This window comes from Anabrus simplex, chromosome 9 (genome assembly GCF_040414725.1).
Source record: "Anabrus simplex isolate iqAnaSimp1 chromosome 9, ASM4041472v1, whole genome shotgun sequence".
Lineage (NCBI taxonomy): Eukaryota > Metazoa > Arthropoda > Insecta > Orthoptera > Tettigoniidae > Anabrus > Anabrus simplex.
Genome location: NC_090273.1, coordinates 157,734,355 through 157,878,533, shown reverse-complemented (window position 1 = coordinate 157,878,533; position 144,179 = coordinate 157,734,355). Strand labels below are relative to the sequence as shown.

Sequence of the window (144,179 nt, the reverse complement as noted above, 5' to 3'; positions counted from 1 at the left end):
TACAGTATATCTAAAAAAAACTTAACATGTTACAGAAGTGAAGGTATTTTTTATCTCTATTAAACATAAAGAAACGTGTGTTTTTAGTTTTCGGAAATACCACTTGGTTGGAGGGGGGTGGTAAAAGTGACTGAAAATGGTGTTGAATTCTTTTAATTAGGCTACTGATATCACAAAAATGAAGACGTTACAGACGTGAAATTTGATATTTGCAATCTGCTTTAAAAGTAAAGAAACACGTATTCTCGGAAAATCCAATGAAGGGGGGGGGGGGGAGAATTGAAAAATTAATTGGCTTAATTGTATGAGAATACATACATCTAATAAAAACTAAAGTTGTTACAGACGTGAACATTCGTATTTAGATCCCCTTTAAAAACAAAGAAAAGCGCGTTTTGGTGGGGAAACCATCTTGGAGGGCGGGAGTGTAAAGGAGTTGAATTCCTTTCATGAGGACACATAAATCAAAAACTGAAGAAGTTAGAGTCGTGATCATTGGTATTTAAGAAGATCCTTTACTATTAAAGAAACAAGTATTTTTTGCGGGAAAATTCACTTGGGGGGGGGGGGGAGTATTGTGATATGAAGTGCAGAAAGTAAATTATTTTTATTGGGATACTTATATCTCAAAACTGAAGGTAATGGACGTGAACATTGGTGTTTGGAATCTCCCTTAAACATAAAGAAACAAGCATTCTTTTAATTTTGGGGGTGGGGGTGGCGGTAAATAAACTTAACGGCGGTGGGGTGTAGAAGTAGGTGAGACCAATTGATTTTAGATGTTATTAATGTACTTATAAGGATCCTCCGTTGCTCAGGCGGCAGCGCGCCGGCCTCTCACAGCTGGGGTGGTTCAAATCCCGGTCACTCCATGTGATATTCGTGCTGGACAAAACGGTGGCGGGACAGGTTTTTCTCCGGATACTCCGGTTTTCCCTGCCATCAGCCATTCCAGCAACACATAATAATAATAATAATAATAATAATAATAATAATAATAATAATAATAATCCGGACCGTCGTCAAATGTGCGGACCGCGCTGGAAACGGCTCCTGGACGGGAAATGACTAAGAATGCAGTCCGGCCGCGGGTTCAGTGCCGCCAAGGCACCCAATATGACACCACGCCGGATCTCCTGAAGGTTTTTATCGATATTAAAAATGATTATAGGAAAAGATGGCAAAGATTTACGGACCCATCTGACCGGGAGGAATACCTGAACCTAGCCCGGGAAGTACGAAATCGATTGCTGGAAAGGAAGATTGAAAAATGGGAGGAAACGTGCCGTAAAATAATAGAAAACCAGTTAGATCGGGAATTTTGGTGGATTCTCGCAGAAAACGAGTCAGATCGCGAATTTCGTCGGATTATATATCTAAAACAATAAGCATTCAATTATAAATTTCAGTATAATACCGTAGCGAAGCACGGGTATCTTGCTAGTCCTCTATATAACACTAATCAGAGAGAAAAAATGGAAGGGGTCCAACACTTCGAAAAATGAAGGTATCGGCCAAAGGAAGACAAGGGCCACAAAGGGCGTGGAAATGAAAGATTCCCTAGGCCTCCATACGTAATACCGTCGGGGTCAGAAAAGAACAAGAGTTGACCAAGCAAGATCGGATAGGATAGATGAAAATGAGGAGCATGGCACAAGTAAGTAGAAGCAATGCCAACACTCAGCTAAGGGCCCTGTGGTCGCCAATCCACGCTCCAAAGTTCAGAGCCCTTGGGGCCCCTTTTAGTCACCTCTTACAACAGGCAGGGGATACCAGGTAGATAATATTCTGACAGTAGAGGGTCCACGTTTCATAACCATAAAGCAGTATTGATATCGCAAGAGCATGGTAAACCATGATCTTCGTATACATTGTAAGGTCCTTATTCATGAAGACACGACAGGATAAACGTCCAAATGCTAAGTGGGCAGCACCAATTCTCCTATCACTTTGAATCAGTTCCAGAGGAATGTTATCTGGGCCAGGAGCCTTGAGAGGTTTCAGTTTACTGAGAGCGGCACATTGAATTCCTTGAATGTTGGTGGAAGAGTCAGGTGGTGGTGGTGATTGTTGTTTTAAGAGGAAGTACAACTAGGCAACCATCCTCTATATAACACTAATCAGAGGAAAAAAAGGGAAGGGATCCGACACTTCGAAAAATGAAGATATCGGCCAAAAGAAGACAAGGGCCACGAAGGGCGTGAAAATGAAAGACTTCCTAGCCCTCGCAAACCTAATAGCGTCATGGTCAGAAAAGAACAAGAGTTGACCAAGGGAGGTCGGATAGGATAGATGAAAGTGAGGAGTCTGACACAAGTAAGTGGAAGCAATGCCAGGACTCAGCTGAGGGCCCCGTGGTTGCCAACCCACGCTCCACAGTTCAGAGCCCCTGAGGCCCCTTTTAGTCACCTCTTACGACAGGCAGGGGATACCATGGGTGTTATTCTACTGCCCTCACCCACAGGGGGAGGTGGAAGAGTCATCCGTGGTTATCGGGGATGTAGATGTACATCATCGAAAAAGTCTTCAGTAGCATTTGAACTCCGATTGAGAAGAGTGGAGAAATGTTCTTTCCAACGTTCTAGGATTTCTTGACTATCAGTAATAGTAATACCAATAAAATGGTGTGTTATTGGACATTACAAATCTTCCTGCTAACTCATTCCTGGTTGCCTGCGCTTTGCCCTCGCGTGCCAAGCTGGGCTCATCAGTTGGTACTTAGCACACCCACCAAGACGCTGATCAAACATTACAAGAACTGTAACTGAACCTCTTTGGGCATAACATGTGGCAGAGGACTGCAACAAATAGAGAAGAATGAATAAAAGCCTCATCAAAGATCATGATCCTCACGGGGAATGAAAAGAGAGAAAAATATTATCCATTCTTTAAATTATAATTTAATGTTTAGAAGTCTCAAGAAATTTGTTCTACAAATTGAATTGCATATTATAAATCTCATTCCATATTGACAATTAATATAATCCTCCTTTTCAGTACAAAACAACGAACTATATTAGATGGGATGATATCTATACATGTTTCAGCCTATCTAAAGGCCATCCTTAGTAGAAGCTCAGATATTACCTTTATGGACATTATTGCACATTATAAATTTTCCAGCTAACTCATTCCTGGTTGCCAGCATTTCACCCCAGTGTTCTAAGTTGCGCTCATAAGTTGGTAAATAGCGCACCTACCAAGACGCATGGCTAGTGCATACCGTGGAAGCCACTGCGTAGGCTACTTATGTCGTTTCAGATGATGTTGGGTAGCTTGGATCTTTCTACATATATTTCTTACGTGTGCAGACCAATCTAGAGTTTCAGTCAGGGTCATACCTAGGTTCTTCATTTCCTTAACTGAACGGGATTATGGTGGCATTTAATGTCACCGGAGGAATAGTATAATTTTTATACGTGATTAATAATTTTTTAGAACCGATTATGATCGAGTTTTTTGCGGGGTTGAGGAGGAGAGCATTTTCTTCTTCTGCACACTGAGTTGTTGAAGGTCGGAGTTAATCTCTCTTATTGCATTCGATATGTTGTTTATATTGACGTGGCATATGTGACTTTCTAAAAATGTTTAGGTGTTGGAAATACCAATATAGTTGGTCCATTATTGGATATTATAAATTTTCCAGCTAACTCATTCCTGGTTGCCTCAGTTTCGCCCCAGTATTCTAAGTTGCGCTCATCAGTCGGTAAATAGCACACCAAGGGTTAAAACTTGGAAGTTGCAAGAAGTCCAAATAAAGGAAGAATAAAAACTAAGGATTTAACAGAGTCTGCCAAAGGGTGAAGTAACCAACGTTAATGAAGAGTGGAAAGCTTTCAAGGACACCTTTGTGGTAGAAGCCAAAAACCTATGTGGAGTTACAAGTTCCATCAAAAGAACAAAGGAGACACCATGGTGGAATGATAGAGTAAAAACAGCGGTGAAAGAAAGAAACCAAATAAAGAAGGCACTGGACAAGGAAAAACAAAAACAGGGGCAAGAACACAATGAACAAGAAATACAAAGACTCCAAGGAGTATACAGGAACAAGAAACTTGCTGTAAAGAACATTGTAAGGGAAGAAAAAGAGAAGAAATGGAATGAGTTTGCAGACAAACTGGAAGAGGATAGTAGAGGAAATATGAAATCGCTATACAGAGTAGTGAAAAACAAGCGCAGAGATCAAGAGACTATAAAAGCAATAGAACATGATGATGAAACTTTGGCACAAGAAGAGGGAGAAATTAAATAGGAACTCAAGATCTATTTCAAAAAGTTGCTGAATGGAGATACAGAAAACATAACAACAGATAGAGGAGAACCAAGTCAAGGCACCACAACACTGAACCACCAATTACATGGCTTGAGGTTGAAAATGCGCTCAAGAGCATGAAGAAAGGAAAGGCAGTGAGCATAGACGAACTAAGTGCAGATATGCTGAAAGTGGCGGGAATTCCAGGAATTCAATGGGTCTACAGATTGCTCATCAAGATATGGGAGGAAAATACTATTCCTGAGAGGACTGGAAGATAGGAAAGGAAGCTGACGAAAATGTACTAATTATCGTGATATTACACTGCCGTCTCATGTCCTGAAAATATTGGAAAAAATAATAGAGACCAGAATCAGAAATATTGTTGAACCAATTTTGGAAGAAGAGCAGTATGGTTTCAGACCAAGAAGGTCAACTGCAGACCTTATATTTGCAATTAGGATGCTAATGGAAAAATACTGGGAGAAGAACAAGCCTTTATCTCTAATATCTTTGGACATTGAGAAAGCCTTCGACAGTGTACCAAGGGAAAGAATTTGGCAGTGCATGAAAGAACTTCAAGTGCGAGACAGCCTCATAGAGGAAATGAAAATGTTGTATAGTGGGAATAGTTGTATTCAAGTAGGACGTGGTTTGTCGGACTGGTTTGAAACAAAGACAGGAGTGCAGCAGGGCAGCTCATTGTCACCACTTCTATTTATTATTGTAATGGATGTAGTAATGATATCGATTAAAAGGAAAGAACATGGAGATATCAAAACCTTCACATTTGCAGATGATGTTGCGATCTGGAGTGACTCAGAAGAGGAATTGGGAGAGAGAATGCAAAGCTGGAATGAGGAGTTTAAGAAATATGGTTTAAACATCAGTAAGACCAAGGCGGTGGTGATGAAAGTGTATGCAGAAGGAGCAGAACCAATAGTCATATTAAATGAAGCCAAACTGGACAGCATTCCAGTTTTTAAATACTTGGGTAGCATTTTATCAAATGACAACCTAGCAAAACATGAGGTGAACAATCGAATCAATAAGGCAACACAATTTTACCACCAGGTAAGACACCTGCTGTGGGATGAGCAAATACCTATGAAAACAAAAATGACATTGTACAAGTGTTATTATACAGCAAATCTTACATACAGTTTCAAAACCACAACACTGACCAATAGAGATAATTCTGTACTCCAGGCAGCTGAAATGAAATTCCTATGCACTATGATCCAGAAAACCAGGAAAGACAAGATTAGGAATGAGAAAATTAGAGAAGAAGTAGGAATAGATGATGATTCTCTCTTCAATAAGACTCACATATCAAGACTGAAGTGGTTTGGACACATGAAGAGGATGCCAGTTAACAGAACTGCAAGGAAGGAATTTGACAGAAAAGTAGAAGGAAAACGACCCGTGGGAAGGCCACGAAGGAAATGGACAGATTTAGTTAAGAACAATGTACTGCTGAGAGGTCATGATTGGGACAAGTTAAAGGAGGAGGAATGGTACAAGGACAGGATGAGTTGGAGGAGGCTCATATACCACACCCGGGAAACTGGAGATGGTTTAGGATGATGATGATAATGACGATGATGATTATATGATTTTACTGAGGTAACATAATAAGGTAAGATTGACTTACATATGGGTGTTTCACTCATGCCATGTGGCTATGGCAGTTTGCAATTATACCTCATATCGGATGATTTTGTCTGTTTATCTACGGCATGGTGTTCCCCTTAAGCTCCTCCTCCACTGATATGATTGCTTCATGTCCATGTAGAGGTGTGGTGTTGGTTGATTATTGGTCCCTGTGTTATCCCCAATGTTTGTTGGTAATGGGTTAAAGAAGAAACTGATTGATTGATTGATTGATTGATTGATTGTTTGATTGATTGATTGATTGATTGATTGATTGATTGATTGATTGATTGATTGATTGATTGATTGATTGATTGATTGATTGATTGATTGATTGATTTTGTCTTATTTTATTTCAACATCCTGTCCCATCTGTAACAGGTTTTCTGCAAATTTTCAAAAATGTAAAGATTATTAAAATATTTTCACTAAATCTTCATTAACATCTGAAACAAAGCTGGTGTGTATGGGTACTCCAAGGCAGAAACAGGTTCCAAGAAAGACATTCCAGGAATCATTAATGAACAAGGGGAGTGTGTACACGAGGACTTAAAGAAGGCAGAAGTATTTAGTCAGCTGTATGTAAAGACTGTTGGTTACAAGGAAAATGTCCACATAGAGGAGGTTACTAACAATAACAAAGTAATGGAATTTACTTGCGATAACAAAGACATTTACAATAAGATTACAATATGGAGATGAAGTTGGAATTCAAGAAGACAAATTTAGGAATATATTCGTTTAGACCCTATAGGAAGAGGAGTTAGGTATTGGAATAATTTACCAAGGGAGATGTTAAATAAATTTCAAAATTCCTAAAAACTATTTAAGAAAAGGCTTGGTAAACAACAGATAGAGAATCTGCCATCTGGGCAACTGCCTTAAATACAGATTTGTGCTGATTGATTGATTGATTGAAAGCTCAATATTCATGTTTGAGTGAGGGATTTGTGATTATTTGCTTCTTATGCAATCCATATTTTCTTAGAATACAGATTTATACAGTATTAATCATTTGAAATGCTTTAATTTAAAAAAAGAAGTGAGTCACTGGAGTGAAGGACAACTTGTATAGATATACACTGTTAAGATGTTAAATGGTAGTAGGCTTACTAGCTTGAATTATTACTTATTTTAACTTAATCTAGATTAATTTGGAGATACTAACCTACTTTGAAGATGGATATAGAACAGTCAATTAAAAAGAAGTGTAAGGAAGCACAGAGAAAAACCAAAACAAGATAAAGAACATTTGAAAATAGGCAGATACAGGATAAAAAAGGACAGAAACAACTAATTGTGGTGTGGCTGCGGAAGCTTTACGGACAAATTTTCACATTACGGTGTTTTATATTTTTCTAGTTCAATATCCACCTGTTGTTCTTTCTTTTTTTGCAGCACGCAACATGATTACCGCAACTTCTACTTCTAATGTTGCTTTCTTTAATTTTAAAGCGAACAGCGATCATTTTGTTCCTTGAGGTTTTCACACGTTCGTTTTCTCGTTGTTGTGGTTGTATTATTTGTTGTTGATGTTGTTGCTGTTCTTGTCGTCACCACTGCTGCTGTGTTTGTGGTTGTCTGAGTTGGTGTCAGTGCTTCTGCAGTGATTCCAGATGGCCCACCAGTTACGGTAGATAAGCCCTCATAATGAACTGCTGTGCCAGGTGCACCCTCTACTTCTTCTGAGTAAAGCACTGTAATGTGAACCAAACATAAACTAATTATATTGCAAAAAATGTATTCTTTGTCATACAGTAAATTATTTGGCCTTAATAATAATGTACATATGTTACCTTCATGTAAATTTGAAGTTGCTCTAATAATAAAACATTTTATTTTCAATGTTGTATCTGATTGCTGCATTTCTCTTTTGCTATGTTATATCAAGGAATCTCTTTTTTGTTAATGCTATTTCATTCTGTTTTTCAGAATTGCAATAGAGATAAAATATGAAATGCTATAGGTACCTTACCTTGTAATTCACTTATCGTAATGTCGGAATCCACTGCTCCCGGAACTTGTATTATTACTGGGTATATGTGGTGTTAGTTGGGCAACAGTGGGATCAATGCTCTCAACATTTACTGGAGGACCACCCACTGTGTCCCTCATAGACTGATGTGCTTTGGTCAGCAAATCCCTGTGATGGCATTTCATATTTGCCTGCAATTTTTTGGCATCTCGCTAAAATAAATTATAACCAAATTAGTGCTAGGTATAATACTTATATAATCTTCACTTTTGTAATAGTATTTTTACCGTTATAAGAATATTACTTACATTTTCTACAGTATGTATTGAGGAATTTAACTCTTCAGCAATACTTAACGAAGCATCTTCCTTTTGCTTACAAGTTACCGCGTCCTTCTTCTTATTCTGTATAATTTAAGAATGTTTCAGTAATATATCCTTGAAAACGTCCTTTTCAATGGAAGTAAAATGCTTGCGTTGGCGTTTTGTATCCATTTAAGAAACAGTACCTAAAATTTAAGCCGCAGAGGAGTTTATAACAGGGAGAGGTAAAAGGACAAATAAATAAACAAACACACTCGGAATAAGGAGCGCAGCTTAGATCTAGTTGGCCGTGTCTGAAGGATGACTTGCGTATTCAACTGTTGTGATGAGGGCTTTGCTATTTCACATACTATAAAGTTCGACTTAATTGTGCAGAGTGTCTGCATATAAGTAACGCTTTATCAGGTCTATCTTAACAAAGTAGAACTTGACCTTGAGTGTTTTTTTTAATGTTTTCATTTAATCTTCTTACGCTAATTTTAAGAACACTTTCTCTCAAATCATTGATACTTTGTCAATATATGAACTTTTCATCTAAACAGTGTTATGTGGCTGAAGATGTTAATAATATACGAAACATGTACCACTTTTAACCAATAAGTTGCCTTAAGCAACTAATGTATCGACAAGGTGGAAAATAAAAAATACTTAGTTGTGAATATGAATACGTGAAACGTTTAAGTCGACTTCACGAATAAGTACAGCTTTGTTAAGTCGTTCTTATAGGGAAATAAGTCACCGACTATGAATACCGTCCTAAGCCATGCCTCTTAAGTTCTTGTTTGATGATAGGTGCTAATCCAATCCCAGTCACATCATATACAGGAACAAATGTCCAAACATCTTCTCTAATATAAACGTCAATGTCAAAATATCTGATGCACAAAGAAAGCTGCTCCACCTGGCTAACATCGGCAGTTTCATCTGCAAGGACAGTGAAGAACTTCGCTTTATTCACTTTTTCAACTATACCGTTTTTAATTTTCTCTCCAATCAAACCGATAAGTTCACTTTGTATTGTTGGACAAGTATACATCGCATTTGCTTCCCCTGTGTTGATGTGGTCAGTAAGGAGTAAGTCCCCCACCTTTTGCACGATAGTGAAGCAATGCTCGAAAAATTTCCATCGTTGTTCACGAGTTCTTCAACAGTAAGTCGCCCAGAATCCCTGTGACCACGCAGGCCTATTTCTTCTCTGCCACAAAATAGGACGGTCTCTGCCATCACGGATATGATTTTTCTGTTTCCTTCGTTTTCCTGTTTTGTTGTTTCTGAAATTTGATCTCTTATATTAAGTTGCTTCCCATCAAATATTTGTAAAAACAAATTTTGCGATGCCTGTGAATTTGCATGATATTTCATTCTTGATTGTTTTTCAAACACTTCAAGAGCATCTTTCCACTTGTTGAAGGGTTTGCCGACTAGTTTTGAAGGTACTTCATGAGGTCCGTTTCGAATTTACGATGCAGAAAACAGAACACAATATTTACAAAATGCACCTTGAAGTTTATTGGAGTAGGCAAGCCATGGATACTTCTGAAGCCATTTTACTTGGAACATTCTTTTCTTGCACGTAACACTTGTGAGATGCTGAAGGTTCCCATGTTTTCCTAAACAGCATTTCCTTCTCAGAATTAGTAATGCTCGATACTGGCTTTCCTATGAACATACCAGTGTCTTCTCTAGGGTAATCCTAATGTTCTCCAAAAGAACTGTCCAGTCTGTGTGTGGGAGGTCGCTCTGGACGACTAGTCTGCCCGTTACTCGTGCTGGGATTGTTATACGATAATTTATAATTCTCTGAGTTTCTTTCCTTCCCCTGTAAATTAATAACCACTAAAAACATTAATGGTGAGAAATACACACCTTGTCTATGAAAAAATTAAGCTTAAACACTTAGAAAAAAATTATACCTTACTTTCTTCTATCCTAATGACTCAAATATGAACACATGTCCTGTACTTTGGCTCACTTTTATCCTGATATTGTTGTTCACAATGGCACTTCCAGCTTTTACTTTTTGGATTTTCAAACGATGAATCCATCCAGTGGCATGCCGGGGAGGGGAGGGTATTTCAGGGTTAGAATCCCCTACAAAAAGTACACAAAATTAACACAAATTGGAATGAAAGCCTTAATTACGTTAATAGTAGTTCATTTGAAGTTCTATGGAATATAAAATCACACATCATTACTCTGTCCATTATCAAGCTTGATAGCTGCAGTCGCTTAAGTGTGGTCAGTATCCAGTATTCAGGAGATAGCGGGTTCGAACCCTACTGTCAGCAGCCCTGTAGATGGTTTTCCATGGTTTCCCATTTTCACACCAGGTTAATGCTGGGGCTGTACCTCAATTAAAGCCACGGCCGCTTCCTTCCCACTCCTAGCCATTTCCTGTCTCATCGTCGCCATAAGACCTATCTGAGTCGTAGCGATGTAAAGCAATTTATAAATTTAAAAAAAAAGGGCTCTATCCATTTATTTTGAAGCGGTGTAGCTTATGCTTCTCTTGTTGGCTACATATGGGTGTAATCGCGGACAACTAAAATCTTTTGAGTAGTCAAATTAAGTAAGTGGCGAATACTGAGGGCTACCAAGGCTATCGGTGAAGCCCAAATCACAAATAAGAATGATGGAAATCTAAAGCACGTTATAATGTAAGCATCGGACACATAGATCCATTTACAAAACCTCAAAGTAATGAGAAAAAAACCCCGCTCGTATTTCTGAGTGCAAGGCATCGGAGACCGACATCGCAGCCCAGGCTCTGCTTCCCTTTCACCTCGACTCACCTCATGCCGCTCGCGGTCGAACGTCCAATAGGTGCGGGACTGACAGGATAGGGGTGCAAAGATTCGCTCTGTCAGTTCGCTACGAGAGAGAGAAGAGAGCTCGGACTCGAAGTTCTCCGGAAGCCTCTGAACGGACACGATTGACTCATGTACTCGGGTGTCAAGTCCACGTGTTTGCTGTCGCATGTACAAAGCCTTCTTACTGATTATTTGTAGTTGAGAAAATTATTTCTGTATTATTAGAGTTCTCAGAACAATTTTAATTTATTTGAAGTTACAGTATATAACTTGACTGACCGTACGGAGTTGCTTTTGTAAAAGGGCTGAACCTTGTGTAATAAAAGAGGTACCGGATAAACCATTCTCGCAACTGAAGTATGCAAATAAATTGCTGATCGTTTAAAATGGTCTACTTCACATCTTCCTCTTCGTACTCTTAATTTTCCAGCCTTGGAGACTGGGTGTTAATGACGTCTTTGCAATCATTCATTTTATCCTCATTAGGTCACCACCAATCCTTTCCATAGGCCATGCATTTACATCATCATTATAGACCGTTATGCCTTTCAGCGTTCAGTGTGCAAGCCTCTGTGAATTTACTAAACATCGCCACAAGCCTCGATTTGCAACTAGTGTTGGGGCCTCATTTAGTTCTATACCTCTTATCTTTAAATCGTTAGAAACTGAGTCTAACCACCATCGTCTTGGTCTACCTCTACTTCTCTTACCCTCCATAACAGAGTCCATTATTCTCCTAGGTAACCTATCCTCCTCCATTCGCCTCACATGACCCCACCACCGAAGCCAGTTTATGCGTACAGCTTCATCCATCGAGTTCATTCCTAAATTAGCCTTTATCTCCTCATTCTGAGTACCCTTCTGCCATTGTTCCCACCTGTTTGTACCAGCAATCATTCTTGCTACTTTCATGTCTGTTACTTCTAACTTATGAATAAGATATCCTGAGTGCACCCATCCTTCGCTCCCGTAAAGCAAGTTGGTCTGAAAACAGACTGATGTAAAGATAGTTTCGTCTGGGAGCTGACTTCCTTCTTACAGAATACTGTTGATAGCAAATGCGAGCTCACTGCCTTAGCTTTACTGCACCTTGATTCAATCTCACTTAATATATTACTATCCTGGGAGCACACACATCCTAAATACTTGAAATTATCTACCTATTCCAGCTTTGTATCACCAATCTGACATTCATTTCTCTTGAATTTCTTATCTACTGACATCAATTCAGTCTTCGAAAGTAATTTTCATACCATACTCATTGTACCTATTTTCAAGTTGCAGGCTTTCGGCACAGTCTGCCATTAAGACCAAGTCGTCAGCATAGGCCAAAACTATTTACTACATTTCCACCTAACTGAATCCCTCCCTGCCATTTTATACCTTTCAGCAGATGATCCATGCAAACTACGAACAGCAATGGTGAAAGATTAAAGCCTTGTCTAACCCCTGTAAGTACCCTGAACCAAGAACTCATTCTACCATCAAAGCCTCTCTCAATTTACTAAACGTTGCCACAATCCTCTGTTTGTAACTAGTGCTGTGGCCTCATTTAGTTCTATACCTCTTATCTTTAAATCTTTAGAAACTGAGTCTAACTATCATCGTCTTGGTCTCCCTCTACTTGTCTTACCCTCCATAACAGAGTCCATTATTCTCCTAGGTAGCCTATCCTCCTCCACTTCCCTCACATGACCCCACCACTGAAGCTGGTTTATACGTACAGTTTCATCCACAGAGTTCATACCTATCTTAGCCTTTATCTCCTCATTCCGAGTACCCTCCTGCCATTGTTGCCACCTGTTTGTACCAGCAATCATTCTTGCCACTTCCATGCCTGTTACTTCTAACTTACAAATAAGATATCCTGAGTACACCTAGCTTTCACTCCCGTACAGCAAAGTTGGTATGAAAACAGACTGATGTAAAGATAGTTTCATCTGGGAGCTGACTTCCTTCTTACCGAATACTGTTGATAGCAAATGCGAGCTCACTGCCTTAGCTTTACTGCACCTTGATTCAATCTCACCATATTACCATCCTGGGAGCACACACATCCTAAATACTTGAAATTATCTACCTATTCCAGCTTTGTATCACCAATCTGACATTCACTTCTCTTGAATTTCTTATCTACTGACATCAGTTTAGTCTTCGAAAGCCTAATTTTCGTACCATACTCATTGTACCTATTTTCAAGTTGCAAGATATTGGACTGCACGCTTTTGGCACAATCTGTCATTAAGACCAAGTAGTCAGCATAGGCCAGACTGCTTACTACATTTCCACCTAACTGAATCCCTCCCTGCCACTTTATACCTTTCAGAAGACGATCCATGTAAAATACGAACAACAAAGATGAAAGATTACAGCCTTGTCTAACTCCTATAAGTAACCTGCAGATGATCCATGTAAACTTCGAACAATAAATGTGAAAGATTACAGCCTTGTCTAACCCCTGTAAGTATCCTGAACCAAAAACATCCAATCAATCAATCAATCAATCAATCAATCAATCAATCAATCAATCAATCAATACTGATCTACATTTACGGTTCGCCCAAGATGTAGATTCCCTATCTGTTGTTTTCCTAGCCTTTTCTTAAATGATTGCAAAGAAATTGGAAATTTATTGAACATCTCCCTTGGTAAGTTATTCCAATCCCTAACTCCCCTTCCTATAAATGAATATTTGCCCCAATTTTTCCTCTTTAATTCCAACTTAACTTCATATTGTGATCTTTCCTACTTTTAAAGACACCACTCAAACTTATTCGTGTACTGATGTCCTCCCATGCCTACTCTCCAGTGACAGCTCAGAACATACCATTTACACGTTATAATTCTCAAGTTAGGTCCGTATTGAAATGTACGTAAATACAAATTATGTTACAAGTGTTATTATTTTTTTTATCCACCTATTCAATACAAAGAGATCTTTTTAGAAATTAAATATTATTATAAAATGTTAAGGGACATGTTTTGCCCATATTAAGGGCATCATCAGCCTCAAACTCAAACCTGTATGGTGAAAAATCAGGATCCTCATTGCTCTTACAAGTTATAAAAAGAGGATATCAATGTAGGTGTCTGTCCAAACATAAAAATTATTAGAATGTCCTTGGCTAAAATCGCAGTATCAAGCTGCATGTCAAAAGTTCACACGATTATACTTTCTGGAGCATTGAGTCAATGCGCCCAAAAAACTTGTGGGGGGTAGAGCAATAAACAGCTCAATCTTTATAATGAAACAGAAATGTGCCTCCTTGAATACCCCTGTTAGAGGATAAGAAAAAGCAAAGCTGATAGACTGTTAAAGATGCCAATTTTGTATGTTGTGGTAAGACAACAGCCCTCTTATGTGGCTGTTCAGCTGCCTATAGTCTATTTAACTGGCTGAAGGAGTGAAAGTCGAATGCGTTATGATAAGATAAGTCTTCCTTAAGTAGTTGTGGGAGCAAGGAAAAAAAACATTTGGTTGTCTATAGACGTATTTGTCTTGCTTAAAGGAGCGAAAGTCAGCTCATTAGTGTGAAGTCTGTAACAAGAGGAGAGTGAATACTTAGGAAAGGTATTTTTGAAGAGAATGTGGGTTTTAAAAAGAAAAACATGGAAAATGTATAAAACACTAGCGTTGATAGACTGACACTTGTGCTTCTAGTATTGTATCGATGTGAGATTGGCGGAGGTGGGTGTGGTGGAGCGGAGGGGGTAGGCGGGGCATTAAGTTTATGTGTTGTTGGTTGCGAGAGATTTGTATGGTCGGACAGGGAGAGTGTCATGTTGGGTTGCGGGGGAATTGCAGAAGCGGACATGAAGGGAGTCAAGTTAATTAATGTAGTGTAGGTTCTAGAAGATGTTAATTGAAGATTTTTAAGAATGTAGTTTTATTTTGAATTTAGAGTTTGCAATAATTTGGTAAACTTTTGTATAATGGATTCTTGACTTCAATTAAGTCATTGATGTTTAGATTTTTGTTGTAGTATTTGTCCAAAAATATATAGATGGTTTCAAGTTCATTCATCAACTTTTCTTTGTCTACTCTTTTAATAATTGTGAGGTCTCTTTCTATCATTGTGAAGTGATGTCCTGTTTCTTTCATATGGGAACTCATAGCTGAAAATTTATTGTGTTTAATGGCATTATAGTGTTCTAAGTACCTAGTTTGAAAACTCCGGCCTGTTTGACCAATATAAGAGACGTTACATTGCGTGCAGGTGAGCCTGTATATGCCTGTGCCTGAGTAAATGTTTTTGCTTGAATTGACTGTGTTGTGATTAAAAATAATTTTTGGTTAGTGTTTGTTGTCCTAAAAGCTATACTGGTATTTTTGTTTTTTATTGGGTGCAAGACCTGCTGAAAGTTTGGATTGTTGTTGGTGAAGGTAACGAATTTGGATTTTTAGGGTTTGTCAGGGATGAGGTTTGTTGTTAATTTGAATTTGACCTTATTTATTAAACGGTTAATCATTTCAGGTTTATATCCATTTATTTTTGCTAAATCTTTTATATATATTTTAGTTCTGTTTGAAGGTTCTTGGGTGTTAGGGAGATTTTTAAAGCTCTGTAAATTAAACTGTGAAAAGTGGCCAATTTATGGGAGTTAGGATGTAAAGAAGTATTTTTGATTGTTAATAGGGTGTGAGTAGCTTTTCTGAAAATTTGAAAATCAAAGTTGCCATTAATATGAGTTACTGTGAGACCTAGGAAATTTAGGGATCCACTGACTTCATATTCCTTGGTGAATTTAATACACTGACAGACAGAGCAAATGCAACACCAAGTAGGAGTGGTCAGAACTTTATGCCAATTGCAGGGTAGACTGACGTCACTGAGGTATGCTCATGATGTGAAATGCGCCGCTGTGCTGCGCACGTAGCGAACGATAAATGGGACACGGCGTTGGCGAATGGCCCACTTCGTACCGTGATTTCTCAGCCGACAGTCATTGTAGAACGTGTTGTCGTGTGCCACAGGACACGTGTATAGCTAAGAATGCCAGGCCGCCGTCAACGGAGGCATTTCCAGCAGACAGACGACTTTACGAGGGGTATGGTGATCGGGCTGAGAAGGGCAGGTTGGTCGCTTCGTCAAATCGCAGCCGATACCCATAGGGATGTGTCCACGGTGCAGCGCCTGTGGCGAAGATGGTTGGCGCAGGGACATGTGGCAAGTGCGAGGGGTCCAGGCGCAGCCCGAGTGACATCAGCACGCGAGGATCAGCGCATCCGCCGCCAAGCGGTGGCAGCCCCGCACGCCACGTCAACCGCCATTCTTCAGCATGTGCAAGACACCCTGGCTGTTCCAATATCGACCAGAACAATTTCCCGTCGATTGGTTGAAGGAGGCCTGCACTCCCGGCGTCCGCTCAGAAGACTACCATTGACTCCACAGCATAGACGTGCACGCCTGGCATGGTGCCGGGCTAGAGCGACTTGGATGAGGGAATGGCGGAATGTCGTGTTCTCCAATGAGTCACGCTTCTGTTCTGTCAGTGATAGTCACCGCAGACGAGTGTGGCGTCAGCGTGGAGAAAGGTCAAATCCGGCAGTAACTGTGGAGCGCCCTACCACTAGACAACGCGGCATCATGGTTTGGGGCGCTATTGTGTATGATTCCACGTCACCTCTAGTGCGTATTCAAGGCACGTTAAATGCCCACCGCTACGTGCAGCATGTGCTGCGGCCGGTGGCACTCCCGTACCTTCAGGGGCTGCCCAGTGCTCTGTTTCAGCTGGATAATGCCCGCCCACACACTGCTCGCATCTCCCAACAGGCTCTACGAGGTGTACAGATGCTTCCGTGGCCAGCGTACTCTCCGGATCTCTCACCAATCGAACACGTGTGGGATCTCATTGGACGCCGTTTGCAAACTCTGCCCCAGCCTCGTACGGACGACCAACTGTGGCAAATGGTTGACAGAGAATGGAGAACCATCCCTCAGGACACCATCCGCACTCTTATTGACTCTGTACCTCGACGTGTTTCTGCGTGCATCGCCACTCGCGGTGGTCCTACATCCTATTGAGTCGATGCCGTGCGCATTGTGTAACCTGCATATCGATTTGAAATAAACATCAATTATTCGTCCGTGCCGTCTCTGTTTTTTCCCCAACTTTCATCCCTTTCGAACCACTCCTTCTTGGTGTTGCATTTGCTCTGTCAGTCAGTGTATTTTGGTTTAGGTTGTTTAAATAATTTAAAATGTCGGTACTATTATTGAGATCTTTATTGATTATTACAAATGTGTCATCTACATACCAAAGCCATAAGCTAAGTCCTTTTATTTTATTTATTATTTTATGATGTTCTAAAGAATCTAAATAGATGTTGGCTAAGATGCCAGATAAGTGATCACCCATAGCTAGGCCATCTTGGTGGTAAATTTTACCATTAAAAGTGAAATAGTTGTTTTTTAGCACAAAATTTAGGATTTTAATGAAGTGGGTCTTCTAATTCAAGCTTGCTGAGGTTGCTGTGTTTTGCAGGGTTGTCTTTGATAATATTTACAGTTTCCTTTGTTGGTACATTAGAATACATATTAGTAATATCAAAAGAGCACATAATGTGATTTGGTAGTAAGGTGAATTTTTTTTAATTTCGCAGAAGTCTATTGAATTTTTTAAAGGGGATTCATTGTTAAACCTGTAATGCCTTTTTAGAAAATAGTGGATATATTTTGAGGTTTTATACGTCGGACTATTTCTACAGTTGATGATTGGGCTTATGGGTGTGTTTTTCTTATGTAATTTAGGCAATGCTTTGGCTGTAGGGGTTTTAGGGTTCATAAGGATTAGTTTTTGCTGTTCTTGTTCACTGAGTAAAAATGTGGAATTCTTTAATAGTGTTTTTAAATTTCATTGGTCTGTTATTGTGGGGTCTTTATTGACTATTGTGTTAAGTCTCATTTGTGAAAAATTCTTCTGTTTTTCCAATGTAATCTTTCTTATCTATTAAAACAGTAGTCCCTCCTTTATTGGCTTTAGTTACTAATATGTTGTTATATTTTATTTTGTATTTTACCTCTTTAATTAATTTTGAATGATTGAGAACAGCATTTTTATTTAAGCCTTCAATTAGTGTTGGAAGTTTCTTTTTTATCTCATATCAGGTGTCATTTTGTAATTCTAGAGGGAGTTTCGAAATATTCGTCTCGACTTCTGCTATGGTGGTTATGAATTTCATGTTTTTGGTCCGTTGTTATTATTATTACTTATATATTATTCTGCTATGGTGGTGATAACATCGTTTTCTTTTTGTATACTAGGCCAATTGTGTTTTAAACCTTTACTTAAAAGTTCCATCTCTTTTTCTGAGAAGCTTGTGTTCGTCAAGTTAACTACGGCGGAAGAGTTGTTGAAAGAAGGAATCCTGTTCTTTAAGTGTATGGGTGCTTGTAGTTGATTTTCTTTTAAGTGAGCCAGTTTTTTATCTAATGTGAACTGTTTCCTGCTTATTATATCATTTAATTTATAATCAACATGTAACTGAAATGAATTCCATTCTATAGGGTTCACATATTGCGACACCGATAAGTGTAGTTTGTACAGTTTGTACAGTTGTAAGTTTAAGAGTGACTTCTTCTTATAGAAAGTTTTTATTTCGTCCTTAAGCCAGTTTTCATTAGTTTTGTTTTGGGTTTTTAATAAGTTATGAGCTGATAAGTTTCTCCTTTGGACATGTCTTAAGAATCTTGGTATTAGTTTTAGTCTCAGACATTCTTTTAGGAAAGCTATGTCTGTACTTAAACTGCTAATCTTAACCTTCATGTTGAGAAATTTGTTTAGCGTATAATAGGCCTGGTTGGCTTTTACATTACACGTTATAATTTACATCTTTACAGACAAAAGTGTTAGTGTTTTATACATTTTCAATGTTTTTCTTTTTCAAAACCCACATTCTCTTCAAAAATACCTTTCCTAAGCATTCACTCTCCTCTTGTTACAGACTTCACACCAAAGAGCTCTATCAACATCGATATACCTTCGACATTCGCTCCCTGTCCGACCATACAAATCTCTCGCAACCAACAACACATAAACTTAACGCCCCGCCTACCCCCTCCCCTCCACCACACCCTCCTCCGCCAATCTCACATCGATACAATACTAGAAGCACAAGTGTCTGTCATTCAATGCTTCCATAGCAACTGTTTAATACCATAACACTCAAAGAAATAAATGAACCTACACATAACGTTGTTTTTCTTCAACTAACCTTTCCATAACTGATTTACATCTTTACAGACAAAAGGGTAAGTGTTTTATACATTTTCCATGTTTTTCTTTTTTAAAACCCACATTCTCTTCAAAAATACCTTTCCTAAGCATTCACTCTCCTCTTGTTACAGACTTCACACTAAAGAGCTCTATCAGCGTCGATATACCTTCGACTTTCGCTCCTTTAAGCAAGATAAATACGTCTATAGACAACCGAATGGGTTTCCCCCCCCTTGCTCCCAAAACTACTTAAGGAAGACTGTTATCTTATTGTAACGCATTCGACTTTCACTCCTTCAGCCAGTTAAATAGACTATAGGCAAGCAGCTTGATACTGCGACTTTAGCCAAGGACATTCTAATAATTTTTATGTTTGGACAGACACCTACATTGATATCCTCTTTTCATAACTTGTAAGAGCAATCAGGATCCTGATTTTTCACCATACAGGTTTGAGTTTGCAGTTGCTCACAATCTTGTAACTAATTTATTACTACTCTGTACAGAATAACATCATCTGGAAAAAGCCTTATCTCTGATTTCACTTCTTTACACATATCATTGATATATATAAGAAAACATAAAGGTCCAATAATACTGCCTTGAGGAATTCCCCTCTTAATTATTACATGGACAGATAAAGCTTCACCTACTCTAATTCTCTGAGTTCTATTTGCCATCAGGAGTAGAACTTCTGTATAGAACCGATGGAAATCTGTTTAATATTAACAGACTGCGAGCTAAGACCAAGGTGTCCTCAGTGTCAGTTATAGAGCTTCAGTACGCAGATGACAATGTTATCTTAGCCAACATAGAGGAAGATCTGCAATCAATCCTCAATGCTTTTAATCAAGCATATGAAAGTATTGGACTGGAAATTAATATTGATAAGACTAAGATCCTTTACCAACCGGCGCCTAATTCCAGTAAGAGAACTCCGACTATTACAATCAATGGCCAGTCTCTGCAAAACATAAATCATTTTCCTTACCTGGAAAGCCATCTCTCGACATGTGCAATCAAGTAATTGATGCAGAAATCCAATATCGTTTAAAATGCGCTAGTGCGGCTTTCGGTCGTCTCCTAAGAAGAGTGTTTGACAATCATGATATCAGTGTGAGAACCAAACTGTATGTTTACAATGCTGTTGTAATTCCTGCTCTTATGTATGGTTGCGAGACCTGGACAACCTACAGGAGAAACCTAAAATGCCTGGAAAAATACTGCGGAGAATACTGAAAGTTAAATGGCAAGATTGTCGAACGAACATTAGCATCCTCGAGGAAGCCAACACTACAAGCATAGAGGCAAAGATAGTCAGGCATCAGCTACGCTGGGCTGGTCATATCGTCCGCATGCCAGATACACGCCTCCCAAAGAAAATCTTGTACTCCCAACTAAAGAATGGCCAGTGTAACCATGGAGGGCAGCTTAAACGATATAAGAATGTTCTAAAGTATAATCTTAAAAGATGTCATATTGATACGATCAGCTGGGAAACTACAGCTGAGGATAGGCCCAAATGGCGTAGCATTGTATACAATGGAGTTGAACATCTAGAGCAAGTAGGCCTTCTTACTTGACAGGTATGCAACAGCCTCAGTTCACTGTAGATCAGAAGATTCTTTGTCTCTTGCATCACTAGAGTCCTCTTGTAAATTACTTACAAATTCATCACACTCCACGTCTAAAACACTTCTCACATGTGATATCTTTTTACTCGGAGAGTAACACCACCAGTGGTGGATAATTCTCTTCATGGAACGTAAACACTTGAAACAGACATGCTTGCGAACTCGCTTGTTAGTTTTGCAATACAGTTAAACCTCGTTAATTCGAAGTCGTAGGGCCGCAAAAATGTGACTTTGAATTACTTGATTTTGGATTAACCATCAACTCATAATTCAGAAATGCCAACCCTTGCCATGTCACAAAGTATTCTAGGACCCATTAATGCATGCAATCACCTTGATTCACAGTTTAAATCTTTCAAATGCCATGGAAAAATACTATTTCCGAAGTGTGTCTAACAAGGTACATTTACATTATTCAAATAAAGCACTTGGATAAATTACTGACAAACATAACCACATGCAACGAAAGAAAAAAATCAAAGATGAGGGCAGATTATGCTGGCTCCCATATGCAAGTGACCTATTTTTTGGATCACTGTACTGTTTGCATTTTTAGATACCTTGTACTTGCACTGAAACATCGTGGCTTATCTAACATTCCTATGATGAGGGGAGGAAGTCCCTTTCTTCTGTCTGCATTGCATTGACCCCATCTCCTTTAAAACCACAAGTCCGTTTGATCTTGGCATTTAACCCCCTGTGGGTGGGGGTGGTAGAATAATGCACACAGTATCCCCTGCCTGTTTTAAGAGGCAACTAAAAGGGGCCCCAAGGGCTCTGAACTTTCTAGCGTGGGTTGGCGACCATGGGACCCTTAGCTGAGTCCTGCATTGCTTCCAGTTACTTGTGCCAGACTCCTCACTTTCATCTATCCTCTCCGACCTCCCTTGGTCAACTCTTGTTCTTTTCCGACCCCGACGGTATTACGTACGGAGGCCTAGGGAGTCTTTCAGTTTCACGCCCTTCGTGGCCCTTGTTTTCCTTTGGCCAATACCTTCATTTTTCGAAGTGTCGGATCCCTTCCTTTTTTCTCTCTGATTAGTGCTATATAGAGGATGGTTGCCTAGTTGTACTTCCTCTTAAAACAATAACCACCACCACCACCACCACTCTTGGCATTAAAAAAGAAAGATGCATTTTCATTGGTATTGACAATATTGTTCGATATTAAATAGAAGGAAGGATCCACCTTTCAGTACTCTCTTATTAAGTTGAAGCAAATAGAATTTACAACCTGTTCATTTGGGACCAGTTTCAACACATTTGAAGTGTCATTATCAGCCAGTTAGCAAAGCACTGCAAAAATTAAGTCATAAAGATTTAAAAACACATAACACAATGATCACAGACAAAAAATGTAGAAAAATTAACACTATTTTGTGCCAAAGCAATTCCAGTTGATGTTCATAACACAATGATCACAGTCAAAAGAGTAAAAAGAACAACACTATTTTGTGCCGAAACAAATTCAGTTGAAGTTCATAAACAGGTTTAGTACGATCTTGTTGTGCCGCAATCACATATGAAGATGTATTTGAGGTCAATAACGAGTTAAAGGACTTGTTCTAAGATAACTCGTTATGAAATTCAACTTGTGATGTGCAGTTATGTATAGTTGTTACCAGGCAGGTCTTGTAGGCATTTGTTTCTCTGGCCGAAGAGTAAAAGGTGATGTAATTGAAATCTTAGGAATACAATTTAGGACTTAATTTCAACAATTCAAAGCGAATACGTAAATTTTAAAAAGAATTTAAATCGTTAAATTAATAAAACCAAATAAAAATATTTTAAAATAGGAAGAAATTTAAAAGAATTACGATGTGAGGCTCAACTCGAACAGCTTGCCGTGGTGAATGGGAGACGATAAATAGAGAAAAGGGTGGGGAATAATGAGCGCTTATTAGAGGGTAGGAGGGAAAGGAAAAAATGGGTGGGGAGATATCTAAGGAGGACCATGGGGGTGTTGCGGAAGGGGCAAGTAGCACGAGAGGGTATTTTGTAAATTGTGAAAGATTGATCGCCTACTTGTTGACTTGAGGTTATTTAAAATGGAGATGAGGCAATTGAAAAAGGTGTTAATCTTCTCAGAAATATCATTCAGGTTAAGGTTTGTATTGAAAAACTGGTCAAGGTGTATAAAACAGTTTTCAGTGATGTCTAGGAGAGGGCCTTTATTTAGAGTGCTGAGAATTTCAATATCCTGGTCTATTGTAGTGAAAATATGTTTTGTGTCATGTAGCCTATATGCTGTATTTATTGCATTAACATGTTCAAAGTATCTAATTTTGAAGTTATGTAGGTCAAACTGGTTGTATTGTATAGTATTGGATCAAAATCTTAAAAAAACTATTATTACCGCATTAAACTGGTAAAATCTCAACCTTTATTTCTCTGTCGAAATTCGCTCAGAGAGCATTAAACAGTTTACCATTTTGTAACCTGTTTCTTCAGTTATGGTGTATATAACTTCCCCGTCCGCTATATCCCACAAATCCGGGTACTATTTGTTTTCTGTATATTTTTTGCCCCCGCACTTTTAATCCCCAATTGCCATTACTGCCTGTGATTAATGCAACCATAGGAGGAACACCATGGTTCTGCTTTACCAGTGATTAGTACCATTCCGAGGGGCCAGTGACCTGCATTTTGGACCCCTTTAGATAATAAGTATCATCCCAGTAATTAAGGCATTGTGAATTGGATCCACCGATTGTTTTTGTTTCACAATCAGTTTTATCATCATTTGTTTTAGATTCTATTTATTGGATACATATCAAAGTTTTAATTTTAATTTTGTTCACCTCGTACCATTAGGGGCTGATGACCTAACTGTTAGGCCTCTTTAAACAACAAACGTCAAATGCCAAGCAAAATAAGGGGCAGCTGACCCTAGTGCACTGTCACTGCATTTTGCTTTGAAGGAGGTTCCCAGTGGGTCTCTCTTGAAGTGGTGGGGCCTGTTGCCGCATGGGGAGAAAGCACTGATCATTTTATGATTTATAAGCCTGAATACTTTCAACTGTTATTCATACAAAGGTTTTTATGTTTCCAATATCTTTTGATTCCTTTGCCAGAAATGCCCATGTCCTTTGTTCAGCATGTCTTTGCTCATGTACTCTGTGTGAAAAGAGGCTTTCATTTTCAGCTCCTACATCTTGGACGTGAATATCCTCAGGGCTATGATTATTTCCGGACTCGTCTCAAGAGAGTTTTCATGAAGAACCGAGAGGTTACAGATCCTGAGAAGATAGCAACAATGATTGCCCATGGTCAGTACGTTGTGAAAGAGTTGGAAGCCCTGTATATGCTGCGCAAATATCGCACACTCAAGAGGAGGTATTATGGAGATCAGTAACATTGTCACTGGTAAAAGGTCTATTGTATAACCTGTATTTTTATAGTATAATGTTGTATTGTTTTGTTGTTACCATTACTTAGCTCAAAAGATCAATATTTTCATGATTTAGTAAGTTTTTTAAGTGATGTCAAATTGTTAATTATTTTGCATTTGGAATCACTTGCTACTTGAAGGCAGTTACTCAAAACATAAAATAATATTGTTTCTCTTCTCTTCATTGAATGGAAAATCAATCTGTCCCTAAGGACATTTTCTCTTTCCTTAAACAAAGTTCCAGTCTGAGAATTCATATCCTTTGTAATCCAAAAGCGAAGTTTCACCTGTTTTGTAATATTTGTAAGCACGGTAAAACAAGCTACCTGTCTTTTATGCCCCAGGTTCAACTCTTGGCTCATCCAAGATTTACTCAGTCTCATGAGCTGTTTAATGTGAGAGACAGCAGACCCAGTTCTCGGGCGAACAGGACAATTAAAATGGGCATAAGAACCAGAGTCTTACTCAGTGTACTGTAGTGGTGGTGAACCATTCTCTATTAACACTAATCAGAGGGAAAATATGGAAGGGATCCAACACTTCAAATAATGAAGATATCAACCAAAGAAAGACAACAAGGGCCACAAAAAGCACAAAAATCAAGCCTCCCTAGGATTCACAAACCTAATACCATTGCAGTCAGAAAAGAACAAGAATTGACCAAGGGAGGTTAGATAGGATAGATGAAAGTGAGGAGTCTGGCACAAGTAAGTGGAAGCAATGCCAGGACTCAACTAAGGGCCCCATAGGCACCAACACATGCTCCAAAGTTCACAGTCCCTGGGGCCCCTTTTAGTCACATCTTACGACAGGCAGGGGATACCATGGGTGTTATTCTGCCCACCCACAGGCGATAAGGTTCCAAATTTTTCCTTGTGAACAAGGAAGTATTTCATTCGAGAAGAAGTCAACTTCCCATTTCTGATGGACTTTGTTTTATGGATGTTTCATGACCTCTAAACACGAAGAAAGAGGCTTTTGGAACATAAATGTGGTTTTAAGAAATCACGGGGCTCATTTAAAAACCTATTACTTTACGTGTCCTAGTTGACTCGGAATGAAAATTATGAGGTAGAGGGTTCATAGCTTTCCTCATTTAATATCCCTGATCCCCATTATTGCGGTTTGTAATTATTGGACGGCATTTTTTAGTACACCCTACTTCACAGATTCGTGTTCCCACCACATGAGAAAAGAAAATTACTATGGCCCTTATTCTTGAATTTAAATAGTCCATTACATGGAATATTATGTCACTCTGTGGCTCGCTGGCAGAGTGTCGACGTCCGGATCTCAGAATCATGGATTCAAACCCGGCAGAAGTAGTTAGAATTGTGAAGGTTGAAAATAAGTCCATTGAGCACTATGCTGTACAATCTCTGTTGACATGTTTGGTATTTACACAGTAAAACAAATTAAAACTCAATCACAGATCACCAACAGAGATCTGGTTAAATTATCATGTAGGCAGCTTAAATAGCACCAGATTAAAATGCCTGCACACGATAGCTCAGGTATTATTATTATTATTATTATTATCATTATTATTATTATTATTATTATTATTATTATCATCATCATCACCATCATCATCATGTGATGATTGATGATGATGAAAGAATAAGTGTATATATTCAGTTATTCTATGTATAATTCTATGGGCTAATGAACCATAAGATTGGTTATTTTTAAATTGAATTTTCAGTATTCACTATCTTGAATTTTGTAAATTGTGTACCATTCAAAGCATCTCTGTGTCTGTAAGTTCATGTTTCTGATGTTAAACAATTTTTTGAATTAAGCCTTTATAAAAGCTTGCAAGGAGTTTGTAATGTGACTTCAAGCTAAGCATTCACTAGATAACATCGGATGGATCAGATCAGAAGTAAAATTAAATGCATGTAATGAAATAAAGTACGTTCATTGTACTGCAGGGTTCCAGTCAGGATGGTCAAGAGGATGAAGAATCCAATGTGTGCAGTATGAAAGCATGACTCGCTGGTAGTTTTGTATTACTGGATGAGGTGTCTTGCATCTGTTTGGGTGATTGCTGTTGAAGCACAGCACAGGATTCAACAGCCAGTTGTGTGTGCTAGAGCACTTTTTTTTTTTTTTTTTTTTTTGCTAGTTGCTTTACGTCGTGCCGACACAGATAGGTCTTATGGCGACAATGGGACAGGGAAGGGCTGGGAGTGGGAAGGAAGCAGCCGTGGCCTTAATTAAGGTACAGCCCCAGCATTTGCCTGGTGTGAAAATGGGAAACCACGGAAAACCATTTTCAGGGCTGCCGACAGTGGGGTTCGAACCTACTATCTCCCGAATACTGGATACTGGCCGCACTTAAGTAGAGCACTTTTAAGTACTGTAGTGCAAAATTATGAAGAAGTTTATCATAATGTAGTAAACCTTCTGAATAATGAACTTTTCCTGTTCATATTTTGAATGCTGTGATGCTTTCTTCTTCTGTCATGACACAAGGAACCATCACACCGTCTGTCTCACATATACTGCAAACTGAAATGAATAAACACTACATAACATGTATACATGCAGTGGGTAATAAATGGAACGATGGGACAATGTGAAGTAAAGAACATGCTCCACTTTTCCATTTTCTTCAATTGCTTCATTGTGAACCATGCAATCTACTGAATACTTAGTTTTATGAATCACAGTGTAACACCAAATATTATTCAACCAAAACTGTAGAAATTCTTCAGGGGAATAGTGTTAATGTGCTGATTTGTTGTGGACCTCTAATTATAAACTTTAAAATGTATCCTTTAATAACAGTAGTTAGAATCTGTACTGCATTATTGTATAAAGAACCACTGTTAGCACTGTGGTGCAGTGATCTCTGTGTCACAAAAGCAGTGTGATGTGTTCCATATTAGTTGACTGAGCCGCTAGAATTAAAATTGATACTGCATTTCATTGGTAACTTCCGTGGCTCAGACGGCAGCACGACGGCTTCTCACCGCTGGGTTCTGTGGTGGAAATCCCGGTCACTCCATGTGAGATTTGTACTGGACAAAGCGGAGGCAGAACAGGTTTTTCTCCAGGTACTCCAGTTTTCCCTGTCATCTTTCATTCCAGTAACACTCTCCACTATCATTTCACTTCATCTGTCAGTCGTTAATTATTGCCCCAGAAGAGAGCCACCACAATTCGTATCCTTGCCGCAAGATGGGGGCTTCATTCATTACATCCCTGACCCGGTCACTGACTGGAAAACGGGCTGTAGGTTTTCATTTCACTGTATTTCATTAACATTACTAGAACCCTAACTTCCTGTCTGCCAGTCCTAAGTTATCTTCCTTCATCTCACGTGTGAAGTCAGGAAGTATAGGATTTAACTGTCAACCCTAATCCTAGGGCAAGCCTATCCACACAAATTGCTATCCCCATGCAGAACAGAAGTAGGGTATTCTTACGACACTCACAACGAGGGTGAAACATATTTATGAGCGATCAGCTATCGAGGAGATGGACGTTCAAGGGTAATGGTTACAATGTGTCACAGACAAAATAACAAGCAAACCTCACAGAATGAAGAAGTGCCTACCTTCCTTACATCAACAATACCAGCAGATCCTCTGCAAGCACAGTATGCTATTCAACAGGAGTAGGCTGTGTGCCAGCACAAGGTCTCTCTTCCTACCATCATATATCACATCATTCATTTCATCTCATTTACTTCTCTGATGAGGTTGATGTCAGGAAGGGCATCTGACTTCATATCCGACCCCGCAGAGAAACAGGACTAGTGTTGGACGTACTTATATTCACTGCAACTTTCTTTTTAGTTTTCGTTGATGATGACTGGTATCTACTGTAGACCCTGAATTTCATAATTAACTAAAGTTTAATTTAAAAATAAATTGATCTGTAAAAGTGAAGTCAGATGTACGTTTTGTTGAACCTCTTTATGTGTTTTTGTTATTTGCTCAAAAGAGTTGTATATAATTTTATCAAGCTGTTAGTTATTATATCATAAATATCCTGTATGTAGAAGGAATGTTTGAATACATGAATACAGATTATATGATTTGACATTTACTTATTGTGTACAGTACAATAACAGTGTTTGTATTTTTATATAGAGTTGTATGGGTGAATAATCTTATTAAAGACATCTGCATCTGTTATTTGTAATGTTTAAAAAAATCTTATTATACTAGCAACATTCAGAACCATGCAGCTAACTTGCTTGGTACCAGTACCACATTTTCTTGAATTCTGGTGCGGTTTTAATGATGTTGTTTCTTCGAGAACCAACTCAAGTTATTGTTTCCAGAATGACCTGATATTTCTCTGTATTGGCAGTGATTTGAATCCACAGAAAGTATAGTCTTGCCTATGTACCATAACAACTCATTTCTCTGTTCAGTATAATAATGTGACTAAATCACTCTTCAGTGCTTTGAAAATTGGAGGAAACAAACTCTGTTAAGAAGGGAACCGTACTTTTCAGTGTTGACTCAGTTAATGTAATTTTAAAGCTGTTTAGTCTATCAAACACTAATTATAACACTATAACATACCTGTAAAAAACAAACACTATTAAACAAAGAATGAAATGTTTTATTCTTGAAAACAAAAAATCAACATTAGATTCTATCAAATCATCTTTTTGGCAAGGAGAGAGGCTGTACTACTGGAGCACTCCATTAAGAAAAGTTCTAATTTTCAAGAACTATAAACATAGGTGTTTCTACTTTTCCAAACAGTTTTCATCAATTCAAAATAGTGATGATGTTATTTCAAGAACAAAACATCTCATTCCTTGTTTAATAGTGATTTCTTAACAGGTATGTTATAGTGTTATATTTAGTGTTTGGAAAATTGAAAAGCTTTAAAATTTCATTAACCTGTGAAAAACTTGTTCATATCTTACGAAATTCTTCATCTCACTGTGATATCTTGCCATGTATCAAATGAATGAGCTTTAAACTTATTTTTTAAACAAAATCATTAGTCATACATTCAATAAATTTACTATTTATATTAATTGTTCATGTTTTTCATTTGTATTGCATAACTTTCCTTGTACATAATAACTTGGACATCTTCTAGCCTTTCTTATCTGTAGTTTTTACAGCCTTTAGACATCAAATAGAAAGTGATTTAATTATCTAATCACTACCCTATACTTATTGCACAGGTATGAAAGTTAACAGGAGTAAAGTACATACAGCAGAGATTTTTCAAACTGTGTGGTATAGCCAGTATTTATTAAAACATCAGAAAAGTCTTCCTTGAAACCCATTTTATTTGGCAATACTTTGTTTAATTTTCCTGCAGGAAGGCCCTTGTCTGCGCCAAAAAAACAAAAAACAAAAAAAAAAACAAAAAAAAAAAAAAAAACCGCTCTCTAGTTACTGAAACACTCTATATTCTGCTTGGCTGAAAAATAAATATTGTTGTTTATAATTTTAGAGATAAAAAAGAAGCGTTTTTGAACATTTATATGTGTGTATTCAGAGATTCGGTACTATTTTTTTTTTGTTTTGGTTTTTGCAAGTTGCTTTACGTCGCACCGACACAGATAGATCTTATGGTGACGATGGGGCAGGAAAGGGCTAGAAGTGAAAAGGAAGTGACCACGGCCTTATTTAAGGTACAGCCCCAGCACCATCTTCAGGGCTACCGACAGTGGAGCTCAAACCCACTATCTCCTGAATACTGGATACTGGCCGAACTTACGCGACTGCAGCTCTCCAGCTTGGTGGTACTCTCTATTATAACATTGAGTGATTTTGATGATCAAGTGACTGGAACAGGATTAATCTGAATCTATAACTCCATCTAATAAATTAAGTTGGTTCTCAAAGACAAAAGTGAAGTTATAACATGGATATGTATTGGTGATAGTATTTAATATAACATCAGGAGAGTCTTCCTCGAAGATCAGTTTATTGGGTAATGCTACCCTATACTTGAATGTTTAATTACGCTGTGTGGAAGCCCCTATCTGAGCTGAAAAGAACTTTCAAGCTACTGAAGTATATGAGGCATGTTCCTTCCTCCCTTGCCACACATTAGCGCAGCTCCCATCCGTTTCCCAACGATAACACCAAGGTCAATTGATAACAACACTCACTTCCCACTCATAATATTACATGGAATGCTGAAAGCACAGTTTCTGCTCAGCCTAAGTCCCTTATCACTACTAGTGCACATGCATGTGATGACATATTTTATACACACTTCTGCTTGTGAAAGCAACAGCTTGTATTCTGAGGTTTTTCAGGGAAGGTGCAAGAACTTGGACAAAAAGGTCCTAAAAATATGACAGTATAAGGCCCGTAAACAAACATATTCATAATACAACATATATGCCTACTTCTGCACAAATAAATGTTTTATTGAAAAGCAAGTATGTTCCTTAAATTTTTACGAATGGAATAAAATATACAATTATATGTTTTATATTCCCACTATTAAGTAAAAACAATTGTGACAACCAATAAATGTAAATTTTAAAGCTGAGATACATCAGATATGTTCACAACAGATATACAAACATATTTATTACAAAACAAATGATTGAGGACTTGCTTAGCACTAGAGGTGTGACGGTCCAGAAATAATGTGTCACTGCTCCAACTGCTCCAGTGACACATTGCCGGTCCAGTGACAAACCAGTCCAACCACAGATGGAGCTGAGAAGCATGGCATAGTATGCATAGTATGCCGGTCCAGTGACAGACCGGTCCAGCCACAGATGGAGCTGAGGAGCATGGCTCAGCGGTGACACGCTACCGGTCCAGTGACAACCGGTACAAGCACAAATGGAGCTGAGGAATATAGCACTGTAGGCTTACGTAGTCAGCTGATGCACGATTTGCTCTGTTCTTCGAATATGTCATGATCACGCCTGTCTTATCTGATTCGATAATGGCACACTGGTGGTAGGTTGAAAGTATAGAAAATATTTTTTTATCTTCAATTAATAAATTCATACATAATAATGTTATTTGTTTTACATCCCAATAAGTACATTTATGGTTTTCGGAGACGCCGAGGTGCCGGAATTTTGTTCTACAGGAGTTCTTTAACTTGCCAATAAATCTACTAATAATAATGTTATTTGCTTTACGTCCCACTAACTACTATTACGATTTTCGGAGATACCGATATGCCGAAATTTAGTCCCGCATGAGTTCCTTTACGTGCCTCTAAATCTACCGATACGAGGCTGACGTATGTGAGCACCTTCAAATACCACCCGACTGAGCCAGGATCGAACCTGCCAAGTTGGGGTAAGAAGGCCGGCGCTGTACCGACCAAGCTACTTCGCCTGGCACAATTTTATTTCAAGGAGTAAATTACAAGTAGACTTTGTGGAAAAGTAACGATACCGGTATTTTTTAAATGTAATCGTTACAAGTAATCCGATTACTTTTACCCAGTTACTTCCCAACTAGGAAAATGATAACATTTTGTGTGCCATTCTTCCCTAAGATTCTGACATGTGAATGACCTATAATGTTGTTTAGAAATCGCCTATGATCATTTTGAAATATCTGACGTTTTAAAAAGTATTCAGTGTTGTGAATTTAAAATGTTCATTGATCATATTTGCCAGATTAAATGATTACTTATAGTATTAAAAGTGACGTTTAACGATATTTTAACTATGTTAAGAAAAACAGTCATTAATAATAATCACAATAATATATTATTATTATTATTATTATTATTATTATTATTATTATTATTATTATTATTATTATTATTATAGTCCGCCTCCGTAACGTAACGGTTAGTGTTATTAGCTGCCGTCCTCGGGGGCCCGGGTTCGATTCCCGGTACTGCCAGAAATTTAAGAATGGCAGGAGGGCTGGTATGTGGTTGAAATGGTACATGCAGTTCACCTGCAATAGGGGTGTGCCTGAAAAGAGCTGCACCACCTCGGGATGAGGATACGAGTTTACTTACTATTATTATTATTGTTATTATTATTATTATTATTATTATTTGTAGAAACGTAATGCTGAAGTAGATTACTGTGGATTTCTTTCGTTCACATGAAATATTGAACACCATACCGGTATGTCTCCGTCCTGTTCTTGTCACAACCTCCCTAACGGTACGGGACGACGACGGCTGTGTCACTAGACCGTTTGCGAATAGCAGTAACAACACTTCCCAGCACAGCAAACTGCGAGTCGCAGCGCAAGACTGTCACAGTCTGGTCACAGTAGCAGACAGCAGTGGACCGGTAGCAGCAAACTGCGAGTCGCAACGCAAGACTGTCACAGTAGCAGTGGACCGGTAGAGAAGAGGATCCTGGAGCAGGTTGTCACTGCTCCATTTGGAGAATAGGTGACGCGTACCGGTACGCCAGTACCGACACACCTCTACTTAGCACTAAGCGTTTTTTAATATTAATTTAACATGAATTTGAGACAACAACAAAGAAAGGACAGTTATGAGATTTTTTATCACATTACATAGCCATGCCATGGCGAGCTATTTATGTGCGGACATTGGTATCAAGTGCTCTATACATAGATACAAAACAGCGTACCGACATTGTCAACAATCAGGTCCGATTTTTGACCTGTGGCATTATAACATGCATCAGGATAATAAGGTACAGGTGTTAATTACATTACAGCTGTTGCCACAAGCAGTGAAAAATCAGCCTTGCACTTCATTCGTGGTTGAATCTCAATGGATAAGTGTATAAGGAAGGGTGAGAAACGTGAATTGGGTAATACAGAACTCAGTGGTTCAGAGAAACCGAAACAGGAGTAGAGGAAATATGGTGAATGGTATTTGGACTTTGGCTTTTTTACAATTTGCTTTACATCACACCAACACAGGCTACTATGTGATAGGCAAGGGCTAGGAGTAAGAAGGAGACAGGCGTTGCCTTAACTGAGGCACTGCCTGGTGTGAAAAGGGCTGTTGACAGTGGGGTTCAAACCCACTCTCTCTGGAATGCAAGCTGACAGCTACGCAGCCACTCACTCCATGCTGATAACATTAATGACACATATTTCCATTTATGGTTAATAAATAAAACATATTTTGAGAAGGAAAGCACGTTGAGATTTTGGCAGTTGAGTGGAGCCCTGGCAGCAAAACGTTTGATGGTATTCAGGGTTATTCACCTAAACTTTTACACTAAATAACTTCTAATCCATTGAAGACAGCGATATTCTATTTTCATATTCTTAAATTTTATTAAGGGACTCATGAAGCATTGTGATTATCCATGGGATTATTAATAATGGAGATACCAACACCAACTCTGATTTTTCAAATGAAAGTATTGTAATATCCTATTCTAGCAGAAAAGTTTGTACTATTATGACTTCAGTCATTCAGTTAATTCATACATCAGACAGTTACTTTTTTAATACTCAACTTCCTGTTCTAGTGACTGAGAACAGCTGTTTCCAGTCACACACCCATGTACTCTGTTAATGCGTGCCTGCTCTCCATCTCCTTCCTACACATTCTAGTATATAAATTGGCATTATTGATATATTTGCATTGATAGTATTATAGTCGGATAATAGAAGTTACCAGCTTTGCAACTATCAAGGAAAGATATTTCGTCAACTTAGAACAGAACTCTTTTAAGTCCAAAAAATGCGTTATGGTTATCTAGTGGCTGAACATACTATTTTATATCTGAGAAACGCATGTATTGAATAATATGCAAAGAACCGAGCTAGCTTCAGTACGTCAAGATAAAAATGCTTACTGCAGAACACAGAGCCTCCGTGGCTCAGACAGCAGTGCGCCGGCCTCTCACTGCTGGGTTCCCTGGTTCAAATCCCGGTCACTTCATGTGAGATTTGTACTGGACAGAGTGAAGGTGGGGCAGGTTTTTCTCGGGGTACTTCAGTTTTCCCTGTCATCTTTCATTCCAGCAACACTTTCCACTAACATTTCGTTTCATCTGCCAGTCATTAATCATTGCCCCTCAGGAGTGCGACAGGCTTCGGCAGCCGGCGTAATTCCTATCCACGCCGCAAGATAGGGGCTTCATTCATTGCATCCCTGACCCCGTCACTGACCGGAAAACAGGTTATAGGTTTTCATTTTCACTGCAGAACGCGTTGAAGTCCATGTTAACATTCTTCTGCATTAACAAAGCCACAAAGGAAAGGATACAGAACTGTTCTAAGTCCTTGTTAAGTTACTTCTGCTTGTTGTTAATACAATAACAGGTGATTCAGAACAAACTCAGGTCCATTTTGACATACTCTGACTGTATTGAGTATGAATTGTTGGTGCAGAACAGTTTTAAGTCCATATCAGGCATATTGTCCACAAAAGTCCTACCCGGCCCGCTGGAAGGATACCCAGATGATGATGATGATGATCAAGCTATCAGCCAGCAATAAGCAGGCAGAGTAGCTGAGAGGTAGCTGATGTCCAAGTTGAGATTGTTTTGCAGGAAGCACCACTAGCACTCCATAGCACCACGTGGTGGGTAAGTTAGTCCATAGCGTGGGAGAAGAGTTATGGAACGTGTGTTAAACTGCTTTGTTAAGCAACAGTTCCGCACAACGTGTATGGTTAATCTACAGGCGTAGTAGTGCTTGTCTCTCTCTGTTTAGAGAAATTAAATAATGAACTACTGAACAATGACTCTGCAACACCAGGTAAGTAGTGTTGTTACTCCTTCCTTCTGCACACAATAATTATAAGGGAGCATTAAACGGCGATCACATTAGTGAATATTAATCGCCTGTTATGATGTTTATTCTGAAAATCTAGCATTGATCCTTACTGCTATAAATGTAATTAACAGTTCCTGCTCTCTAACCTCTTCAAATCGAACTGCTTAGGTTATGATTTTTGTAATTGTGAACAGAGGCTAGTCGTTATTGTAGCCAATTAGGTATTTCGTTGATTTATGAATTCGATAAACGCGTTCAGTCATCGTGAATTAAGGATCTATTTACCTATTTCAGATATAGAGACTAGCTGTTTCAAATCATCAGTCAATGATAATGTTGTCACTTGGTGCACAAGGAATAATTCAGATGGATTTATCAATCTAGAAAACCATCTGTAGTATTTGCCGAAGATAATAATATAGAAGCTAATAACAAATCCTCATAAGTGGAGGACAGCACAAAAGGATTACTGAATAATGAACCTCTGCAAATGAATGACTTTATAGTCATTGAAGGTAAATATATATTATTTTTTCATTATTTGGGTACTTAAACACAGATCTTTGGGTGAATCTTGAGGATCCAACAAATCTCGGGATGATTACAAAACATAGAAAATATTTTGTTTAATGCTTTTTCTCAATTAATTCTTGTATTATCACAGAATATGACCTCATTCGAAGTACACCTGACTTAGATGTAAGCAAAAACACTTTACTGGTTCCTATTGATGCTGATAATGAGACTTACACAAATGTTCAACTAGGCCTGGTGAATCTGAAAACCAAACAGAAATAAGTGACTACTGGGTTCCCATAGGTGAGCTTCTTCATAGTGCTGTCATTGAAACAAGCAAATTGTTACATTTTCATTAAGAGTGAACTGATGTGCTGATATCTGCACATCTATTATGGACGACTGTCTAGACGATCTTCAAAATGATAACCATTTTCCAAATACAACTGGAGCAACATCATTACTGTCTTCAGATAGCTCTGCAACTGGTTGTGATCAAACTGTGGTAGAAAAGATGGTTGATATAAATCCACCCGTACCTGAAGATGAAATATATGGAAATGAAGAAGGTAGGGCCTAACATTTTATCTAAATAAATACAAAAATTTTATCTTGCAAATACGTGTGTTATGTACACATTTTTGCTAACTACTACGGGGGAAAAATGTGTCTCTTTTAACATTAAAAAAAATTTTTTTTACGCCTTTTCAGGTGACACAAAAGTATCCACAGTAATTGTGCGATCTAGGAAGAGAACAAGAAGTGAACACCTGTGGCAGAGAAATATTATTAAAAGGAAGAGGAACTCTGGTGAAACGTATACTTCATGGATGGGTAAAATTGTACAAGAAAGATCAAAGAAACCACCTTGTAGCAGCAGCTGCCATTTAAAGTTCACAAATGAGGAAAGAAATAAAATTTTCGAATGTTTTTGGGAATATAGTGATATCAGTCGACAACGTGATTTCATTATACATAATATTGACATAAAACCAACAATGCATAGCAGGTTAAGGAAGAGACCTCTATCTTCAAATAGTGTTGACTGTGTAGATAATAATTCTGATAATCCACAAACTGGTCCCAAGTAATTATGCCATGGTTTCAGATGATGTCCAAACACCAAAAAGAGCTTCATTGTACTATTATTCTTTGAGAGAGGGTGGCATTAAGGAGAAAGTTTGCCAAACTTTTTTTCTAAATACACTATCAATATCTCAACAAATGGTCAAAACAGCAGTAAACAAAGCCGATCCTTCACACAATTTGTGGAAAAAGACAAGCGAGGATTAAATCACTGTAGTAGAATAAGAAAATTCCATAAAACAGTCAGTGCGAAATCACATTAAATCTTTTCATAACATCGAGAATCACTACTGTCGGAAAAATTCAAGCTGGCAGTACTTATCTCCGGAGCTAAACATTGTTAAGATGTATGAGCTTTATGAAGAATATTGTCTTACAAATGGCACTGAAAAGAAGATGAAGCTATCAATATATTATCACGTATTCAAGACGGAATTTAATCTAGACCTTTTTCAGCCAAAAAAAGACGTGATTTCTGTGAAAAATACAGAAATTGTGAACGAACTCAAGAACTGAAGGAGATGATGGTTGAACATGAGAAGAATAAGGTTGCCGCAAGAGCAGAAAAGGAAATGATAAAACTTAAAGCCCTACAAGACAACACACTTTGTGATGCTGTTTTTGATTTGCAGCAAGTGTTACAAGCTGATGTTTCACAACTGTATTACAAGAGGAAACTACAGTATGTGTTTACAATTTGTCTGTGCATGATTTAAGCTCTCATAATGGCTGGTGCTGCATGTGGCCTGAGTGTAAGGAACAGCATGGCTCCAATGAAATTGTTTCATGTGTGAAAGAATTCATAGATGAAAATGTGAGAAAATGTAAGAAGGACTTTTGATTTTTCTCGGACAACTGTGGTGGTCAAAATTTAAACTGTAATATTATTTCCATGTGCATATATGCAGCTGTGCATCACATCATCAACATTCTGCGTCTTTTTCTGGAAAGAGGACACACCCAAAATGAAGAAGATAGCATCCACAGTGTCAAGAGAGAGATCGTCCAAGAAAATTCCCATATACATGCCAGGGCAATGGTATGCAGTCGTCAGGGCTGCAAGAAGAAAGAATTCATACAAAGTGGTAGAAATGGAAGACTTCCATGACTTTCTCAAGTTTCGAAAACAAATGTTCAATGAAATGAACAAGCACACAGGCGGAAAGAGATGGCAAAAAGTCAGAGTGATTAAGGAAGTTGAAGGAGGGGAAGACATTTTTTTTATGAAATATAATTAAGATGACAGTTTACCTATTGGTCTGAAACCTAAACGAAAGAAGCGTTCACTACTCAGGAGCATACAACTAGAGAAGACTTACAAGCAAAATGATCCACGTTTGACAATCTCTTCCAGAAAATATGATGATTTAGTTAGTCTTTGCAACAATTTTGTCATTCCAGGGGAATACCATGATTATTTTTTAAGTTTAAAACATGATACTTCAGGAGTTGTTCATCATCATCATCATCATCATCATTTCACAGTTCCAGTTTCCTGGGTACTGTTGGCGAGCCTCTTCCATTCTGTCTTACTGAGATACATTCTGTTGTTAATGATGTCCTCCAGTGTCCTTCTCCAATCTGCAATGTCCAAATCTGGAGTTGTTGACAATGAAAATATTGCTATGGACAGTGATTAAGTAGTTACCACATTTAAGGTAAAATATTAAGTGGTGTCAGTGTAACTAACAATTCGAAGATGGTGGGGTGTAGTTTCAAGTTGAATAATGCCCATTTGTATGCTAATTTATCATAGCATTCTCATTTGTTTTTATCAGTCATCCTGTTGTACATAAAGTTGAGATAGAAATCGAACAAGGTCATAAAATTACTTGTGTACTAAATGGCTGAATTTTCCACATATAAATAAAAATTATGTAATATATTGATCATAATGATAATTACAGCATATTAATGATAGTTTGCCTCAAAATGGTTAAATAATTCATGTATTTTTTTAAAAAATTTATTTTTGCCCACATTGGAATACTGAAATCAATCTATATACAGTCAAGTCTTATGAATATTGGTTACAAATTTGGTTGATGTTTCTTCTTTTGTTCCCAGAAATGTTTCATTCTCTCTGACCTGGCTGCCCATTCTTCGTCAGTTATGTTGTACTGTTTGCGTGTATAGGTCTTCATTTTAAGTCTCACGTCGTTATTTCTTAGGATCCCCTTATCTTCTCTGTTTTCAATTTGTTGAATTATCAAGCCTAATTCATTTAAATCTTCTTGGACTTCTTTGAACCAGTGATTTTTAGTTTTACGATTCCAAAAGTAGTTGAATAAATATTTGAGTATCCTAGTCTCTGGTGGTCGTGATATGTGACAGAAAAAAAGCAACTATTCTTTTTCGCATTGTATCTATTATTATTCACGTATATTGTATATTCAGTCATTGGAACATTCCAGGCTTCAATATCATTGACCTTCCGTCGTTTTTAAGTTATGAGTACCATGTCTGTTCATTTTTGGATCTAGTTTTCAAGAAACTTCACGTGCAGAACTATTGTAACTTTCCCGTAGAATACTTCCACACCAATTAACTCCTATTGCAGCAAAGCAGAACTGTCTTAACTTGGAGTTGAAATAGTTTTGCAGTGATTGCTTCATTTGCATGCTAACTTAAGTCCACTTATTTTAGAAAAAATACTTTTTTTTTCAAATAAAAGGCTATACAGAGCTATTCAAACATCAAATACAGATTAACAAAACAAAAATTATTGGACAAGTCTTTCTGATAAAGAAGTTATTCACAAAGTAAATGTTCTCCAGCCTCTCCTGTAAAGTTGTGTTTTTGGACTTAAGACGGTTCTGTTCTAAGGTGACGATTTGTTAGCGAGGTGAATGCCCTTCTGAAATACAGTCAGAGAGGTCTTCTGGATATACTTAAAAACCAAACCAAACCCCATGGTGCAACAGCCCTAAAGGGCCATGGCCTACCAAGCGATCACTGCTCAGCCCGAAGGCCTGCAGATTATGAGGTGTCGTGTGGTCGGCACGATGAATCCCCTTGGCTGAAATTCTTGGCTTTCTAGACTGGGATCACTGTCTCATCATCACCTAGCTTCTCTGTTGTAATCGTGTAGGCTAAGTGAACCTGGATCCAGCCCTCAGATGCAGGTAAAAATCACCGTCCTGGCCAGGAATCAAATTCAGGGCCTCAGGGTAAGAAGCAGGTATGCTACTCCTATACTCTGGGGCCGGCTCTGGGTGTGGCATGTCTGCAGTCAAAAGTACAGAAATAGGGTTATAAGGCTTATCTGTGATTGGATCTTCCTCACCGAAAGCTTATATTTTTGTAACAGCCACAAAACAGCACTTGGAATATGGACATCAGGCACATTTTAATATAAAAGGATATTTTTGTCCTGATAATGTTCTGATCAAAAGACTGATCAAGCCAAACTCCAAGGTATTTGACAACAGGGGTGAACTCAAGTTGCCTTCCTTTCCAACTGATGTTAAGTTTGTGATTTGCAGCATGGTTATACCTACGATTTGGCTTAAGTTAATGCTTTGGAAATATGTGCATATTACTTGTGAAAATAGTCTTTCAAAGTGACCACTGTTTGCATTAGCTCTATAATTTTAATGCACTGACATCTAAGTAGTGCTAGAATGTGAAATGTACTTGTCAAATGTCATTCATTTGCTGACAATGTCTCTCTCTGGTAGGACAGATTATATGGAATATTTACCCAACAAGATGCCATCAAAGAATTATTCCAATGTTTTAAACTTAATTTAACCTATATACATTTCAGAAGTGGTCAGCAGTAAACATCAATAGCGGCTGTCACTCCCTATCTCGTTGAGCGTGTGCCACTTCGATACTGCATGGCGTGGTGTTGCTAACATATCTGACCAATGACAAAGCTCTGATCCAGTTGCATTATGTCCCATAGTGACTTGGCCTATCGGCTCAGAAGCACCTATTCGGTCGTAGTCAATAACTGTCAGCACCAACTCAGCTTTCTGAAAATGAAAACAGTTTTCATTACAATAATGATATTCAATTTTGTAATCATGAAGAAAATTTGTGCAAATATGTGAAATTCTTGCCATTGGTGCTTTCACGGCCTGTACTTATAGACATGATACTGTATAGGCTTTTGGGCTTATGCCGTGTCAAGAAAATAAGGTGAAATTCTTTACGTTTCGCAGAGAATCATGCTCTGCGTCGTCAGAAGAAAATCTCGACTGTCCATGAGAAAGGCTTCTTAAACAATAGCTTTTTGAAAATTTAGACATTATAATAGAAGTGGAAATGGTACGTTCATTCATCACCAGATGGCTCCCCGGACGTGCCACAGCACTAGCATTCAAAGCGGAAGCTGACTGAACCATCAGAATCAGTCAAAGAGGGTCTCGTAACATGTGTACGTAACATCTGAATTGACAGGTGTATGACATTGACACAAGCCTGGAATGAAACATCTGGTGCCGAGGAACTTACCTACGTAAACCCTTAATGTCTGGCAACCAAGTATTACTTAATTGATAGCCAGTGTCCCTCTTGAAATTGTTAGGATTTGTACGTAGTTCCACAGCTTCCTGTATAATCCTGGACCTGTAGTGTCTAGTGTGGGTAAGAGCTCAAGCATCTCGGAAGTGACATCATGACCCGCTCAGCTATTGCCGATTAGTCTGGCTGGTTGAGATGAATATTATGTTCATGATCCTTGATACGGGTACCAATGGACCTGCATGTTTGGTCGATGTATACCTTACCCCAAGTACAGGGAATTTTGTATACCCCCCAGGATGTAAAAGTGGGGACAGTTTGATGCATCATCAACATACCTCCACCATATCATACGGGCTCCGAAGCAATAGCCTCCTCCTCAAAATGCTCCATAAAGAAATTAGCCACTACGGGCGAAAGTGGACTTCCCATAGCCTCTCCATCCATCAGTTTATAAAAAAATCCCACCCCGCAAGAAATAGCTGGAAGTCATGCAGTGGTAAAATAGCTAAGTAATGTCCTCGGGGAACAGGTGTTCAATGAGAGACATGACCGAGTCAGTCGGCACTTTAGTGAACAAGGACTCCACATCGAAACTCACCAGAAGTGCATTAGGTTGAAGGGTTATGATTGACAGCTCATTGACAAAATACCGAGAGTCCCTGACGTATGATTCAGTACGTCCTATGTGTGGCCGAAGCAATGTGCTTAGGTATTTAGCCAGAGCATATGTAGGAGAACCTATCACACTAATAATAGGTCTGAGGTGAACATCTTTTTCATGGATCTTAGGCAGTTCATATAATCTAGGTGGCACTGCAGTCCCTGGGGACAGATGTTTAGCCTCCTCTTTTGGAATTGAAGGTTGCCTTAAGAGCTTCACGGTGGCATTGGACACACGAGTGGTGGGGTCTCGTGAGCTCAGTCTGTAAACAGGCTCTGACATGGCATAAGCCCAAAAGCCTATACAGTATCGTGTCTATGTGAAATTCTTATTGATGAATTTTACTGGCTAATGAACTCCTGTCTTTCAAATAACTGATCAGTTTGTGGATCATTGTGGATCTAACCTAAATACTTTTAAGTGTACAGCTCAGAATGCAAGTTTCTTACAAGTCTAAGTCTGAAAGAGAGGAGGACATAACTGGCCAAACAGGGAACATATAATGATTTTTCCTAAAACGGTGAAAGAGTGATATACTAGATTTTCTATATCTGAATACTGACATATGCTTCCAAAAGGAAAACAGGATCCAGGCTAGTGAACTGAAATTTTTGGGAAATAGAACAGGTGTAATAAAAATGTATAAGATAAGAAATGAGAAGGTTAATGAACTAGCGCAAGTGGAACCTTTGAAGGAGAAAATAGAAGAATCAAGACTCAGACATTAATGAAAGTGTTAGTCACTTAGCAGCCTGATAAATATAGAATGTATTGCAGGTTTGGGTAAGCCTTCACCTGTAATTATTGGAGTGATTATTTAATGATTTGATTTTATGATTACTCAAAGTTGGCTGAACTTAGAGACCTATCAATGTCTCATGGTTCACCAGCAGATAATTCTGGAGAGAATAAAAACAGAAATGACTAATACTAAAGAAGTATTAAAATTTACCTATGACAGCAATGACATTTACAGTAAGATACAAAAGTTGAAAACTAGAAAAGCGGCTGGAATTGATAAGGTTTCGGGGGATATACTAAAGACAATGGGTTGGGATATAGTACCATATCTGAAGTACTTGTTTGATTATTGTTTGCATGAGGGAACTTTACCAAATGAATGGAGAGTTGCTATAGTAGCCCCTGTATATAAAGGAAAGGGTGATGTACATAAAGCGGAAAATTACAGGCCAGTCAGTTTGACATGCATTGTATGTAAGCTCTGGGAAAGCATTTTTTCTGATTATATTAGACATGTTTGGAAAATTAATAACTGGTTTGGAAGGCAGTTTGGGTTTAGGAAAGGTTATTCGACTGAAGCTCAGCTTGTAGGATTTCAGCAAGCTATAGCAGATATTCTGGATTCAGGAGGTCAGTTGGACTGTATCACAATTGACCTGTCTAAGGCATTTGATAGGGTAGATCATAGAAGACTACTGGCAAAAATGAGTGCAATTGGACTTGACAAAAGAGTGACTGAATGGGTGGCTCTGTTTCTAGAAAATAGAACTCAGAGAATTAGAGTAGGTGAAGCTTTATCTGTCCCTGTAATAATTAAGAGGGGAATTCCGCAAGGCTGTATTATTGGACCATTATATTTTCTTATATATATCAATGATATGTGTAAAGAAGTGGAATCAGAGATAAGGCTTTTCGCAGATGATGTTATTCTGTACAGAGTAATAAATAAGTTACAAGATTGTGAGCAACTGCAAAATGACCTCGATAATGTTGTGAGATGGACAGTAGACAATGGTATGATGATAAACGGGGATAAAAGTCAGGTTGTGAGTTTCACAAATAGGAAAAGTCCTCTCAGTTTTAATTACTGCATTGATGGGGTGAAGGTTCCCTTTGGGGATCATTGTAAATACCTAGGTATTAATATAAGGAAAGATCTTCATTGGAGTAATCACATAAATATGATTGTAAATAAAGGGTACAGATCTCTGCACATGGTTATGAGGGCATTTAGGGGTTGTAGTAAGGATGTAAAGGAGAGAGCATATTTGTCTCTGGTGAGACCCCAACTAGAGTATGGTTCCAGTGTATGGGACTCTCACCAGGATTACTTGATTCAGGAACTGGAAAAAATCCAAAGAAAAGCAGCTCGATTTGTTCTGGGCGATTTCCGACAAAAGAGTAGCGTTACAAAAATGTTGCAAAGTTTGGGCTGGGAAGACTTGGGAGAAAGGAGACGAGCTGCTCAACTAAGTGGTATGTCAATGGAATAATAACAATAAGTTAATTTATTGAATTCACTGCCTAATCAATACAAAAAGTTTTCTTTTAGTTGATTTACTTTGGCATGTTAACTAAAATGGTACATGTTTCGCCTTGAATTCAGGCATCATCAGCCATTATCTTAACCTTAAAATAGAAACAGGCACCTGATTTACATATACATGAAATAAAACAATTTCTTTAAACAACCTTTCGAGAGATTTGAACTAAAATTAACATATGGTAAAAGAGTTGTAATGAAGTTGGTTATAAAGATATTACAATGAGTGAGTAAAAATACAATTGGTGGAAGTAATAGTGATATCGACATTAGAAGGCTTCTATTATAATTAAAATGAACGAGTGATAGGATTCACTATTACTTCCACCAATTGTATTTTTACTCACTCATTGTAATATCTTTATAACCAACTTTATTACAACTCTTTTACCATATGTTAATTTTAGTTCAAATCTCTCGAAAGGTTTTTTAAAGAAATTGTTTTATTTCATGTATATGTAAATCAGGTGCCTGTTTCTATTTTAAGGTTAAGATAATGGCTGATGATGCCTGAATTCAAGGCGAAACATGTACCATTTTAGTTAACATGCCAAAGTAAATCAACTAAAAGAAGACTTTTTGTATTGATTAGGCGGTGAATTTAATAAATTAACTTAATGTTATTATTCCATTCAAGTATCATCAATACGGATCAAGAATTATATTTATCACATGTAATAAGTGGTATGTTCCGAGCTGTCAGTGGAGAGATGGCGTGGGAGGATATCAGTAGACAAATAAGTTTGGGTGGTGTCTTTAAAAGTAGGAAAGATCACAATATGAAGATAAAGTTGGAATTCAAGAGGACAAATTGTTGCAAATACCGTATTTACTCGCGTATTAGACCCCTTTTTTCCCCACTTTTACAGCCAAAAATAATGAAGGGGGGTCCAATATGCGATAACGTCAAAATTTTGTGCAGCGAACACATGACTTCTAGGTTATAAAGAGCTATAAATTGTACGTGTAAACATTCTATACTATTATTTAACAAACTTAAAATGTATTTAAGTTATAGCGTACTGGCTATTTTCATCGGAAGGCAGTATTTCTAAACATAAAAAGACAAAAAATGGTGAACACGACTTTTAGGCCTACGGTACATATAAAAGTCCGTTTTAGTTACTCATATCACGTCATTCGTTAAATCTCATTAATTCCTCTGGTGAGGTTGACGTCAGGAAGGGCATACGGCCGTAAAAACTCGCTACGAAGATTCGTCTCACTTCATACTCGATCCCATAGAAGAAAGGGATAAGGGTATCGTGTTATCATATAATTAAATATTGATGCAAAAGAACTTGATGGCCAGTCATTTGTCTCTGTCAGTTCAGCAGAAGGCCTACCACACAGTAAACTTGATCACTGCTTTCATTTGAATTATCGCCTTGCGCCGCCAACTTCCCTGCCTTGCTACCGGCGTGTCGGCATTCCGAGGCCAACGAAAGAGACAGGCCGCGGCCCGCCAAAGTCACGTGACAAGACCAGTCCCAGGAATGGCAGAGCGAAGCCGGTTATTACCTGTGTTCTTGCGGTGTTATTGCTAGTTTGTTGTGGATTATGGAAGGAAATAACGGAGATTTTGTGTTTATTTGAATATGTTGGTGTTGTGCAACAGTTCCTGACATTCATAGTGTTGTGTGCGGAAGTGTAAGTAAGTATTCATTTGCAAAAATGTGTATATAACCTCAACGTTCTTCACTTCATTCAGCAATGTTGGGCTGCAATACACAAGTTGGATAAGTTACAACTCCAGTGCTGAGGATTTAGAGGTAATACATTTATTTCCTATTTAATTACAGATATATGAAAATGCCTCGTCGCTGTAGTGTCTTCGGCTGTCGGTCTAATTATGACACTGAAACTGTAAAACATCGACTTTTTCCTTACCGACGGATGAAAGTCGCCGTAAGCTATGGCTTCGTTACATTCCGACAGATTTTTCTAAACTGAAAAACCCAATAGTATGCATAAAACATTTTGATGAGTCGTGCATAATTCGAGTGGACAGGGTTACAGTTAAGGGAGAGCTGAGAGAGTTTCCAAGAATAATTCCGAAACTGACGGAAAATGCTGTGCCAACTATTTTTCCAAATACACCTTCATATTGTTCGAAGTCCACTCCCAAAGTAAGACGTCTTGCTGATGTGGAAGAGGATAATCTTCGAACAGCTATTCAGGATAGTATCGAATCCAATAAAATTTACCTGGCAGAGGACTCATTGAAGTGCCTGAACGATATTAGTTTATTTCTAGAAACCAAGCAAGTTTATTCCAATAAGTGGACTGTAATTAAACATGAGGGGAAATTATTTATTTGTCTCCTGGGAGTTGATAGGGGAATGCCATGTGTTACTTCCTTTATCACTATACTGGAAGATTTGACATTCAGTGTAAATATAAAAACCGGTAATGACTTCAGTGTAAATACTTCCTTCAAAAACATTAAGATATTGAACTCTATTAACGCTCTAGAAAATATTATGTCAGGGGTGGAAAAGGGAGAAGTAGTGCCTAATATTAGGGATAAGGTTGACTGCGCTATTCAACTTTTGCAAACTATTCCCAATTATGATGAAAACGAACAGTTAAAATTTATAGTAGAACAACTTAATGTGTCGCAGACCTCAAAAAACAACAGACAATATGGTAACAGAACTATGATAGTAGCATCTTGTTTATATATTTATTCAGTCTCCGCATACAATGCTCTTCGAAAATGTGATTTAATGTTTTTACCACATCCTCGTACCTTACAGAAACTTCTTTGTAATTATCAGCTAGTGAACTCTTCACTACAAAGCAGTTCCTACTTGGAAAACAGGGTTAAGCATTTAAAAGAACATGAGCTCTTAGTTTCTCTGTTGATGGACGAGATATATATACAGCCACAGTTGTCATTTAAGGGTGGTGAGATATATGGAAGTAGCAATTTTGATGCACAAGCATGTGCAAAAACTGCTCAAGTGTTCATGGTATCATCTCTTTTGTCTAAGTATGTTGATGTGGTGGCTATAATTCCAGTTGCAAATATGACAAGTGAACAGCTGAAATCATTAACTTCTAATGTTTTGTGCATGGTGGAGAGAGTTGGTTTCAAAGTTGTTAGTCTCATAGCAGACAACAACAGTGTGAATAGGAAATCATTTGAACTTTTCACTCCTAACAAAATTCTTCAACCCTGTATTGAGCATCCCTTGGATTCCTCCAGGAAACTGTTTTTTATGTTTGACACTGTGCTCATTTTGAAATGTATTAGGAACAACTGGGAAACAAAGCGTAATGTCAACAAGACTCTGCATTTTCCTGATGTGAATTATCATTCAGTAATATTGTCAGCACAGTACAGACATTTGGAACTGGCATTTGAGAAAGAAAAAGACTCTTTAGTTAAATATGGGCATACGCTTTCAACTAAAGTTTTGTACCCAACATCTATTCAGAAGCAAAATGTGAAATTAGCATTAAAATTTTTTAATGATAATAACATAGTAGCCTTGACGCATGCCACGAAAGACCTACCTGGAGTTTCTGAAGAGATAAACCAAACTGTCATCTTTCTACAAATTATTGTGAACTGGTGGAAGATCGTTAATGTTAAAAGTGCATTTGAAGGGAAGAGATTCAATGATCCCTTTAGGGAAGCAATTAGAAAAGTAACAGATGAGCAGGTTCAGTTCTTTAGTGGCATGTGTCAGTGGCTGAAAATTTGGAGGGCCTCAGTTCGATCGAGTGATGCTTTAACATCACAGACCTTTCAGTCCTTGATTGTAACAACTGAATCTTTTCTTCAGATCATTCCATACTTGTTCGACAAATATAGGGTGGATTATATCTTGTTGGGTAAATTTCAAAGTGACAGCCTAGAAGGTCGTTTTGGATTCTACAGACAACTAAGTGGTGCCAATTACTACATTAGTTACATTCAGGTTCTAGAAAATGAAAGGAAACTAAGGTTCAAAAATGATGTACTGTTTGCAGCTCAGAATGGTAATATAAGCTTAAAAACCTTGATCCCTGTTAAAGAGAAGCAAGATTGTAACATTGATTTACAACTATTTTCTGAAATTCTGAATGTACCATTCGAAATGGATGTTAATTCTTGTAATACTTTGCCCATACTGACCTATATAGGGGGGTATGCAGCTAGAAAGATTTTACAAAAGTCTAAATGTGATATATGTAGTGTATGGCTTCAGTTAAGTAAACTCACTTTGCCATCTGAGGTAGTTGTATTTACAGTTGGATTGGTGTGGCATACAGTCTCTCTACTTGTAAAAGATTTCATTCAGCATTTTATGTCATGTGGGAAACAACTCTTTGTTGCTCAAAAGATAAGTTTGTCAAAATTAGAGAAATCAGACATACATAATGCTGAATGTAAGTGTTCTCTTAACAACACACTGTTAAACAAACTTGAAAGTGTATCTCTCTGTACAAACAAAATTCTACTCAATAATTTTGAGAAAAAGTCAAATGATAAACCATGTTGTTCCAAGGTGACTTCGAGGAAGATAGAAAAACTTAAGAATTAAGTATGATGTTGAAACCAGATATGGAGTGAAATTTAAGACTTGTAAATACCTTACTATAGGCCTACCTCTGATCCTGCATTCAATAAGATATTCCTTACAAGAATGCTATTATAAATATAGGCCTAATTGTACATTAACCACTTTCATTAGCAATATTTGATTTATATGACTGTGTATTTTTTACTGCAGTAAGATTTTTAGTTTTTGTCATCCAAGGCTAGTTAGAGACAGTATGTTTCATTTCATTTCTAATTGAATAGGGTGGTTCCAAGATAACTTTCAGGAAGTAGCAAAATTGAAATATGTTGCTGAAGCCAGGCATGGCGTGGAACAAATGTAAGACTTGTAAATAGCTTACAATAGGCCTATCTTTCACCCTGGATTCAATAAGATATTCCCTACATGAATGTTATTGTAAATATAGGCCTAATTGTACATTAACCAGTTTCATTAGCAATATTTGATTTCTGTGACTGTGTATTTTTTTACTGCAGTATGATTTTTAGTTTTTGTCATCCAAGCCTAGTAAGAGACACTATGTTTCATTTTCTTTCTAACTGAATAGGGTGGTTCCAAGATAATTTTCAGCAAGGGAGCATAATTTAAGTACCTATTAAATATGTTGCTGAAGCCAGGCATGGCGTGGAACAAATGTAAGACTTGCAAATAGCTTACAATAGGCCTACCTTTCCCCCTGGATTCAATAAGATATTCCCTACCTGAATGTTACTGTAAACGTAGGCCTAATTGTACATTAACCAGTTTCATTAGCAATATTTGATTTCTATGACTGTATATTTTTTACTGCAGTAAGAATTTTAGCCTAGTAAGAGACACTATGTTTCATTTACTTTCTAATTGAATAGGGTGGTTCCAAGGTAATTTTCAGCAAGGGAGCATAATTTAATTATTAAATATGTTGCTGAAGTCAGGCATGGCGTGGAACAAATGTAAGACTTGTAAATAGCTTACAACAGGCCTACCTTTCACCCTGGATTCAATAAGATATTCCCTAGGTGAATGTTATTGTAAATATAGGCCTAATTGTACATTAACCAGTTTCATTAGCAATATTTGATTTCTATGACTGTGTATTTTTTTTACTGCAGTATGATTTTGATTTTTTGTTATCCAAGGCTAGTAAGAGACACTGTTTCATTTAATTTCTAATTGAAGAGGGTGGTTCCAAGATAACTTTCAGGAAGGGAACATAATTTAAGTACCGGTATTAGATATGATGAAGCGAGGTATAGAGTGGAACAAATGTAAGACTTGTAAATAGCTTACAATAGGCCCACCTTTCACCCTGGATTCAATAAGATATTCCTTACATGAATGTTATTTTTAGTTTTTGTTCCACCAGGTATAGTAAGAGACACTATGTTTCATTTGATCTGTAGTTCAATAGTGTTCTTTTAGTAGGTTAAAATGCGCTGAAATGTATTTTATTTACCGCGCTACGATAGTCTCTCGCGTGAGCTTGGGGATGCATTCTCTACAGTAAGACCGGCCGAGTCACGTGACATTCAGTGTATGACGTGCGCGCCGCGGCCTGTCTTTCTCGTCGGCCTCGCGGCATTCTAAGTGACGTCATCTTCACTGCTATCTCGCGTCAGTCGCGTCAGCCATGCTTCATTGTTCATTCTCTTTGAGCCATGCATTGCAATCAAGAGCACACGAGGTCCCGTCTTTTTGAACCTTTCAAAAATAATTTCGTTCCCGACTATAGAGTCCAAACAGTGTAAATCTATTCCCAGATGGTCTCTGATATTCGCAGTTGGTGTATATGCAGCAGAAGCCACTCCTTCCGAATAAAGTCGTGCTGTAGAAGGCATGCCAAACCATCAGCTGATAACTAGCGTATGTTACGAGTTGTACTTCCGAATGTAATACATAGTAACTGGAAACATTCTTTTGATAACTGCGGCTGTTGAAACACAGACCCTTATTTTTAAGTATATTTCATGCTTGTTCTCTACATTTATCACATCAGTATTTGCGTAAACAGCTGTCCATGAGATAAGACAGACCACATTGTTTAGGTTAGGTATCGTATGTTATCGCCGTTGCCTACGCACGGTTATCGCCCTGATAGTGCCAAAAGTTCGATGAAAAAAAAAAAAAAGAAACAGGAAAATGTGCCGTATTTATGGATATCTACAGGTGTGGCGGTAATGCGTTTTATTATCATAATGTTTAATTTTGTACGTTCGTTGTCTCTTTTTTTTATTAACGTATACCCGGGCATGTTTTGTTTGGCGTCTCCGAAAATCGTTTAAAGTACGTGGGGACATAAAATTATTATTATTTGTTAGGTACGTTGGCGAGTAAAACAATCGTTTTAGTTGAATAGTTTTATCACGTTTTAAACTTACTTCTCTCCAAATATTTACCTATATTGGCCCGAGTTACGAGATGTTAAACGACCACTTTGTTAATGATCTCGCCTGCTGTATAAATAGCAACAACCGCGAATATTTCTCAACGAAAGTAAACTCGTTTCCTCATCCCGAGGTGGTACAGCTCTTTTTAGACACACCCCCAGTGGAGGGGAGTTACATGTACCGCTTTTAATGCATATCAACCTTCCTGCCATTCGTGAATCTGGCAGTACGGTACCGGGAATCGAAGTCAGACCCCGGAAAACAGCAACTTCTTGTGCTAACTATTACGCTGGCGGACATTATTAACTACAAAAAACAGACATATAGCATGACTGATGCATGCTCGCAATGTGCGGTCGGACACGAAGCTAGGCCTATTCACCTATCTGTGCGACGTCATCAGAGCTGCAGTAGACCTACGCTAAAGAGGTGGACATTTCTTAACTACGAAACACAGATGTAACGCATGGATTTGACGCGTTTTTCATTGCGTAGGTCGTACGGACGAAACTATTCACAAATTTGTACAATGTCATCAGTGCTGCAATAAGACTTGTACCCGCTTCGAAGCGGAATCGTCATCGTTCTCTGACGAATTACGTTGGGGGTCTTATAGGCGAGATTTATTTTTTTCATTTTCTTCGTCTCGAAAAGCCAGGGGGTGTCTAATACGCGAGGGGGTCTAATACACGAGTAAATACGGTATTTGTTTATAAGAAGGGGAGTTAGGGATTGGAATAACTTACCAAGGGGGATGTTCAATAAATTTCCAATTTCTTTGCAATCATTTAAGAAGAGGCTAGGAAAACAAAAGATAGGGAATCTGCCACCTGGGTGACTGCCCTAAATGCAGATCAGGATTGATTGATTGATTGATTGGTTGATTGATTGATTGATTGATTGATTGATTGATTGATTGATTGATTGATTGATTGATTGATTTAGTAAATCGGTCCAATAGAACAGAGAGAACTCCGACTGCCTCAGGTTTGCTATTACATGTCATATCTGTCAGGCTGCTCTCGGGGGAACCTGTTAACCGCTAGAGGGCACATCCCCCGGTGGCAGATAGGGGGACTCTACAATTCAGTAGGGCTGGTTGAAATACTGAAATACCCAATACAACCCGCGGACCAATGGCAGCCAAGTTCCTGGGGGATTTAAAATACTGGGACACCCTCTATCCAGGGGTCACAAACATGGAGGGCCCAAGCCCAGGGTATGGGTGAAGACCTCAACGGCATCAGTGGCGGAGAAGGTGGACTTCGGTGCGGCATCGGTGGCAGAAGAGGGAAATTTGTAGTGTGTCTACTCCAGAGGAGCAGCTACAGGAGGCATCTGTACTCCAGTGGAGCGGCCTAAAATAACACCTGGCAGTAGGTATAAAATGCCTTTGGGAGTGGTGACCCCATTGTAATAATGATCTAGTATTAGGAAATCAACCTCGGAAAAGGCTAGGGCGCCCCTGCTTAAAGCGATGTGCATTTCTCAGGATATTGGGGGAACTGTGAGAAATAGACGACCAGTAACCAACTTTAAGATAGCGACAGTAAATCTTGAGACCCTGACAGGAAAGGGGGAGGAAGTAGTAGATTTCATGGATAAGGAGAAGGTGGAAATGATGCGGCTGAGTGAAGTGAAATGGAAAGGTAATGGAATGAAGAAATTGAGGAAAGGATACACATTATACTGGAATGGTGGCCAAGAGGCAATAAACGGAGTGGGACTAATCATTTCATAGCAATTGGAGGAGTATGTTGAAGTGGTAGAATGTGTTAGCGACAGAATAATGAAGATTAGACTAAAGATGAAGAATGAAGTGATTGACTTCATACAAATGTATGCGCCACAGACGGGAGACAGGGAATAGGATATTGAAGAATTCTTGGAAAAAGTACAAAGAGAGATTTCAGGTGTGGATGTGGTTATTATGGGAGATCTGAATGCACAGGTTGGTAACGAGAGACAAGGAAAGGAAGAAGTCATTGGACCATATGGATGTGGGGAAAAAGAATTGTGAAGGAGAGGAACTAGTGGACTTCTGTGTAATGGACTTACAGTGGGGAATACATTATTTTGAAAGAAAAACAGCAGGAAAATTATGAGATATGGGTGGGGTGACAGAAGAACAAAATCAGTAATCGACTAATTTTTGGTGGAAAGGACTAATCGCAGGAAGTTGATGGATGTGACAGCTTTACCAGGAGAAGCATTTGATGGGGACCATACAGTTGTGGTGGAAAAATTACAGTTGGGAAAAATGGAAAACTAAAAGAGATAAGAGAAAGCAAAATAAAAGTATGGAAATTGAAAGACAAATATGTACAGGAAGATTTTCAGGATAGATTGAAGCAACAAATCCCAGTTACTGAAGGAGAAAATGTAGAAGAGGAGTGGGCCAATTTTAAAAAGGCATTTTTTTAGTGCAGCAGAGAGTGCTTGTGGTAGGACTCTACATGAGTGAAAGAAAAGGAGACACCATGGTGGAATGAGGAAATAAGGAAAGTGGTGAAAGAAAAGAAGACAGCCTGGCGAGAATAGAACCGAGATAAAACAGGAGAAAGCAAAAGGAAATATCTCAACAAAAAACGGAGATGTAAGAAGGTGGTAGGAGAAGAAAAGAAGAAGGGAAGAATTTACACAAAAAATGGAAGCAGATGTAAGTGGTAGTGAAAGGATGCTGTATGGACGTATAAGAAGTAAGAGGACAGAAGGAATTACAACAAAGCTGGTGAAAAAGGAAGATGGTGAATTGTTAACACACTCAGAAGAGATAAAGAGAAGATGGAAGGAGTATTTTGATAAGCTATTGAATGTGAACAACTGTACAGGGAAGATAGAAGCAATACAGTGTGAGGACTTAACAACAGATGGACCCATAACAATGCAGAAGGTGGAGTTAGCGGTACAAAAGATGAAGGTGGGAAAAGCATCAGTGATTGATGAAATCAGTGTGGAAATGATAAAGGCTGCTGGACCTGTTGGTATGCAATGGTTGTACCGACTATTAAAGTGAGGAAACCATTGAGATCATCAGTAGCAGTCAGTTGGATGAACGAGGAGAGGAGTTACTGGAGAAGTTGGATGTTGGAGCACCATCAGGACGAACTGAAGGAGGGCAAGCTAAACAACCAGAAATAAGAACGTCAAGTAGGACAAGGAAACGACCAGTATTACTAGAGCAGGATTTTTTATGGTAAAAGGTAGCAATAGTTATAATCTAAAGGGAGAGCTAAATTTGTTCCACCAGAATGTTCAATCTTTAAGAAATAAAATTCTAAGTATGGAGGTTCTGTTGGCAGATAACCTACAAGGGTATGATGTTTTATGCTTAACTGAACATTGGTTGATGGAGGATGAGATTTCAAATTTTGTATTAGAAGGTTATGCTCTTGCAAGTAAGTTTTGTAGAAAGAAAATGAAGTGTGGAGGTTCATGTATATATGTGAATAATAATATCAAATGTAAGCAGTTGGATAAATTTGAATATCTGAATGTAGAGGAGCATTTCGAGGCTAGCTTTGTTGAACTAGTGGATTATAAGTTAATACTTATATGCATTTATAGAAATCCTTCTAGTAATGTTGAAACTTTTTATAATAATATTGAAATTATTTTAGATGACCTACAGAATCATAACAAAAATGTAATAATCATGGGTGACTTCAATGTAGATTTTTTAGGGAATAATGGTGGGCGAGATAAGCAAAGGCTAGAAATGTTGTTTTCCTTGTACGGTCTAAAGGCAGTTGTAAATCAACCAACTAGAATATCTGGGGATACAAAGTCAGCAGTAGATCAAGTAGTATTGAATGAGGAAATGTGGAACTATGAAATAGAAGTTTATGATACAGGTTTTTCAGATCATTCTGCTCAAATTGTGCATCTAAATTTTAGGGTAATAGGAAACCATAATTTAAAAAATAACAATGTAATTTACAGGGAAACTAGAATGTGCAACAAGGAAAATATTTCATATTTTAACCAGTTATTGGCCAAGGAAACTTGGGAGAGTGTATATAGAAATAACTCAACTAATGAGGCCTTCAGTGAGTTTTTGGGTTTGTTCGATTATTATTATCAAGTGGCAATACCAGTCAAAAGGATAATTGTAAAGAATTATAGGAATGGGTGGATTACAACAGGAATTAGAAATTCAAGTAGACGATTAAGGTTTTTAAGCAAATGTGTGAAAGGGAGTAACACCTCATCTGAATTGAAGGATTATTATAAGAAGTATAAGAACATATATCAAGAAGTTTTGAAGGCTGCCAAAAGATTGCATAATGAGAATGAGCTAAAAAATTCTAAAAACAGGTCTAAATGTATGTGGAACATTATAAAAAGGGAGAAAGGTACTCTAGTTCCATTAAAAAATAATATTACTCTTACAAATGCAGGGAAAGAAATCAGTGATCCAGAAGAAGTTGCAGAAATATTTAGTAACTATTTTATAGAAGCAGTTTTGAGGTTAACGGAAAATTTTCAAACATCAGTGACAAGAACAAACTTGAATACAGTTCACAGGAATGTATCATCCATGTTTCTTACTCCTGTGACTGAGCAAGAGATAGATAAGATAATAAAACAGATGGGTAAAAAGAAGTCTTCTGGTTTAGATGGTTATTCAAACTACCTTATTCAATGCTGTTACCAATACATAATCAAGCCTCTCTGTTACTTGATAAATTTGTCACTAACCACTGGTAAATTTCCAGACAAATTCAAGGTAACCAAAGTTGTTCCGATACATAAAAAGGGTAGTGAAGAAGATGCTGGTAACTATAGGCCTGTCTGCCTCCCCTCTGTATTCTCCAAAATACTGGAAAGAATTATGTACGATAGACTGTTATCATTCTTAGAGAAGCATAATATATTAGCTGGTTGCCAGAATGGCTTTCGTAAAAATAGATCAACTACCACAGCATTCATTAACTTTATTGAACGGATATATGACACACTAGATGGGAAGGGTGCATGTTTAGGTATTTTCTTGGACTTAACAAAAGCTTTTGATATAATTGACCACAGCTTGCTTTTAGAAAAGTTATACATGTATGGAGTTCGGGGAATGGCCTATGACTGGTTCAAATCATTTTTAGGGGATAGAAGGCAGATTGTTGAAATATCATATACCGGTACTGATTTGAGCAAAAATGTAATTAAGAATGTGTATTCCTGTGCCAGAAACATAGATCATGGTGTTCCACAGGGGTCAGTTTTAGGACCATTATTATTTTTAGTATTTATTAATGATATCGTCCAAATTGTTGATGATATTCAAGGAGTGCAATTAACTTTGTTTGCAGATGATATTACTGTCTTTGTAGCTGATGAAAGTTCTGAAGGGTTAGAATTGAAGGCAGGCAATATAGTGAGTAATATCCTGAGCTGGCTTGAGGATAATAAATTAATTTTAAGTAAACAGAAAACTTCTGTGATTAGATTTCACCATAAGATTAATTTAAATATGGAAGTTAGTCCAATATCATTTGGAGAGACCATAATTGAGTACTCATCATCAACAAAGTTTCTTGGCTTGTGGATGGATGAATCATTAACCTGGGATAAACATACAGAGTTTATAGGGAAAAAGCTTAGTAGAATTTATTTCATGATAATGTCTTTGAAAAATAGTTTTAATTTAAAGGCTTGCCAAATTATGTATTTTGCATATGTCCATCCCATACTAACCTATGGAATCATTTACTGGGGGAATTCACGATATAGCAAAGTCATCTTTAAGTTACAAAAGAAAATAATTAGAGGAATGGCCGGTGTCGGCAGGAGGACAAGCTGCAAGAAATACTTTAAACTTTATTTTATTTTACCATTGCCTAGCCTTTATATCTTCCATACACTTGTATATATGAAGGAGAATGTAAACAGCTACACCATAAATTCTGATGTACATAGGTATAATACTAGAAATAAACACAGTCTGCACATAGAACCACACAAAACTAAGCTATATGAATCAAGTTTGAGTTATGCAGGAGTACATTTATTTAATAAATTACCAGACTGCATTAAGCAGATAAAACCATGTTCAAAATTTAAGAAAGAATTATTCAAATTTGTTTCTAACCATTGTTTTTATTCTATTGAAGAATACTTAGCTCTTGAAAATTAACTTATGTATCACTTTTTTTAAAATTTTTTTTTAATCTGTGCCTCTTTACCACATTGTATATTTCTCTTTATTTATCATGGCATGTATGTTACTGTTTTATCCTTTGTTACTGTAAATATGATTATTGACGTGTCCGATATCACTGTATGATCAGTTGGACGAAATAAAATACAATACAATACAATACAATACAATACAATACAATACAAACACAAACGTATACCAGAAAACTGGAAAAAAGGGATAATAATACCATTGTTTAAGAAAGGGGATAAGAAAGTTTGTGGTAACTGTAGAGGAATCAGACTTATATCATAGGTAGTTAAAATACTGGAAAGGATATTAGAAAGAAGAATGAGATGAAAGATTGAAGGGGAGTTACAAGAGGAACAATATGGCTTCAGGAGTGGAAGGTCTACAGTGGGCCCAATCTTTAGCATGAGACAGCTGGTGGAAAAGAACTAGGAATATGGAAAGGATGTGGTCATGACTTTCATAGATATAAAAAAGGCATATGATAGTGTCCCCAGAGAGAAGGTTTGGGAAACCATGGTTAAAAAGAGATTCTGAAGAGAAATGTTAGAAATGGTGCAAGCAATGTACAACAATTGTGTTAGCAGAGTACTGACCCCAGTTGGAAAGACAGAATGGTTTAGGAATAAGGCTGGACTAAGACAGGGGAGTGTGCTGTCATCTCTTTTGTTTATTATGGTCATGGACGAAATTGTAAAGGAAACAAAGAAAGCCTATGGAGATGAAGAGATGAAAATACTGCTTTTTGCAGATGATGTTGTGATCTGGGGAAAGGACATTATGTACTGTACAAAAAAATTGAGAACTATGGCATGAAAATCAGTACAGAGAAAAGCAAGACTATGGTGATGTCGAGAGGGGAAAGGCAAGGAAAGGGCACTGTGAAAATTGGAAGTCAGAGTCTGGAAATTATGGACAGCTTTAAATACCTAGGAAGTGAATTAATGCAAAATGCTAGGGTGGACATGGAGATTAGCAGGAGAGTACAGCAGAGTAATGCATTCTACCAAAGTGTAAGAAAACTTGTTTGGAGCAAAGAAGTACCAAGGAAAAGTAAAGAGATACTGTACAAAATGTATTATGTACCCGTACTGACTTATGCCGCTGAGACTTGGACTTTGATTAGCAGGCAAGAGAGTAGAATTCAGGCCATTGAGATGAAATTCCTAAGAAGTAAGAAATGAAGATGTGAGGAAGAAAGTTGGGATAGGAAAGCTAAATGAGAGAACTGAAAAGAATAGACTAAGGTGTTTTGGACATATAAAGAGGATGGAGGAAAATAGATTTCCAAGGCAGATGTGGGAGGCAAAGTGCGAGGGTAAGAGAGCAAGAGGAAGATCTAGAACAAGGTTGATTGAATCAGAGAAGAGCGGCATAAGAAGACAAAATTTAGACTGTGACAAGATCGTGGAAGAGGAATGGTGGAAAGAAAGAGAAAGATGGAGAAGTGCTATATAAATACCCCGACCTGGCAGGAGCTGGATAAGGGGAAATGATGATGATGATGATGATGATGATGATGATGATGATGATGATGATGATGATGATGATCTGCCAGGCTGGTCAACACAAGAGCTATCAAAAAGTTAGGCAAACAACTCTCACACCATAAAAAGGAATAAAAAATTGAAGAAATTTGTCCTCTTAGAAAGTTATAAAGCCGAAGGGAGAATATCAGTGTATATCTTTCAATGTTCAAAATACTGCAAAATATTGGAAAATTGCCATCCCAGGTAGCGCAAATACAGTACTGTCTTATAAAATCAAGGATGTCTGGCCACCCTGGATGGAACTACCACTAAGTACAACATTTGATATACAGAATGCTCTCACCACTTTACACACACATCCAAAAGTGATAAAACTGAACATTTTAGAAATGTATAGACATCAGTTAACAGATTCTCAACATGCTCAGTGATAAAATAGAAAATGAATATTTAAAAGCAATTAAAAACTATTTAGAAGGGAAATCTGGGTATGTTCTCTTCTTCAAACATCTGAGATAACAGACTTGAGTGTTCGAAGATGTTTACTGCATAAATTAACTTATACCAACCTTTATATCTTCAAATGGTACATCAAATGTGAAGGACTCATTGTAGTAAGGATTAAGAGTACATTTCTTTGTTGCTGTCTTCTTCTTCTTGACTCTTTTACCATTCAGCATCAATGATATCTTCACATAAGGATCTGTGAACAATAACATTACCATATCAGGATTTTAGATATTTCGGATCAACCACAAGTCTTCGATTGATAACATTCTAAACTTTTGATTACTCGTACTTCTTGTTTTAACGTTGCACTAACTCAGCTAGGATTTTGGTGATGATGGGTTAAGGCTGGGAAGGAATTAAGGTATAAGAAGGAAGGACATGGCTGCTGTGGAAATGCAAAACCACACAAAACCTTCTTCAGGGCTGCCAACAGTGGAGTTCATCTACTCAGCCCATACCGCACTACCGGCTCGCTCAGTTAACTAACATTAACAGGAAAATGCAGCTTGTACAAGATTAGTGGAGGTATTTGCAATGCTTCTATGGTGTGCAAAATTCTTCTTCTATCATAAATACGTGATTTAATTAAATGTTTGTTTCTGGAGCAAGGCTAATCCTCATTATTTGAATTATTTGAATCACTCCGTGTCATACAATAGAAATGAAAATCCACAGCCTGTTTCCAGTCATTCGTCCGGGTCAGGAATAGAATGAATGAAGCCCCCAACTAGCGGTGAGGATAGGAATTGTACCAGCTGCTGATGCCTGTTGCATTACTCTGGGGCAATGATTAATGACTGATAGATGAAATGAAATGATATTGGAGAGTATTGCTGGAATGAATGATGACAGGAAAAAACATAGTACCCAGAGAAAAACCTGTCTCGCCTCTGCTTTGTCCAGCACAGATCTCACCTGGAGTGATCAGGATTTGAACCACGGAATCCAGTGGTGAGAGCCTGTGTGCTGCTGCCTGAGCCACGGAGGCTCCCCATGTCATACAACATCAGCTTATAAAAAATCTCTGGTGTCACAGTTGGTGTTAACTTGACAAAATAAATTTAAACTCTGATAACTTGTCCAACAAAGTTTTGGTCTCTCTGTCATCTTGTAACATTGAAATTGACATGTAGGCACCCTAAACGGCATCAAATCAAAGTTGTTGCACCTGGTAGCTGAGACCGATAGGGACCACATGTCAGTTCCAATTCATCCTGCAAGTGGCTGCGTGGTTTGGGCCACACAGCTATCAGCTTTCATTCCAGAGATAGTGGGTTCGAACCCTGCTGTTGGCAGCCATGAAGAAGGTCTTCTATGGTTTCCCATTTTCCCAACAGGCAAATGCTAGGGCTGTACCTAAATTGGCCACGGCTGCTTCCTTCCCACTCCTAAGCCTATCCTAACCGATCGTCAGCATAAGACCTATCTGTGTCGGTAAGACGTAAAGCAAATTGTAAAAAATAAAATAAATAAAATTAATAAAATAACATTTTCCATTGTACTGTTGTATTCATTGAACCTAAGATTTTTCTCATGATTCTTCAAATCTATCTAAACTATATGTAGCTGAAAACTAAACATTCACTTGCATAAAAATAATCCAGTTTCACCTCTGTATTGTAGTGCCTTATTTTAAGATATTTAGATAAGCATTTCTTGTTGTAAAATTTCTTAATGATGCTGTACATTTCCATCTTGTGTAACCTGTCTTCCACTGCAGATATTTCTAAACCAGTTTCTTGAATTATTTTCCCCCATGTATTTTAATTATATCTGTCATCAAAAATGTTGGAGTGTTTTTTATGTTTGTAATAAATTTGCTTTTTTTTTTTCTACAGAGATTCTCAAACCTGTTTGTTTGCTATTTCTTCCAAGGGATTGATTTTTGTTGTTGCATCTGTCAGGCTCTCTGAAAGTCTAACAAAATTGTCTGCAAATTTCAGGTAATTAATTTCATAACCTTTGTGTTTTTGTCCCCAGATTTATTGGCAAAATGTTATATTTTAATGTTTAATTCCAAATTCTTACAATTTCCTCTTTTTTTTTTTTTTTTTGCTTTACGTCGCACCGACACAGATATGTCTTATGGCGACGATGGGGTAGGGAAGGCCTAGGAATTGGAAGGAAGCAGCTGTGGCCTTAATTAAGGTACAGCCCCGGCATTTGCCTGGTGTGAAAATGGGAAACCACGGAAAACCATCTTCAGGGCTGCCGTCAGTGGGGCTCGAACCCACTATCTCCCGATTACTGGATACTGGCCGCACTTAAGCGACTGCAGCTATCGAGCTCAGTGCACACACAATTTCCTCTAGAATACAGTTGAACAGAATTGATGATAAGCTTACTGTACACTTGTATTTATCTTGATAGGTTTTGATACTTTGGCCATAAATTTGACTTTTGTAGCTGTGTCTGTAAGTGTTTTCTGTATTAGGTCTGCTAATTTAGATTTCACTCCTAATTCCTGTATTGTTTCATTCAAGGTTTCTCTATCAACAGAATCAAAAGCCTTTTTAAAATCCACAAATGCCTTGAACAGACCCCTTAGTGTTATTTGACAGGAGTAGGAGTAGCTGGCACCAATTGCACTCTCTCCCTTCCTCCTATCATGTATCATGTCATTCATTTCACTTTGACCAAACTGTAACTCAGATAAACTACCAATAGTAGTCATAACCCTTGTAACCTTGTTCTTTTATCTTCGATTAAGCTTCCTAACTCTTCTATTCTCCTACATCAAACTTCAATGAACTCTCCTTAACTCTTTCAATACTTTCATGTCACTTTAAACCCAATCCAGTAGAGAAACAGGACAAGAGGTGGGCACACAATTCTTGGCATATTATTCAGTAGTGACGAGACATTTGGGCCGTTCTATAGAATGATAAGAAGAGGCAAACATTTCACATTAATTAAAAAAATTCTCTGAGAGTTTATTTTGAGAATAAGAAAACTTGAGAGAGGAACATAAACATAAACAAACCCGATAATCCTCCTATATCCATCTTCTTGAGATTTCGTGCTTCAATAATAACCACAGTTAGTTTGCCACTGGTTGGAATATAGCGAAGTGAAAAACATAGCTCGCCCAATTTACAGTCCTGTAAAAGAAAAAAGACAATATCTTCATAATGTTAAATTTAAACTATTATGGCATATATAAGATAGGAACATAATAGGATAAGCACTATGAACAGTCATAGGAGGATCTGGAACCTTGGAAGTTTCCCTGTTGAAGTAGGCTTGCTTTTTAATACCATCATCAGTTGCTCAATTTGACTGAAAATTTGATGTCAGGCTTATCTTGGACCGTATTTGTACGCGGATGACATCATCTTAATTGGCGAAGATTGAGAAAATGTCGAGGCTGTCTTGCAGAGATGGTGAATAGCACCAGAATAAAATGGGCTGAGAATCAGTGGAAAGAATATGGAGGACAGCAGACCACTTACTAAGAAAACAGAAGTAACAGTATGGAGAGCACCATACAGATTTTCGAGTATTTTTGGAATAATGGATTGTGATATTTGATAAATATTTGCTAGAATGGCAGTTGGTATATTACACTCATTAAGTTGTGACAAACAGTCTTCAACGTCTGGGTCCTTGATGCTGGCCTTTGATCCAGAGGGTCCAGGGTTCAATTCCCAGTCAGATCAGCGATTTAAACAGCTCAGAGGCTGGGTGTGTGTGTTGTCTTCATTATTAGAATTCATCCTCACAGACGCTCAGGTCAGACCTGCACCGGACCTCTTCGGGGGCCACACACCATAGTTTTTCTGAATTTACACATGTTGCAGTCTGTTTGTATCCCAACAAAACTGAATTGCCATTGACACCATTCATCTATCAAATGAGAACAGTGGTTAAGAAGACAGAAGAGACAAATAAGGCTGTAGTAGAAAAAGCACAGAATAAAATAATGCAAGCACTGAAAACATGGATCACCTCCTACTGGACTGGGAGAACAAGTAAGGCCTACTTAATAATATTGGCAGCCACAGTCTTGCTAAGGAGTGTTTAATTTGTTATCTTAGAGCATATACATAGTCCGTAATGTATCCAAGGTCACAAAATGCTTCACAGAAAACCTACAGAAGAAATACCTGTAGCAACCCTCTCATTTATTAAGAGACTAGAGCAATAAATTGACAACACTTTCCTCATTACATAAATAAATTTCTGTATTGTCGTAAGTATCACTTTAGTCATCCTTATCATGTATTCCACCTTTACAGTACAGTTTACATCTTTATTAATAGGCTACATTAAAATGAATACATGTTTCATTCCTAATGGGACATCATCAGTTAACACATGAATAAGAGACCTTATAAAAATTATCACATGGATATTGGTACATATACACAGTGAAAAATACATTTACTTTATAAATAAAAATGGCATATGTCTTCTCCTTAAAAAATCAACTGTGATTCGTGAGTGCAACTTTGTGATAAAAATCTTGAGGAGTCTGTCTATATCTTGAGCATAATTGATTTTGATGAATTGAGTTGTTCAAAAAATGTAGTCTATTAACACTTCAGTGGTCGCGCTGAACACAATAGTGATCCACACGTTTAGTTTTTTTCGCTCCTGTTTGTTGGTATGACTGTTGACCTTGAGCATCTGTGTACCTTTTTCACACCTCGTCCTCTCTCTGATAACGCAGTAGTCTGCTAACCTTGACTGATGGCTGTTGCATTATAAAGCATTTTATTCTTGTGGATCACAACTGTGATCCTTGAGACCACTAGCGTGACTTCTTTTGACTTTGTTTGTTTTCTTATTACGGTGTCTAATCTCAGTTCCTGTGCATATATGTACTCTGATTTATGAGTTTAGCAAGTTTGATAGCTAAAGTCGCTTAAGTGCGGCCAGTGTCCAGTATCTTGATTTATGAATTTCATTTTCCGTATTGACATTTACCAATCGTCATAAAAGGAAAGAAAAATTCCACCTAATCAATACATTTATTTTCTTGTAAACTATTACAATTTAGGACTGGTTTCGACCCTTCATAGGTCATCCTCAGCTATATCAGAATCACATTTGCATTTCTATCTTATACCTCTGAAAGACCTTCATGATATATTGTTTCATAATTTTCAGTGAAAACTTATCTTAAAAACTTACAAATTTCTAAGCGTTGTGTTAAAATTAAAAATTAAAATTACAAAACTTTGTCTATTATATACAGCCCTTGGGCTGACAGAATGCATCCTTGGGTTGATTAAGCATCTATCGTAGGTATTGTTGCTTATTCTGTTGAATCGAATCCCTTTTATACTTATGTACAATCGTGAATAGACTATCAGTAAAATTTGATAAATAAAGCTTGCATGATAATTATAATAAAATATCATGTTACATCTTTATACCATATTGCTGGAGTGATATTATTTTAGGCAGAACATAAATGCGTGTTGACCTCTATAAAATATTTTTACATAAACACACTAATATATTTTAAAGTCTAATTATTGTACTTTAAAGTCTAAAATACTTATTGCTTTGGATCTTGCGTTGTTATGTGGTAAAATATTGTAACAATTTGTCTTATATAACATCAGATATTGATAATATTTAAATATGCCGTGTATGGTTGGCTTTTAAGTCTAATGATTAAATGTCAGTTCCTTCTTGCATAAAATTACAAGTTTCATATTATGTTGATTATGTATTGTATAAAACATAAATGTCTACTAAATAGAATGCTTATCATTTACTACAGAAGTTTTTTTAAAAACACTTGAATGTCTAGTAATATAGTCAGTGTGTTAGTGACACTGAAACGTGTTGGCCTTGATTCTTGCGTTATATTTCCATAATTTGCCTTTTATATATGTCGAATGTTGGTCTTTATAGGTTCCATTTGTAAATAACAGCACTTTCCTATAATTGTGAAATGGATCAATATAAGCTTAATACGTGTTAAATTATGGAATATATGTGTGATTCAGTTCTGGCCTAACTTCTGGAGTTTTCTCCCATCAAATGCTGTAAGAATGTGGTGGTTCCTTTCCCTTTTTTTAAGGCTGGTAAAGTTGCTGGATGTTTGAAATGCGAGTTTCTTGGCCGTTTGCCTCGTACTGATGGTTCTAGTGTTGTCTTAAAAGCCAACCATACACGGCATATTTAAATATTATCAACACTAGAACCATCAGTACAAGGTACATTACTCGTCAAACGGCCAAGAAACTCGCATTTCAAACATCCAGCAACTTTACCAGCCTTAAAAAAAAGGGAAAGGAACCACCACATTCTTACAGCATTTGATGGGAGAAAACTCCAGAAGTTAGGCCAGAACTGAATCACACATATATTCCATAATTTAACACGTATCAAGCTTATATTGATCCATTTCACAATTATAGGAAAGTGCTGTTATTTACAAATGGAACCTATAAAGACCAACATTCGACATATATAAAAGGCAAATTATGGAAATATAACGCAAGAATCAAGGCCAACACGTTTCAGTGTCACTAATACACTGACTATATTACTAGACATTCAAGTGTTTTTAAAAAAACTTCTGTAGTAAATGATAAGCATTCTATTTAGTAGACATTTATGTTTTATACAATACATAATCAACATAATATGAAACTTGTAATTTTATGCAAGAAGGAACTGACATTTAATCATTAGACTTAAAAGCCAACCATACACGGCATATTTAAATATTATCAATATCTGATGTTATATAAGACAAATTGTTACAATATTTTACCACATAACAACGCAAGATCCAAAGCAATAAGTATTTTAGACTTTAAAGTACAATGATTAGACTTTAAAATATATTAGTGTGTTTATGTAAAAATATTTTATAGAGGTCAACACGCATTTATGTTCTGCCAAAAATAATATCACTCCAGCAATATGGTATAAAGATGTAACATGATATTTTATTGTAATTATCATGCAAGCTTTATTTATCAAATTTTACTGATAGTCTATTCACGATTCAACAGAATAAGCAACACTACCTAAGATAGATGCTTAATCAACCCAAGGATGCATTCTGTCAGCCCAAGGGCATGTATATAATAGACAAAGTTTTGTAATTTTAATTTTTAATTTTAACACAACGCTTAGAAATTTGTAAGTTTTTAAGATAAGTTTTCACTGAAAATTATGAAACAATATATCATGAAGGTCTTTCAGAGGTATAAGATAGAAATGCAAATGTGATTCTGATATAGCTGAGGATGACCTATGAAGGGTCGAAACCAGTCCTAGATTGTAATACTTTACAAGAAAATAAATGTATTGATTAGGTGGAATTTTTCTTTCCTTTTATGACGACAGTGTCCAGTATTCGGGAGATAGTGGGTTCAAACCCCACTGTCAGCAGCCCTGATGATGGTTATCCGTGGTTTCCCATTTTCACACCAGGCAAATGCTGGGGCTGTTCCTTAATTAAGGCCACAGCCGCTTCCTTCCACTCCTAGCTCCTTCCTGTCCCATCGTCGCCATAAGACTTGCCTATGTCGGTGCAGCGTAAAGCAACTTGCGATTTATGAGTTTATATTAATTATTGGTATATAAGTGCAAAATGTATGACTATGAGAATATAAATTGATGGCTGAATGAACCAGACAGTGAGGAAGATAATGAAGTGTTTGGTGTTGAGAATGGGGACGAGATTGAAGAAGACCACGTAGAAGTGCATCCACATGTGGACAGTGATGCTGGCAGCTGACAGGGAGGATGACAGTGTTTCTCGTGGTGATGAAGAACCTGTTGATGATTCGGTGCCATCTAATTATTATACTGGAAAGGATGGAACAAAGTGGAGAAAGTCAGTTATTGTGCTAACATCGTGCACACATTCTCACAACATTATTGTTCATTTGCCGGGTCCTAAGAGCAGGGCCAAGAATGCTAGCACACATTTGCAGTGTCTCCAATTTTTTTAATGAGAGAATGATACAAAAAATAGTTGAGTATACAAATATTTACATTGAAAAAAAAAAAACAGGTCTAATTTTCAGCGTGAAAGAGACGCAAAAGTTACAGATGTGCATGAAATTAGATCACTTATAGGTATTTTGTATCTTACCAGTGTTTTGAAGTCAGCAAGGTGAAATATGTTAGATTTGTGGGATAAAAGCTGTGGAACAGGAGTAGAGACTATTTTTATAATTATGAGTGCACAAAAATTCAAATTTCTCATGAGTTGCCTCCAGTTTGATGACAGTCGTACTAGACTTGAACTTAGGGAGGTGGACAAGTTTGCAGCCTTCAGAGAATTATTTCTGAACTTCGTACTGAACTGTAGGCAGAATTATTCTGCAAGTGATACCTCACCATTGATGAACAATTGATAGCTTTTTGTGAGCGCTGCGCATTTCGCCAGTACATGGCTAGTAAAACGGCAAAGTACGGCATCAGATTATTCACACTCATTGACTGTAAAACATATACCCACAATTTTGAAGTATATGTAGGTTTTAAATTTGATGGACCATTCAAGCAGAGTAATGAGCCAAATAATTTTTTTTTTTTTTTTTGCTAGGGGCTTTACGTCGCACTGACACAGATAGGTCTTAAGGCGATGGTGGGATAGGAAAGGCCTAGGAGTTGGAAGGAAGCGGCCGTGGCCTTAATTAGGGTACAGCCCCAGCATTTGCCTGGTGTGAAAATGGGAAACCATGGAAAACCATCTTCAGGGCTGCTGACAGTGGGATTCGAACCCACTATCTCCCGGATGCAAGCTCACAGCTGCACGCCCCTAACTGCATGGCAACTTGCCCGGTACTAGAGGACAAGAAACTAACATACGTGAGAACACTGAGAAAAAATAAACAGGAAATCCCAAAAGAATTCTTGCCCAAAAAACAAAACAAAAAAACACAAGGGTCAGAGTTCATTGTTTGACTTTCATAAACATTCCCAAAAAGAATAAAGCAGTCCTAGTAGTGTCTTCTATGTATCATGATACAGCCATAGATGAATCCACAAGTGTTGACAGACAACCAGAGATTTTTGCGGCATACAATGGGACAAAATATGGTGTTGATATTTGTAGACATTTTGATGTTTCGAGGTATTCTCAGAGATGGCCTCCTGAATATTGGCGGCATCAATGCTCGAATAATATTTTCTGCAAATCAAAATTATGCAGTAGTGTCTCGCCAAAATTTCTTGCAAAATCTTGATTTGGACTTGATGAAACTTGAAATGCAAAGGAAGATCAACCTGGAAATGATTCCAAGAGAAATTAAGCATCGTGGAAAGTTGCTTTTGAACATTGAAGAAGTTCCTGTCCCACCTCCTGCTAAAACAAGCAAAATGGGTCGCTGCCATATTTGCGGATGAGCACAAAACAAAAAAGTCTTATCACAATTAAAAATCTGATCACCGGTTAATCCTTCAGCAAGAATTATTTCTTGAATTTCCATTTCAAATTTCACAACTTCATCGGATTTAGCTGACAGTTTTTCTCCACAGTTATTAAGCTGCCTAATGTTATACCGTTTTTACCACTGATCAAGCCAACCAGCACTGACAGTTTAATTAGGCCCCCTTCATTAAACTCTTTCTGGAAATACACTGCCTTTTCTTGCAGCATGGGGCCAGATATTGGCAGCCCCTTTCCCTGGTTTTGAGTGAACCAATTACTTTTTCGTATTCACATTTTTTAATTGTTTTTCTCATTTTCAGTACATCAGTTGTTGCTCTCGTAGAGCACCACTTTTCAATATTTCCCCCCTTTTTTTTTTTTTTTTTTTTTTCATTCTTCCACTGTAACACGTCCAACACCATAATCTGAAGCCACTTTTCAATTTTTTCCCCTCCTTTTTTTTTTTTTTTTTCCATTCTTTGTCCAGTCTCTTTAACGCACTCAACTTGTCTTCCATAGAAACAATCACTTTCTTCCGTTTACTCGCCATACTCACAGAGGATATGACAACAATAACATCCGCACCCAACCAATACTACACTGAACAATGACTGAAGACTCGCTGCACCTGTTCTACCGCCAGCAATCAGGCCAGTGCTTGTCCCACGGTCTCACCCTCCACCCCGGGTATCCTAGATTTTAGTCTCCACTAAAAGTTCAAATTATGTCTACCAGTGTCGGATAACATGGAATGTTGGATAAGCGGAGGGTGGTTGAGTGAGGCTCTACTTTATATTTTACAGAAAATAAAGTTATAGGCTCATATCACAAATAAAGTATGGATCACAATTGTGATCCGCACGACCACTGATGTAACTTTTCTTTGCGCTACCACTGGAGTGTTAATAAAGGTGGTGGTGGTGGTGGTGGTGGTGATTATTGTTTTAAGAGGAAGTACAACTAAGCAACCTTCCTCTATATAACACTAATCAGAGAGAAAGAATGGAAGGCATGTGTCACTTCAAAAACTGAAGCTATTGGCCAAAGAAAGACAAGGGCCACTAAGGGCGTGAAAATTAAAGACTCACTAGGCCTCGATACCTAATACTGTCGGGGTCAGAAATGAACTAGAGTTGACCAAGGGAGGTCAGATAGGATAGATGAAAGTGAGGAGCCTGGCACAAGTAAGTGGAAGCAATGCCAGGACTCAGCTATGGGCCCCATGGTCGCCAGCCCATGCTCCCAAGTTCAGAGCCCCTGAGGCTGCTTTTAGTCACCTCTTACAACAGGCAGGGGATACCATGGGAGGGGATACCGTGGGTGTTACTCCACCGCCCCTGTCCACAGGGACTTCTATTAATAAAGACTCAAATTGTATTGTAAAGGTGGAATACGTGATAAGGATTGCTAAAGTAACAATTTCCTCACTCATCCTTCAAGAACTGTTTTTAATGTGTTCGTGGAAGTTGAAAATGTAGTGGAGCGAAAACTTTTAGGTGAATGTATTCTATGGAACGATATATTTTACAAGCTTTTGGACAGTTTACACAGTATCACCACTAATTCAAAAGAATTAGGGTGCTGTGACGACCATGTTATGGACATTACCCCTAAACTTGTTTTACATTATATGAAGTGTTGCTTTTATTTCGTAAGAAGACAGATGAGAAAGAAATTGAAATCTTCTAAGACCAGAAAGTCTACCCAGAAGCTATCTAAATATCTGATTTGCATGCCATAATTGTATTTTATTCATATGCTGACTTGTAAGCTCAAGCTCATTTAGAGGAGAAAGAACCACCTATTGGAGGAGCCAATGAACTGGGAGAGAGATCACACTCTCTCTTTTATTTGCTATGCTTGTACCCATGGAAACTGTATTCCTGTTTTGAAGCCAGATTTGTCACAATTACAAACCTGTTATTCTGATGTACCTTCCTTACAAGTCCATGTAAAAAATCAAAAATAAAAAAACTTTGAATTTTAGTACACCTTGCTCAATGACCAGTAACTTTTCTCCACTTATTTGTAACTTCCAATCACCATAGCAATTTATCCACTTTTGGAGCCAGCCTTCACTTGCTTTAAATTTATTGGAATTCTTTCCAAATTCTTTATTAAATTGGAGGGTTCTTTCTTCTATAATTGGCCCTGAAATTGACAAACCTTTTGATGCACCAACACAGACAGGTCTCATGGCGACAATGACATAGGAAAGGGCTAGGAATGGGAAGGAAGTGACTGTGGCCTTAATTATGGTACAGTCCCAGCATTTGCCTGGTGTGAAAATGGGAAGCCATAAAAAAAAACATTTTCAACAATAGGGTTCGAACCCACTATCTCCCAAATGCAAGCTGATTGCTACAAGACCTAAACTGCACAGTAAACCAAAGATAAATAACCTCATTTACTTTATTGTTAACAGCCTTCTTCATCACCTTACAAATACATTGAACACCACCTCTCATAGTCAGCATGAGTTTTCTTCCAGTCACTCGCTTTGCTCTTTCCTACTCCCATATCAGCTGCTATCTTCTTTGCTGTCTCTCCAGCATCTAAATGCTTTATTGCACAAAGCTTTTTGTCCATTGTTACTAGTCTTTTTTGCTTTTTTCTTTCGGTCGTTCTTCAATTGTGACAGTAATTAAAATGACACAAACTGTGAAACTTTACTTTAGCCAGAAAAATCACTACCAAAATAAAAATAATATACTGGAATATTCACGACTGATCAATACCGACTAAGGCAATACAATAGGTGCAGGGTATTGCTGAGTGCACAAGTCAACAATGTCCTTGTCCCTCACAATGTCAGTGCATACTTCCTCCGTGTATTCCTTCTCATGCTACGGTTCAACTCAGTACTGTACTTCACTGCACCCCAGCCCAAAAGTATTAATTTGTCATAAGCGTTTGATAATAATTAATGTCCAGAAACCAGGCTGGATATGAGAGGTTGTACTATAATAGATAAACTGATGATCATTAAAAAAAAAAAAAAAAAAAAGCATACATACAGGATTCAGAATTAAATTTCCTCAAAAAATGTCCATGTATATTTTCTTCGTAACTTCAACAGTTTTCCAGAGGAGCATTTTGGTCATATGGTCCAGAAGGCTTACACTTCCAGGGTGATAGAGTTGAGGTGGTGCAAGTCCAACATGTTGCGCTCTGTAAAAGAAACTCTGTTAAGGTGGAAGGTAGGAACAATGAAGGAAGTTGTGGAACAAGCCTGACAGCCTAATATGTTCGAAGTAAACTAATTGATGTACAGGCTGAGAAGAGGGAGGAAACGTGACACAGGTAAGTTCGTTATTGTTATAAACAGTGCACAAATGTAATTTCTAATTCTGATGTCAGTGCAAGTGGAGCCGCAGGTACGTTAGTATGCTATGAATGTACGGGGTTGTGGTCCAACTCCTTGAAGGGTTGATCACCACAGCAGCCTTCAGTTTGGAGGGTTGAGATTTCTCTTTCTGGCTAGACAGGAGGTTTTTTTCCATGTGCGGTTAATTCCTCTGCCTCAGTCCCACACAGCACACTGCATTACCATCAGCCGCAGAAACAAGCAATATTCCTCCACCTAGGGCTGTTGTCACGAAGGACATATATAAGCTTGGCAAACTGTTGGACGTATGGAAAAATGTATATGGACATTTTTCTAGCAAATTTAATTCTGAATCCTGTATGTATTCTACTTTTTGTTTTTGAATGGCTAATAATTTATCTATTACGTACAACCTCAGGCTCTCTGATATCCAGCCTGGTTTCTGGATATTACATTTTTTTTTAAATGCAGATGACAGGTTAATATTTTTGGGCTAGGGTGTAGTGAACAACATAATTGAGTTGTTTGGGTTTTTGAATTGTAACATTTTCATTATTTGAAACAGAGAGAAACTTGCCCGAATTCAGATTCTGTATATGAGGAAGATTTATGTTGCCTGAACTGGAACACCTGTCTGTCTCTAATTCAACATACCTTCTCTGGTGTGGACTCCACAGGCTGGTGGATTTCACCCCACCGTTCTTTGCTATCTGCTAAATCAACCTGGCACAGGGGGACTTTTATTTCTCCCATAGCATCATTTCTGGAAAATCGGTCATAGTCGTAGAGTGCAAACACCAATGTTTTGGTCCTCAGTTGTGTATAGGGAATATTCTGAAAACAAAAATGAAATTCAACTTCTCGGTCACATAACACACCAGGTACACGATTCAGACCAGCAAAGTATTTCTCGGGTTAGAATTAACTCAAGTCATTATTTATTTAGTTATACTTCCTCAAACTCTTGAAGTTGCTGAAAATGACAGGAATATCAATCATACCCTTCACAACAGCACTCAGAAATTTTAAAAAAGCAGTAATTCATTGCCCCAGAGGAGTGCGACAGTCTTCGGCAGCCGGCACAATTCCTATTCTTGCCGGTAGATGGGGGCTTCATTAATTCCATTCCTGACCTGGTCGAATAACTGGAAACAGGCTGTGGATTTTCATTTCTTCATACTAGTAATTGAATTAGTTAAAAAATATATTGTTGAATTAGTTACAAGTATACAGATTGTATCAGAAGTCTTAGCTCAAGCAAAAAAATTGTAACTTGTACCCAAGGATGATAATAACACCAGTAATAATAATAATAATAATAATAATAATAATAATAATAATAATAATAATAATAATAATAATAATAATAATAATAATAATATCATCCAGAACAAATTTTTATCCTCAAATCATTGATCAATATCAAGACTATGAAGCAAAAATGGATGATAATTACTTTTGTGAATTTCAAGAAGGTCTATTATTTAGTAAGGACCTTGTAAAAATAATTTCAGGGACGTTGGGTCGATGATAAATCCCTAGCTTTGATCCAAGAGACCCTCACTGACATGTACTGGTATTTGCAATTTAAATTCTTGGGTGAGCTGTTGGAAACATTTGAAATTAAAAGAGGACTAAGACACAGGAACGGCCTTACCACTCGTGTTCAATTGTGTTTTGGAGAAAGTCATCAGAGAATAGAAGTGGCAACATATGATATTCAAAGAGGAGTAAGAGTAGGCTGCAAAAACTCTGGTAAGACATCTGATTGCCTGCCCTTTGCTGACAACCTCCCAACAATAGTGAAACAAACACAAGTACTACAAGACGTGGCTGATAAGTGGCCCGAGGATCTCATTTGTACATGGACTCGACTAAAAGATTGAAACAGTGTATGGAAGTGTCCGGAGGACAGAGATCCTTACTCCCAATGGCAATGAACTACTAGAAAGGGTAAGAAGGATGGAAGTGGCCTTTAAACTGTGCCATGATATTTACAGGTCTAGATCAATCTCCTTGAAGGTCAGACTGAGGCACTTATTTACAACAGTCAAATGAGAATGCCTTTATACTGCAGAGAAGATCCTACAATTGAGAAAAGGTACAGGAAGTTTCTCGGGGAAATTCTAGGGCCCATGCAAGTGTCATAGAGTTTTACATTGCATCTGAGATCTAACAGGGAACTGAACAAGAGAACAGTGAAAATTATCACCACAATCAGAAAAAGGAGATTCACATTTTGTGGAACTTAGATAGATTGGCGTATAGAATACTCACTCTCCTGGAAAAATCAAAAGCTCATCCTCATCGGCTTAAGTGCACGAAGATCTAAAGAAAGGAGGCAAAAACGCCAAAGAAATTCAAGAGAGGACCATCTTCAGGAAGAAAGTTGCAGATGTGAGTGAGAATCTAGAGAAACATCCTGCTAAACCGGACAACATCCTGATGGAAGAACAGCCTGAGACTGAAGAACCTTTAGCTGCAATGCAAAGAAAAGAAAGGTGTAAGCCTTCAGAATAAAAATGGCAGCTGTAACCCAATTGTTGTAACATTTCTTATTTAGCACACAATGGATACAGGTGGTGGTGATGATGATTGGCAACCATCCTCTGTTAACACTAATCAGAAGGAAACAACAGGTATTGGCAAAAGAAAGACAAGGACCACAAGGGGCATTTACAAACCTAATACCGCGGTGTTGGAAAAGAACAAGAATTGACCAAGAGAGGTCGGATAGGATAGATAAAAGTGAGGAGCCTGGCACAAGTAAGTGAAAGCAATGTCAGGACTCAGCCAAGGGCCCATGGTCACCAAACTGCACTTCCAAGTCCCTGGGGCCGCTTTTAGTCGCCTCTTACAACAGGCAGGGGATACCGTGGATGTTCCTCTACTGCCACCACCCACAGGAGGATGTCTTCAATGAAACCATCAGGGAATGATATGTGTTGCACCAATCCAAATATAATGGATGTCTACAATGATTTGGATATGTGCTAACAGTAACGGCAATTGGGAATTAAAAGTGCGGGGGCAAAAGAAATATGCAGACAGCAAATAGTACTCGGATTTGTTGGATATAGCAGACGGGAGTTTTATATAAATCAAAACTGAAAAAGAAAAGCTAGAAAATGGTATGTTTCTTATGCTCTCAGCGCGAAATTCAACAGAGAGGTAAGGCCGACACTTTATCAACTTAAGTGCGGTGATGATTGTTTTTTGAGATTTAGATTCAATATTATACTATAAAACTTTCACCAGAGGAACAATATTACTCATGTATTACAATTAAAAAGAAGTGCCCGCCTGGTGGCCATGATCATTAAGGCGCTGAAGTCTAAACGGTCTGACACTGAGGTTAGCCGGTTCGAGTCCCATTGGTTGAAAAATTTTCACCATCAGAATGTTGGCCGGCAGGTAGGGGAGGTGGTGGTATATAACTTCTAATCACTAGATTGCGTGCCACAAGCCTGGATTAAATTCCAAACCTCTCCACAGTGCTCATATGGAGTGAGTGCATATGACGCTGTTGATGGTGATTCGTCCAACGGATGGGGACGTTAAGCCTTGAGCAGACCCCTTGGTGCTATTTGACAGGAGTAGGCTATGTGCCGGCACCGGATTTCACCCTCTCCCTACTATAGTATATCACGTCATTCATTTCATCTCATTAACTTACAATGAGGTTGACGTCAGGAAGGGCATCTGGTCATAAAAACCTGCCACGACAGATTCATCTCACCTCATACCCAACCCTGTAGGGAAACGGGACAAGAGTTGGACAAACAACAACGTTACAATTAAAAAGAAGTATGGCATGATTATACAATTAAAAATCATTTAGTATTTGACTACACACTAAAAACTAACAGACACTAAAGAGACTGCCGGACTGATGAATGCACATGGCAAGCGGGTGAATCACACCTCAGTGTCCATGAGTCTGGCTCACAGCACATGCAAAATTTCCACTACTTGCAGTGATGCTATACAGATCGGATGGCCAGGATGAACAGTATTTTGTGCATGTTTTTGCTAATAATTTGGTTAATAATTAAAGGAAAAAATTAGCTGATAAGATGACAGGGCTTGTGCAAATTGCTTTTTTTAATAATTCCTAATTTCAGTCGGCTAAAATGGAATAAAATGTTATATTTTCTCCAGAAAGTGGGGGAGCATATCGTCGCTACTGTGCACTAACAGTATTGAGAAGATGTCCTGAGCTGGTACTCTCACTCTCCACCCAGACATGGCCCAGGGCACAACTAACTGGATACAGCAATTCCACCACCAGGACAAGTGCTGAAGAAAAACAAATGCTTTCTTTTTCTAAGGAAAATGACCACCAAGTTTTTAAATTCAAACCCCTCTGTTTAAAGTTCATTAGCTGCTGCCAGTAAGCTACAAAGTTACATCCTATGAAGTGAATTAGTCATAAATCATAAGATTTCTAAAAGTAACATTTTCATTGAAACAACTGTTTTATTCAAGAATTTGTAAAATACATACTCTGTTATGATCACTAGAGCTAGTACATATCTTACCTTGAATATAAAGGTCTCGTTGAAATATGGATTGAGACTCTTCTGAACCACTTGAGTTGTAAACTTTTTCTTCCTGTCTGGTAAGAGATACACCTTGCAGTAAGGATCAGATGAGCCGCCTGAATCAAGTGCTGGAAGATCTTCTGCTTGTATCACAGTTACTGACAGTGAGTTGGAGTTGAAGTCATAATCAAGCTGTTATTGAACACAGAAGAGGACAAAATAATATCTCTTGTCTAACATGAAGAAATGTATGTAGTAATTTGTTTTGGGAAATGGAAGTTTCTAGCCTCTGTTTCTCTTTTTAGCTTAAGAATTATTATGGGATGGATGACAGGGAATTTTTAAGTAGTTTGGTGCGCTATGTGGGTGGCTGTTTAGGGAATTAAGCAGTATCACTATAGTTAGATAATCCATAATGGTTACTTGATTGCATTAACCTTGATGGTGAGTCTGATATTTATTACTACATGACCTAGTAGCCCCAAAGTTTCATTATGTATGCTCCTCACGTTCATCATTCCTTCAAGTGACCTGTTTACAGCTCTAGGTGTCATGCTACCATTTGGTAGAGATCTAGAGTAGCCTTAATTTTCCTATCTTTCATGACTAGACACTGATATATGTAGGTGTTGTCTATCATCTGATGTATGAAGCTCATTTCCATCATCTTATTTTCCTGTGCTTGCATCAGCTGATTATCACCAACAAGCCTAGTAAGGGATATCTGTAGTGTTATGGACACCAATTTATCCCAAGCTTCCGTGAGGTTAATCAATGTAGGTTCAAATTCTTCAGCCGTCTCTTAGAACTGAACAACAAGAAGCCCTCAACCACCTTTGATAGCAGTAGTGGTGGTTGCAGTGACATCTAGACCCTAGGATCAGTGTACAGAGGTGTGTCTGGATATTTGTGATTAGATAGTACAGTTTATATGACATAATTCTGTAGGCTATTTAATTTATCATTCAGAAATCACTTATCCTATTTAAGATGACATGTCGGATATCATTATCATATACAGTATCATTAAATGCAGTACTAGAGATACGAAATCGTCCATCTCCTGAAGTCCCATAATGCATGTTACACGAGTCACTCACGTGGAAGGTGGTGGTGGTGATTATTGCTGTAAGAGGAAGTACAACCATCCTCTATATAACAATAATCAGAGAGAAAAAATGAAAGGGATCAGCCGAAGAAAGACAAGAGCCACAAAGAGCATGAAAATGAAAGACCCCCTTGGCCTCGAGTCTCTAATACCATCGGGGTCAGAAAAGAACAAGAGTTGGCCAAGGGAGATCGGATAGGATAGATGAAAGTGAGGAGCCCAGCACAAGTTACTGGAAGTAATGTCAGGTCTCAGCTAAGGGCCTCACGGTTGCCAACCCATGATCCAAAGTTAAGAGTTCCTGGGGTCCCTTTTCGTCACCCATCCCAGGAATCATTAATGAACAAGGGGATTGTGTATGCGAGGATCTTCAAAAGGCAGAAGTATTCAGTCAACAGTATGTAAAGATTGTTGGTTACAGATAGGAAAGGGGATACCATGGGTGTTATTCTACCGTTCGCACCCATAGGGGGAACTCGCGTGGAAGTTCCTATTAGCATGGTAATAACAATTTTCACATCCATAGGACTACTGGCACAACGAATGCTAAATAGATCACATTTTGACAGAAGTTGTCAAAGTAATGAGAGGAGACGATGACACTAGTAATACATCAAGTATCCAGTTGGCTCTGAGGTAGAGTGATCACTCCTGAACTCCAAGGTTGAGGGTTCAAATCTTGCCAAGATGGTGTATATTGTTATTATTTTTTCAGTTAACATTTCACTTACAGTCATTAGATCTTATCATTACTGATATGAAATCTCTTTCTTTAATTGATATTTTCACCTGCATTTGAATACCTGGGATGATAACAGTTGACTTAATGGCAAATACCATCACTCGGTCTGTACCAGCATCACTGCAATGTGTTTATTGCCTGGAACTTCAATAATGTGTGCCATTACTTATTTCTAGAACTGTATATTACAATGTTTTTTGATCTCATCATGACAGTATCAGGATTAGTACAGCTTCAAAACTTTCTATTTTAAAGCAAATTTTCTTGTAAAGGTGATAAAGTATTTATTATTAAGACTATTCTAGTACTTACCCTATATTTTAAACGAGGTCTGTCTGACTGGGAGACTGCATCATCAGTGTCGTCCTGGCTTATCTGAGGAGAATAAGCTGTCGTGAAACTGTCTCCAATGGTTGCTATCTGTTTGGACAATGACATATTTATAGTACAAGTAAAAGAAGGGAGCAAGCAAGTGATAAACCAATTCATACACAGAAAGACAGGAATACGTAAGAGGAGATACAGACAATACCATGTTCAATCACATAATAAACAAACAACAAGGACAATACTGTATTCATCTGCAAAATACATGCAGATTTTTTTCAATTTTGTAACAGAAATCTAGGAAGCATATTTAATGTAAGGATAAAATGGTAAGGGAAAAGTTAGACATATCAAAACATGCATCATCTTCAACGTAGATTAATATTGTTAAAACCAATAGCAATATAGCAAGTCAGTAGTGGTTACAAATGATACAAACCAATCCTTTGATCGATAATTATCGCTGGCTGTGTAACTTATATGATTAAACGTACACACTGTATCTTAAAATTGGAAATAAAGTACAGCAGAAATAATTATTGTTAAAACAGCACATTACTAACATTAATTGCTTCTGTTAACACATAGACTTATGGTACCTCAATCTTGACTATTGCTAGCAATCTAACAATATTGAGTTATTAGCAAGGCCTCGGTTATTAGTCGTTGAGTGTATTTTGTATGTATTTAAAAGAACCAACTCAGTTAGAGTTTTCACACACTTTTGTGACATGGTGCTGGTAAAACCGGATGAGCTCTATAGAGAAACTGAAGTAATAGATGGTATCAGTGATCATGAAGCTGTTTTTGTCATGGTTAAAAATAAATTTGATATCAAGGAAGTTCTTATAAGTAGGACTACTAGGCAGTACAATATGGCTGATAAAACAGGCATGAGGGAGTTTTTAAAAAGTAACCATGATCAGTAGAAGATGGTAAATAAAAATGCAAACATGCTCTGCAATGGGTTTAAAGCAATTGTTGAGGAATGTGAAAACAGGTTTGAACCTTTACAGAGAAGTAAAGAGACTAAGAAGGAGGTGCAAGTCAGAAAGAAATAGAATTAGAAATGGCTGTGGAAGTAAAGAGAAATTGAAGGGACATACTAGGAAATTAAATCTAGCAAAGAAATCAGCTAAGGATAACATGATGGCAAGCATAATTGGCAGTTATAAAAAATTTAAAAAATTAGTAAATGGTTTTCTCTGGTTTCCCATTTTCACACCAGGTAAATGCTGGGGCTGTACCTTAATTAAGCCAGGGCCGCTTCCTTCCCATTCCTAGGCCTTTCCTATTCCATTGTCGCCATAAGACCTATCTGTGTCGGTGCGACGTAAAGCAAAAAAAGAAAAAAAAGAAGTGAAAATGGAAGGGTATGTATAGGTACTTTAAGGCAGAAACAGGTTCCAAAAAACACATCCCATGAATCATTAATGAACAAGGGGATTGTGTATGCGAGGATCTTCAAAAGGCAGAAGTATTCAGTCAACAGTATGTAAAGATTGTTGGTTACAGATAGATACAGATGTCCAGATAGAGGAGGTGACTAATACTAAAGAAGTATTAAAATGTACTTATGATAAGAACGATATTTACAATAAGACACAAAAGTTGGAAACTAGGAAAGCAGCAGCTGGAATTGATAATATTTTGCGAGATATACTAAAAATAATGGGTTGGGATATAGTACCATATCTGAAGTACTTATTTGATTATTGTTTGGATGAAGGAGCTATACCAAATGAATAGGGAATTGCTATAGTAGCCCCTGTGTATAAAGGAAAGGGTCATAATCGTCATCATCATTTCCCTTTATCCAGCTGTAGTCAGGTAGTGGCAAATATGGTTCCTCTCCACTTTCTTTGGTGGGGGACGCCCTAACATTTTCCGAGGCACCATATCTGCTTTATCCATATATGCTATTGTTACTGTTCTGGGGTATTCTGTGGAATGCAGAGGTGAAAGAAGGTGCTGGTGGGAATGGGCCTATTTAAGAAGTCAAAGGTTAATTTAAAACTTAAAAAGAAAGTTTATATTTCTTTTCAGATCTTAAATTTTAACAAAATTCTTCACTTGGTGAAAGAACAAGATTTCAGGTACAGAGCAATTTTGGTACAAAACAGAAAAACCAAGAATTGGTAATTTACAATTTTGAGCTTCAAGCTCATAATTGACAAAGGTCCCAACCTCACTAATGTTGCATTTAGTTAGATAAACAAGGTGAGATATCTCCCAAAACACAATTTTCAAGAGCACTTTGCTCCAACGGTTACACTTTATGGCTTTCCAAAGGCACCACACAAATATCTATTACATTACCAGAAAAGAGCTTACATGCTCTAAAACTTCTACCAAGGAGACAGCACTCCTGAACTCAAGGCAACCACTAACTATTACAAGATGGAAAATAGTGTCACTGCTCAATAAAATTACACCTTCAGGCCTCTGTAGGCACAACCTGCAATTGCAATACCATATTAATTACCTTTTAGTTTACACAGGGGTATCTAGTACCCATTCTACTGGGCCTTCGTGAAAAATAACAGGTTAAATTACTGGCCCAAACTCGAAAATGTATGGGGGCTTACACTTGCGCTCCTGGAAAACCACGAGTGAAACCCTACTTGGGCATGTGGCCCAATGATGCAGAGGCTAATCCCAAACAACTGAGGTGACTAGATGGAGAAGTTAATGTACAAGAGACAAGAGACAAGCAATTACAAAATCGTAGTCACCTCAAGATTAACTGAAGGGGGAATTCAAGAGGGTAACACACTCTCTATCCCTGATTTACCGTTTAAGTCCTTAGGACTTACAAGAAATTTTACATGAGAAGGAAGAAAGTTTACATTTTAAGAAATTGGCTGTTACATAGTTAAAGATTGGAACTTTCCCCTCGAGTTCGGTTTGCAGAGATAACTCCAGAGATAGAAAACTGGTGGCCATTATGTGGGCTGATGTTCTGCCTGCCAAAGAATGAGGACCGCCGCCTCCTCTCCTAACACACACACTCAGTAATTTGACGATCAGTAAGACCAATTAACTTGAAAAAGTGACAGCTTTTACACCCAAGAGGAAGTTTTGAGAAGGCTCTGGACTAAATCCGGACACACCCTCTCATTTTATTGGATGGACAAATGGTTACAAGAAGCCTATGATTGGCTGAAAAATAAATACACAAAATTTCTGATTGGCCAGACTCCAAAGCTGGCGGGATGAGAAGAAAGTGTTGCAAACCTTGAAGTATCAAAAATAATAAAAGTCAATTCAGTTGAGAAAACCTATAAACATAAAACACCAAAACAAAACAAAGAAATCCAGTCAGTTTAGGAAACTTTAAAATAACATATTACTCTGTCACTTTAGTTGTGACATCTGTTGATCAAGTTACTTCTTGCACTAGGTGTTTCAAATTTTGTATGTTAGATAGTGTTCTTCTAGGCACTTCATTTAAATGCACGGGGATGAGGTGTACCTCCCGGTACAGTTACAATGGGCTCGCCACACCCAAAGGCATTTTATACCTACTGCCAGGCTCAAAATTAGGCTGCCCTAACATGGAGTCAGACGCCTTTCGTAGCCTCTCCTCTAGAGTACAGACGCTACAGGTTTGTCCCTTCCGCCATCTACACTGTACCGAAGTCCACCTTCTCCGCCGTGGATGCCGTTGAGGTCTTCACTCGTAATCCTGAGCTGGGACCCATACCAGTGGTGGTGGTGATTATTGTTTTAAGAGGAAGTACAACTGGGCAACCATCCTCTATATAACACTAATCAGAGAGAAAAATGGAAGGGGTCCAACACTTCGAAAAATGAAGGTATCGGCCAAAGGAAGACAAGGGCCACGAAGGGCGGGAAAATGAAAGACTCCCTAGCCCTCACAAACCTAATAGCGTTGGGGTCGGAAAAGAACAAGAGTTGACCAAGAGAGGTCGGATAGGATAGTTGAAAGTGAGGAGCCTGGCACAAGTAAGTGGAAGCAATGCCAGGACTGAGCTAAGGGCCCCGTGGTCGCCAACCCGCGCTCCAAAGTTCAGAGCCCCTGGGGCCCCTGTTAGTCGCCTCTTACGACAGGCAGGGGTTACCGTGGGTGTTATTCTACCGCCCCCACCCACAGGGGGAGGACCCATACCAGATGTTACACACTGGTTCAGTGTGCTCTGAGACTCACATAGGCAGGGGCGCCACTCCCTCAATAGGGCTGCCTCTCAAGAGGGTGCCTTCCTGCTACCTATGAAAGGAAAGGGTAATAGACATAAAGACATAAAGCTGAAAATTACAGGCCAGCCAGTTTGACATGTATTGCATGTAAGCTTTGGGAAAGTATTCTTTCTGATTATATTAGACATGTTTGCGAAGTTAATAAGTGGTTCGATAGAAGGCAGTTCGGGTGTAGGAAAGGTTATTCCACTGAAGCTCAACTTAAAGGATTCCAGCAAGATATAGCAGATAACTTGGATTCAGGAGGTCAAATGAACTGTGTTATGATTGACCTATCTAATGCATTTGATAGGGTAGATCATGGGAGATTACTGGCAAAAATGAGTGCAATTGGACTAGACAAAAGAGTGACTAAATGGGTGGCTATATTTCTAGAAAGTGTATCTCAGAGAATTTAGGAAAGCTTTATCTGGCCCTGTAATAATTAAGAGTGGGGAATTTCTCAAGGCAGTATTATTGGACGTTTATGTTTTCTTATATATATAAGTTATATGAGTAAAGAAGTAGAATCAGAGATAAGGCTTTTTGAGGATGATGTTATTCTGTATAGATAATAAATAAGTTACAAGATTGTGAGAAACTACAAAATGACCTCGATAATATTGTGAGATGGACAGTGGGCAATGGTATGATGAGACTCAATAACAGGTTGTGAGTTTCACAGATAGGAAAAGTCCTCTCAGTTTTAATTATTGTGTTGATGGTGTGAAAAATAGTGGTGAAAGTTGTCTTTAGATAGACAGGGCCACCTTCCCTGTCCTCCACTTGAGCAATTCTTGCCTGGCGCATCCACGTCATGGGGGTGGATGTCCTACACCCCACTAGGCCGGACTGATAGAATGGCTGAGTTCAGACAGGGACCCCGTCCCGTGGGGTATGTCACTGTACCTGTGCTCAGGGTTACGGGTGAAGACCTCAATGGCAGCGAAGGTGGAGATGATGATTCGGTACAGCAGAGCTTGAGGAAGAGGCAACCCATCCTCTAGGGTAGTACAGATGAAACCCACTGCCTTGTGGGATGAGGAGAGATCTTCAAAGGCTAAGGGAGTCAACCCCAAAAGAAAATCCTTCTTTATGTTAGGCCCAGCGAGCCAGTAAAGAACTAATTGTTTGATTGCTTTCAATGTACGGACAAGCCTCAGATCAAACATACCAGATAAAGACTCCACTTCAGGCACTTCAAGAACTAATGATGACCCTAAGAAGGCTGCTGCTTATCCTGAAAATGCAAGAAGATATACCGATCAAAGACATAACAACCAGAATAGACCTTACCAAGAAACCGAACTGAGAGTAGGAACCCTGAATATAATTACACTGACCAACAAGTGTGAAGAGATAGTCGACCTGATAGAAAGGAGGAGGATTCATATATTATAATAATGCTACTTGCTTTACGTCCCACTAACTACTTTTACGGTCTTCGGAGACGCCGAGGTGCCGGAATTTTGTCCCGCAGGAGTTCTTTTACGTGCCAGTAAATCTACCAACACAAGGCTGACATATTTGAGCACCTTCAAATATCACCGGACTGAGCCAGGATCAAACCTGCCAAGTTGGGGTCAGAAGGCCAGCGCCTCAACCGTCTGAGCCACTCAGCCCGGCAGATTCATACATTAGGAATGAGTGAGACAAAATGGACGGGGATGAAATCAAAGAAACTGAGGGAAGATTACAAGCTATACTGACATGGTAACAAGAAGAAAACAAAGAATGGAGTTGGATTTGTGCTACATAAAGATATTGAATCATAACAGATATCACATACTGTATATAAATGAAAGAATGATCAAAGCCAGAGTAAAACTTGGCAGTAACAGTCTCACAATAATCCAAGTATATGCTCCGCAGGCAGGATGTAATGATGACAAAAAGCAAGAGTTCCTTGAAAATTTGGAGGACCATGTACAAGAGGATGGATGACATTATGATAATAGGGGATCTAAATGCCCAAGTTGGAGTAGATAGAACAGGCTTTGAAGAGGTAATGGGGCCCTTTGGATATGGGAGAAGGAATGCTGAAGGCGAGAATGTCCTAGATTTCTGTGTCAGAAATAACATGATAATATAAAACACCTTCTTCAAGAAACAAAAAAGCCATAAAATAACCAGATACAGCTGGGATGGAAGAACTAAAACTTCATTGATTATGTAATAACAGATAGAAAAAGTGGAGAAGGCATGAGAGATGTAAAAGTTATTCCTAGTGAATGTTTGGACAGTGATCACAGGCTACTAATAGCTGACTTGAACTTTAAGGTTCTGCAAAAACCAAGTACAGTACATAGAAAAAACCAATAATAAAAGATTGGAAATTCAAATATGAGGCAAATGAAAAAGCTTTTCAAGAATTAGTAATGGAAAAGGTACCGAAGAATGAAACACAAAGTGCACAGAAGGAATGGAACCTGTTTAAAACCACATTAGTGAGTTGTGCAGCAGAAGGATGTGGCAAAACAAGAGGAGGAAGAAAGAAGAAAGAGACCAGTTGGTGGAATGAAAAAGTAAGAGAAGCTAATAAAGACTGAAATATGGCAAAGAAACATAAAGATGTTGAGAAGCAAAAACAAATGCAAGGTGTCTTACCACAAGATAACCATAAAATTGCCGACCTTGAACAAATATATACAGATAAGAAATTATTAGTGAAGAAAATTGTGAAGGGAGAGAAGGATGCGAGTTGGGAAATGTTCACACAAAAACTAGAGGAGGGCTCAAAATTGAATCAAAAGATGTTGTATGGAATATTGAAGAGTGGGAGATCAGACAAAGAGGATATTAAAGCAATTGAAACAGAGGATGGAATCCTAATCTGGAATATAGAAAACATCAGAGAAGAAATGGAAGACTATTTCAATAAGCTGTTAAATGGCAATGAAGGAGAGAAGCATGCAAACAATGAACCTATCAAACATGGAGAAGAAGAAAGACCAATTACGTGGTCAGAAACAGAAAATGTCCTGAAGCTTATGAAAGGAGGAAAATCACCAGGAGTAGATGGATTATCTCCAGATATAATCAAAGTGGCAGGCATACAAGGTCTTCAGTGGCTACATCGAACACTAGGAGTAATCTGGAGGGAAAATAAGATACCAGATGAATGGAAAAAAGGATTAATCATACCAGTATTCAAGAAAGGAAGCAGAAGAAAGTGTACAAACTACAGAGGAATTACCCTGCTACCACACTGCCTCAAGATATTGAAAAAGATCATAGCGAAGAGATTAAGAACAAGGATAGAACATCAGTTTGAAGAAGAACAACATGGCTTCAGAGGCAACAGAGGAACAATAGACCTAATTTTTGCCATTAGAGAACTAATGGAAAATTACTGGGGAAAAGGGAAAGATCTGATAGTAGTGTTCATAAATATAGAAAAAGCCTATTACAGTGTTCCAAGAAGCAAAATATGGGAATGTCTGCATAAACTAAGGGCTCCAAGTTCTCTAATTTGTAAGATCCAATTACTATATGAAAACTGTGAAAGTAGTGTACAAATAGGGAATGGTAGATCTGAATGGTTCCAAGCAAAAAGAGGTGTACAACAAGGCAGTGCACTATCTCCACTACTTTTCCTTGCACTCAAGGATGTAATCATTAAAGAAATTAAAGCTGCAGAACCTGAAGATTTAAATGCATTACTCTTTGCAGATGATGATGTCATTTGGGGAGAAACAGAGCAAGAAGTCCAAAGGAAATTAGATTGCTGGGTCAACAAATTTAAGGAATATAAGTTAACTGTGAGTAAGGAGAAAACAGTAGCAATGAAATTGAGTAGAACACCCAGCGAATGTGATCTCAAACTTCATGGAGAGAGAATTGAATGTGTAGAAAGCTTCAGCTATCTTGGAAGTATTGTATCGAACCAGGGGAGTGCTAAATTGGAAATCCAGGACAGAGTGGCAAAAGGTTCCACATTCTTCTATCAGGTATGGACAAACAGTTCCCGTAAAAGCCAAACAAACAATATTCAAATCTTACCTCTTGCCAATCATGACATATGGGTTGGAGGCCTGTGTGTTATTGAAAAGAGACATCAGCAAACTGCGAGCATGCAAAATGAAATTTTTATGATCTGCTATGCAAAAACAAAAGTGAAGACAGAATTAGAAATGTGTGCATTAGAAATGACATGCAAGTGACCAGTATGGTGGAAGAAAGACTATGCATTGCATGGTTGAAATGGTTTGGGCATGTGCAAAGGAAAGATCACAATATGAAGATAAAGTTGGAATTCAAGAGGACAAATTGGGGCAAATATTCATTTATAGGAAGGGGAGTTGGGGATTGGAATAACTTACCAAGGGGGATGTTCAATAAATTTCCAATTTCTTTGCAATCATTTAAGAAATGGCTAGGAAAACAACAAATAGGGAATCAGCCACCTGTCCTAAATGCAGATCAGTAGTGAGTGATTGAACTTGAGTTTCAACATGACTATGCTATCATTACCAATAAAAATAGTATTCCCCAGGTGGTCGGTAGGAGGCCTACAGAAATGTGGGCTGGTGAAGATACCTCATAATTGAACTCATGGACCAACAGGCAGCCCTATTCCTGGGGGCTTTTCTCTCCAGGTCATAAATATGGAGGACCCCAGCTCAGGGTCATGAGTGAAGTCCACAACAGTAGCAATGATGGAGAAGGTGGAATTTAGAATAGTGCGGCTGGCAGAAGTGGCATCCTAGTACTCGGGATTAGTAAGAGTAAAAGGTATTTGTCCATAACGATGGGCATAAATCAGATTTAGTGTCTGTTCTCCATGTTAGGGGTGGCCTAAATTTATGCCCAATGCCAGGCTGTGGCGACAAGCTGGTCAGTAACTCTGTCGCAACTCATGAATCATGTCTTCATCAGTTTTAAATTTAAATTTAAGAATTTTATCTTATATCCGTATTGAACTGAGTTACCTCTCTTACGTTCATCAGTTTTGTCGGATAATGCTAGGATGTGCCCCAGAAGGGATGCGCGTCGGCCTTGCCTGAACAAGGGCTACTGGTTCAAGGGCAGAACCAGCTAAAGAAGCTAACCCAATGAAAACAACATTTACGCATCGCCACCTTCAACACTGGGACACAGATGTGAACTACCAGTGATGCTGAAAGAACATGCATGTGTACAAGAACCATGTTGGAAAGGCCAGAAATCTTGTGACATCGGAGATGGCTATAAACTGACCTATCATGGTACAGCCAACAGGAATGTTATTGCCGTCATTGTTTGTGCCAGCCTGCAAGATTGAGTTGCTGAGATTCAATGCTATTCAGACTTCATTATGTCAATTAAAATCAACACTCTTATCTTCTCAACTTTGTGTCTTCTCTGCATATGTACCACAATCTAGCTGTGGTCACCTAGAAAAGGAACAGTTTTGGCAGAAGCTACAAGACAATGTTTCAGCGTGTCCTCAATATGAGTTTCTATTTCTCTTTGGTGATATTAAGGGGCATGTTGGTCACACCAAGGGTGGTTATAGCTGCCATGGTAGTAAGGGCTATGGTATCTGAAATGCTGATGGAACTCAAAATTTTGGATCTTGCCGAGGCAAATGGCTTGGTTATTAGTAACACATTTTTCACCTCATCATGTATACTAGTGGTGACTATAGCAGCCAAATTGACTTTATTCTTTCGGAACCAAACCACAGATCAATCAAAGTGTCAACTTCACATGGCATTAAATCTCTGCAGTGTATTTTCAACAAGATTAAAGAACAAAAGACATATACAAGCTGGACTAACCACCATGTGTATAAAACAATGGAGTCGTCATCATTTTTAAAAGGATTTTATACTAGAATGCAATATCATCATGTACCATATTTTATTTAATATTTATCTATGCAGGTGTTACAGTGTATTTTAAATTGTTTTAAAGTTGGTTGTGTTTGCTTGATTTGATTCATTGGCTGATGATGGCACGAGTTTAGTGCCGAAACTAGTACCTCATGTGAACAACATGTGATCAATTCACATTAATAAATGTCTTTGTATTGAATGGGAGGATGTCCAATAATTTCAATTATTGTAATCCCACTTCAATATGGATCATGAAATTTCTAAATATCAATGACTTTATTCTTGTTTGACGCTGTGATCTCAGACTAGCATTAGATGTGAAAGTCATACCATCTGACTGTGTAGCTCCTTCGCATAGGCTGCTCACGACTGACTTAAGGATCTGTAAACATCGTAGAGGTGGAGGGATAAATGCCTCCGAAGAGATCACGTGTTGGAAGTTTAAATACCAAAAGGAGACCCTAGCACGCAGTGTAAATTTTCTTCCCATCGACCTGAATGCGATTGACAACACGTGGACCACATTCTGCAAATCTGTTACTACAACTGCCACAGCAACCTTGGGTACAACAAAACCTGATTCCCTCTGTATTGACAAGCAAACATGGTTATGGATGGTCCAAGTCCAAGAAAAGGTGCAAGAAAAGAAGAAGGCATATAGAAACTGGATTTCACAGAAGACTCCAGAGAACAGGGAAAGATATGTCATAGTCAAACGTGAGGCCAAGAAAGCTGTCGCTGAAGTTAGGTGCAGTCACTGTAATGAGCCGTACACAACACTGGACTCAAAGGAAGGAGAAAAAACTTCCAGCTGACCAAAGCTAGAACAAAGAGCACAGGATATTGAACACTATGTGTGCATTAAAGGCAAAGATGGTCAGCGATTGCAGGACAAGCAGGACATCCTCAAATGTTGGCAACAACATTTTGAAGAGATTTCCAATATTGAGTTCCCACATCCTTGTATTCCAGAAAGTAATCCAACAGCAGGTTCTCTCTCACACATCACACCAGAGGAAGTCACCGATGCCATCAGGAGTATGACGAAGCAAAAAGCACCAGGAGCAGCAAAATAGTTGGTCCATTATTGGACATTATTGGTATTATAAATTTAACATCTTGATCTACCCATATTGAACTGAGATTACAAATACTTACAAAATCTTACAGGTTCCCCCTTGTACTGTAAAAGGTGGAACCTGTAAGATTTTGTAAGTATTTGTAATTATAAATTTACTCATTCGGAACAAATATTTCAGGTTCCATATGCGAATCAACATCTTTATCATCTGATGGCCAGGTAGGCATCAATTTTTGAAAATGAGACAAAGTCTCTCATAGTGCATTGGCACTGCCGGTGGCTCCACGTAGCTTACGCAGTGGCCTCCACGGTATGCATTAGACATGTGTCTTGGTAGGTGTACTATTTACCAACTGATGAGCCCAACTTAGCACACTGGGGCAAAATGCTGGCAACCAGGAATGAGTTAGCTGGAAAATTTATAATGTCAAATAACTGACCAACTATATTGGTATTATAAATTTACTCATTCGGAACAAATATTTCAGGTTCCCTATGGGAATCAACATCTTTATCATGTTCTAATACCGTCAGGATTGGAAAAGAACAAGAGTTGACCACGGGAGGCTAGATAGGATAGATGAAAGTGAGGAGCCTGGTACAAGTGAGTAGAAGCAATGCCAGGACTCAGCTGAGGGTCCCCTGGTCGCCAACCCACTCTCACAAGTTGAGAACCCCTGGGGCCCCTTTTAGTTGCCTCTTACGACAGGCAGGGGATACCGTGGGTGTTATTCTGACCAGAAGAAGAGATGGAACGATCACACCCAGTTAGTTTTTGAGGGAAAAGGCATGAATATGACAAACATATTAGAGTAAAAGTTATAGTAGTTACAGATTAGCTAACCTTGCAAGGAGAATTAATATCCACCTGAATACCAACTGCATTTTTATCCACTTGAAGAATATCATACTTCTTCTCTTTCCTCTTCTTCCATTGCCGACATTGAAACCATATGCACAAGGATACGACACAGAATCCTGTTGCCAGAAAAGAAACCATTAAAAGATACATCTCACTCTTGACTACATAACACTGCTGTTTACTGTTGTGATTAGAGCTTGCTACATGTGATGTAACAAACTAATTAGCACAGGCTGAGGATAGAGAGAGAGGGCAGAAAGAAGGATGGAAGACAAGACACAAGGAAGTGGGGGTGATTGTTGTTTTAAGAGGAAGTATACATGATAAACATCCTCTCTCAGTACCAAGGTGTATTTTAAATGTAAGGTACAACTAACGGGGGGAATATTTTGTATCCATTACACATACATTTAGTTACTGGTATGGATGATTTTTTCTATTATTTACAAGGACAGAATGTGCAATACAACAAAGCACTCCAGCAGTCAGTGTGTTTCACAAGTCCTGTGTCACACTTGAAATCCGTAAATAGGCAGAAACTTAAAACATATTATTTGGTCAGATGAATTACCAAGGGGAGGGAGTTAATTTGTGACCACCGCAACAAATTTCAAATTTTTAGGAGTACTTTCAATGAAAATATCAAGATCTAAACACAATAAGGCACAACATTTCATAACAGACAATAAGTATTTTTTTCCTGTCGTTTAAAGAGCAATCACAGTGCATACTTAAACTTTAAATAGGGTTTAAAGTGACCCCCCACAGATATTGTTTGGAGTTAAAAAATTAAATGTAAATAAAAATTAACAAAATATATATATTCGATGATGAATTTTGAAAATGAAGGAAAAATAAATAAATCACTGATTTTAAAAATTATCACTATTACATCAAAAGGGAAGACAAATTCTTTGAGCAACAGAACACCTGAAATTTATATGTACTTAAAGAGACCACAATCACACATAAAATCAAGATCAGCTGTATTCTCGTCATCGGCTAGGCCGAGTTTCTAGCTTAGTCCTGAGAGTTTGACGAATTCAGCGAGGATGAGGAGTACGAGAATGTTCCTGCACTCCCCAATGACCAGAGAGAACACAGGATTAATTAACCAATGATAATGACATAATAACAGTTCTGGGTTTACCAAGGCATATATAGAGAAAGGAATGCAAAATAGAGTAAACAACACTGGCACAATGAGAGGTGATGGTTGTGGTGGGACGTTCAGCATGGCAACCATCCGCTCTTAACATTAATCAGAGCGAAAAAGGAAGAGGTCCAACCCTTCAAATAATGATGATATTGGCAAAAGAAAGGTAAGGTGGTGGTGGTGGCGATTATTGTTTTAAGAGGAAATACAACTAGGCAACCATCCTCTATATAACAGTAATCAGAGGGAAAATGGAAAGGATGCGACACTTCGAAAAATGAAGATATTGGCCAAAGGAAGACAAAGGCCACGAAGGGCATGAAAATGAAAGACTCTGTAGCCCTCGCAAACCTAATAGCGCCAGGGTCAGAAAAGGACAAGAGTTGAACAAGAGAGGTTGGATAGGATAGATGAAAGTGAGGAACCTGGCACAAGTAAGTGGTAGCAATGACAGGACTCAGCTGAGGGCCCCGTGGTCGCCAACCCACGCTCCAAAGTTCAGAGCCCCTGATGGTGGTGGTGGTGGTGATTTTTGTTTTAAGAGGAAGTACAACGAGGTAATCATCCTCTCTGAACAAATAAGTGGAAAAGAAATTTAAAATATAAAACAAAATTATTTATTCAACAAAGGATTTTGGAAACGCAGTACAAAATAAAACAAAAAATAATTATAAAACTAGGCCGAAAGGATTACTAACGTATCAAAAGGGAACGTACGTTCCCTGAGTAACAGTACACTTGTAATTTACATACCCTTGATAAGTCCACTGTCGCACATAAAGCGGATGACGAGATCAGCAGTAGTCGCGTCATCGGCTAGTATGCGTTCGAGTGTTTTCTGCAGGCCGAGACTCCGTCTTAGGCCAGAGAGATCGGTGCACTCTGTGAGGATGTGGGCCACGGTGAATTCGGCACCTTTTAGTCACCTCTTACAACAGGCAGGAAAGGTAAGGGCCATGAAAGGTGTGCAAATGAAAGTCTCCCTAGTCCTCACAAACCTAATACCTCGGGGTCACCAGAAGTTGTTAAGGATTTGAAAGCGAAGGAATACCAGGCTCAGCTACGGTATCAGTGGTCAACAACCCACACTCCCAAGTTGATTAGCCCTGAGGGTTACCTCTTACGGCAGGTAGGGGATGCCGAGTCCTGTATCTAGCGCTCCCACTCACAAAGGGTTGTGAATGTTGGAGGAGGAACAACTGGGCAACCATCCTCTATTAACATTACTCAGAAGGTCTGACACTTCAAAAAATGAAGGTATCGGTGAAAAAATGACTAAGGCCAGAAAAGGTGTGAAAATGAAAGACTGCCTAGGCCTCTATATGTAATACCATCGGAGTGGAAAAGAACACGAGTTGACCAAGCAACGTCGGGTAGAATAGGTGAAAGTAAGGAGCCTGAGCCTGGCATAAATAAGTATAAGCAATGCCAGGACTCAGCTTAGGGCCTTGTGGTCACCAACCCAACCTCCTATGTTAAGAGTCCCTGGGGCCCCTTCTAATCGCCTCTTAAGACAGGCAGAGAATACTGCCCCCACACATAGGTAGACTACAGAGCGAATGAAGAGAAAATGGAATAGAAACTGTATGCAAGTAATATACTGTATTTGTCCATTAAGAAAGTGTGTTACTTACCAACAATAGCAATTACTGCAATTGCCCAAATAGGAATAACAATTTCCTCTGAGAAAAAACTGGGTGAGATCTCCTCCTTCATTTGAACTGTTTTCTTTGCATCATTTGTTGAAGCTTCTTTATCTCCTCCCTTTTCTGCAAAAGGCGTAAGTAGAGAATAACATAAAACTGTATAATTAATATGTAATTACCAGTATTAAGTTGTGGAATCAGGAAATTGAATGTTTTGGAATGAAGATAAGCATAGCTATAAGCAGGGCTTTTGTTCTGCTGGTACGCTCTGGTACACGTACTGGTAAACTTTTAAATTGTAAAAATTATAAAGATTTGGATTTCTTATTTAAAAGTGTGTGTCCACTTAGGTGCTGCCATTATCGCTTGATGGTGTTAGCAAGTGTCGATGGATTAACTCTCATCCATAGTTATCGACCGTATCATGAAGTATATGATATTGATCCAGTTCGATAGCACTACTCTTTCGACTGTATGTCTTTGCCGGTTCAAATATGGGAACTTCCTTCATGTGACTGTGATCAGCTGTACCATATTGGAAGAATTCTAAATAAGTTACAGAACTGTTTCTGTACTTTGGAAAATCTATGGATTACTCGTGACACATTTTGAAAGAACAAAACAGTATGAGAACAGGGATAAGTGTTGTATGTATGATGACCTCTTAAAAAATTACAAATGTTGGTTTTAGACTCTTCAAGAGTTGTTAGAATTCAGTGTTGAACTACAAACATGCGATATGACTCTTTACAAGGCTCATAAAGCAATATCCAGGCAAATTCTTTTGTTTAAAGATAGGAAATGTAATAGTAGGTCTTACTACCGTGAAGCTCAAAGGGCAGCTGAGGATTTGAAATTCAAGGGGGTTACCTTAGAGAAGAGAGAAAAAAGGTGAGTGGTCAATGCAAAAAGTTATCTTCATCCTGAAATGTTCTATGACAGCTTAAGACGACGGATGAAAAAGCATCTGTTAACAAAAGAAGACACACCAGAATGGACAAAAGTACTGCATCCTGAATGTTGGTCAGATAATGTTTAGATGAATGTCACTTTTGGTGAAGTTGAAGTACAAAATTTGTGTAGGCAATTAAGGATTCAAGACAGGCAAGTTCAAAGAGGTTATCGTGTATTCCTTGTTGAGAAGAACATGCCAGCGCCACTATTACCACTTATAAACATCATCAACAGTATTACCATTTCTACCACTGAATGTGAACGTGGTTTCTTGCAAATGAATTTAATACTGACACGAATGGTACCAGAAAGAAAGACAACTTGTTACCGACACTAACAGCAAGATGGTTGCATTAGCATCATGGGTCCAATTTTGTAGTTACGGTAATGGAAAATAATATCATGTCTTCATTTTTATTAACATTTTAGTTATCTATGTTAAAGTCTGAATGTTAATGTAAGTTGTGTTTTGGCCTATAGATTGGGTTAGACATTACAGTGCACTTTTTTGAAAAACCTACAACCTGTTTTCCAGTCAGTGACCGGGTCAAGGATGGAAGAAGCCCCCATCTTGCAGTGAGGATGGGAATTGTGCCGGCTGCCGAGGCCTGTCGCACTCCTCTAGGGCAACGATTAATGACTGACAGATGAAATGAAATGATACTGGAGAGTGTTGCTGGAATGAAAGATGACAGGGAAAACCGGAGTACCCGGAGAAAAACCTGTCCTGTCTCCACTTTGTCCAGCACAAATCTCACATGGAGTGACCAGGATTTGAACCACGGAACCCAGCCGTGAGAGGCTGACCACTACCGCCTGAGCTACAGAGGCTACTATAGTGCACTATGTGTTTTAAATTAATTTTTAACTAATTTACTGCAACTGGCTACCTGGTAGTACAATGTATAATATGATTATATGACACCATAGAAACTGTAACCTGCGACTCCAGTATTCTATGGGTCAAGTGAGTACCAGTTAACTTTTTTACAGGAAAAATGTGCTAGCTAAAAGTAACACAATGGTAGTGACAAGAGGAAGTAGAGGTGACTTTAGCATCAGGAATGAGCCACAGGACATTGGGTTAGTACATTGTCAGAGGATGGGAAATAAACTTAAAAACAATGCTGAAGAAGGCCCAATAAAGCCGAAACATGTACCTTTAACGTGTTTTTTTTTTCGTCGCCGTAAGACCTATCTGTGTCGGTGCGACGTAAAGTAAATACCCCCAAAAAAGTTTTTTTTTTCCTTAACATTTATTGTATTGACCAAGGTGGACTAATTACACATTTTCTTTACAAGTTGTACAGGGCAAGGATGGGCTGATGAAATGCAGCGAGGTTCTCTACAAGATCTATTTTATACCAATACTATCATATGCCTCAACAACCTGGACACTGACCAAAAACACAAGAGTAGGATCCGAGTTCCTGAGAAAAATCGCGGAAAAAATGTAGGAAAGGACTGATTCAGAGAAGCTGTAGTGATTTGGTCACATGATGATAATGTCAGAAGAAGGAGTACCAAAGCAGGCACACGAGGAAATGATGACAGGGAAGACAACTAAACATTGGTGCAAAACTACAGTAGATGGAAAAATACATGAGAAAGTGCATTAAGAACAGAGGAATCAATGATTACAGAGTGTTCAGAGAGGAATGATGGAAACACAGGGTAAAGTGGAGGGCATTAATATCCTACCTTTCTCAGAGAGAATCTGGAACAGGAAGCAGATGATGATGATGATATTTCGGTTTAAAGTCAGGCTTTTTACCTGAATAGTCAGCAGAATGGCCTTCAGTTTAAAGGGCTCCAGGATTGATTCCTGGCTGGTCTGGGTGGTGGTGGTGATTATACTTTTAAGAGGAAGTACAACTGGGCAACCATCCTCTATATAACACTAATCAGAGAGAAAAACTGGAAGAGATCCGACACTTCAAAAATGAAGGTATCAGCCAAAGGAAGATGAGGGCCATGAAGGGCATGAAAATGAGATACTCTCTAGGCCTTGAGTGCTCTAATACCATTGGGGTCAGAAAAGAACAAGAGTTGACCAAGGTAGGCAGGATAGGACAGATGAAAGTGAGGAGTCTGGTACAAGTAAGTAGAAACAATGCCAGGACTCAGCTAAGGGCCCCGTGGTTGCCCACCTACACTCCCGAATTGAGAGCCCCTGGGGCCCCTTTCAGTCGCCTCTTACGACAGGCAGGGGATACCATGGGTGTTATTCTACTGTCTCCACAAACAGGGGGAATTTTAAGAGAAAGTACAACTGGGCAACCATTGTCTATTAACACTAATCAGTAGGTAAAATGGAAAAGGTCCAAGGTATTGCAAAGGAGAGAAGGGCCGTAAAGTGTGTCCTAGTCCTTACAAACCTAATACCATCTGGCTGGGCTGCTGTCAGGTTAATTCCTCTGACTTGTGGACACACACCACACAGCATTAGCGACAGCCGGAAAACTGGCATTAATTCTCATATAGTGTTGGTGCCAAGAAAATAGAAAAAGACAGAGAAGAATTTCAGTTTAATAATGAGGTCTTCAGCCTCACCACTGAAGACTGGAGAAGACCTGTCAAGGAATGAGAGAATTTAAGGGGGAAAAAAAAGCCAGAGAAAACTAAAGACAGCATGATCCTTGCTAAATGAATTTAAAAAATGGACATAGGGATCAGATAGGAAAGATGGGTGTGGCGGTCAAGTTGTTGTAGGAGGAGGTGCAACTGGAAACCATTGTCTCTTTACACTAACCAGGAGTAAAATGCAGAAAGCCTGATCCTTTGAAGAAGGAAGATTTCAGCAAAAGAAAGGGAAGGGTGAACTCCCCAGGCTTCCAGTGCTCCAGATGAAAGTGAGAGCCTGACACAACTAAGTGGAAGAAATACCAGGACTCAGGTGAGGGCCCCATGGTCACCAACCCATGGTCCCAAGTTAAGAGCCCCTGGGACATCAAGCCATGCTCTCTCAGTGAAAGCTGCTAAGGTCCCGTTTCAGTCACATTATACAACAGGCAGGGGATACTGTGGGTGTATTCACTCATCCCAACTCACAGTGGCTTATTGACTCATTAAGTGCATTAACATAGAGGTCATCAGCTCTGTGGTGATGCTGATTACTTTTTAATATAAAATAATCACCCTCTCTTCTCTCTTATCATAGGAGCATAAGGAAAGTGTTTGAAAATCATGTGGTCAAGTCAGTCAGAGAGTCTTAGTAGTGGAGCTCATTCTTTGCAAATCAGTTTCATTGTGTTGCTTAAAATATCAGTGCATTTATAAGTTAAGAAGCTCTATTTCACTATTAGGTGAGGAGCCCTTAGCAAGCAGTTGATATTACATAAACTTTGGTTCAGATGTTTTCTCTGTTATCCACTTCTTCCAAGCAGTTTCCTCCCACACATCTTTATTCCACCACCTTGAGTCCTTATCACAGGTTCTTATAGTCTGGATCCCACATTCCTCCCTGGCCTTGGCCTTGACCAATACTGTAGGACAGTAATTATTGGAAATAGGGAGATCAAGGAAGAGATAAAGATGAGAAAATACGAGGCATTTGGGAAATAACCTTACCTTCCAAAGTGAAAAGGAAAGAAAGAAAGAAAGAAAGAAAGAAAGAAAGAAAGAAAGAAAGAAAGAAAGAAAGGCAGTATTCAGTGAGTTGGTCGCAGGTTGGTGAAGATTCAATTCAATGAGGAGTGAGTACATCACACGCCTACATGACTTGTAGTTGTGAAGTGACTGCTCTGCACTGGGAGAGGCCATTTAGAGATGAGGAGAAGGCTTTGTGTGAGTAAAAACCATGTAGAGTAAACTTGTAAATAACTGTAAATAGTATTTCCATAAATTTAGTGGATAGTAAAACAGACTGCAGCACCTCTCTGAATAGAGATGTAATTGGTAACTTGTTGTTGTTGTTGTTGTTGTTGTTCTTCTTCTTCTTCTTCTTCTTCTTCTTCTTCTTCTTCTTCTTATTATTATTATTATTATTATTATTATTATTATTATTATTATTATTATTATTGTTGTTATTATTATTATTATTATTATTATTATTATTATTATTATTATTATTATTATTATTATTATTATTATTATTCCCTGCTTAGTTTTTATGTTACTAAAATATGAAAATATGAGGCATATTTTTAACAATTTGTACAATGGGATACTGTACATCTTTTTAAAAGTGGAGTGATGACAGTTTATCAGTTCATTCCCAGTCTGACTTGGCCTGAATGGTCAGCATACTGGCCTTCGGTTCAGACGGTCCCAGGTTCAATTACCGGCCAGGTCAGGTATTTTAACCTTCATTGGTTAATTCCATTGGCCCGGGGGCTGCGTGTTTGTGCTTCCTCAACATCCCTGCAACTCACACACCACACATAATACTATCCTCCACAACAATAACATGGAGTTACCTACACATGGCAGATGGCGTCCACCCTCATCTGAGGGTCTGCCTTCCAATGGCTGCACTCGGCTAGAAATAGCCACACAAAATTATTATTATAGTTCAGTCCCTGCTGATTCTTGGTCACTCTATGGTACATCACATTGCTGTCTTCCTTACAAGTATTGGCATTTCGGTATTGGGTTTAAAGGGCCAAGCCAGTGTATTTCTTGGCCACTGATCCTTATGGTAGTCTAAGTTTCACAGCCATAAATTGTGATATAAAGGGCAATGGTATTGAGTACCTGGATTTTTGTAGTAATACTGATGTCTTTGCTTTTCCAGATCTCAGTCATACGCTGCACTACACTGTGGCCAAGAAACCCAGTAATAAGCAGTAGCGGTGATTTGGGGGGGGGGGGGGGGGAGGGGGGGTTGCTCCCTCCCCACTTTCTGGAGAAAACATGACATTTTATCTGGCTAAAACTAGGAATGATAGGAATTCTTTAAAAAAATGAATTTGTACAAACCCTGTTGTCTTATCAGCTAATTTTCTTTGCTTTATTTTTTTTAATTATTAGCGGAAATACGCACAAATGTCATTCGTCACGGCTAATCGATTTGTATAGCGCCACAGCCAGTAGTGGAGACTTCATATTTGCTGTGAGAAAGGGTAGCAGGTGTATATTTTTTGGCCAAGTTCATGGACACTGAGGTATGATTCACCTGCTTGCCGCGCGCATTTGCCAGTGTGGCAGTCTCTTTAGTGTCTGTTAGTTTCTTAGTGTGTTCTCAAATTGTGTTGCAGGGTTTTTGTGGATCGCAGAGAGGTGAAAGAAGGTGCGGGCTGAATGGGTCTGTCTACTATATCAAAGATTACTTTAAAACTTTAAACAAAGGTTATATTTCTTTTCAAATCACAAACTTAACAAACTTTTCACTAGGTGAAATAACAAGGTTACAGGTACAAATAGCAGTTTGGAATTTACAAGTCCTGAGCTTCCAGCTCCAAATGTACAAGTTTATAACATCGCAAATGTTGTGTTTAGTTGGAAGAGGAGAGAATCTCTCAATTCAAGAGCACTTTGCTCCAAAGGTTACAAATACGGCCCCACTCACTATTACACAAAAACCAGAAAGAGATTACAATCTTCTAAATTCAACAAAGGAGACTGGCTCCCAATTTCATACAGCCTACTCAAGGCAATATTACACAAAAATCTTACAATTTCTGACCTCTCTAGGCCCAACCTACAATTTATAATTTTTACACAGGGGTATCTAGTAGAAGAACAGGACAAATTACTGGCCCGAACACAAAATGTATGGAGGCGTACAGTTGCGCTCCCTGAAAATTAAGTATAAAACCCTAATTGGGCTCACGGCCCGATGATGCAGAGGCTAATCCCAAACTACTGAGGTGACTAGAATGAAGGTTAATTTAATGCTTTACAGAAAGGAGAAACAGTTACAAAATCGTAGTCACCCTAAGGTAAATTGAAGGGGAACTCGAAAGGGTAATGCACTCTCTATCCCTGATTTACAATTTAAGTCTTTATGAAATTTTACATTAGCCAAAAGAAGATTTACATTTTAGAAGACAGGTAGTTACATAGTTAGAAATTAGAACCTTCCCCTCGTGTAAGTCTGCGGAGGTAGCTACAGAAATATAAAACTGGTAGCCATTACCTGGGCTGTTGAACTGCCTGGCGAAGAATGAAGCGCGCCACCTCCTGTCTTAACACACACACTCAGTAAGACGATGATCAATAAGACAAGATAGCTTGAAAAAGCCGCAGTTTATATACCCGAGAGGAGGGTTTGAGAAGGCTCTGGACTAATTCCGAACACACCCTCTCATTTTTATTGGCCGAATAAAAAGGTACAAGAAGCCTATTATTGGCTGAAAAATAATTACAGAAAATTTGAGATTGGCCAGATTCAAAAGCTGGCAGGATGAGAAGGAAGTGTAGCAAACCTTGAAATATAGAAATAAATGAAAGTTTAGTTGTGAAAACCTATAAACACAAAACCTCTTTAAATCACTAATTCTTCTTTCTTGCACCAGAGATTTTTTGTAATGACATCTGTGGAGAAAAGTTCAAACTTCTTAACGTAATCCTAAACAAAACAATGAAATTCAGTCAGTTTAGGCAACTTCAAAATAACACATTACTCAATAATTCAATAGTGACCTCTTCTGGTCAATGTCCCAACTTCATATCGTAGCTGTTTCACGTTTTGTTTGAAAGATTTCCTTAAGGCTAAATGTGCTGGGTTGAGGTGTACCCCCTGGTACAAATTGTATAATCACTCCATACTTCTGTTTAATTGTGGTACATGTGTAATATTGTTCCTTTGGTAAAAGTTTTATTCTATAGTCTAGTATTGAATCAAAATCTCAAAAACTATTATTACCACACTTAAGTTAGTAAACCTTTTACATCTCTGTGTAAATTTGCCCAGAGAGCATAAAAAATGTACCACTTTAATTTTTTTTTGCAGTTTTCATGCATATGCCCCCCCCCCAGCCCCCTCCCCCTGCTGCCCCTAGCCCGGGTCCTTTTTGTTGTCTGTACATTTCTTTTGCCCCCCCACCAATCGCTGCTACTGGTAGTAAGCGTTGTGTGTGCTCACCAGAGACTGGGCGACCTGCACATTTATATGTGTGGTAGTGGTGGTCTTGATGAGGAGGAGAAGGGAAGAGGGTGAAACCTGCTGTCAGCACATAGCTTATTCCTGTTAAATAACACCGACAGGTCTGGTAAAGGGTTAACATCTCCATCTGACAGATGAATCGCCATCAAAAGCATCATAGACCCTCACTCCATACGAACAGTGCGGAGAGGTTTGGAACTGAATCCATGCTCCTGGAGTGCAATCTGCATACCACCACCTCTCTTACCTGCCGTCCAACATTCTGATGGTAAACATTTCTTCCACCACGGTGTCAGGCCATGAAGACTTGATGCCTTATCAACCATGGCCACCAAGTGGCTTGCACACCAGATTCAGTTAAAAGATATAAATTTGATCCATATTGAACTGTGATTACAATAGTATTTAAATATTTTATTATTAAGGTCCACCTTTTCAATACAAACTGTACAATGTTTTAAGAGTGTCTCTTGAACCTTACCTTAATTCATACATGGTATGTACATATCATTTTTATATCATTGACACTGCACTGTGTCTTAAATTGCTTGAACTTTCAACAGAATTTTATTTTATGTAAGCATTCTTAACTTGAATTCTATGAGTTGTACGTACACTTTTTAAGACCTTTGTGCCTATACATTATTTATTTTCTTTGATATATTTGTGTGATTTGCTTTAAGACTGATGACGACTTAAAGTTAGTTCGAAACTAGTCCCTGAAAGTAAATGTAATGTGAAACATTGTACAGTTTGTATTGAAAAGGTGGACCTTAATAATAAAATATTTAAATACTATTGTCACTAGGCTCAGGGTGAATAGATTATCAAGTGTTGGATCTTCCATAAGGCTCCATTGTCCACAGAATTTACAGTAGTTCAATATTTCAACACAGCTCTCTGCACACATCATTTGGTCTGAACGACTAGCAGTAGAATGCACTGTTGCACTGTATATTATTGTTTGTATGCAAACTGAATGGTGTTGTTAAATGTATCATCAACATGTCACGTTATAAATCTGAGTATAGTCAATGGTAGACACAGCAATTCTAATGTTTTTCAGAAGATGAATGTCAAGTTAGCAATGCAGCTTTTTAGCACATCAGTTGCAATAGATCTGGCAATTTATATAACTTGGTGTACATGGCTTCAAAAACAAAGAAGCACCTGAAATATTTACATGTGATATGAAGAATATTTTCGATGCTGTGGATCATAAATTGCTAATTGAAGGGGCTCCAAAGTGATGACAAGTATCGAAACACTGTGAAAGAGTTCCATGAAGTTACCCAGCACAGTGATAACATTTAAGCATCTCCTGTGACTCTAGAATCACTTCTAGTCACCATCAAGTGCTCACTAGATTTGGCTAACTACCTTGGTCTCGCTGTTTTAACAGAAAAATTAAACCAAGATCCTGCTGATAGGCATTTGGTCTTATAGGGTTTAATCAGTGACCACTATCCTTGCTCTACAGACCTTTTCCACTTCCTTTTATTTCAGTCTATACACGAACCAGTGAAAGGGATTCGTTCACAATCGCTGTTATTCAGCACAAGCTGTCTTCCTTCTCGCAAAAGATAACATCAATCAAGATGAAAGATGTAAAAGTACAGTAGTGAGGTAAAGAAAAATATTCATGAACACATGAGGGACACCATTACACTGACATTACCAGGTCTCATTGCCATAGATCTGTATATTCATGATAAGAGTTCAGCTAAAGCAGGTGATAATCTAGTGTATTATTTATGTGGCTGTTTGATTCACAGAGCAGCAAAGAAAATTATATGTGATGAGTGTGTTAAATCATTAGAATGTGATTCTGAAACTCAGTCTATACTTGATGATGTAAGCATTCTCTCCAAATTATGGGACTTTACCAGTAGTGATTCTAAATGCCTCCTTAGCCTTCTATGACGTGCTGAATTGTGTAAAAAAGCTAAAAGGAGACAGCGTGTTGTGGGATGATGTATTTTCCGACTGTGTGGAGATGATGTATGAACTTGAAGTTTAACTAAATTTGTGCTGTTCAGAGGTCACTTGCTGTTATATTTACCCAAAATAGTATTTCATTATGTTAATTCCAGCTTTAGTTTTTGGGTGAAGGAAATATCAAGGGAGGCAAACTCCAGGACACGCTACATACTTTAGGAAGCGAAATCTTCATGCTCATATCATCAGTGACGAAAGAGCAACCAACATTATCTCCGATTTTAGAACCATCCTTGAAGATCAGTCTCGCAGCCGGATATTGGTGAACGAAGTCCTGGAAACACCTCCGATAAATGGAGGAATCCGTGTTCACCTTGGGTCCGCGGAGCAGATCTAGACGTATATCCGGTCGCGGAACCAACCACGGAGGTACCTCGCTAAGAGTTTGTTCAAGACAACCACCGATATTGATATTCAAATCGTGACACAAGCTATCAATCCGAAAACCAACCGGTCATGTGGCATTCGGCCGGTCTTGGCACCTCTGGTGGTATTGGGTACGATAGATGCATTGATAGCTTGGATGTAGTGGCATTTAACGAATTTTGGCAGCGTACGTGAGAAGTAACTGCTGCCTCCTTATCCGTAAAGGTGGAACTCCCACTTCAGCGAGTAAGCTGGGAATGGGGCTAGTATGGAAAGCTCCCATTGCCAGCCTTACTCCACTATAGTGAATACTGTCTAAAAGGCTCAGCGTAGATTTTGATGCCGAGCCATAAGCCGCACTTCCATAGTCTGTTCGGGAGAGGACTGTTGCCGTGTAAAATCGTAGCAGTACCGCACGGTCAGCCCCCCTCGAGGTGCCGCTGAGAAACTTAAGCATGTTAGGGCTCTTCATGCAGGCAACCTTCAACTGACGGATGTGGGGCTGCCACGTTAGTCTCTTATCAAATTGGAGACCCAGGAATTTGCAGGTGTCAACCACTGGTAAGACACTGTTTCGCAAGCGGAGCTCTGATTCGGGATGCACAGGCCGACGTCGACAGAAGTGTACAACTGAGGTTTTCGCTGTTGAAAATTGAAAACCATGTTGCAGGGCTGTAGCTTGCTGTAGCTGTCTCTCAGCAAATGCCACCCTTCCGGAGCTGTAATGTAGAGCTAAGTCGTCCACATACAATGATGGAACGACTGCGGGCCCAGCAGCGGCAACTATGCCGTTGATGGTGATTGTGAACAGCGTGACACTCAGTACAGATCCCTGAGGTACTCCATTTTCCTGAACGTAATATTGAGAAAATGCATTCCCTACTCGGACTCGAAAGAGACGGAGGGACTGAAGTTCTCAATAAACGTTGGCAAATTTCCCCGAAATCCCCACTGGTGTAGTGTGGAGAGAATCCCATATTGCCAGGTAGTGTCGTAAGCAGTGGCGGCCGGTCAGTACGTGCTACCGGGCTCCAGCACGTAGCTTGGAACTGTAAGGAATATTATTTATGTACAGTACAATTATCCTGGTGCCTTTTCGTTGTTTTGAGTACGATATGAATTTGTGTTTTGTGCAAATCAGGACGAGATCTGTCGAACACCTAGCGCCGTTCTCCCGGGGAACAAGGCTCGTGCTCATGTGAAGTGAGCCCTTGCCTGTAGCCTGAAGGAAGCAAAACGCAGGCGCAGCCAAGCTTGCAACACTCCCCCTAGCCGGCGGAGTATACCGTAAACCGGGATCAACTTTCACTGATCCCGTTTATAGTTACTTTTTCTCCCGCAAGGGGGTAGAATTACTTGATGTCTCCTGCTACCCGGAGCGCAGCGAGGGATCCAGTCGGCCGTGCTTATGTTGAACATGGTAAGCGAATCTGCCACTAGAGAGTAGCATTGTCTGGGTTCGAAAGTAAAGCGTAAGTGGAGGCAATCTGTCTCACACATGCTTATTAAAATATCCATCTTCCTTTTGTGTCAAAAATAAGGAATTCGTAGGTGAGTCAAAGAATCTTTGACTGACCCTAAATGTTATCCCGCATTACAATGTAATTTACTCTGATGAAATGAAATAGCGTATGGCTTTTAGTGCCGGAAGTATCCGAGGACATGTTCGACTCGCCAGATGCAGATCTTTTGATTTGACACCCGTAGGCGACCTGCGAGTCGTGATGAGGATGAAATGATGATGACGACAACACGTACACCCAATGATGGTTAAAATTCCAGACCCTGCCGGGAATCGAACCCGGGATCCCTGTGACCAAAGGCCAGCGCGCTAACCATTTAGCCATGGAGCCGGACATTTACTCTGGTAATAGGGGAGATCTCAATGAATCAGTTGGCAGCTCTTTCAGTTGCTTTGTGCGGTTTTTAATCTCGCAGTTATATTACTGGTGCGTGTTTTTTCTGTCATTGTGTTAGTGCTAAAGTTTATACGAAGATGTATCAAATTATTTATCCACTGCAGTGTATATAAAGTGAAATTAAATTAGTGTTCTTAGTGGGGATCTATATTCCCACGATTCTATTTGCACTGATGTAAGTTGCGCCATTAGGTTAGTAAAAACAATATTTCTCCAATGAATTATTTATCTCGTAGACAGTTGTCGAAGAATTCATCTGCTTCCAAATTAATGTTGTTTTTGTTTGTTCTGGGTTATAAATTGTGAGAAAAGTTGTATTATTATTATTATTATTATTATTATTATTATTATTATTATTAGTAGTAGTAGTAGTAGTAGTAGTAGTAGTAGTAGTAGTAGTAGTAGTAGTAGTAGTAGTAGTAGTATTACCAAGTTTGAAGTATGCGTTGTTCATCATGGCAATATGCAGATTTAAAACAGCGTATTTAGCTTGTTTTCTTGTAGCACGTAGGACGATTTTTTCACGAGCCGCCACTGGTCGTAAGCTTTCTCCAGGTCAAAAAACACAGTGACTAGGTGTTCCTTCTGGAGAAAGGCCTCCTGAATGGCGCTCTCTAGTCTCACCAGATGATCAGTGGCAGACCGGTGAGAGCAAAACCCACACTGGTAGTTATACAAGAGACCTTCCTTTTCCATGGCCCACACAAGACGCCGGTTAACCATCCTTTCAAATAGCTTGCAGAGGCCATTTGTAAGGCATATTGGCCTATAACTATCCAGGACTTTTGGATCTTTACCTGGCTTGGGAATTGGTATCACAATTCAATCACGCCATTGAGATGGAAATACTCCCTCACTCCATATTCTGTTGAACAGGGTGAGGATATCCTTGAGACATCTGTCACTCAAATGCTTAAAGCATTTGATTATGGATTTTGTCCGGTCCAGGAGCCGTATCCCTGCATAGCGCGAGTGCACTTCGCAACTCCCACTCCGTGAAGGGCACGTTGTAGGGATTCCAAGCACTGGAGGCGAAAGAGAGATGGTGTGCCTCTGCTTCGCGCTTAATTGGTAGAAATGCAGGGTCGTATCTCCTAGAGCTGGACGTATCTGCGAAATGTGACGCGATGTGGTCGGCAATGACAGAAGGAATCGTAACTATATCTCCATTCATGGAGATTCCGGGCAGTGAGGGCACATTCTGTACACCGACAATACGGCGGAGTTTCGTCCACACTTGTGATGACGGAGTATGTGCCGTGATGGATGACGCATACTTTTCCCACGTAGCTTTCTTACTTTCTCGAATCAAAAAACGGGCCTTCGCGCGCAGACGCTTAAATGTGATGTGATTGGCCATCGTAGGACTCCGACGATAATGCTTAAAAGCCCGTCGGCGATCACGTATGGTTGCTGCAATTTCGTCCGTCTACCATGGGACCTGTTTCCGGCGACGAATACCGGACGAGGAAGGAATTGTTTCCTCTGCAGCAGCCAAAATTCCCGTAGGAATGGAAGAGACGTGGTTGTCAACAGACTCCAGCATATCATCGACCATCACTGCACGTTTTGAAAATTCTGGCCAGTTTGCCCGCCGAAGTAACCAGCGCTTGGGTATTTCGGACTGTCTTTGATTCAAGACAGATAGAATTATCGGGAAGTGGTCACTGTCACAGAGGTCATCGTGTACTTGCCAACGTAGCAGGGGAACTAGCGCACGGCTGCACAATGTGACATTCAGGTGTGAGAATGTGCCATGTGCGCTGCTGAAGTGTGTCGGTTCCCCTGTATTAAGCACGCAAAAATCAAACAGATTGATCAGTCGCTCGAGCATCCTGCCCCTAGCACAGGAAGACGGAGAACGGAGCGCGAACTGCAACTGCATCTAGCTGAGTACTGAGCGGTACTTCTTCGCTGAAGATGTCGGAGCGAACTAGGGTACAAACGCCCCCAGTTGCCGCGCCATCCACAGCTAATCTATCTTTGGAATAAAGACGATATCCTCTCATAGTCGTTTCGTGTCAAGGTCTCAAATGAGATTGCTGTAGACAGACTATGGAGGCCGCATAGACGGATATCAATTGACGTAACTCAGCTAGGCGACAGTGATAACTACTGCATTTCCACTGCAATAGTGCTATTGTGTGGATAGGTAGCGTTAGGAAATTAGAACAATTGCTTGCCCTTCTTTCTATCAGCTACCTGCCAATTTCCGCCGTCTTTGTCGGTGTCCGTTACGTCATCGTCACCATCTACAATAATAATGGCTTCAGTCTCCATTGTGTCCCGAGCAGGGGGTGACTTGGAGGCTGAGCCCTCCGTAGATGGCGTGCTCTCTGATTTTGAACGGTGGGCCTTCTTCCTGGGAGAACTGAGTTCCCCAGAAAGGGATGGAACATGAGACCGTCGGGGCCTCTCATTTTTACCCGCCGTTTCCTTATTCTTTGAAGGAGAACCGGCAGATTGGATGCCGGTCTTCTTCGGGGATGCTGTGATCCCCGATGGGGTTGGAGAAGAGTTCTTCTCCAACTTCTTAGGGGAGCGCTGCGGCTTCCCTTTCTCCTCCTTCTTGACCTGTGCTTTGGTAGGAAGGCTGGAAGAAGGTTTTCCAATCATATTCGAGGAAGTTGTTCCCCCCGCACTTGAACTAAAGGACTTTCCAGCCGAAGGTGTCTGAGAAGTGCCCTTTCCAGAATTTTTTGGCAATAACTTGCTTACCGATGCTTTTGTTGGGATTTGTTCTCTCTTTTCTTGGTTACTGGTGCTGTGAGGAACTGTCTGCTTGCTAGTTGATGGTTTCTCCGGAGCGGTTGCTACAAAACTTGTTGGTGTTATTGGTACTTTCGCTGCCTTCTCAGCAAAGGAGACGGAGAATTCCGGAGGTGCCATTGATTTAAATTTCCTCCGGGTATCTGGATAATATAGTTTATCCAGTGTCTTAATCTCCTGGATCTTCTTTTCTTCCTTGAATATAGGACAATTCTTGGATCGCGGGGCATGCTCACCTGTGCAGTTTACACACACGGGTGGTGGTGTGCATTCTACACCGGTATGTGCCCCTTTTCCACATTCCCCACAAGTTGCTGAGCCTTGGCAGCGCGGCGATGTGTGACCAAACCGTTGGCGGTTGTAACAGCGCATAGCTGCTGGAATATACGGTCGAACTGTCAGCGTATACATTGAAACTTTAATTCGTTTGGGCAGTGTCTTTTTGTCAAAGGTGAGTATGAAAGCACCTGTGTCGTGAAGATTAGCTCCGACACGCCTCTTGAGCCTCTTGACGTCGGAAACTCCCCGACGTGCAAGGCTTCGGATGAGATCATCATCAAAGGCTTTGACTAAGTCCCTGTGAAGACTCCTTTAATGGAGTTCAGGGACTTGTGCTTTTCCACCTTAACAGGTACTGGTCCGAACATTGTAGCTTCCAGTAACCTCTTACTCTGTACAACCGTAGTAGTCTTGATAAGTACGGAGCCGTCTCGTAGCTTCAGCATCTCATCAACCTCTCCACCAACAATATCCTCCACAGCATTACTGATTAGAAACGGATTTTCTGGAAGGAAGCTCTGTCCATCGACTCTGGAGGCAACCAGGAATTGAGGCAGATTTTCCTCAGACGTTTCCCTATTGAACAAATCATCGGCTCTGTTGAAGCGTTTACGTTTCTTTGCGGTACAATTTAAAGACGCAGTTTTAAGGCCTGCAGCCTTCGACGAATTAAAACCAAAATCAAACTCAAAAACCATACATGTCCCACGAGTACCCGGGATATAAAAGGTCGACCTTCGGCAGAGCCCTGACGTACCGAAGGCAAGGCTATGTACTCCAGAGGGCGCCCGGTATCTGGAAGGGGGTCGCTAAGAACTACTCTCCCAGTAGCCATGCATCACCTCGCCACGACCCGAAACTTGCGATTGGGGGAGGATAAAACCTCCATACTATACTATTCTACCCGAGGCAGAGAGGTTGGCTGGACAGGAAGAGGAAAGAAATTTAAGAATGTGAGTATAGAAGGGTAGAAATACTTATGAAATCTAAAGAGCACAGGCACCTCTCAGGCAACTCGGGGGACACCTTGTTAGTCTGGCCCTACACCGAGGCCAATCCAGCATGGGTAACCCTGTGCTGGCACAGCCCTCGGGATCAACAAGCACACAAGCCCCCACACCGACGTCAAGGTCATGGTGTCCCTAGAGGTGGGAACACATAGAGCAAGAACCGAGCTCGATAGCTGCAGTCGCTTAAGTGCGGCCAGTATTCAGTATTCGGGAGATAGTGGGTTCGAGCCCCACTGTCGGCAGCCCTGAAGATGGTTTTCCGTGGTTTCCCATTTTCACACCAGGCAAATGCTGGGGCTGTACCTTAATTAAGGCCACGGCCGCTCCCTTCCCACTTCTAGCCCCTTCCTGTCCCATCGTCGCCGTAAAGCAACTTGTATATACTATACGCGCACTTTATCTTGAGCCCGGATCTCCATAGTAACGAATGGGAACTAGGGCTCAAGAAAAAGTGCCCGTACTATATATATATATATATAAAACATAGAGCAAGAAAGCGATCTCCATTAAGACCAAGCTAAAACACTGTCAGACAGTGATCCAGCCAAAGTGGCTATAAGCTTCAGAATGTCTAGGATTAACAACCCGAAAACACGCCAGAAAGAAAGAAAAATCCTGGGACCCTGAAATGCGCTGACACGTTCCGATTATGCAGCAAAGAAGAACTGTGCAAATCATGTGGGAGGATATCACAGGTTCGAAACGAGGGTTAAATTCTTCGGACACATTTCGAGAATGAACGAAGACAGGCTCACTATAAAAGTGTTCAACCATTTTAACAAATTCAGTAGAAAATGCAATTCATGGTTTATCAACACCAAGAAGGACCTGCAAGAAGTAACCAGCCTGGGGAAAGATATCCACGGCAGAACCACATTCTGAAACAAGATACACCGAGCTTGATAGCTGCAGTCGCTTAAGTGCGACCAGTATCCAGTAATTGGGAGATAGTGGTTTCGAACCCCACTGTCGGCAGCCCTGAAGATGGTTTTCCGTGGTTTCCCATTTTCACCAGGCCACGGCCACTTCCAAAAAAAAAAAAAAAAAAAAGAAAAGAAAAAAAAAAGAAGGATAGGCCTACTGTTAGAGAAACAATGAGAATGAAGGAATACCTACCGGCGCCAAAGAAAACTGAAATCATAAAGAGGTTACGTGGTTCATACTTGGCCAAAATCGACTCAGAAACGTCGTCGTATTCAAGTGCCACTTTCCACGTTCGCTTTCGGTCTATCAGAAGGCAGAGAAACTGGGACCGGCCGCATGGTACCGGTACGCTGTTGTAGGCCACGGGTGTGGGCTGCTTCACACCCGGTGACTGGTGGTCGCCGACTCGGCCTGTTTTCATGTTTTGTTGCTCTTGTTGTTGTCGAAAAGAAAGAAGAAAATAAAGCGTCGCAGGTTTCATTCACATCATATGTTGAAATATCGTTTGAAGAAAATATTTTTTTCTAAAAGCTTTTGGAATATTTATGTGGTTATGGTACGTAGCCGAGGAAATCTTCTGATGTACTGCAAGCTACCCTTCTCAGTTTTCTTGATATATTCTTCATAGTTTCAGATCCAAATGGCTGTGCACTATTCAGTTTCATTAACTAATTTTGTGTTTATTTGGTCCACTTGCCTGGATGGATCGTTCGTACTGAATAGTTTAGCTTAATCCAGCGTAATTAGACCACCACATAAGGGCATCCGGATGTAAAATTGGGCTAAATCCTCTCAAAATGCCCCCAAGAAATTGGGAAGAATTTCATAAAAAAGAATGGTATATATATAATTAGAAATAATGTGATGGCACGGGAAGACCCGTGCTGCAGTGCCTGATGGCGGTCGCTGGGATGAGCCACTTCACCTACAGCCAATCACCAGTAAAGCAACCATTCGCTTTGAAAGAGACTCAAATCAGTCAGGCTCGGGATGTGGACTTGGAAAAGCAAGCTATTTATGTTCCGTGCTTGCCTTACCTGTCAGCAAAGTATAAAATACCTATCAATCGGTGGATTTTCAGAGGCCTGCTATTCGGCGCCAGAGGCACCCTCCCTTGTCAGACATCGACCTTACTACAAGATTCGGAAGTTCCGTTCTATGAAATAGAGAAAAAAAAGTAATACAGATACAGAGGGACACTCTACACATCATTCATTTCCATTACCTGGGAACGTGATTAACATTCTTCCATCACTCCCCGTAGAAAAAATAAGATAATAACAGTATTAACAATAAAATTTCCGCTCTTTGATGTTTTCAAACTCTATTGAATTCGTAACCTGACTGTATTCCGGATCTGAATGGTCACCTTCATTGGAGGATGGACGATTTATTCCTTTAATAAATCTCTCTCTCTACTATATTTAAGTACCGTAAAACTTAAAACTTATATTTTTTAAATTAAAATGTGAAATATTTCCTCTAATTTTCTGAAAAATTTAATATAAGTTCTGCCATGTTTGTTCTTCATTTCTAAATATGAACACAATTATAATTGTTATTCAGTAATGAATTATGATTATCGAAAGAGTGGCCGGAGTTACCCCATGTTTTGGGGTAACTTCGGTCGCCATAAAAATAACTCAGGAAACGAAGTTTTCTTCGATATAGTGTTACTTCGGCCTCTGTGAATGTTTTTTTAAAACCTGCAGAACGCCCAGTATCAACAATCACAAACAAATTAAAACGATTTGCAGTGAAACAGAAGTATAGTGATCAAATTCCCATTTTTCACAAAGAATGGACTATTTTATTTAGCCTAAGCGTACAAGCATTTTATGATATTACAAATTACGTGTTGCATTGCGTAGTTATTTGTAATGGTAAAAAAGATAATAAATAAAAAGTACGAAAATCATAAAGCCCAATAGATGGAGAGAAAAGGAGATCGGAAAAGAAGCAATCTTGTAGACTGTTCTCATAATACACCGTCTTCTAAATTAGAAAATATCTGGGCCGTCAATCAAGTTCTTAATTGCGCATCGTCTGTGTCATCTGATATCCGTCTATTTATCATTGAAAATAGGAACAGTCTTTCCTCTCCCTGTCGGGATAAACTTCCCCGTTTATTGTTATTGTAGCTTTATTAATCTCTTCTAAAGCATTCTTGAAGTAAACAGGACTGTAATTACAATACCCGCGGCCGCGTAATGTTTTCCCGTACGTTCTGGGCTTGGCCGAAGTTACCCCGGAAGAGGACAACTTTTATCACAAAACTATTTCCTGAAAAACCTATTTGAATAAAATGCATCAAATTAGGTTGATCAGTTACCAGACGTACTTACATTTTGACCCCATAAACCTTTGAAATGGAGTATAGAATGCTGGGGCTGGAGAACAGTTTGTTTTCTGCTGTTACCAAACAAGACAATAGTCGGGGCTGCGAAAAAAATTGATTGACTCAAAAATGAGCCTGGACTACCGAGTGTTGATAGAGCATTCTATTGTACATGCATTTTAGTTGTTGCAAGTGGTTCATCTTTTTCCGTATAGGAGGCAGGAGAAAATAAGTGTTGCTATTCGTCAGTGGCCGAAGTTACCCTGTATGGCCGAAGTTACCCCGTTTGACGGTAGGTACTAAATTTTGCTCCACATAATTTTTAAACTTTTAATTCCACTGTCCTGGTATCTGAATTGAACATATTTTCCTAAGCAAATTCTTTCTGCAGTATGCTCAGTTGGAGCCACTATGACTGGCGGGGGTTGTTAAAAGATCTACTGTTGCAAGAACTACGTGTTTTTCATACCTGCTTGCCTTTGGCCTGCAAGCTGCAGCTCCTTCCAAAGCCGTGATGGATAGGTGTTTGTTTACGGTTCGTTGCCATGACAACCAGGTAGAGTTTATATTTGGCTAAAGCGAGTTTCGGATCGAAGTGCATCTATTTTCAGACCCTTCTGAGAGATTCAGCCTCCTTTGGCAGTGGTTGTGGTTATTGTTTTTTTTTTTTTTTTTTGCTAGGGGCTTTACGTGGTTATTGTTTTAAGAGGAAGTACAACCAGGCAACCATCCTCTATATAACACTAATTAGAGGGAAAAATGGAAGGGATCAGACACTTCGAAAAATGAAGATATCGGCCAAAGAAAGACACGGGTCACGAAGGGCGTGAAAATGAAAGATTCCCTAGGCTTCGGGTGCTGTAATACCGTCGGGGTCGGAAAAGAACAAACGTTGACCAAAGGAGGTCGGATAGGAGAGATGAAAGTGAGGAGCCTGGTACAAGTAAGTGGAAGCAATGCCAGGACCCAGCTAAGGGATTCGTGGTCGCCAACCCACGCTCCTAAGATAAGAGCACCTGAGACTCCTTTTAGTCGCCTCTTACGACAGGCAGAGGATACCGCCCCCACCCACAGGGGGGGGGTCCCTATCCCTGTGTCGGTGCGACGTAAAGCAACTAGTAAAAAGATTCTGATTATTGCATGCTATTAACTAACGACGTAGGCCTACCTTTACATTATTTTAAAACTAAAGAATACGTCCAATGTTCTGTTTTCGGCCGTACTTTCCGTCTTGGACCTCCTTGTTCAACACCTTAGGGGACTCCATACCCAATCCGACTCAAAAGTATCTAGAAGAATTGTGGATAATCTGGAGCATTTCTGCGTGTTGAAGATTCAAATAATAATAATAATAATAATAATAATAATAATAATAATAATAATAATAATAATAATAATAATAATAATTCCTTGACGAGCCTTAGACTGCAAGGCAATCACTGATCAGCCTGAAGACGTGCAGATTACGGCAATTATTCTTGGCTTTCTAGGCCGGGGTGGGGGTGATTATTGTTTTAAGAAGAAAGTGAAAGACGTCCGATATTGAAAAGAATGAACGTATCAACAAAAGGCTTCGAAAGTCGCGAACGACGTGAAAATGAATACCGTCGGGGACAGAAAAATGAAAAAAAAAATGACCAAGGGCGGTCGGATAGGAAGATGAAGATGAGGATCCTGGCACAAGTACGTGTAAGCAATGCCAGACTCAGGTAGGGGACCTGTGGTCGCCAACCCAGGCTCCCAAGATGAAAGCTGCTGGGAATTCTTTTGTGTTGCTTTTTACGACAGGCAGGGGATACAGTGGATGTTTTCTACCGCCCCCTCCAGGGTCAGTATCTCACCGCCAGATAGCTTCTCAGTTGTTCTGAACGTAGGCTGAGTGGACTTCGAATCAACAAAGGGCCAACTATAATGGTAATAATTCTATCATCCTTATATATATATTTTCGGAAGGAACCAACATTTCGGTAGTTCGGTACGTATGACCTTGGAGTGGCGTTTTCTTCGGATCTTGATTCCAGGACCTTGGTAAAACTAAAATTGCCCCTCTAGGTGGTGGTGATTGCTGTTTTAAGAGCAAGTACGACGGGGCAACCATCCTCTATTCAGAAGGGAAATAAGGTATTGGCCCAAGAAAGGGATGGGTCTCGAGCGGTGTAACAATGAGTTCGCAAATCTAATACCGTCAGGGTCGGAAGAGAAGACGATTTGACCAAGGGAGGTCAGGTAGGAATAAAGAAAGTGAGGAGCCTGATACAAGAAAGTGGAAGACTCAGCTAGGGAAAGCTTGGTAGCCAACGCATCCCCCATTAGAAGTTCAGTCTATGTCACGCAACATTAGTACCATGGTTACCGCTTGCATCGGCAATATCTACGCGCGGTATGACTGTCCTATGTTTATTTTTCTCGCAGACGACTTGCACGACTCGCCGATGCTGCCAACCACTGTACTTAGGAATTAATGGTACTGTGCCCTGGACCACAATTACATTTGTTGAGCCCTGGACCACAATTAAGCCCTGGACTATGTTTATTTTTCTCGCAGACGACTCGCACGACTTAGCCCTGGACCACAATGACGTTTCTCTTCACATTAATACACCACGGCATTCTACGTCGCTTACTGGTCACGAAATGATAGGATTGATAGAAGCAAAGCCTACTACTTCTTTTTTCGTACATAGCGCATCCAGTGCATCTGGCCATTGTTGATACAGAAAACATATCTAATTATATTGACATGGCATCGTACGATGGATGTGTTATTAATGTAACAAGTTTTTCAGCGAATTACAAGAACAACTTCAAGGATTTACTTCAATTCTATGTACGTCACAATTTGATTTCAAATAGCAGAGTATGTGAATGGTGTGGCCGTCACGTCAAATTATTAGTGAATGAGAAGTTCAATCGTGTTGTTTTTTCGTGTCGTCGCCTAACCTCCACTACATTAAGGTTGGTTCCATTTACATACATTCTTCTTCTCTATTATACATTGTTTATCATTCACGTTACATTTCGTTGTGATTTTTTTCTTCCGGTGTCGGGAACGCTACGTACTACTAATAATTAGGCCTCTATTTCTTTTTTATATTCAATCACGTTGTTATATAATCGTTAATAATCGTGGCTGGCGTTGGCACGAATGGACTCTGCATCGCCTGAAGATTTGCCCTATGAAATGTCACTACCATAGTTCAACATAGCCAGATATTCTTACTCTTATTTGTTTCATATGGTTATTCTTTGACATTGCCTCACTCTTAGGTCTTTTCATCGCGTAAGTTGGTCATAACTTCTGTCTGTATTGAATTATGGGAACGACATTTCAGTGGACTAGCCTTCAACCAATGGCAGCGTCCATTCGCCCATCGTCAGCCATGATTACTATGATACAAACTTGCGTGACAAGGTCTGAACTTTTACCCATCCCCCTTTTAGTCGGCTTTTGCCGCCATGGATGCATTCATATTCTCTATGTATAGGGGCTTAAGAAAGATGATGTTCATAGTATGGCCACAGTTCCATGTGATTTGACAGAACTCCATACATAAAATCTTTGACATGCCGACAACGTGCAAACAGACCGTTATCCGTCCTTCCGTATTCCGACTAAACCTATGTCTGCTGGATCTGAACTCGCGGAGGACGACTCTCTTAAGATGGAGCCTGGCATTAGTAGACCTAATTGGAAACAAAACCAGGCTCAGCTAAGTGACCCGTAGTCACGTACCGCACCCATGTTGAGAGCTCTTACGGCAGGCAGGGGATACCGCGGATGTTTTCTACAACCCTTATCCACAGGGGGATATATCGTATTGTTAAGTCAGTATATAACAAATATGTTAATGAAATGAGCATTGCTTTCAGTATTCTGCAGAAAGGAAAATCTTACCTGCACTTGGAGACTGGTCTACCTTCTTCATTCGCCCATGACTAAGGTTACGATGTTCACGTCTTTCAACGTATTACTCACAACGTACAATCATTTGCTTGACATCATTCAAAGAACTCATAGTCGTAGAGCATCCAGTTAAGTGTCACATAAACCGCCAACAAAACATTGCAGGAAATTATTAAAATTACAACGACCTGCAAAACATCTATAGAATGGCTGAAAAAGTAGTTAACTGTCCAGATTATAATAAACAACAACTTCCTGGTACAGTTCCAACTGAAGTGGAGGAAGAATGTGCTTCCAATTATAAAGGCAGCACAGTAATATCTACTGCGCTTGTTCGACGTCACATCCATCTCGAATTGTGGTTTCCTTTCTGTGGTTTATATCAGCTCCTCACGCAGCCTTGCGAGAAACTCGCATGGAACATGATGAAACAACAACGGCTGTCGCTATGCGACTAGATCACGGCCTCCTCTTTGCTCTTTCGAGCGTTTTTCAAGTGCATTATACACGCGTCACGTGTCAAAAGGTAACCTATAGTAAAATAATTCGTACCTCAAAAGTAACGACCAGAACTGTTGAGATATACCACTGGGTGACGAGATTGGGCTGTCAGGGAACCTCATCTGCATCCAGTCACAAGGTCGTCGTCCAATGCAAACCAGTGTCTACGAATGGCTCCCCAAAGGTATGAAAATTGCATTGAGAGAGATCCGAGCTGTAGGGAGGCTAACAGAGGATAACATGAAAGAATTCACATTGTGTGTGTTTTCTAGTCAAATTAAGCTCTACCTTTTTGTAGAAGGACAGTGCCGTTTATATACCCAGTCTTCAGTCTGGAGTATGCCTAGTACCCAGATGCTTTCTTTGAGCAATGCTGCGCACACAGACTTAACATCGTTTTTTTCACAAGCAATGAACACTATTACTTATATATATATATATACAAAAATCATACATCTTCATTATAGATTTTTATGCTTTTCAGCGTTCAGTGTGCAAACCTCAGTGAATTTCTTAAACGCCTCTAGAATCCTCTCTTTGTAACTGCCCCTGCGGCTTCGTTTAGTTCCATACCTTATTTCTTTAAATAATTGAAAACTGAGTCTAACCATCGTCGTCTTGGTCTCCCTCTACTTCTGTTACTCTCCATGACTGGGTCCATTATTCTCCTCCGTTATCGTCCTCAATTCGCCTCACATGACCCTACTACTGAAGCCGGTTTGTGCGTACCGCTTCATCCAAAGAGTTCATTCCTAATTTAGCCGTTATCTTATCAGTCCGAGTACCCTCCTGCCATTGTTCCACCTGTTTGTACCGGCGATCATTTCTACTGCTTTCGTATCTGTTACTTCTAGCTTATGAATAAGATATCCTGAGACCACCCAGCTTTTTCCACTGTGGGTGGGGGCGGTAGAATAACACTCACGGTATCCCCTGCCTGTCGTAAGAGGGACTAAAAGGTGCCCCAGGGGCTCTTAACTTGGGAGCGTGGGTTGCGATCACGGGGCCCTTAGTAGAGTTCTGGCATTGCTTTCACTTACTTGTGCCAGGCTCCTCACTTTCACTTATCCTATCCGACCTCCCTTGGTCAACTCTTGTTCTTTTCCGACCCCGACGCTGTTAGGTTTGCGAGGGCTTTCATTTTCGCGACCTTCGTGGCCCTTGCCTTTCTTTGGCCGATACCTTCATTTTTCGAAGTGTCGGATCCCTTCTCTCTTTTCTCTCTGATTAGTGTTAAATAGAGGATGGTTGCCTAGTTGTACTTCCTCTTAAAAGAGTAATCACCACCACCACCACCACCACCACCACCACCACCACCACCCAGGTTTCACTCCGATAAAGCAAAGTTGGTCCGGAAACAGACCTGTGTTGATAGCTTCCTCCGGGAGCTGCTGTCACAACTGCCAGCTCGCTGCGAATGAACAGCCAAAATCTACTTCCCCGACTCTAGAGGGAGAATCTGTTCGTATGCGATGAGTCGACTCCGAGTGCTTAGCGGGTCGTTTGAAAGTGACCGAACCAGTCTAAATCTTAGTTTAGGAAGAATAAATCGCAGCCCTGACTGAAAAACACGTTGAACGCTCATTTGTGTTGGGGGGAAGTTCATGCACTACGGATGCTAACTGAAAGAGTTCTAGTTCATACACTACGAATGCTAACTGAAAGAGTTCTGGTTCATACACTACGAATGCTAACTGAAAGAGTTCTGGTACTGTAGGTCTTCCTCTTTCGCATAGCTGATAGCTATATGTTAGCAGTCCTATCTGTGCAGCTGGTAGATTAATTTCACCAACGTTAGATAACCTCTTTGAGGCTTCCAGCCTTTTGTAATGGTGAATTGAAAATTTCCGATGTAGCAGTTGCAGATGATTCACAATTTCTACGATTAAATGAGGTAATAATAATGGCGAGTGGTTTCCAGAGATGCCTGGTGCTCGTCTTTGAGGATGGGATCTACCTAGGGTGAAATCTAATGCTGGAAACGTCACAAATATCCAGCCCCCGAGCCATAGGAATTACCTAATTAAAGTTTAAATCCCCGATCCGGCCCCTTACACCAACTATTTAGCCATGGAGCCGGGCTATTAAGTGAGAGGACAGTATCCCTTTGTCTGAGCTTGTTTCAGAACTACATCAGATGTGCTTTGACACGCTTCCTGTACTGAGGTGTAAAAGTAACTGATATCTTACATTGAGACATAGAGAAGCAACGAACGCATCACATGCCAAAATCTTTTGCCCACGTTTATTCATACAGTGAGCAAGGAGTTAGGACAACCTATTTCCAGTTTGTGTCTCATCTATGAGCATCGTCGGGACATAACTGTTTTCTTTGTAACTTAACAGTTGCTTTCTTTACAGGTCTTAGCGCCTGCAGTATCGCATCGATGCCTTTTTAGGTCTCGTGTTCTAAATTCAGTTCTTGCACTGTAGCTTTCGTATCATAACATATCGTTTTAGACGAATAAACGTACAGCAGCCTGCGACACGTTGAGCCCCATTCCGTGAGGCAGTTCAAAAGGGCTTTCCCTAAGGTAAATCTCGTCAGCAATATCAATATTTACTTTCAGTCCCCTTGCAGCGTTAATCACTTCCTGAGCTGGCCGATTCCTATAATTAGCGTCAACAATAGCGAACTGTGTGGAGCCTCCGTGGCTCAGACGGTAGCGCGTCGGCCTCTCACAGCTGGATACCGTGGTTCAAATCTCGGTCACTCCATGTGAGATTTGTGCTGGACCAAGCGGAGGCGGGACAGGTTTTTCTCTGGGTACCGGTACTCCGGTTTTCCCTGTCATCTTTCATTCCAGCAACACTCTCCATTATCATTTCATAGCATCTATCAGTCATTACTAAATCACTTTGGGAGTGGCGACCCCATCGTACTATTAGCTTATATCTGTTTCATTCATTCCATTCCTGACCCGGTCAATGACTGGAAAACAGGTTGTAGGTTTTCATTTTCAATAGGGAACTGTAACGTATACGCGATGTAAGGCATTCCACGAAGTGCTCTGGTATCAAGCTGTTCAAAGTAAGAATAATCAACTGCGACAGTTTCTTTATTTCCCGTATCTGTGGGTTCGAACCTTTTGTCTCCCGAATACTGGACACTGGCCGCACTTAAGCAACTGCAGCTATCAAACACGGTACAGTTTTTTTACACTTAATGAAGTATTATCTCCATTTTGGAGACACAAGTAATGAGCTAATTTTAACAGACAAACGCCACAGATTTAAACAAGAAAACTTGGAGAATATTGCTGTAGCGTGCTGCAAAGCAAATTAAGAACAGGAGAAGTAGGGCGTGCAGTGTAGAGGAATGTGTGTTTCTTCACGTTTGTGTTTTCTTACATCCTTACTAATTGTGTATTGATTAACACACTGTGTCTTATATAGGTATGTATGTTCAGTCCGTCAGCGATTCCGCTGGTGGGGTCCTCAACAGCTCTGCCATCAGCTGTCATAGATGGCCTAGACATCACTGAAGAGGCGTACTAGGGAAATGAGGAGTGAGGTAGTTTCCCGTTGCTTTCCTCACCGAGCCACAGTTGCTATTACATATCAGTCTGCCAAGCCCTCTGAAATGCATGCACCAACCGACCCTATGAGCAACATTTTCACACCATTCATAGCAGGGACTGGCTGCAGAAGGAATGGCATTACTAGCATCGCTCATACCTCAGTCACTTTCATATTGTCAAAGCCAAGTATAAGACAGAGACAGATCTATGAAAGTAACAAAATTGCTCTAGCCCATACCAGAAGACATAATGCACTGTAAACACTAGGTCCTGCCAGCAAAGGTGGCGTGTACATATTGTTTTAAAGTGAACACTGGTACGTCTCACAGACTATGGATGGATTGTTTGTACGAGTGGGACAGCCGCAGCTGGAAGTAGTGCCATTTTTGTTTTCTTTCAGTTGTCTATTCATGATCCGGATTTTATACATTGGTCTAGGTGAATCACGCGAGTCTAGTAAAGGAATGTTACGTTTCCATAAGTGTTCATTAGCCTGAAAATTAGTGCATATTTCACCGCTATTTGCAGCATGATTGCATGCTTACATTGGTGATTTATACAGCATGTTTATTAATGAGATACCAGCAGAGAGTTTGGGACAAGCAAGCGTGCAGGTGATAACCTCACTCTGCAATGAAATACATATATGAAAGAAGTGAGTGGCGAGAGGATCTCCTTACGTCCACTATTTTCGCAGTACCGAAGAAAAAGAACGTTAAAAATGTGGAGAATACAGAACAATCAACTTAATATCTCTTGCAGCCAAAGTGCTCCTAAGACTTCTAAGAGTATACGGAAAAGTTTAAGACAGTTGGAGGAAAACAAATAGGAAAAGGGATGCCATTGGTACGCTAAGAACGATAGCGAAAGAGCAAAGAGGCACATGTCGTGGCCTATTCATTGACCTGGAAAAGGCATTTCATTGAGTGCAATGGGGCAAGCTGGTCATTTTGAGAAGAAAATGAGTAGACCGGAAAGAAAGAAAGAAAGAAAGAAAGAAAGAAAGAAAGAAAGAAAGAAAGAAAGAAGACCGATGAAGAATTTGTACATGAACCAGAAAGCAAGAGAGCAGGTAGGGAATGAGACTTCACAAGACGGCACTAGGTACTGGCTGTATTACTCGGCGCTGCCCGGGCCCTTTATTGATTGTTTACTTTTAGGTATTGTATTACCTGTGTGAGGAGCCTCCGTGGCTCAGACGGCAGCGTGTCGGCCTCTCCCCGCTGGGTACCGTGGTTCAAATCCCGGCCATTCCATGTGAGATTTGTGCCGGACAAAGTCGAGGCGGGACAGGTTTTTCTCCAGGTACTCCGGTTTTCCCTGTCATCTTTCATTCCAGTAACACTCTCCACTCTCATTTCGTAGCATGTATCATTCATTAATATATCACTTTGGGAGTGGCGACCCCATCGTAATAATAGCCCATATACACTGACTGACAGAGCAAATGCAACACCAAGAAGGAGTGGTTCGAAAGGGATGAAAGTTGGGGGAAAAACAGAGACGGCACGGACGAATAATTGATGTTTATTTCAAACCGATATGCAGGTTACACAATGCGCACGGCATCGACTCAGTAGGATGTAGGACCACCGCGAGCGGCGATGCACGCAGAAACACGTCGAGGTACAGAGTCAATAAGAGTGCGGATGGTGTCCTGAGGGATGGTTCTCCATTCTCTGTCAACCATTTGCCACAGTTGGTCGTCCGTACGAGGCTGGGGCAGAGTTTCCGAACGGCGTCCAATGAGATCCCACACGTGTTCGATTGGTGGGAGATCCGGAGAGTACGCTGGCCACGGAAGCATCTGTACACCTCGTAGAGCCTGTTGGGAGATGCGAGCAGTGTGTGGGCGGGCATTATCCTGCTGAAACAGAGCATTGGACAGCCCCTGAAGGTACGGGAGTGCCACCGGCCGCAGCACATGCTGCACGTAGCGGTGGGCATTTAACGTGCCTTGAATACGCACTAGAGGTGACGTGGAATCATACGCAATAGCGCCCCAAACCATGATGCCGCGTTGTCTAGCGGTAGGGCGCTCCACAGTTACTGCCGGATTTGACCTTTCTCCACGTCGACGCCACACTCGTCTGCGGTGACTATCACTGACAGAACAGAAGCGTGACTCATCGGAGAACACGACGTTCCGCCATTCCCTCATCCAAGTCGCTCTAGCCCGGCACCATGCCAGGCGTGCACGTCTATGCTGTGGAGTCAATGGTAGTCTTCTGAGCGGACGCCGGGAGTGCAGGCCTCCTTCAACCAATCGACGGGAAATTGTTCTGGTCGATATTGGAACAGCCAGGGTGTCTTGCACATGCTGAAGAATGGCGGTTGACGTGGCGTGCGGGGCTGCCACCGCTTGGCGGCGGATGCGCCGATCCTCGCGTGCTGACGTCACTCGGGCTGCGCCTGGACCCCTCGCACGTGCCACATGTCCCTGCGCCAACCATCTTCGCCACAGGCGCTGCACCGTGGACACATCCCTATGGGTATCGGCTGCGATTTGACGAAGCGACCAACCTGCCCTTCTCAGCCCGATCACCATACCCCCTCGTAAAGTCGTCTGTCTGCTGGAAATGCCTCCGTTGACGGCGGCCTGGCATTCTGAGCTATACACGTGTCCTGTGGCACACGACAACACGTTCTACAATGACTGTCGGCTGAGAAATCACGGTACGAAGTGGGCCGTTCGCCAACGCCGTGTTCCATTTATCGTTCGCTACGTGCGCAGCACAGCGGCGCATTTCACATCATGAGCATACCTCAGTGACGTCAGTCTACCCTGCAATTGGCATAAAGTTCTGACCACTCCTTCTTGGTGTTGCATTTGCTCTGTCAGTCAGTGTATGATTCATTCATTACATCCCTGACCCGGTCACTGACTGGAAAACAGGTTGTAGGTTTTCATTCATTACCTGTGTGAAGCGAATTTTTTTGTAGAATCATTCGTTGTGACACTGATTAATATTTGAGGTACTATTTTGTAGCTTAAGAATCATTGTTATGTGTTTAATTTCAAGTTTTAGTTATAGTTTATTTCGTTTCTCGTCGTTTAAAGTAATCTCGGTCAGTTTGGACATTTTCTTCATCTCCACTTCTCACCATGCCTATGCAGCTGAACTGGTACTCAAACGGCATCTAGAGTGTCACAACACATCTCAGCGGCCGCGGAAACTATGAATTCGACGCTAATATTAGTCGTTTTTGATTATTTTTGTATGACATTCCCTGCCCTAGGATTGGTAGGGGAGTCTTACCGCTCCAGTATCTTTTCGATTCGTATTTGTACGAAGTTTGGTTCACAGCTATTCTGGAAGATACTGTACACACATCTACAGTCTCGGTCGTTTTCTCTTTCACACAGGATTTGTATTACCTGTTTGAAGAGAGTTGTGACATTGATTGATAGTTTATGAACTCTTTTGTGGACGTATAATTTTACGTTTAGTTTGAGACTGTTTAGTTTCGCATTAATGTAGTATATTTCCTTGTGGAAGCCCAGATTGCCTGAGAAGAAGTTATGACGTAATGTATTTGCAGGTCGGATTATACATATGATGTACACGATTCCAACTGTCACTGGCACTCTCACCAATCAGCCGGGGGACCTCGAAAACTGTGTAATCAACACTAGTCTAGGTCAATTTGGATATTTTCTTTTTGACCCCCTTTTGAATCACCATGCCGATGGGTACCAAACATGGATTTAAACGATATCCATATTGTGACTTTTCATCTCAGTGACGCCACATTAATATCGGCCGTTTTAGAATATTGTACATGTAACCCCCTCCCCTAGAGGTGTCTTACCCTCACAGTATCTTTTGGAGATAGTAATTCATATCCGTACCGAGTTTGGTTGAGAAGTGTTCTGGAACATACATACATACGTACATACATACATACATACATACATACATACATACATACTGCCCCCTTTATGCCGGGCTCAGCTCGCCGGAGAGCGAGGGTCTCAGTGGTGGACCGTTCGCTATCGGCTGCGCAGAAAATTTTAAAGGCAGGGATAGATGAAGGACTAGCGACAAATGAAAGGAGACTAAATTAGGTTTACACATTTATTAAACTAACACTCTTTTAAAGAAAACAATTAAATTAACAAAATCTGGGTCGGATTCTTGAAAAACATCTTCTCCTCGTGCTTTCATTCGTGAGGGATCTCGCTCAAATAAATTTTCAATGATTGTTCTTTTCTGCAATAATAAATATAGAAACCATTAACTTACTGAAAAATTGATTGGAAAACAAAATAATATCTAATATCCTTCTCTTATGATGATAATCCAATTATTAAAATTAAAATCTTCCCTCCTGGGTTTCAATTATTTTCCAAGAAAATGACTATTTTCTCCTCCTCATTTAAATTATTGAAAATTATTTAATTCATTAATTTATGATTAGCAAGTCTTCCCTAGACTTTCCTTTCAACAATTACTTCGTTTATATAATTATTGATTGAATAAACTTCTTCTAATAACTTTTACTTGAACTTATATCACCTTAACTTTTGCTCAATTTTATGCAGAAAGTGACTGTACAACATCTAACAATTAAATCTCGTGACATCAGTCCACGGACGTTGCCTTCTCTTATTCACTTTGAGTTAGTAAATTAGGCCCTAATCAACCTTAAATTACGATAAAATCTTCTAAAGATTCAAAATTGATCCAATTATGGACACGCGAAATAATACAAGTCGGTCAAAACTTTGACGCACATAATGAAAATTACCTTCACAAAATCGTACATGAAATATTCCAAAAAACACAGAATAGGATCAAATCTCACATCACACATTCACACAGGGGTACACGGCGTTATTATAACATTATTTACACGAACACTAACCCATTATTATTAATTTTAGGATTTAATGCAAATTAGGGAAATCATTCTCCAGATGACACTATCACACACATCCCAGGTATCAATTCAGAGTGTGATAGAATTAAGGTTATCACTTATACAAAGAAATTAACTATACAACGATGTTCAAGGAGTATTTTAAACAGAAATCACCCTAATTTAGCGAATAGAATAATTGTAACACAGGTCAAAATAATATAATACGCGCTAACGGTACATGAGTTGCGGCATTTATTTTTATTCATCATAATGTCGTGGCTCTCAATTATTCTGCACTGAAGCTCGAAGAAATCATGTCCAGTGACACATCTCTTCCCAAAATTGACTCTAATGGGTGCATAAATTATTACTCAAAATATAATGCCCATCTGCAAGTCATACTCAAATTCATAGCGCAGAAATATACCTATAATTCGTCGATACTCCGTCCGGAGAATTTGCCATGTTCCAGGCTTACTTTACATAAAGTGAGCACACGATAATACTTTCCAAAAATAACTAACATTAAACTCATGACCTTATTCAATCATTTTAGCCCGTAATTAGCTTTAATTATTTTTACTCATTATTATTATTATTATATTCCTGACCGTGCATAATCTCATTCGTAAAGTTGTCGTGTGAAGTTATTCGGATGACTTTAAATAAATTCGAACCCATAAACATGTCGTACAATCATAGAATGAAATTCTACACGAAGAAAAACACTAGAACACTGTCCTAATTTGTTTTAAATAACTTTCAAATTATTTCAAAACTAATCAAAATTAACGCGGGGTTCATTTAATTTTTATCTCACCTGTCTTCTAAATTCTTAGGACAGTTAAGGTCTCTCTCGATGACTCACATTCATTTCTAACTAATAGAGCAAACACACACTCATTCCAAGGGTTCTAACTACCTCTCACCAAAGAAAGAAGAATGAAAAATCAAACTACTGCAAAACTAATAGAAATCCAAAGGAATAAGTAAGGCTACGTTTACAGATATTTACAAAGATAGAAAGCAATTGAATTCTTAAAGAATACTCATGTGACTGGTGTGAACTGGATTGTGGCTGATGACCTAGCACGTGGTCACATCACCTTCCATCGAACGAAGTCTCGCCCATGTCCGATGCCTTACATGTTTAGTGACTCATGGAGGCGTTGACGATGTACAGGAACTTGCAGTATTCTTCGTGGAGCTGGATAACCATCTTGCCGTAAACTCGAACTCAGGACCTTTCTTCTTCCAAGTTCTTGTAGAAAGCTGAAACTAACAAAAAGTCTTAGAGATAGCCCAGGATTCACTCTCGATGCTTTATAATCTGGCTGAAGACACTTATCTTAGAACAGCCCTAAATTAATCGTAGTGAAAATTTTCGAGTGTCTGAATTGCTGTTTATATAGTCCTCGATGCCTTCTCCAATGTAAAGTCTTCCGATGAAGCAAACGACGTCCAGTCTCTTCGGTTGCTGCAGTCAGAGTAATGCTCAAATTTAGCGTTCAGAAGTATAAAACCCTCTACCAAATTTTCCTCTGGAATTACCATTAATTTCCTGTCGTAAGACATAGGTGTGTCTCTTAATTACATCTAATTGGTGGATTTGTTGAATTCCAGTGAAGGTTGTCACTTTTATTGGCTGCTCCAGTTTTACGTCACTTGACTTTCCATTTATTGATCGATTGAGATCTGCCTGCTCGCCGTGTCACGTGGTACGCACACATGTGTCTGAAGGCCACATAACAGGAATTCCAGCCTGCTCCCTCGTGCTCTCTGTAGGTCGGGAAAACCGGTTCGCGAAGTGACTAGCTCGTACTGGCACGAAATACGGAATCTCACCCTCTTGCCGATTAAAATAATGTCCCAACACACTGATGAAATAAATCATTTTCTTTCTAATAAAATATTACCACTTTTGAAGGGGACAATACATACATACATACATACATACATAATCTCCGGCATTTTGAACGTTTTATTTATCACACCTTCTCACCTGCCCTCCCCCCTCGCCCCCAATTGCCGATGGGGCATGGACATTCAAATTAAAGGCAACCGGAGTGTCAGTATTCACCTAAGCGACCTAGGAAACTATCGATTTGACAGTAATATTCGTCGATTTCGATTTTTTAAATGTCATCCCCTCCGCTGGGGGTGCTAGGGGGTCTTACCCCACATAATTTGTTCAAAGATATTATAGTAATTCATGGATTCACCAAGTTTAGTTGACAGCTATGCTGGAATATAACACATACATCTATAATCTCGGCCATTTTAGACATTATTTTTTCACCCCTTCTCAGCCGCCATTTTGATAGGGCCTGAAATGTGACTTAAACGGCATCCAGAGTGTCACGGTGTTACTGGAGTCCTGACCCAACATTATTTTTTTCAGATAGTAAGCCATATGTGTACTATGTTTAGTTGAAAGCTGTACTGGAACATACACATATTCATCCGTAATCACGGTTAATTGGGATATTTTCTTTCCCACCCCTTCTCACCCCCATGCCGATGCGGCTGAATTTGAACTTAAACAACGACATCTGGAATATCACTATTCATTTCAGCGATCCCGAAAATTATGGATTCTACTTTAATATCGGTCGTTTTCAATTACTTTTGTACTTCACCCACTTTCCAACCTCGCCGAGAAGGGTGCACACACATACAGTGGTGGTCAAAATAATAGAGCCACCTAGCAAAGGTTTGGAATAAGGTGCAAATTTATTACTAGACATGTTTGTACTATGATGGAAACAAAATTTTACGTTGTACAGGAGCCATTACAACAGAGTCACATTGTACCACAGTCAGTTATATAGATAACACAACTCAAACTAATCAATAATATTCAAAAGAATACCAGACCACAGGGTCAAAAACATAGAGCCACTTGACACATATATTTTGTACTTGATCCCAGTCTTATGAAATTTACAGAAACAGTCGTTTTTTCATAGGAGTGCATTAGTACTTCGTGGGATAACCCTTATTTTTTAGGATTGCCCTGCACTTCTTACCCATAGAGTCGACTAAACGCCTGCATTCGTCGCTGCTGATAGCATACCAGGCTCTCTGGATTTCTTCCCAAAGTTTATCTAAAGATTTAGCTTTTGAGCGGTCAATTCTCTTGTCAACGATCTCCCATAAGTTCTCAATGGGTGATGCGTCAGGGGACTGAGGTGGCCACTCTAATACTTCGATATGGTGATCTTGAAAAAACTGCCTTATGATCCTTGCAGTATGCTTTGGATCGTTATCGTGCTGAAATTTCCATTTCAGCGGCATTTCCTCTTCAGCATAAGGCAGCATCACATTTGCCAAGATGTCTTTGTACATTTCTGCGTTCATTATGCCGTTGATACGGTGTATTGGACCAATGCCGTACCATGAAAAACATCCCCATACCGTAACACTTCCGCCACCGTATTTCACAATTTTTAAAGTGTACTTCGGATTAAATTCCTGGTTTGGTGGGCGGCGCACATAGACTTTTCCGTCTGAGGCAAACCTATTACACTTGGATTCATCGGACCAAAGGATGTTCCTCCACCAAATATTAGGTTTTTGTTAATTTCTCCGGACGGTGGCCAACCTTTTCCAAACATTAGCTTTTGAAACGTGTGACTTCTGTCTCGCAATGTGCCCATTCAATTTTGCGGATCTCAGTCGTCTTTGAATCGTTGAGGTTGATGGTTGAACACCATGTTTGTCGCTAAACAAAATGGCTTTCAGTCGTGGTGTTGACAAAAATGGGTCTTTTTTACTTCCCTAGTGATGAGTCTGTCTACGCGAGGAGTAGTTACACGAGGTGGCCCCCTGTTCTCCACCTGCGGCTTTGTTTGTTTTGCCAATCTAATGGCGTTCTGGACTCGTTTTCGCGAAACGTGTAAATCTTTGGCTGTTTGGTTCATGGACATCCCCCTTTTGAACATCCGGAACATTACTATACGCTCGTCATCTCTTGTATGCTTTGCTCTGCCCATCTAGAAGAATGTAAACAAAACCAAACGTCAATTTATATACAAAATAATATTGAGTGGAGGTTTGTTGACAAATAATATCGCTAGCCCCCAAAACAACTGCAAAACATCCATTTGAACGGGACTTCTGTAAAACGGCTCTATTATTTTGACCCATAAGATTCTTACCTTTATGCCTCTTTTCGCACGTCTAGCTCAAACGCTTCCTTTCGCACGACTACAGATAGCAGCGACGTCTTCCCTGATGTTGTCTAAAAGAGACTGACAACACGGCACTCGTGGAGATTTTGCGAACTAATAGATATCCTAGTTCTTAATCCCGCCAATAGAGGTGGCTCTATTATTGTGACCGCCACTGTACATCTATAATCTCGGCAATTTTGAACTTATTATCACCCCTTCTCACCTGCCGTGCCTGTGGGATCTGAACTTGTACTTAAACGACTTGCGGAGTGTCACTGTTCATCTCATTGACCCCAAAACCTATGGATTCGACATTATTTTCGATTATTTTCATTTGCCAAACCCTGCTCATCTCCATCCTTAGGAGTGGCTTACCCCCACAGTGTTTTTTCTAGACAGTCATCTGTGTAGCAGAATAGCTTCTTGGCCGTGCCTACATTTACGCATGTGCCTACTACGAACTCAACTCTGTATTCTACTGTAGAAGCCTTGAACCAACCTTGTCGTGGTTACGGCTGGTCATTTCTGCATCCGATTCCTATAGCGGGGTAGTGTGATGCCAATATCGTCATAACGGTTGATTTTAGGTCCTTAAAACACGGTTTTCGGGGCACGTTGGGCCTTACCGAGTTTTGTTCTTCGCATCGTGAGGCTTAACATGAATATTGTCTCGTCCTTGTACGACAGATTCGATATTTTGCCTATATTAGCGTATATTAATGTGCCAAAGGGCTAAATGTATGGACTGGAGAGGATTGTTAAAATTTCTTGCAGATGGCGTTACCTGCAGGATTCAAAGAGGTAAGTACACAAAATTTGGTTCAGATTGGTGGAACGGTATGGATTTGTATAAGGAACAAACAGATAGACAGTCAGACATAGATTTAGGCCCGGTTTCATCAACGCGGGTTGAATATGTTTTAACCCTGGGTTTGTTAATTCATTCTTACGAGTCATGCGGTTCACCAGAGGTTTAACTAACACCGCATTAACCCTCGCTGGAAACAGCTGTCGTACTAATCAAGGAGGCAGTGACTAAAATTCAGAGACCATGCACACACTTCTTGCGTGGTTCTTTTGTTTATTTCTTGCGTGGAATTTCGTTTTCTCAGGTCCGTGGTAGATATTATTCTTTCGTGATCGTGATCGAAATACGGAAGAAGTTCAGAAGAGTAATAGGGGCACGAATGTTTCTGTTTTAAGAAAAAAGCATTACCGGTACTTATTGAATTAGCCACCTAGTACCACAGCATTATAGAATGCAAGAAGACTGACGTTACAGTGTGATCTAGGAAACAACTAAAACAGTTCTATAAAAATATTAAAAAGGCAGCGAAGAAAGCAAAGGGCGACGAGCGTCTGGAAAGATTTAAAACAAGTGGAGGTTCTTGCACGGCGACAAAATTTGATGAAAGTATTCTCTTCCTAATAAAGAACCAAACTGAGCCTAATGTCAACCCATATGATTGGCGACAACAGGGTCCTCAGCTGAGTCCTAGATACCGTATTGCAACCACTTACATGTGCCAGGTTCCTCACATTCATCCGACTTTACTAGGTAAAATTTTGTTCTTTTACGACCCCGACGGTATTAGAGCGGTCGATGCCAAGGGAGTCTTTCATTTTCACGCCCTTTGTGGCCCTTGTCTTTCTTTGGCCGGTACCTTCATTTTCCGAAGTGTGGGATCCTCTACATTTTTTCTCTATGATTATTGTTCTATAGAGGATGGTTTCCCAGTTGTATTTCCTCTTAAAGCAATATTCTGCACCACCACCGCCACCCTTTTTGTTCTATCAATCCCTTTGCAACTACCTTCATTTTCGAATGGTTGTTTCGGTTCAAGTTTCCTTTGATTTATGTTAATAGAGGAAGGCTACCCACTTATACTTCCTCGTAAACCATTGGTCACAATTATTTCCACTCGTTGGTTGATCTAATGTTCGTCATGTGCTCTCCCCCTGTGGGTGGCGGTGGTAGAATAACACCCACGGTATCCCCAGCCTGTCGTAAGAGGCGACTAAAAGGGGCCTCAGGGGCTCTGAACTTTCGAGCGTGGGTTGGCGACCACGGGGCCCTCAGCTGAGTCATGGCATTGCTTCAACTTACTTGTGCCAGGCTCCTCACATTCATCTATCCTATCCGACCTCCCTTGGTCAACTCTTGTTCTTTTCCGAACCCGACGCTATTAGGTTTGCGAGGGCTAGGGAGTCTTTAATTTTCACGCCCTTCGTGGCCCTTGTCTTCCTTTGGCCGATACCTTCATTTTTCGAAGTGTCGGATCCCTTCCATTTTTCCCCTCTGATTAGTGTTATATAGAGGATGGTTGCCTAGTTGTACTTCCTCTTAAAACAATAATCACCATCACCGTCATGTGCTCGTGGTAGTGGTGATTGAGAAAGTACAAGGCAAAATTTATCAGATTTTATTATTTTTCTACTATATTTCTACTATGCTATACTACTATATTATCTATTACCTACGTCAAACAAACCGGAAGACGACTTCATGCCAGAAGAATTATCAATTAGAACTAAAAGATTAGCATCACCATGAGCAATACTGTTTACGGAATGCAGCACATGTGATTCAATACAGGATACAATGAATACCGGTACTTCATTACGTGTTATGTAGTTTTCACAATGCTCCTTAATATTCTATATATTCTATATATTGATTTCCAGGATTTCTCCGGCCACTCCTGCTGCCGAAGGCTAAAAGTTAGGAGATGCAAATGAATGCGAAAGTAAAAATGGAAATGAGGATCTCTTTCGTTTTCGCGGACCTAAGGAGGAAGCTACAGGAACGAAGATTACAAAATGCAAACCTTAACTAAAATATATCTTCATGACTGGAAGTACACGAAGATATATGAAGCACACCGAAGAGAAGGAGGTGGGGGAAATCACAATTAACAGGAAACGGATTCCAACACTGAGAGTTCTAGTGCGAGCGATATGAACTGGGGAACATCGCTGTCTTAGCCAACTACCCAAGGGTTAAAAGGAAGCGAAGCAATTAGACCATGCACTTCTTCAGGAATCTGAGATGAAAGCGTACATCGTTCTGATGACGACAGAGGACATTTAATTGGCTTATACCATCGCCATTACAACAAGGCCTCTCGACGTCTTTCGTTAACAACAACGAAGAAAACAGCAAATACCACAGATGGACCAGACGAGAACGAGCAGGTCAACACAATAGCAGAATATTCTGCTGTGGAATATGATGATAATTGCGATGTGACCATGAACAAATCACGTACAATTTCGGGCGCGACCAACAGCGAAGAGATGTCTGATCCTGCTGAAGTACAGTACGTTTATAATGTGAGCTACGATGAGTTGGACCAAGTATTAAATATGCTGAGGGACCCGGATGGAAGCAAGAACAGACTGAAATTTCCTGTACGTAACGTACTCCTAGCCACTGTGAACACTGGCCAGAGAAAACAACACGACAGGTAAAATAAGAAACACCACTACGACCATTCTTTTAGTTAAAAATCAATATAGGACAAACGACCGCAAGGAACCTTGAACTACCAACTCATTACCATCGCATGTCGGAGCGCAGACTTCAGGGAGAAACGAGCACTTTCTCAACATACAACAAATCCTAATGCTTCTCATGGCCAACCTGGAACTTCTTGGTCATCAACTTTGAAGATAAAGTGTGGTACAGCCGGACAGCAACTCTTATCCCTATAATAAATAAAGCCCCAACTCAGCACAGAAAATCTTCCACAGCCTCGGAACACACGACAAAGAAAGGGAAGGTCAGCTTAACGACACAAAATAAACTGAACACAAAACTATGGTAGTGCGACCAACTGCCCATTCAATACTCCTCTTATGTTACTGGTACCTCGACTATAATTTTGAGGACAGTTCAGAAATGACATCTGCTAATCTCCTAATTTCAGCTCCAGGTGCATTTCATTTGCCACATTTATTGGATCTAATATGGAGAGGTTGAACTGATACCGGTACATCACTGCAGAAGTTCTGCTGTACAACTTAAAAGCATCTTGAATGAAATAATGTGGTTCACAAGTGTGGATGAGTTATGTGAATATGGAAATAAATAAAGTTGACTGTTTTAATTTGATGTTGATGTTGTTCTTTTAGTTAAGAATGCTAACCCCTGTTGTTGGGGGGTGTAGAATAACACCCACAGTAACCTCTGCCTGTCGTAAGAGGCGAATGAAGGGGACTCAGGTGCTTTCAACTTGGAAGCGTAAGTTGGCGGCCATGAGGCCCTGAGCAGAGGCCTGGCATTGCTTCCACTTACTTGTGCCATCACTTTACTTTGCTCTATCCTATCCGACCTCCCGTGGTCAACTCTTGTTCTTTTCTGACACTGACGGTATTAGAACACTCAAGGTGGTGGTGGTGATTATTGTTTTAAGAGGAAGTACAACTAGGCAACCATCCTCTATATAACACTAATCAGAGGGAAAAAGGGGAAGGGGTCCGACACTTCGAAAAATGAAGATATCGGCCAAAAGAAGACAAGGGCCACGAAGGGCGTGGAAATGAAAGACTCCCTAGCCCTCGCAAACCTAATAGCGTCGGGGTCGGAAAAGAACAAGAGTTGACCAAGGGAGGTTGGATAGGATAGATTAAAGTGAGGAGCTTGGCACAAGTAAGTGGAAGCAATGCCAGGACTCAGCTGAGGGCCCCGTGGTTGCCAACCCACGCTCCACAGTTCAGAACCCCTGAGGCCCCTTTTAGTCGCCTCTTACGACAGGCAGGGGATACCGTGGGTGTTATTCTACCACCCCCACACACAGGGGTGAACACTCAAGGCCTAGGGAGTCTTTCATTTTCATGCCCTTCGTGGCCCTTGTCTTTCTTTGACCGATATCTTCATTTTCGAAGTGTTCGATCCCTTCCACATTTTTCTCTGATTAGTGTTATACAGAGGATGGTATCCTAGTTGTACTTCCTCTTAAAACAATAATCACTACCACCACTACCACTACCATCACCACCACCACCACCACCTGAAGAAAGCTGCATCAGAGGATGATTAGCTTGCTGTTGGCTCCTTAATACAACTCTCATTTTCTCCATTCTTTGTAATTGTATGTGTTGATGGCAGAAAAACGTATGAAGATGTATTAACTCTTCATAAGACCTGAATTTTGGAGCTAAAGCATCAAATTTTCATTCGTAAAATGTACTGCTGATTGTACGGATGATGGATCCTTCCGCGGCTCAGGCGGCTGCGCGCCGGTCTTTGACCGCTGGGTTCCGTGGTTCAAATCCCAGTCTACCCCTGTGGGTGGGGGCGGTAGAATAACACCCACGGTATCCCCTGCCTGTCGTAAGAAACGACTAAAAGGGGCCCCAGGGTCTCTGAACTTTGGAGCGTGGGTTGGCAACCACGGGGCCCTCAGCTGAGTCCTGGCATTGCTTCCACTTACTTGTGCCAGGCTCCTCACTTTCATCTATCCTATCTGACCTCCCTTGGTCAACTCTTGTTCTTTTCCGACCCCGACGCTATTAGGTTTGCGAGGACTAGGGTGTCTTTCATTTTTACGCCCTTCGTGGCCCTTGTCTTTCTTTGGCCGATATCTTCAATTTTCGAAGTGTCGGATCCCTTCCATTTTTTTTTTCCCTCTGATTAGTGTTATATAGAGGATGGTTGCCTGGTTGTACTTCCTCTTAAAACAATAGTCACCACCACCACCATCAAATCCCAGTCATTCCATAAGAGATTTGTGCTGGACGGGCCAGGTTTTCTCCGGGTACTTCCCTGTCATCTTTCATCCAGCAACACTCTTCAATATCATTTAATTTCATCTTTCAGTCATTAATCATTGCCCCTGATGAGTGCGACAAGTTTCGGCAGCCGGCACAATTCCTGTCCTCGCCGCTAGATGGGGCCTCATTCATTCCATTCGAGACCCCGTCAAATGACTGGAAGCAGGCTGTGGATTTTTATTCATGGTACGGATGAAATGCATTGGTATGCAATATTCACATAACCGACGACCGGCTGATGTTCGCCTTTCGTGAATTTTAAATTGTTGGTGTTAGTTTGGCGGAAAGTATAGGGGGTAGAGGGTGAGAACACATATCAAAAAAGAATTGAATTGATGATAACAAACACTCGTAATCGAGTAGGTTTGTCTTCCAGGCAGGATGCCTCATCATCTATGCGTTCCGAGGTGACTTCCCCCTGTGGGTGGGGCCCCCCCTGTGGGTGGGGGCGGTAGAATAACACCCACGGTATCCCCTGCCTGTCGTAAGAGGCGACTAAAAGGGGCCTCAGGGGCTCTGAACTTTGGAGCGTGGGTTGGCGACCACGGGGCCCTCAGCTGAGTCCTGGCATTGCTTCCACTTACTCGTGCCAGGCTCCTCACTTTAATCTATCCTGTCCGACCTCCCTTGGTCAACTCTTGTTCTTTTCCGACCCCGACGCTATTAGGTTTGCGAGGGCTAGGGAGTCTTTCATTTTCACGCCCTTCGTGGCCCTTGTCTTCCTTTGGCCGATATCTTCATTTTTCGAAGTGTCGGATCCCTTCCATTTTTTCCCTCTGATTAGTGTTATATAGAGGATGGTTGCCTAGTTGTACTTCCTCTTAAAACAATAATCACCACCACCTGTGGGTGGGGGCGGTAGAATAATACCCACGGTATCCCCTGCCTGTCGTAAGAGGCCACTAAAAGGGGCCCCAGGGGCTCTGAACTTTGGAGCGTGGATTGGCGACCACGTTGCCCTTAGCCGAGTCCTGGCATTGCTTCCACTTACTTGTGCCAGGCTCCTCACTTTCATCTATCCTATCCGACCACACTTGGTCAACTCTTGTTCTTTTCCGACCCCGACGCTATTAGGTTTGCGAGGGCTAGGGAGTCTTTCATTTTCACGCCCTTCGTGGCCCTTGTCTTCCTTTGGCCGATATCTTCATTCTTCGAAGTGTCGGATCCCTTCCATTCTTCCCTCTGATTAGTGTTATATAGAGGATGGTTGCCTAGTTGTACTTCCTCTTAAAACAATAATCACCACCACCACCATCCGAGGTGACTATACAGTTCAATGCGGGAGTTACACAGTTTGCCACAGTGATGAAAGCAGCTCGATTTGTTCTGGGTGATTTCCGACAAAAGAGTAGCGTTACAAAAATGTTGCTCGACTAAGTGGTATGTTCCGAGCTGTCAGCGGAGAGTTGGCGTGGAATGACATTAGTAGACGAATAAGTTTGAATGGCGTTTATAAAAGTAGGAAAGATCACAATATGAAGATAAAGTTGGAATTCAAGAGGACAAACTGGGGCAAATATTCATTTATAGGAAGGGGAGTTAGGGATTGGAATAACTTACCAAGGGAGACGTTCAATAAATTTCCAATTTCTTTGAAATCATTTAGGAAAAGGCTAGGAAAGCAACAGATAAGGAATCTGCCACCTGGGCGACTGCCCTAAATGCAGATCAGTATTGATTGATTGATTGACAGTAGTCCCAGGTGGAGCAGTCATGTTATTTCTATGTCTCCTCAGCACTTCTTTTTCTTTCCTACGTTGCCTCTTGTCATTCGATGTACGTCGCCGGTTTTCTTCAAAAGACAGTGTGCCGTAATGGACTAGTGATCTTCAGGATGAACGGTCAAGGGCTAAGTTCTCCCAGTTATCAACATCAATGTTACATATCTTCAAGTTAGCCTTGATTACATCTTTAAATCGCTTCCTCTGACCGCCTACACAGCGTTTACCTACTGATATCTCAGAGTAAAACACTTGTTTGGGAATGCGATTATTGGGCATGCGAACTACGTGCCGTGTCCATCGTAGCTGGCGTCATAAAACCATCAATTCTATACTGGTGGTGTGTGCCTCTTCAAGACCGCTGATATTTGTGCGCCTGTCTTGCCTAGTTATTTGCAGTATTCTCCTCAGGCAACGTTGATGATACTGTTCCAGCTTCTTAAGGTGTCGACTGTAGCATGTCCAGGATTCAGATCCGTAGAGTAAGGCTGGAACTACAACAGAATTTTACACAAGAATCTTTGTTGTGATATTGACATCATGATTGTCAAAAACTCGTGATCGTAACTTAGCAAAGGATGCTCCTGCACGGTTAATTCTGTGTTGGATTTCTGAATCTATATTTGCGCTTGATGAGAGGGTGCTGCCAAGGTATGGGAAGGTGTTTACAACTTGAAGGCTAACTCCATCAATTGTGACATTGATATCTCTTTGACCTTTCCCCAGGGGCTGGCTGGTATAAGATCTGTGTTTTGCTGGTATTCAGTTTGAGTCCGATCTTGTTGTACGCAGCAGAAAAAGCATTCAGGATTATCACAAGCTCTTCTTGTGTCTGAGCTACGACAGCATTATCATCAGCGAGCTGTAACTCAACTAATGCTGCGGACGATGTCCGAGTTCCTGCCTTTAAACGGCTCAAATTAAAAAGTTTACCATCCATCCTGTAAGTTATATGAATTCCTGGAGAGAGATCATCTCTGACAAGTTCCATGACAGCGGCAACATACAAGGAAAACAAAGTGGGGGCTATCATACAGCCTTGCTTAACACCGGTATTGATATGTAAGTAAGTAAGTAAGTAAGTAAGTAAGTAAGTAAGTAAGTAAGTAAGTAAGTAATTCGTCTTTATTCGTGGCGAAGTTAGGGCTCAAGGCCCTCTCTTACACTTAACCACAATATTTAAAATGATTAACGTACATATAATATTTAAATACAACAGATCTTTTAAAATAATATGGTACTAATAGAAAATTTGGAGATTGTAATAAAAAAACTATTATAGAATGTACAACACTACAATCTAAGTGTACATGATAATAAATATAAAACTAACACTAGTGATAATAAGAGACGGAAACACAGAAAAAAACCTATAACTAGCAAATATATTTCTAATTTTTATGAATATATGCTCATTCACGCACTCATTCACACTACACACATCGAAAAATCAGCTAGAGGTATTCAGAAAGTGATTTCGGCAATCCATCTTAAATCTCCTACGAGAACGCAAATCCCTAATGGTAGCAGGTAGGGTATTCCACAGCCCCGCGGCAGTGACTACAAAGGAGCGGTTGTAGGTCCTGGAGTGACTGAGAGATATTGTTAAACAGGAGCCAGATCGTGTATCGTGGTTATGATAGGAGGAGAGGTAATTAAATTTTGAAGAGAGATAATTCGGTACACCTGTGTTTAGAACTCCATGCAGAAGAGACAACATGTGGAGACTGCGACGCTCATGAACACGAAGCCATGACAACTCCCTGTAATAAGGTGAAATGTGAGAACCATATCGCAGCTTAAATATGAATCGAATACAGGTGTTTAAACTCCGTTCAAGCATCTTCTTACTGTCTTGAGATATGTCCGGAAGTACAGTGTCGCAGTAGTCTAGAATTGGTAAGATTAGGGATTTTACCAGTTGTATTTTAAGATTTTTTGGAAATATAGTAGAGTAGCGTTTGAGAGGAAAAAGGGATTTCTGCACTTTACGGCATGTATTTGTCACTTGTTCAGTCCAGTTGAGGGTCTCAGTCATTATAACGCCTAAGTTTCTTACTGACGTACAATAGGGCACGACAATGTTATTTAAAATAATTGGGGGTACATGTCTACTTTTTAACAAGTTGAGGTTTATTTTGGTACCAAATATAATAGCCTGAGTTTTGTTAGGATTTATTAACAAGCTGTTATTTTTTGCATAATCATTCAGTCGTCGTAAGTCAAAATTTACTCTGTCAATGGCTACATCTATGTCTTGTGGATATGAGTGATAATAAATCTGAAGATCATCTGCATAGATATGGTACTTGCTATATTTCAATGCGTCCCCTATGTCGTTCATACTAACAACAAATAAAAGTGGGCCCAAAACCGACCCCTGCGGGACACCTATTGATTTGTTGTGCCATTCTGAGTACATTGTTCCTACTGATACTCGTTGCCGACGGTCAGTGAGGTAGGAGCTAAAAAATTTAAGAGATGTCATATTAAAGTTGAGACTACGGAGTTTCAGCAATAGTAACCCAGGGCTAACTGTGTCAAAGGCGCTGCTTAGATCTAGTAGTGTTGCTACAGTCACATATCGTTGGTCTATCGCTTGTCTGATGTCGTCCGTAACTCGCAGTAATGCTGTCGCGGTACTATGTCCTTTTTTAAAGCCGGATTGAAAAGGGTCAAGGAGGGAATTTTGGGTCAGGTATACAGTTATTTGTGCATGAATCAGACGTTCGAGTGCTTTTGCGAGGGGTGGCAGGATGGACACAGGGCGGTAATCTGATGGAGAATCCAAGGTATTGTTTTTCGGGATAGGCCTTATTAGTGCGTCTTTCCAAACGTTAGGGAATACTCCATTGGTCAGGCAGTAGTTGAATATGTGAGTCAGTATTGGTAGTACAGCCCCGATGATGTTCTTAATTAATTTTATAGAGACACCGTCATTACCTGTCGCATCGGAAGTGATAGAGTACAGCACACGTTTAACATCATTAGCGCTAACGGTGTGGAAAGAGAACTGGTCGCACTCGGAAGAGCGTGCTAAGTTTGTGGGATTAGCTGGTAATGGAACTGGTCCGACTTTAGGCTGAGAAAAGTAATCATTTAAGGTATCTAGATATATGGTGGGAATGTGCTCTTCTACGGCTTTGCCTATGCCCAGAGATCGTAACTTCTTCCAGGTTTGGTTTAAATTATTATTTCCCGCTAACTGTTGAAAGTAGCGGCATTTACTGTTTCTAATTAGCTGTTTAACTTTGTTTCTAAGTATCCTGTATTGCTCAAAGTCATCTTTGTCACGTGTTCGTCTGAATTGTCTGTACCAACGGTCACGGCTGGCCATATGGAATGGCTCTCCAATAGAGCAGTTGCCAATGACAGCTGCCATCATATCAGTGTAGAGCAATTTCAAGATGGCAATACATTTCTGCGGAACGCCATATAGAACTAAAATTTTCCACAAAGCTTCTCGGTTCACAGAGTCAAATGCCTTAGTAAGATCAATAAAGGCAATATAAAGAGGTATATTTTGTTCTCCACATTTTTCCTAAAGTTGACGAGCTGTGAATATCATATACGGGTATGTGGTTCCTCTAGAAGGCCTGAAGCCACACCGACTCTCTGGAAGTATTTTCTCCACCAGGGGTACAAAACGATTTGACAAGATTCGAGCAATAAGCTTTCCCAATCAATCAATCAATCAATCAATCAATCAATCAATCAATCAATCAATCAATCAATCAATCAATCAATCAATCAATCAATCAATCAATCAATCAATCAATCAATCAATCAATCAATCAATCAATCAATCAATCAATCAATCAATCAATCAATCAATCAATCAATCAATCAATCAATCAATCAATCAATCAATCAATCAATCAATCAATCAATCAATCAACGCCGCACGTTTAAATCTTGCGCCAATTGGTACTCCTTTACTGGAGAAACACTGAACTTAAACGGGACCTACTTAAATCTTTCCTCTGAAGATGTCACGGTGTGAATTTCGACTTGTTTTTGTTTACTATTTATCAAGAAGTTTGGACATTCTCTCATAGATGTCACACCGGGCGAGTTGGCCGTGCGCGTAGAGGCACGTGGCTGTGAGCTTGCATCCGGGAGATAGTAGGTTCTAATCCCACTATCGGCAGCCCTGAAGATGGTTTTCCGTGGTTTTCCATTTTCACACTAGGCAAATGCTGGGGCTGTACCTTAATTAAAGCCACGGCCGCTTCCTTCCAACTCCTAGGCCTTTCCTATCCCATCGTCGCCATAAGACCTATCTGTGTCGGTGCGACGTAAAGCCCCTAGCAAAAAAAAAACATAGATGTCACTGCCGAAAAACTATGATCATGCACCCTGGTGCGAAGTGAAGGAACTTTATTTGAAAAAAATTTGTATTCATAAGTTTGTTCTTTACTAAATTTCGTTCATTCATTTATGGGTTGGCAATATTTATCTTTTTTTTTTCCAGCAGTTTCGAATTTAGCCAATCCAGAATTTCTGTAATTAATTTTCAGCCAATCACCGGCTTCTTCTTAGATTTGGTGTGTATCTGTAAGGTATCCAATAAAATTGAGAGGGTGTGGCTTAATTATTCATGAAAGATCTCGAACCTTCCCCGAGGGTTTATAAACTGCTGAATTTCACATCTCTTGGCCACTTAATCTACGTCTAACTAAGTGTGTGGTTGTGAAGCAGGGGACGAGAGGCGCCTCTTTCATCAGGCAGCAGGTCTTCAGTAAGGTAATGGCCATGTAACATCTTATTTCTCGCTAGCTCAGCAGTTTAACCCGCGGGAAAGGTCCAAAACTTTAATATGTAACCTATCTTTCTAAACATGTAATTTTCTGCCGGCTTATGTAAAAACTTAATTAAATCTGTAAATGTAATTCGGGGATAGAGAGTGATCTACCCTCTCGAGCTCCCCTTCATTTTGGTTTGAGGTGACTACGTTTTGGTAACTGATTTTCTTCTCTTCCTTAATGTCTTAAATAACTCGTATACGAGTCACCTCCATAGTTTGGGAATAGCCCCTGTTTCATCGGCCTAGTGCCTTTTAAGTTTTAAGAAGCTACATAGAGGAGTGCAAGTATCCGCCTCCTTCCTTTTGTTTGGCCCATTTATTTAACGGTTATTTCTTTTACTCGAAGGCCCTGTAGGTTGGGTACGAGATACCCCTGTTTCTATTTGTAAGCTAGGCCATGGAAGGCCAGAAAGTATAAGACATGTTTGGTGTTGCCTTGTATAGGCGTGGAAAACTGACAGCGTGTCAGCTCTTTTCATGTATTGTAAAAGTGCCTCAGAGAGGCTTGATATTCTAATTGTAAGTGCTCCATGTATTAGGGGTTTTCTGTCCTTTTGAACAAATTGTTGCTTGGTTAAAGTTGAACTAGGAGGTCAGAATTGTAAAATTAGGGTTTGCTACCCCAAGAATGTTTAAAGGTTGAAATCTTGGATCCTTATAAGTCTTGGTTCTAAATCGCCATACCGTTGTTATTGTTGTTAAAGTTTTGTTATTCTTATTTGTTAAAACTTAGAAAATATAACCGTGTTAAAGTTTTATATTAACTTTGATTTGGTAGTTAGACCCATTCACCTCTGCTGTTCCACCAAATCACGGTAACAAGTGGTAGCAGAGCGTCGTTGAATGGGTCTCAATTAAGCCCCTTTTGACGGCTAAACATTCGATTTGCCTTGTACTCTAACTATTTTCTCAGTCGCTGGAATTCTCTTTCCTATTTGCTAAATTTGTAAAGTTTCTGTCATCATGTTCGGCCCTCGCGAAGTCCTCCATCCCGGCTAGTTGCGCAAGGAGGAATTGATTTATGAATTAGCTATTAGAAATGTTCAAACTGGAGGCACGGTTGCGGCTGATACCACCAAGCTTAAAGAATCCCTTGGATTGCCAATTAGTATACCAACTTTGGGAGAGAAGGACATTGATGAGGCTCTCTCCACTATCACGGACAACACTACTGAGCTAGCATCTATAGTTAGCTTTTTTGAAGTACGTGATCCATCGCCTAATCAACTTAAAAGAGTACAGGCTAGATTGTACCATTTTTATAATAGGGTGAGTGATCTATTCTCTATTAAATTAAACGACGTTCAGGGGAAGGAGGCTAGTGCTCTTGTTGAACTCCTTTCTAAAATGTCTAGTAAGGTTAGTCAATTGTTAACTGGGGCAGCGGCTCCCAAAACCGACCAGCCCCCTGTGGTAAACATAAATAATGAAGAGGATTCTTCCAAGGGCGAAGAAAGTAGTAAATCTATGGCTACTCAACAGACGTCTGCCCCATTAGGAAATGAGTCTGATCGTCGTACCTCAATTCCACCATTCATTTTGAATAATGCAGTCTCTGAACCAGCTTCTCCACCCCCTAGGCCTTTACCTGTTATGTCTCCGGGTTTTAGTAGTTTGCCTCACCCTTTGGCCATGTTACTTAGAGGAATTTCTAAGTTTTCGGTTAATTCAACTAGCGATGTCATTTTTACGATTTTTAGTTGAGTTTCAGGATCACGCTCTTGTGTTTTCGCTTTCCCCTTCTCAAATTCTTCAGATTATTCACCCTTACTCCATTGGTGTTCCTCTCAGACAAAATAGTCAGAGCCATAGCTGAACAATCCTCTATAGAAGACTTCCACGCCCATCTGCTAGCTAATTTCATTCCGTCTCGAGCTAGGTCATCACAAATTCAAAAGTATTATTACCGAGTACAGCGACTGGGTGAAAATCTTGCAGACTTCATCCAATACATTAAGTTCTACACTAGGGTGTTTGCTCTTCATTTCCCTGAAGATCAAATTGTGCAGGCGATTGTGGAAGGGATTTTTTTTGCTATTTGCTTTACGTCGCACCGACACAGATATGTCTTACGGCGACAGTGGGATAGGAAAGGCCTAGGAATTGGTAGGAAGCGGCCGTGGCCTT

At 39.7% G+C, this 144,179-nt stretch overlaps 1 protein-coding gene across 1 annotated transcript; it reads right to left on the bottom strand.

The window, feature by feature from the left end:
• Nucleotides 1-32,255: 32,255 nt before the first annotated feature.
• Nucleotides 32,256-101,505, bottom strand: LOC136880919 (synaptotagmin 1). Its single transcript, XM_068229181.1, has 9 exons — nt 101,427-101,505; nt 93,166-93,300; nt 90,358-90,491; nt 78,399-78,506; nt 76,234-76,428; nt 72,347-72,526; nt 61,993-62,110; nt 59,069-59,202; nt 32,256-40,486 (listed from the first exon to the last, which is right to left on the bottom strand). The coding sequence occupies exons 1-9, from the start codon at nt 101,503-101,505 to the stop codon at nt 40,295-40,297; spliced, it is 1,275 nt and encodes a 424-aa protein (XP_068085282.1). The 3' UTR covers nt 32,256-40,294.
• Nucleotides 101,506-144,179: the final 42,674 nt, after the last annotated feature.

What these genes read in the sequence shown, in the direction of transcription:
- LOC136880919 (XM_068229181.1), bottom strand. Translation starts at nt 101,505, where the DNA reads ATGGTTGATAAGGCATCAAGTCTTCATGGCCTGACACCGTGGTGGAAG. An exon ending in GACCTCGTTTAAAATATAGG is followed by an intron (nt 76,429 to 78,398) that starts GTAAGTACTAGA and finishes GTTCAATAACAG; the next exon opens with CTTGATTATGACTTCAACTC. An exon ending in ACGAGACCTTTATATTCAAG is followed by an intron (nt 72,527 to 76,233) that starts GTAAGATATGTA and finishes TTTTGTTTTCAG; the next exon opens with AATATTCCCTATACACAACT.